Below are 144,179 nucleotides of genomic sequence, written 5' to 3'. Positions count from 1 at the left end.
TTGAATAAATGCATTAGACACACATCAGCTCTTTTAATTACCATTTTAAAGCTTCACTAGTTCTTTTATCCTTTATGTTTAATAAGCTATTAGAAGTTTCATATCATCTTCAAATTAAACTTTCCTTCCATTAAATATTAAACTTTAAAAATTATTAAAATAGTTTAGTACATAGTTGAAAACTGTTTCAAATAGAAAAAGACTGAGATAATTCTCCTTTGTAGTTCTTTCATTTATGTATGTACATAATAAGCTGGCAGAAACTCCTTAATGAAACCTATATCTTACAAAGCAAAAACTTGAGACCTGCCTTGGGAAGAGGGGAAAATGAACTCCTAAACCTTCCTAGAAGATCTGAGTAAAGGATATGAGTTAATAAGAGATAAAATGTGTAGTATCATATATAATAGCATATCAATCTCTAGATCCACTGAAAACAATATGATTTTATATTATTTTATCTTCTGACTAGAGGCCCGGTGCACGAAATTCGTGCACGGAGGGGGGTTGTCCCTCAGCCCAGCCTGTACCCTCTCCAATCTCGGACCCCTCAAAGGATGTCGGACACCCCTCTCATAATCCAGGACTGCTGGCTCCCAACTGCTTGCCTGCCTGCCTTCATGATTGCCCCTAACTGCTTCTGCCTGCCAGCCTGATCACCCCCTAATCACTCCCATGCCAGCCTGTTTGCCCCCAACTTCCCTCCTCTGCTGGCCTGGTCACCCCTAACTGCCCTCTCCTGCAGGGTTGATCACCTCCAACTGCCCTTCCTTGCAGGCCTGATCCCTCTCAACTGCCCTCCTTTGCAAGCCTGGTCCCTCTCAACTGCCCTCCCTTGCAGGCAGGGTGCCTCCCAACTGTCCTCCCTTGCAGGCCGGGTGCCTCCCAACTGCCCTCTCCTGCTGGCCATCTTGTGGTGGCGATCCTGTGTCCACATGGGGGCAGGATCTTTGACCACATGGGGGCAGCTATATTGTGTGTTGCAGTGATGATCAATCTGCATAGTTCTCTTTTATTAGATAGGATAGAGGCCTGGTACAGGGGTGGGGGCCAGCTGGTTTGCCCTGAAGGGTGTCCCTGATCAGGGTGGGGTTCCCTTGGGGCGTGGGGCGGCCTGAGCGAGGGGCCTGTGGTGGTTTGCAGGTGGGCCACGCCCCCTGGGATGCAAGCGGAGACCCTGGTATCTGGAATTTATTTTCCTTCTACAATTGAAACTTTGTAGCCTGGAGCAGAGCCAAGCCTGGGGCTCCCTCTGAGGCCCGAATCCATTTGTGTTGGGGTTATAATTGAAACTTTGTTGCCTTAAGCAGGTGGGCCCGGCCAGGGTGTGTGGAAAGCTTTGCTACCCCTGTTGCCAGCGGCAACCCTGGCCTGCTCTCTCAAGCTCCATTCTGCCGCCATTTGTTTGAATTTGTTTACCTTCTATAATTGAAACTTTGTAGCTTGAGTGGAGGCTTAGGCCTGCAACGGCTGGCAGAAAGCTTGGCTTCCTCTGTTACCTAGGGAACCTTGCTCTCTGTGGCTGTAGCCATCTTGGTTTGGGTTAATTTGCATACTCGCTCTGATTGGATGGTGGGCGTGGCTTGTGGGCGTGGCTTCTGGGTGTGTCGGAGGTATGGTCAATTTGCATATTTGTCTATTATTAGATTAGATACTCAGATGGATAATGTTGAGTTAATTATGCTAATTCAGTTCATGCACATTATCTTCATGGTCCATGCAGTCTCTCTCTTGTTTTCTTTATTTATTCTATTTTATTACCATATTAGAGGCCCGGTGCACAAATTTGTGCACAGGTGGGGTCCCTCAGCCTGACTGGTGATCGGGATGATTGGGGCCGGCCAGCCAGGGGAAGGGACCGCGGGAGGTTGGCTATGGGAGTGCACTGACCACCAGGGGGCAGCTCCTGCATTGAGCGTCTGCCCCCTGGTGGTCAATGTGCATCATAGCATCTGGTTGATGGGTCGTTTGGTCAACTGGTTGTAACAGTCGCTTAGGCTTTTATATATATAGACTAGAGGCCCAGTGCATGAAATTTGTGTACTCGGGGGGGGAGGGGGTCCCTCACTGTGGCCTTTTCCCTCTCACAGTCCAGGAACTCCGTGATCGATCACTCCAAAGAGGTAGGCCCTGCCCGCCCAGCCAGGCCTCCTCAATGGATCACCCCCACAGAGGGAGGCCCCACCCACCTGCTGCAGTCCACTGGTTGGTGGCCTGGGCCTCCCTCTTTGGGGCGATCATGGAGCCCCCCGACTGATCGATTGCCCTGCTGGCCAGTGGTCTGGGCTGCCCTCTGCAGGGCAATCATGGGGTGATGGCCAGGCCCCTGACCAATCAGATCGCACCTGCCTTGGCTGGCCTGGTGCCAGTGGGTGTCTTAGAATGGTTGTCTGGAATGTTGTCTGGATGGTCATTCTGCTGTTCGGTCATTTGGTCAATTTGCATATTACACTTTTATTATTACAGATGCCACATCTATTTCTATTTTTCCAATACTTAATATATTAATATATTTAATATGTATTTGGCATATGGATGTTTTGGCAAAGTGTGTCATTTTTGTGTGCATGTATTTTTTAAATATATTTTTATTGAGTTTAGAGAGTAAGGGCAAGGGAGAGAGAGAATCATTGATCCAGTGCCTCCCGCATGCCCCCTACTGGGGATTGAGGATTGCAAACTGGGCCTGTGCCCTGACTGGGAATTGAACCATGACCTCCTGCTTCAGATGGCGATGCTCAACCCCTGAGCCACTCCAGCTGGGCTATGTGCATGTATTTTTTATGTACTTAAATGGTATTGTGTTATATATGACTATATCTACTATCTTTCTTTACTTTTCTTACTAAACATTTTTAAGAACACTTATATTTCTTAATGTACCTCCAATCTATTGCTTAAACACTCAATCTTTCATTCACAATACTTCATGATGTACATCAACTGCATTTTTATTTCTACCCTTCTAGCAATGCATTCTGAATTTTCCTCAAACTTCCTCTAACTATAAATATTGCTGCAATAAACACTGATGTATATATTTCTCCGAAGTGTGAGAATTCTTAGAACTATACATCAAAGAGTGGAATTCCAGGACAGTATGACATACATAATTTTATTTTATTAGGAAATAACAGAATCTCTTCAGAATGAATATTACAACCTGTGTTCCTAGCAGCAGTAGATGGATATTCATGTAGTTCATAATTATGCCAACACTTTGTATTATCCAGCTTTTTAATTTTTGCCATTTAATAAGTATAACATATCTCATTTCTTTTACATTTATAAATCTCTCATTACTAATGATTGTGAGCACTTTTTATGCTTCTTAGCTTTTTTATGTTTCTTCGTGTGTTTTTTTTTATTTCCACCACTATAAAAAATATTCTTATTCACTTTGTCAATTTCAATTCCTTTGTCAATTTTTCTATTGGGGCTGACTTTATTTTTGGGAATTCTAGCTTTTGTTACTCTGCTATTTGTAGACTTCAAATATCTTTTCTCATTCTCTTTTATATATATTAAATTTACTTAGAGTCCATATTGAACATAAATTATTGATTTTCTGTAATCTAATTAAACAAGATGTTTGCCCTATAGTTTGTGCTTTTGAAATTTTAAGAAGTCCTTTCTTATCATTGAAGGTACTTTCCAACATTTCCTACTGAAATTTTTATAGTATTACCTTTAATATTTAGTATCCAATTCTTTTGGAAACAATCTTATTTTTCTCCACATAATAAGATAAATTATCTAACACTATGTACTATACAACTTATCTTTTATTTATTGATCTGTAGTTTTCCTTTATTGTAAATTAAGTTTCTATATATTATTTCTGTCTCTGAACTTTTCTATTCCACTGGACTATTGTCTGTGTGTCTGACACCATACCACATTTATTATTATGGCTTTGTAATCCATCTAACTATCTGGTTGGTCAATTTTATAAATATGAACGGGTTGTAAGGTCATTTGGTCTAAATTTCCATCTAATGCCCAAATCTCTTACAACAGCACTGATGGATCATCTTCAACCTCTTTTTAAGCAACTCTGTTGATACTTTTCCAGAGAATTCATTCTGTTGTTGATTTGGTGTCTTCACACATGTTCTTTGAAGTTTGAAATAGAATCTGTTATTCTCCCTTTCGCCATTGCTAGTTCCTCTGGAGCAAAACAAAAGATTTACTTCATCTAATACTGACAATTCTTTAGTTATTGTTGTGATCTTCATAGTCATTTTTTCTCTAGGTTTAATATCCTCAATTACTTTATCTGTCCTCATGTGCCTTGATATTCCGACGTCACAACCCATTTGATCTTTGATCCTTTTAAAACATTGTAAGTGTAACTGGGAAAAATAATTCAGATGTGGTCTGTTAAACATATAGTATAGTGAAATTATAGTCTCTCTTCATGTGGACCCTAAAATTCTATTGATGGGAGCTCTTTCCGTGGTTCATCTAATGTAAATCTTAAAAATGTAGCACATCTTGAAAAACAAGTAAACGTACCCAGGTCTACTAACTATCACCACAGGAATGAATCTTAATATTTTTAACAAAGAAAAATAGAGAAATATTTTAGTGCAATTAAATTTATGGTTTTCAAAATATTCCTCCCATGAACTAGTTCCCAGAGACATTTGACTTGCTACTTGTCAAGATATACACCAAGCTTGGTTGTTTCTATGCTCACACATCCCAAAACTGTGTTAAACCTGCTGTTTTACAGGAGATCTAGTTTCTTTGGACCACTCCAAGTCAAATTGCCCCAAATAATGTCCTGGAATGTTGTTTTCCTATTTTTAGGCAAGATTTTCTCACACATCATTTGGCTCTAAAGATGGAAATATCTGGGAAAATATAAGGTAGATTTGTCCTCTCTGGACAGGAAGGGAGAGAAATTGAAGAACCAGTGACAAGTTCCACGTGACACATCCTGTCAACCATATGGCACACTTCTGCAGCCCTGTCATCTCACTAGCATGCAAATTCCAGCTGTGCCCTGAAATCCAGAGAAAAGGTCTAGCAATAGCATGGTGTATGGTAGTCCTCAAAAAAGTTCATTATAATAAATTCTCTTAGTTTTATTCTACATAAATTTTTGCTTACACTGCTTGAAAAATAAATACTTTTGCAGCTTTGAGCTTCAACATATTTCCCTAAGCAATTCCTAGCCTATTTTGACAAGCTGCCTTTAGGTTATGTTTGGACCCTCTAAGCAATTTAGCTGAATGCATTCAAGCCTAGAAATCTGTTGAGCTTTGTCTGATTGTATACTAGCATAATTTATCTCATCCCTCAAAATCCAAGTCAAAGGGCATTTCCTCAATGATGCCTTTCTCTCTGCTGGAATTAATGCTTTGTCTTTTTGTGCTCTCTTCAAAGACGGTTCACAACATGATTATAGTATACTTTCATTCATTCAGAACACATTTGAGTGCCCATCAGAAATCAAATTCTGTGTTTTATACCAAAGATACACAATTAAACAAAACTTAAAACCCTTTGGTTTAAAAATGCTTACAACCTAGTTATGGATGTAGACATATAAATATAAGGTTGCAACACAATATGGTAAGTACAAGGATGAAAGTATGCAGAAGAGATCGGGGTTTTTAATCAGGAAGTGATCAAATTGACTTGAATTTGAGTCAGTTAAGGCTTGATAGATGAGACGTTTGACTATAGTCTGAAAAAGGGTGTTCTTTTGCAATCTAGTTTACTTTGAATGGTTTAGCTTTCTCTGTTAGACTGTTGCGCTCCTTGGGCTAGAAAACACGAATTTCTTTTAATCTCTGAATTATCACTGACTAGCATAGCAAGGAAATGCATATATAGCAAGAACTCAAAAACATTGGATTTAGGTGCGTATTTTTGTGCCAAGGACTATGTCTACTTTAAGTGTAAATATTGACTAGCTTACTTTCAATAAAAATTATCTCCTAGTTATTCACATAGATTAAAATACATATCATTTTAAAAAACACCTCACTAAAATATGAAAACAAAGAAGTAGGAAAATGCTTGGGAAGTACCCAAGACCTATAGTAAGAAAAATAAAAGACCTATGGTAAAGCTCTTTTTCTACCAATCTGTCCCTGTCCTCTCTGCTCATTGGTTTTTAGGAGGACCCCAAATTGCACAGAGTTCATGCAAGTTTTCCTGGTGGTCTTTGTTTTCATAGGCAGCAAAAATGACACATGCAAATATTCTTTTCTTTCATGGCAGCCTGCCCTTTTTTTTTTTTTCCAGAGGTTTTGCTTTGTGTCCTATAACAGCAAATTCACCTAAGCAACTAATGCCATGATCGTGCTTTAGTGTGTTATCCTATTCACACAGTACATCTCAGTTTAAGGCAGGCATCTACCATAATTTCCTCAAAATATTGGCCTCATAAGTGGGATTTTTCAGACATGATAGTTCAGTGGGAACAATATGGTGGAACAGGAAGACTTTTTGATACACTGATATCTTTTAAAGCCTAGTCCAGCCACATTTATTGACTCGAAACAACTTTATTTCTAATGTTCAGGGAAAGAGGAGAGAGAGGTGAATGGAAATGTGTCTCTTTCCTGAAAATAGCCAGCTTTGTCTTCTCTAATGTATCTATGCATTCTTCTAAGGATTGGTCTTTTGTGGCATCAGATTCCACAGAAGTTACTCTCAGACTGACTCTTATACCCTTCTAATAATTATTAACCTCAAAAATAATATCAGTATGCTGGACACAATGCCAGTCAATTTAGTTATCTAATTTACTAAATACAAAACTCCTAAAAGTGTGGATATTCTTCTTGCATTACAGATAATAAACTGAGGTTCAGTGAGTTATCACATCACACAGGAATCAAGTATGTGAAACTAAGTCTACTTAAGTCTGAAATCTTAGCTCATTTCATTAAATCACTCACCTCCCTTATATCCTATATAATAAAAGACTAATATGCAAATTGACTGAAGAGTGGAACAACTGGTGGAACGACCAGTCGCTATGACGCACACTGACCACCAGGGGGCAGACGCTCAATGCAGGCTCCAGGCAAGCCAAGGTGGGTGCCAGTAGGACCCCCGATCGCCCCGCCGGTTGCTCCACAGATTGGCCCTGATCACCAGCCAGGCCTAGGGACCCTACCCATGCATGAATTTTGTGCATCGGGCTTCTAATATGTTTATAAAGATCTAGTATAAACTAAGTTGATTTTTTATACTCATGAACCAGAGGTAGGAAAAGCACAATTTTTGTATTTGGGGAGACAGGGAAGAAAGCCAGTAGTTAAGAACATCAGACTCTTGCTAGCATCAGTGTGTGGGAAGGGAGCTGGGAAGATGAAAGCACTGTTTGGAGAGGTAAAATCATTGCAGCAATCAGGAACACTTTAGATACAGGTTCCAGACGAACCTAGACCAAGGCGAGCAGTCCTGACACTGGTTGAGGCAGTTGTTAAAACACACAACTAAAGCCTCGCTCTTCTGACCACGTTAGAAATATTAGTTTACCCAAGCAGTTCTGCTTTCAGACAGTGCTGGGTGACCAGTGGACAGTTCTGAATAAAACAGAGTACAGGATGATTTGAGTTAGATCTTCATATGTGGGGAACAGAATAGCTTTTAGGCCATGGCACACAGAGTCCCTTCTATGGCTTTGGATTGCATCTGGAAATTTTCTAAATCTCCCTGTGCTGGGACATGGCAGGGGAGGGGAGGGAAGAGTAGGGAAAAGGTGGCAATCATACTATTCTGCTATTCGGGCAGGTACCCAGAGCCCTGAACTGGGGAATGTGTGGGCTCTGAATATTTTTCTCCCTTTCCAGGTACTTTCTGACCCTCTACAGCCCATATCAGACCAACGGGGTTAAACACACAGCGGAAGGTGTTCCAGGATTGTGCATATGAGGTCATGTTACTTCTTTAGCAGGCTGGGGTTTCAGGGGGCCCCTGGAAAGCAGGTCGCTCACCCTCTCCAGCACATTTCTTTTACTGAATTGCTTGAGATCAGGACATCAGAATGGTGCTGAGACACTTATTCTGGGCAAGTCCCATTCACCTTACACAAAGAATAAAGATACTTCACATGCTCTAATCAAACAAACAAAAATCTAAGCACCCTTCTCTAGCCATTGCTCTAAATCTTCATTGATAAATCATCGTATCTCCCATAGGCCTGTTAATTTTGTAATAAATTTTTAAATAAATTTCTTGGTAAATTCCTAGACCCTGCAAAAATAATTTACTTGGGAGAGACTCTACTGGGCACCAGAATGAAAGGCTGGTGCTGTGTGTGCAGCTGCAGGACTCTCAGAAGCTGGGAGCTGGGGATCATTTTTCTGGGCCAGCAACTTAAACACATTGTAACTGAGCAGGAGTTCGGCTTGGTGGTACTGTAATCACTTAAGCAACTTCTAGGATGTCTCAAAAGTTTTTTGTTTTTTTTTTTCCATAAAGGGATGGTTTATGACACTAAGTTTGTAATTCAAATTTGATTGGAATAAAATACATGTTTAGTGTTGCCCTAATCTATGTTTCAAGATTACTATGACTACTTGTATTATGCCTTTATTTCTTTTTTTTATATTATTTTTATCTGTCCAGAATGGGTTATAACAAGATTTACAGTACTTTTTTTTTTTTCTGGGTGAAAAAAAAATGGTTTGAGTAGAATATTGAAACAGAAATAAAATCTGTGAAGTCAAGGTTAATGTCATGGGCAATCAGCAGCATGAAGATACTCAAAAGTGGTTCTCCAAGATGTCTCTGGCCCAAAGTGATGCTGTGCATTGGGAACTTCCTATGGGTTCTGTATTTCACCCTTACTCTATGGAGGACACACTATGTGTATAAGAACTGGACATGGAGTTTTAAAGCAGCAATACAGGTCAACCAGAATCTTTCAGCCTGAAAAGTACACAGGGCCCTTTTCTGCTAAGTAATATTCCAAGAATCAAACGAAGTCAAAATTCAGCCACCTAACCATATAGCTTAGTCATGGGTCATACAAATAAGCTTTGCTCTAGTCCAGGCCACAGTTCCACATGAACAGTGGTTTGAAGGAACGGTGTCATAGCTGAAATATCATCTAGACCCAAGTTTTTCTCATCAAATGTATAAGCAGATCAACTGCTCTAAGAGAAATAGACCTTAACTGTCAAAAACGTATAGGCTATAATTTGCAGAATATTTATTAATTCTCCTGTTGCATGATATGGCTCCATGAAAACAGATTTTAGTATGTATTAATATTCATATTATATCTGCTTCAGGCACTAGTTTTATTTGCCTGGCTCCTGTAAGCATTTAAGTTTATAACACCTGGGTGAAGACAAGGTCAGGCAGATAAAGAAGTCAAACTGATGTGAAGTGCCCGTGAAGCAGTTGGGGTGAACATCTGTTACTCTAAAACACGGAGAGCTCCAGGTTGAATGATCAAGTGTAGTGCAAGAGCTAAGTTTATGAGTAACTTAGTTGTATGGATACTGCATTCTAAGAAGCATTAAAGGTTGTTAAAGGTTGAAATATAAATAGTGTACACTTATATATATTGCCCATTCCTAATTATTTTAACCAAAAAGATTTTTTTTCTAATACAACAGAAAGGATCACTATCACCTAGCAACATAATAAAAAATTGATTTTAGAGGCACGACTAAGCAAAGTTGTACTGTCGCTAGAATCCTGGAATGTGAGGAATAGGACATGTATCGGCCTGTAGGAAAAGGGTAGAGGGTTCATAATTTTTAAGGTAAAGCAGTCAATTCAATTAAATGTCACTTAAAGGCCTTTCTTTTGAAACCAGCTTCTTTATCTTTAACCTGACCTTCTGAGTGTTTGTGTGTAAACTGTTTATTGATACCATGTATGATGAAGGTCACAGCTAGTAAATATGCCCTATTTCATATTATACATCACTCAGGTCTAATGTTTCTGATCAAACCCCAAAGGAATGATGTTAGTCACAGAGCTTAGCATTAGGAAAATAATTGAATTTGTCTGGCTCTGCAGTATAAAATGATTTGAAGGACAAAGAAGACTAATAGTCTGAAAGGCCAAGTCAAAAAGAGAAGGAGTGTTTTGATAGTGTTTCTCCCCACCCCCTCTCTGATCCCCCCGAGTATGCCATGCCTTCATAGAATGTTTTTTGAAATATCTAGGTAAAGATCTTAAGCAAAGGAAAATCTTCACAGTTTGGTCTTAATTTCGTGTATCTTTTAGACAAATTTATGTCAACAGGGCTGGGAAAGAGAAAAGAAAATGGACTGACTGTCCTTAAATGAATGGGCTGGTGTAATACTTCTGGATCTGTGGCCCTGTCTAAAGGATGATAGGAGCAGCCTATTAGAATAAAGTTGAGTTGGGACTGTCACTTCATGGAAAAATAGAATTATGGTTGCAAACTTACCAGGTAAAAATCAGACAACCATTTGATTTTCCAAAATATTACAAATGTGAGCCATTTATCAGCTTCTTACTGTTTTCAGCATGTACTATGCCCCAAGCACAATTCTAACCACCTTAGATGTGTTCTCTTAATCTGTCCAATAAACTGATGAGAGAGGTATAATTACATTCAATGGAGGAGCAACCGAGGTCCAGTCTAAATAGCATGCCCAAGATCACACACCTAGTGGTAGGACTAGGATTTAAATTTAGGATTTGAGTTCGGAGCCTCAGCCCAGGTGCCTTCCTCACTGGGTTTCTGATCCCTATGTGTAGTAATCATTTCCTCTGGGCAGCATCTAGAATTCCTAAGAAACACTTCCCTTCTCAAAAGTTATATAATTAATATCGGGAGAGCTAGAGTCAGCCATTAGAAGTACTTCTAAAGGGAGAAATGAAGTCTGCTCCTCACTTTTTGTTTTACCATTGGAGAAACAAGCCCCACACTCACAGTCTCACGCTGAGGTAAGTAACAGAGAAGGAACTAGGATCCAGGATCCAACCATGTCTCAGGACCTCCGTGGTCCCTGCACTACATCAACTGATTTTTCTTTGATATTTTTTGACTGGTTACTATTTTCCAGGCATTATGTCAATATAATTTGGTCCATCTCATCACATTTCCTCTCAGAACACCATGTGTATCTTCAGACAAACTTTATGCACTTTAATGCTTCAATGAATCTTTATCAAATAACAGGAGCCACATTTTTAGACCTATCTTTTTTTAGAGAAGTCACCAGAGTGATTAGTGCATGCTAAACATAGGTGGACTGAGTGAAAAGTCATCAAAAAAGACACACAAGGCAGTCCAACACAAACATCTTTGCTCTTCCTTTGCTCTGAATAGTAATTTAGCTGAGATTCAACTTGGTCCTTACCATTTCAATCAATTTTCTTGCCTTCTTCCTACTGCACCCTCATTTTCCCAAAAGCAGTACCCAGGGGTGATTTTTTCATGTTTTAAACATTTATCAAAATATCCCTAATAATCTAATCATCATGGGGCCCCTAATGGTCCAATTTGCTTGTGATTACTGTCTTTATTGTATAATATGACATGGTTTCCCTTGATACAGGGGTGGGAAACTTTTTTTCTGCCAAAGGCCATTTGGATATTATAAATATCTCTAGAGGCCCAGTGCACAAAATTCGTGTATGGGGGGGTCCCCTCAGCCCAGCCTGCACCCTCTCACAATTTGGGACCACTGGCTCCTAACTGCTCATCTGCCTGCCTGCCTGATTGCCCCTAACTGCCCCCCATGCTGGCCTGGTCACCCCTAACTGCCCCCCACCTGCTGGCCTGGTTGCACCCAACTGTCCTCCCTGCAGCCAGTCACCCCTAACTGCCTCCCATGCTGGCCTAGTTGCCCTCATCTGTCCCCCCCCCACTGGTGGTCACCCCTAACTGCCCACCCCAGCTGGCCTGGTTGCCCCCAACTGCTCCCCCTGTCAGCCTCGTGGCCCCCAACTGCCCCCCCTCACCGGCCTGGTTGCCCCTCACTAAGCCCCCTGCAGGCCTGGTTGCCCCATGCAGCCTGCTGTTTAGTTGTTTGGTCATCCCTCATTAACCCCCCTGCTAGTCTTGTCATCCCAGGCAGCCTGCTGTTCGGTCATTACTGTGAGGGTGTCCTGACCAATTTGCATATTACCCTTTTATTAGTATAGATTGGTGGGTCATACAAAATTATCATCTTAAAACATTTAATTAACTCACCCCTAATGCCTTGGCAGGGCCAGACCAAATGATTTTATGGGCCTTATGTGGCCCATGGGCTGGATGTTCCCCACCCCTGCTTTAATAGGATAGAAACTCTCCAAAAAAATGTGATAGCATTGCAGTATTTTATAAACACCCTATACAATTGAAAGGCTTAGATGTACTTATAGATTTTTGACAGTAAAATATCTATTTGTACTATTGACTTTTCTTAGACTTATTTGTACCTTGAGGAATAATAGTCTTGTGGCTAGGGCTGAAATGCACTCATCTTATTAACTAAAAATTATAATGAATACACTTTGACCTTAAAATATAAAGTAATAACAGCAATGTGAAGAAAGCATATCATCATAATTAGTGAAAAATTTATATTGATATAAGAATTAAAAGGTAAAAAACCTTTATTTTCCACAAGATTTTCTTTAAAGATCAACCTTTTTCAAAACAATCTGAAAAGCACCCTTTGAATTTTCTTTGTTATTCTCTTTGTTATCTTTACCAGGTTCTTTCAGAAAGTACCAATTTTATTTTAAAGTTTTAATCAATATTTCACATGGTGAAATCTTTTTCTTTGACACATGAGTTATCAAAGCATTCTTTTCTTCCCCAGGCAGCAGCTTTGAGCTGGGACTAACAATAGATCTTGTGGATACTGACCTGTCCATGTAAAGATTAGATCAGACACCATAGGGATTCCTTTCCATGTTTGTGACTCTTAAATCAGCATAAACAACACACAAGTCCTTCCATCCTCAAGGCGCGTTTTTCCAGGGGTATGATATTGCTGACACCATTTGATTTTCATTATTTCAAAAACAACATACAGTTGTACAGCTGGACATTGTTAACTGGATATACACTTATTCAATTCTTTCTTTTTTAATATTTTTTGGAAGTGATTGTTTCCAAAAAACAGTAAAATTTTCTCCTTTATATATTGCCTACTCTTTAAATAGCATATGTAATTAAGTCTTTCAGGTAAAAATTAATCTTCTTTCAACACAAACTTTCTTCTCTTTCTCTCTCTCTCTCTCTCTCTCTCTCTCTCTCTCTCGTTTCAAGTTGAGGAATTTATTGTGGAAATATGAGAGACAGACACCCCAAGAGACTGAAGGAAATATCCGTTCAAGCCAAGTGGGGGCCTGGCCTTGACCTCCCCAGAAGGACAATAAATTGGTGTGTTAGCAGCAACATTCTCTGGCAGCCACCTTGCCAGGGCATGAGTTTCTCAACCGGGACAGTCTGCTACCCCCCAACAAAGGTGGGGAGGAGACAAAGACTGCTTATAGAATCCATGCAGAGGCAATGGCAGCTGTAAGGAAAGTCTGAGAGAGAAAGAGAGAGGTGGGGCAGACTTTAACAAAGAGTCCCAGGCTTTGGCTCCGAGTGCCTCAAATACATTGACAAGTAGTTCTACAAAATGTCACTGAAAAGGTAAAATGCCTAATGTTTTCAAGAGTTCCCCAGGACTTCTCCTCAAATGCCATATCACACTGCCAGACGTACATGGAAGAGCCCAAAGGCCACATTTTTGAAGAAAGAAAAACAGAAATAGGCCCTGTTGCTCTTCAAGGAGAAACAGAGTCGAAGGCTGCTGGGACCTTTCCCATGTAGGTCTGTGTTCTGGAAAGCAATTTCCTTCCCAGCAACAGCTTGCACAGTTCTAGGTGAGGGTCTCACCTTTCGTCACATGTGCTTCAATGTCCTCTATTCTCCATTCAAGGGCTTTCAATTTATCATTCATTGTTGTGAGTCTTGAGCGACAAGCCATATAGAATGATTTTCTTGATGTTGTGGTGATGACCTCAATGTACTCTGGGTTCACCAAGTCCTGATGAATTTGTCCCTGCACAGGGTCATCTTGTCCCTTCATGGCTGCCACCTAAGCAACCACACTCATATATATATTCAAAGATGAGTTACCAGCTGTTCCTGCATACAGAAGTGGTAACTTAGGGTTGGGTTTACACCCTAAAAATAATTTCTCTTTCTCTCGGTATTACTAGCTGTTTTCTAGTTTAGATTTGTGCCAACAGAAGGGTTTTTCTTCATTAAGGCACTGAGAAGAGTTATGCTATAATGATTGAGTGCGGTCTGACATTAGACTTCCGTGGGCTTCAATCTTGTCTCTGCCACTTACTTGATGTGAAGCCTTGAACAAGTCACTTAAGTTCTCTGAATCTCGATTCATTACATGTATCATTGTTTGACATATTGGCTGGGTAGGAGGATTTAATGATATAATCCTATTCTTGACACATAATAGGTGTTTTATACCTATTAGCACCATTACAATTATGTAGTAAGTCTGATATACAGAGACAAACATTTGCCTAAAAATGGCTCATGCTTATTTAACAAAGGAAGAATTTATTTTCACCACATTTCCCCCAAATTTATGTCTTTAAGCATCTTCTAGCTTTTTGCCAATGAGGTCTAATTGGGAAAATAATATTACTTCCTAAGAATAAGAAGTAACTGGGGTTTAACTAATACGGTCTTCTGGGGCTTACATTTTAAACATGAGTTTTCTTAAGCAGTCAATATTTTTTTAATATTAGATAGCTTCAGATTTTTATGATTTGCACGTGCTGTGACAAGCCGACCAAAAGGATTCTTAAAGAAAAATGCTAAAGTTGGGCTGAGAGGGAAATTTGCTTCTGATTCAGCTCATACACGTTAGGCTCTGTTAAGGGAGGCAGTGGCTGTCTCAGTTATTGATGACCATCTGGATGCTTCCCTGCTTTAGAAGAATTGGGTAAGTACAAGATGAAGTCATTTTCTGAAGCTTGGCCCACTGCCCTGCATTCTCTTCACTCTGACCATTCAGACGGTGGGCACAATATGAGCAACAAAGGAAGTGTGATGCTGACATGAAAAATGGGGTAAGTGAACCACGAAGATGTGTAATACAAACAAAACCATTTTAGCAAAGTAGTTTGCATATTTTGTTCCATAAACAATCAGCATACACTCCAGAAATTAGCCAGCTTTTAATATTTTAATTAATTTGAAATGTTAAGTGGATTGCAAGTATCTACTTCCTTGTTGAAGGCTGGAGGGAAGTTAATAATGGATAGAACTTCTGAATAATGAATAGAACTTCTGGGAAGGGAATTTTTCTGCATACAGGAAATTGTTACACATGAGAAATTTTTATATATAATTTTAGTACTTTTGACTAGGGTCTAAATCATTTCTTTACATAATTTTATAATTAATCCATTCTATATCATAATTTTATGCACAGTGATTCAGAAAATATTCAGGAGATCTACTGAATGACAGCAATATATTTTTAAAGAGAAAAGTATATAATGTAATTATTTGGAAAATTATATGTTATGGAAAAAGACTGAAAGGATGTTTTAAGACCTCGTTCTTCCCCTTGACTAGAATTCTTTCCAGAATTTCTTTTCTGTGGGAATTATAACATCTAAAGTTACACTTTCATTTTAGGAATGAAGACAGTTTTTTAAAGGATGTGCAAGTGGCTTAAAGAATGACCCTCTTTGCTCAGTAAAAGCCCCTGAAATGATGGCTTATTCCTAGCCTGCATAACCACTAGCAGGTGAAAAACAGCCATCTGTCCAGGTAGTGAATCTAAATCAGTTCTGCTCAAAGAGAAATTTTCTGTTGATTCTAAACAAATTATCTAAAGGCAAGCTCCTAAGCAAGTAGTAATCAGAAAGTTTATTTAAAACAAACAAACAAACAACAAGAGCTCTCTACCGTTTTACTTTCATCCTCATCTGTCTGGAGAGTGTTTCTAATTTACGCAGCCTATGGTGAGCCAGCTGATAGCCTTTCCCAGAGACTACTTGCAATTTTATGCCACAGGGTCAGATGTCCACAAAGGTGAACAATTGCCCTCATTCTGCGATGATAAAATGTACCTGCCATCCTCCATCTGCAATTCCTCTGTCTCCCCACGGTGCCTGTTCTCAGAGACACGTTCCTAAAGCTTGGAACCTAACTGCTTGTAAAAGAGCTGCCCTAGAATAAACTCAAAAGCTTTTTATCCTCCTCACTGCCAAGCATATCACATTTTCTTAGTGTGGGAATAACTATCATTCAACCACAGCCCATCAGCTCCTAAAAGTGAAAAAACTACCTACTACCTATGGATTTATGTTATGTGATAAATCATGTCGGTAAAAGTTTAAGAATCTCAGGTCTTCAGTCCAACAGTCTATTTTAAAAATATTTAGAATAAACTACTAAGAAGAAACTATAAATGTATGAAATTGTTGAATATTCTTTTAGAGAGGGTATTATAATTTTACCGTTGAAAGAAAGAAAACCTTCAGAAATAAGATCGTATCTGACAAAGGGAAATTTCCCACGGATGGTTTTTAGGGGTTTCTGGGTTGAACAGGTGTATTGAAGCACTCGAGCAACTTCTCTGTGTACACATATTGCTGTTGGTGTCAGATATGATGGATTGCTATAGTTTTGCAAAGCCATGCTTTATGTCTTTGTGAAATGAATCACAATTCAAAACACCCATGACTTTTTTCTTCCATATGCCTGAAATAATGGTGACATGTCTGAAATATGAGGATGTGTGATAACATGTTACATTAAAGGTATTTTGTATATTAAATAGTATTCAATAATCATACATAGAAGATTGAAGTTTGTCATGTATGTATCTTGGTATCTCCCCTTTCTCAAAATTTTAAGTCGTGCACCTCTGAGTGTGTTTGCTAGTTCCCTAATGATACTGTAAGCTAAAAAATTCTAAAAATGCTAATGTCTGTATAAAGGAATGAACCCAGATAACTTTGAGTTGGTTTGGAGACATTGGACTGTTTTATTCCTTTATCTGAAAACTGTGATCTGATGGCACTGCTCCTTCCCTGGGTCCCCAATTCACGGGACTGCTTTTGTGATCATTGTCCACGAGGAAACAGACTGCTGTGTGCTGGTCCACTCGCAGGCTTTCAGTGGCTTTTGTAAACCCATCCTACTTTGCCATTATATTCAAGCTGAGGTCAGGGACAACGATTCCCTTGATAATCAGTTCGTACCCCACACATTCACATCATTCCTGGCACAGAGTAGGTGCTCAAAGCTTATTTTGAGTGAATGAGAGAAGGAACAAGGACCACCCTGGCAGCTGATCCCAAGAGACCTACCTACAGGTCCACCGATTTAGGAAGAGGTTACAGAGACGAATTTCCTGCTAGCCTTGCAGCAGCTACATCTGCCATATCTCAAGTTCCTAGCTGATGACCAAGATGGAATCCTTCTGACCATCTATCTTCTCCCATATTCTCAGCTGACTCAGTTTTATATTCTCTTTAGCACAACACATCCTTTTCCAGCTTTCCAGTTTCCGAACAATATTCTATGTCTTCTGAAATCTACAGTCTATGATGAACTAACATTCATATAATCACGATCACAGTCTCATCAAAGACAGTTATCTTCACTTGTTTCCTTAACAGACCATGCCTGTCCCTTTAAACCGTTGTTTTTCCTTTTAGATGGAGGACTGCAATATCCTACAACCCACTTTTCTCACTGTTCAGACATGAATTTGACATTCTCCTCATTTCCCACTTTCAGACAAGTACTCCTTTCTCATCGAAAAACCTGGCATCTGTGATTGTAGGCATATTGTAAAAGATTATGTAAATATATTCAGGCTGGAAATCCCCACATAATTAAATTTTTCTTTTATTTTTCTCTGTAAATTTCTACATTGTTTGAATTTATAATAATATGCATGTATTATTTTTCCCTGAAAAAGCTATTTTTCACTTTTTTCATTTTCACTGAGGTGTTACTACACATATAACATTGTATAAATTTGAGGTATATATTGTTGAATTGATACACATATATTGCAAAATGAGTACCCAATTTTGTTAACTAACACCTTCATCATGCCACGCAATTAGTATTTCTTTTTTTGTGGTGAAAACATTTAAAATTTCCCTTCTAGACTTGTCAGTTTATAATATAGTATTATTAACCATAATCACTATACTGTACATTAGATCTCCAGAATTTATTCATATTATAACTGGAAGTGTGTGCCTTTAAGCAATAACTCCCCACTTCTCTACCCCCCCAGCCCCCCAATGGCCACCACTCCACTCTGTTTCTATGCGTTCAACTTTTTAGATTCTACTTATAAGTGAAATCATACAGTACTTGCCTCTCTGACTTATTTCACTTAGCATAATCCTCTTTGGTTGTATAATCTCCCCATGTGTGCCCACTGCAGTGGAGGCTGATGGGTAACAGTTTGGTTGGGCTGGGGTATGCAGGTGCACAGCTGAGAAGGGGCGGGGGGAGCTACATTTAAGTGCAATGGTATATGCCAGTGACAGAAGACAGGGCCTGATCTGGGGCCACAGCAGCTGCAAGGTTTCTGGTTTTTGGCCTGCTTCCCTGTGGCTGCCGTTTCCCCTGGGCCTGTGCAATGCCGTGGCAACCAGCGAAGAGGGCCATGCCAGAGGCATGCAAGTGCACAGCTGAGGGGGGGCTAGCCCAGAGTGTGCACATGACAGTGAGGGTTCCAGGTGGCTTCTTACCCTGGTGCAGCCACAGAGGTCTGAGCTGGCTGCCAGGGTGGTTTCTGGGGCTCCCAAGGGGGCAGGGGAGAGGAAGTGGGCAGGGACTTAGGCGGCTGGCACCAGTGAATGTGCATACCTGTGGAGCAGGGGCTGGGCGAATCTGCAGGGTGGCTTGGCATCGCGTGGCCCATGGCTCCTTCTTCAGTGGTGAGGCTGCTGTGTTTGTCTGTAGACCAGGTCACGGTGAACCACACTCCCACTGCGTGGCTTCTATTAATAGGCCCTGCTTGTTTTCTTCCTTGTTTCTAGCTTGCTTTACAAGTTTCAGCTGTGTTTTTGGTGTTTATTTTTTCTGGTGTTAAAAGTAACACATTGGTTTTATTCATTCAAAATCCCATATATATAGGAACAAGGCATCCAGTGGTGACCATGACAGAAAAAAACTATTAGTCTCATATAACTTAACTTCTAGTGGAGAGCAAATAATAAACAAATAACATTTTAAATATATAATATCAGATAATGATAAGTGGTAGGAAGAAAAATAAAGCAAGACAACGTGATAGAGCAAGGATGCTATTTTACATTAGGAAGATCATGAAAAGGGTTCTTTGATGGAGCGGAGAGGTTATTAATGAAGTAATGAAGTTTTTTCAGAAACAGGTGAATACATAAGAAAGATAAGTGAGCAGGAGAAATGTCCTTGATACAGCTTTTACTTTTGTAGCTTCTTAGGGCTGTTGTGGACAAGCATACAACAAATAACCCTCCACCCCGCAAAACATAGATAAATATGATAGATGTTACATTATTTTGTTTAACATTAAAAATTAGATTTTATAAGAATAGGTCTGTGAGCCAAGTGTAATTATTTATATAGCCTTTCAATAGTCTCTAGTTTGCAGCATTTAGCCTCAGAAATATAATGCCCTCTCTGGTTAGACATTACTGCATTTTAAGATTTTCCCTCTTACCACCACCACACACACACAAACACACACACAAAAAAAAACAAAAAAAACAACAACAACAACAAAAAAAACCCATATGATTTACTATGATCAGTTATAATTCTCATTAAAAAAGTCATTTCTATGTTCTAAAATGGCGGTATATATTTGAATGCTCGATTCACCAAAAGAGGTACTTATTCATTCACAGGCAGTAATTCTAACTTACTTTTTAGTTATTGTATTCGAACAGCGTGAGTATCCTAGGACAAAATAACAGAGAAATCAGCAAACCAGAAAATAAACTCTTTCTAATACTGAGGGGAAAATAATAGACATTGTTGGACTTTTTCATTTAAGGTAGATTATAATTTGACTTCAGAGAGCCTCATTAATAAAATATTTTTGCAGACAAGTTGAAAAGGTGACTTTCTGTAAATCATTGGAGAGGAAAAAATAAAAAGAATGCTGTAAGTATAGCTCCCATCCATGCATTACATCATCTATATGCCTGGAGAAGCAAGAACTGATTAGGGCGCCTCCAAACGGGTCATTAGTTAAACAGAAGGCATGTGGCTAGGAAAGTCATTTACTATTTTTTCCAGTAAAACGTTTTCCTAATGCATGGTACAACCTAGGCGACACAATGAGAGCAATTTAGACTTTCATTTTATTTTATTTTTTTAAAAAGGTAAAAAGCAAGGCTTTAAGAGCTATCATTTAAAAAAAAATAAGCCCACGGTTATTCAGAAAGAGTCTTTACCATAATTATTAAATAGAAAGAAGAAATCTATTAGCTAACAAAGAGATGGACTAAATCCAAACTGATTGCATCACAACCACAATGTACCTTAAATCTCAAACAAGCAAAGGCAATTTTGTTAGGTGAAGTGTTCTTTCTCTCAGGACTACTTTTTTAATTGCTTCTGGTTTGACAAATAAATAGGGTAAAAAAACACATTGCTGGTTTTGTTTGCTAGACCTTCTGATAATTGCAAAACAGTGATAAATGTTTGAAACTGAATCATATTCGCTGTATTAAAGTTCAGTGTACACCACTTACAGAAAAGTGTGTAGTAGGTTATCAGGGTATATATATTTTTCCTAACTTTTAGGTAAAAATACTTTTAGCATAGTTCTAGTCAATTCAGTTCAAGCCAGAGCAATGAGCCTACATTAAGTACTTACTCTTTAAAAGCAGGTGCTCCGTGAAAGGTGGGATATGAAGATACTAAGATTTGACAGCTGGCCTCTAAGGGTTCGAAATTTAGTGTGGGAGAAAGAGGTTTAAAGCAATTAACCATAAAGTAAGACATAGTGTATTAAGTGCTGTAATATAGATACTACGTGACAGGAGAGTAGAGAAAACGGAAGAATTAGTTCTGACGAGGGAAGGAAAAAGATTCCTGAAAGTGGCTTTTGAGCTAATTCTGTTGGAAAACTTCAGATTTGGATAGGTATTTGACTTCCTTCCCTGGGTCTCTGACTATTCTTTTCACATATTTGCCCAATGAGTCCAATCAGTAATGTGCCAGGAATTATTTAAGAAGTTGGGAATGAAAAAGTCTGAAACGTAACTATTGCTTATATTAAATGTCTGTGTAATGATCATATTTCATGTCTTTATGCTAACTCTTAAATTATGTCTCTAGTCCAGATATTGCCTACATTGCATCACTGCATCTCCCACTTGCTTTCTAGCTGTCTCATCCTGGACGTTGTGCTCCACCACAAACTCCAGATTTCTAAATTAAAATTTACTTTTCCTCGAAATCTACATCTCTAATTTTTACCAATATGAAGTGAGCATCTAACATACGTCTTGTTCCTGCAAAATCATTCATTTACTCATTTAAATTTGACTTCCCGAGTTATGTTTGCCTGTGACCTCTGATGCGATTCTCACCTGGGCTCTCCATGGTCCCACGTGCAGCACACAATTGTTGCCAATTAACGTTTCCTCGGGTTCTTTCAAAGGTAGCAAGATCCACAGTTCAGGACTGCTTTCATATTTTCATTTTTTCATTTCTCACTCCACCACACATACACAGACAGCTAACCTGGCAGGATTGTTCTCTAGTCTGTAGGGTAGTGTGTGTGTGTGTGTGTGTGTGTGTGTGTGTGTGTGTGTGTGTTGGGGCGGGGGTCCTTGTATATCCTAATAGTAGCTGTCATAGTTATTATGAAGATTAAATAAGAAAAATGAATAGACAGCACTTATTAACTATATTATTATTCTAATGGTCTACAATTTCACCTTTGACATCTACTTAACAGTTGGCAGTTTGTCACAAAAAGAATCAGGCAAGAAATATAAATGTTTAGGGGTAAATATCATTTATGAGTAGAGTTGCACGAGGGTCATCCCCAAAATGCATCTCCAGCAGTATTATAAATATGACTCTCTTTGGGGCTGAGGGGCAGGTAATTCAGGGCAACAAGATGTTCTATAGCAATCCTGGAAGGCTGGTCAGATGTCTTGATTAATTGCTGCTTTTGAGGCAGAAGTAAGGGCACACAAAACCGTGAACAAACACCAGACTTGCAAATAAGCTAGCATCCAACACAGCTCCAAGCCAGCTGAGGTACTCAGCTATAAACTGGAGGTACTTACTTGTCTTAAAGTCATCAAAGAGCTTAGCCAGCCAGCAAATGATAACAATAAACAGCTAACCACCCATGAAACAAGAAATCAGAATTTGCTACTTGTATGCATGCTTAAGCTAGGAGAGATGCCAGTCAATGAGCTTAAAACAAGAAAAAAAGAGGGGGCGGGGGAAGGCTGAGGCAACTGCATGATGGCATTTAGAATCTCCATTAAGACCCAGGGAAATGTGCCCAGTGTGTACACAGCGGAGGGGAGCATAGCACTTGGGGGCTCTGGGAAATGAGCTTCCTGCAATGAAGCAGGGCAATTAACCTAAAGCAGATTCTGGCTGCTAAGTGGGGTAGAAGTGCCTTTTTTTTTTTTTTTTTGGTCAGGCAGAGACTTCCCTGGTGTGTTCCTGCTGGCATTGTTCCAACAAATTTGAGTTGCCTGGGTTCCACAGTCCCCAGCCCCCCTCTGCCCAACTCCACTCCACCAAAGGATTCTAAAGGCCTCCTTTATGTCCTTATGAGTGGGAGACTGCATTGAGAGGACCTGAGAACTTATGGGAGTGGCTTGGAGAAGAGGCAACTCGATCACTTGAAGAGGGAGGGTGGGGGTGTGGTTCTTAGCCCCTCCAGATTCTGTGTTTAGCTCACAGTTCGGTTATTTACTGAAAATGAGAAAGAGAATTGTGTGTTTTAGCCCTTGATTAAATAGAAGGTAATGTTTTGTTAGGAAAGTCAGCTGCCGAGATTCCCTCTGAATGTGTCTGGGCTGCCGCTAAAAGGTTTTGATTTGGCTAATCACAGAGGTCTTTCTTGAATACTAACTAAGGAGTCCACGCAGAACAAATTCATTCCTGATGAAGTCTTGCAGCCGACAACGTGGGATAATTTGAATCACAACCTGTAAAATTTGATCAGGATGGAATTAAACGACTCTCTCAAAGTGATTTGGCAAGTCTATTTTCACCGTCATTACAGCAAAAGTGGGCAGCCCATGAAGGGCCATGCTCATCTGCCATCTCACTCAGTCCTGCTGCCAACAGGGACTCTGAGGGTCATGCCATGGGAATGTTTGCTAGCCTGGAATCTTTGTGGTAAAGATATGGTCCAACACTCACACCTTGGCTTCATTACTACTAGTCTCCATCATTTTCAGAGGTGTTCAGATCTATTTAGGGTCCATTAATGCTAGGACCACCTCTTGAAGGTGATGTTACTTTTACATTTATTGTCATCTGTATGAAATATAATTTCTTCCTATCTCTCCTATACTTTACACCTCATTCAGTTTAAAGAGTACAGTGTACATTGGAGAAAAAATTGGAAATTAGCATAAAAACATCAACTCCAACCTTGAACTACCCTGACCCCAAGGAAGAAATTTTTTTAAGTGGCCTTGATAAAAAAAAAACATTGAATAATTCACTTCTGTTCTCAAAGCTTTCTGGTCAAGCAACATCAGCTTGGCTTTCTGAAGTTAGGGCAGGGGTTAGGGGATGGAGCCAAACAGGGGACAAAGACTTCTCAAATTCCAGTCTAGTAGCTGTGATTTCTGCTATTGAAGCAATTTGTACCCTGGTAATAAAAGTGTTTCTTTAACATTTGCAAGAATATGTTAAAAATCAGTATTAGAACTGAAACATCTGAAAAGATTTATTTTAATGTTATGGTCTGCGACTTTGTCTCTTGGATACAAAGCTAGATGTGGGAAGTTCTGACAATGTTGTGTAGGGCATAGCTAATCCAATTTTAGAGGACAAGTGTGATGGTAATGGGAGGGCTCAGAATGCAGTTGTTTGCAAAGGAAAGGAAGATGGAAAAGAAAAAAAGGAGTATGCAAGATACATACCATAAGAAAAACTACTGAGACTCAGAGAAATGGGGTGAATAGGAGATTTAAGAAGACTAGAGAGAAGGTGATCAAAGAAAATCCAGTATAAAAATTACTGCATTTTGGCAACAAGCATAATCTTATATAATAAAGAGGTAATATGCAAATTGACCATCACCCCAACACACAAGATGGCTACCCTCATGTGGACAAAAGATGGCCACCACAAGATGGCTGTCAGGGGAGGGCAGTTGTGGGCGATCAGGCCAGCAGGGGAGGGCAGTTGGGGGTGACCAGGCCAGCAGGGGAGGGCAGTTGGGGGTGACCAGGCCTGCAGGGGAGGGCAGTTAGGGGTGACCAGGCCAGCAGGGGAGGGCAGTTAGGGGTGACCAGGCCTGCAAGGGAAGGGCAGTTAGGGGTGACCAGGCCAGCAGGGGAGGGCAGTTAGGGGTGACCAGGCCTGCAAGGGAGGGCAGTTAGGGGTGACCAGGCCTGCAAGGGAGGGCAGTTAGGGGTGACCAGGCCAGCAGGGGAGGGCAGTTAGGGGTGACCAGGCCTGCAAGGGAGGGCAGTTAGGGGTGACCAGGCCAGCAGGGGAGGACAGTTAGGGGAAATTGGGCTGGCAGGGGAGCAGTTAGGCATTGATCAGGTTGTCAGGGGAGTGGTTAGGGGGTGATTAGGCTGGCAGGCAGAAGCAGTTAGGGGCAATCAGGCAGGCAGGCGAGTGGTTGAGGCCAGCAGTCCTGGATTGTGAAAGGGCTATCCGACTGCCTGTTTAGGCCTGATCTCATCGGGGCATCGGGGGGTCCCAGATAAGAGAAGAGGGTGCAGGCTGGTCTGAGGGACACACAACCCAACCCCCAGCACAAATTTTGTGTACTGGGCCTCTAGTATTATATATTTCTTTATTGATTAAGGTATTACATATGTGTCCTATATTTTATTGATTCATCTTAAAATTTGCTAAGTACCTGGTAACAAAGGAAATATTGCAAGAGCCAGGATTTAAGCTCTTGACTTCTCATATCATGGAACAGCCTCTCAATTTGAGTTAGTTCTCCAGCGGAATTGTTTCCGTGGGTTCGCTGAGGCATGCAGGGCATGCTAAGGAGAGGCCAAGGGAACTGAAGGCTGAAAGTTATATTTACTTACAAGTGCATATGACAATGGCCATGCTTACCGTTTAAAACATTCTCTAAATTTGAAGAGAATTCTTTTTAAATTGGTCTTTGCTGTTCTAAAATACTGCAAAAATTCCCAGGGTAGAATTTTTCCCCCCATTGGCAACATTCATTCGGAGATAAGGATAGAGATGATGCAACGGCCTAGGTATTGAAGTTCAGGCTTTTTCCTACCACCTACCCATAACTTAAACTATTTTTTTAAACTCATGCTTGAATATTATTTTATATACACATATACATATAAATGTTTTGTATATGTACATACTAGTATATAAACAAACTATGCATATATTACCACTTATATTTGTGAAATATAAGACTTATACAAGAGATGCTGCAAGAAGACATGTTTATTCTGAGTCATGTAGTACTAGAATACAAAAGAACTTTGTCTCCTCTGTAGAATCCTATGTCAGCATTGATTTAATGGAGAAAGGATGAGTTTAATAAGTTTGAAAGCATTTTTTACATGTTGTTATACTTAACAAATCACAGTACTTATTTGCTACAATTTATTAATAAATTGTAGAAAAATGCACTGAAAATGAAAATCTTTTAGGCAAATTGGAGGGAATTCTAAGTGCTATTCAGATAAAATGATAGGGCCATTTTGTCTTTGATTTACTGAGACAAATGCCATGTCACTTGCTATCTCCTTGGCCTTAGAATATTCAGCTGGAAATGGTGCTACTAGTTTTGAAGTAATTCAGAGATTGGTAACATCTATAACTAATATCATGTATGGTTATGACATTTTCATTTATACATTGTAATGGCAACATTAAAATGAGAATATTTTCCCCTGGCTGGTTTGGCTCAGTAGATAGAGCATTGGCCTGCGGATTTAAGCATCCCGGGTTCGATTCTGGTCAAGGGCACATGCCAGGGTTGCAGGCTTGATCCCCAGTAGGGGGCATGCAGGAGGCAGCCAATCAATGATTCTCTCTCATCATTGATGTTTCTAACTCTCTCTCCCTCTCTAAAATCAATAAAAAATATTTTTAAAAATTTTAAAAAGAGAATATTTTGTTTTTTCTGATATCCTCATGTTGAGCCCAGAGATAAAGAAATATTGAGTATGAGAAAGGTTTTGGATCCTTTGGAAAACAGTCAGCAAATATTTTGAGAAGTATCTACACACTTTGCAAATCCCTGGCAAATTCCTGCCTTCAGTTATGATAAAATTGCCTTTTTCATGGGGTATATCTCTTCCCTTTAGTTTCTCTGTGGTGCTTGTAACAGTTCACAGGCCCTTTCTTAAGATTCTCCCTTCAGTTCCTGTGAAGTTGCATTTAATTTGTCTCCCACTGACATGCCTTCTTTATTTCCTGTTTCAGCTCCCTGTCCCTCTATTGCTATCTAAATGGGCCCTCTGCCAAGTGTCTATTCTCTTTCTGCGCTTTGTCCCTCACACTTTACATATATTCCTATGGCTTCAAATATTATTGCTAAGTTGAAAATCTTTTAATCTATTCCTTTAGAAGCAAACCACAAGCTCTGCTACTGGACTGAAGGGTTCCATTTGCCTGGACTCATCAAAGTCCAATAAGTCATGAGCATACGTAAGTTTGCAGCCAAAAACGTAAGAATTTATTAAGGAGATGGCACCATGCCCAGCACCACAGTTGAGCTCATACTCAAAGACCTGGCTCCCCAATGGCTTCCAGAGGATGGGTTATAGAGGGGGAAAAATCATTAGTCATGGTGAATAATGGAATTTGGGTCCTGGTTTCTACTGAGTGGTTGGCACTAGGGTAGTGGGTAATTGATCACCACACCGCTCATGACTTCAACCATGGAGTTGCTCTGTCCAATTTTGCAAGGATTTGTTCTGTGGGATTGTTCTGATTTCCTGGGTCCAGAGCTAAAACATAGCTGAAGCCACGATATTATGTTTAACTCTGTCTCAGTAGTCAATATACACAGTATCTTGTTCCCAAGACTAGTGGTCATTGTCCTGAGGGCTTAATGATTAATCAAGAGAGGAGGTGGGTGAGTCAGGGGACTAGGTGAGTCCCATTTGAGTCAAAGGAAACAAATCAAAATGAAAAACCAGATTAAAAAAAATAAAGTTTCTGTGTGGTTATAGCTCCATATATGTATCCCATGTAATTTTCCTGATTTCCAGTTCTTTCTGATCATCTGGGCTTGAGCAATATCTCTTCCTTGATGCATTTGCTTCTAGATTCCTCTCTTTAATATAAATCACCTCTCTAATCGAAACCTTTAGGCTCCAGAAAAATACATTCAATATATTCAACTGACTCCTTAATAGATCTATGTTAAAAACAAAACAAAAAAAACTATAGCAATTTAATTTATCCTACACACATTTCTTGATTTACAACTCTCCCTATCTGATTCTTTTCTGATGTTCTTTGCCTCAATGAATTGTATCACTCTCCATCTTGTTTCACAAACCAAAAACATGGGAGTTATCTTTGATTTACCCTTACATGCAATACGCCTAATCAACACTGTTGTTTTAATAAAAGTTGCCATTGTCTTTCCCCATACTTCCTTCCACAATAAGCTCCTTATTATTTTCTCCACATAAGCACATTTTCTTCTCTACCCTGTTTTCTTTATTGAAACTAGAATCAAGCCTCACTTCCATTCTCTTTATTTGAAATTTTAGTCATTCTTAAAATCTCAGCTTAAAAATTCTTCCATGATTCCTACCAACCCTCAAATTTTTAGTTTAGAAGTGGCCATGTCAGGGTGAGCTATGTGTTTTGATAACACCTATTTCACAGATGTGGAATCTAAGGCTTAAAAGGAGTCATTTAAATAGTCACTAACAAAATAAGATTTTGAAACCGGGTTTATGTGACTTAAAATTTATCTTTGTCTGCAATGCTGCATTCCTCAGTGTTCAGTCTTTTCTCTAGCACATTAGTTACTAATATGACATTACTCTTGTGCTTTCACTCTTTTATATTCACATCTGGAGTAGAAAGTCCTTGAGAGAGGAACCATTGTTTCATTAATATATGCTTTTATTGACAACAGGAGGACCTAGGAATACAGTGCTGACATGTCAAATTTACAAATAAATACCTTTCTCCAGCATTAAACATACTGTTTCAGAAGATCTTAATAATTAACAAACTATGAATATGTTCTATTTTTATTTTCACACTGTTAAAATTTATAAGATATAGGAATTTATGAGTCAAGTTATTGAAATCTTGGAAGAATAACTTAGAGTTATCCATGATATAATTCAGGTTTTGAAAGATATAAACAAATTCCTTCAAGAAAGATACCCAAAACAATACCCAAAGTTTCAATTTATACACACCCTTTAAAATATTACATAGAGTTCAAAATAGGTGATTTGTTTAAAGGTAGGCATTATAGAAATTCACAGACTGAGTTCAAAGTAAAAATATATTAATATTTGTGAGATAATAGGTATACCTTTCACTTGATTAACAAAAGTCAGGTAGTGGGTTCAGGGGCTCAAATATTCAATAAACACCACAACTGTTAAACTTGGGGAAAATATGAAGGTCTGATTTGGCCCGGCAGATATTCTGAATGACCTAAACTCCTCTTTCTTAACCCATTGCCATGGGCAGCTGGGGCAGAACATATAGGGCCCATCTAGTTACTAGGCTCAAGTAGGAGAGTCTAAATTAGTCCACAGTAGTTGATATCTCTGGAACTGTAAATCAGTCTAGGAAGTTCAGCATATCTGCTATGGCCAAATAAGCCATGCTTCAAAATGAGCAGTTATTACTATGCTGTCACTCTGTCATTAATGGGTGACCTGTCTAGAATAAGCTATCTGTCTGGGCCATGTGCATGGATAATTGATGCATTTATGTTAATCAGTGTCTTTGGGAGATGTGTTTGCCTGGAGTTGTTACTAATTCTAGTTTGGCCAAGTTTTATCTTAAAAATAGTAAGGTTGTAATAAGTTTGTTATTTAAACCTTACTAAAAGATAAAGAATAAGTGAATACCTAAGAAAATCTTCCTTGTTTTACTTTTGTTTTTAATTTTGGGGTGCTAGAGTGGCGGTAGAAAAAAATAGAAAAATAATTAATTCAAAATTTATGGAAAATGAACTTGTGTGAGACAGAAATGACCAGGTAAATAGGTCCCTTAGCCCTGAAATAAAATGTTAATCATTACCTTTTAGGCTATCCATATTTTAAAGATATTGATAGTATTATCCTAAGAGCAAATATTTATTTACTTAGAATCCAGTGCTTCCTTGCACACTAATTTTAATCATAATTCATATTACCTATATATAAACATTCTTTAAAACTTTTAAAAACAAAATAATATTTAAATGCTGCCAGGTTTATATGTCACCCCAGGAAGTGTGTGGCCTATTGATTATCCCATCAGATCACACCCTTCCCAGCGGGTTGTGTCCTTTCTGACCTTGCTCTCTACAGCAGAAGACCTCCTTCACAAAGGAGTCTGTCTGTGGAGGAGTGTGCTCAGAGATGCGTCACCTATTGAGGGTAGGTTTTCTCACTGAATCACCAATTCGGGATCCCAGACTCTTGGGTGCACTGGAGGTGTAGCCTTGAAAGGGTAGGTGACATTCTGCCGCGTATGCAGCCCTTGGGCATGTCCCTTCACAGGAAGACTCAGTTGCCTTTTGCTGTCTTCCCAGAAGTGAACTAAGAAGAGTCAGATCTTGAATTTTCTAACTTGATTGAACAATATGTCACCTGGCTGCAACGCTACCATATGCTACACACTTTCCAATTGCCTTTAGACTTGCTAAATGCATTTATAGACTGAGAACCGTGGGGGAAATGTGGTAGATGAAATGAAGTCTTTTCCACACTGCCCCTTTTATTATTGTGATATAAAAAAAAAGCCTGAGGTAGATGTATCTTTTAATGAGAATCGCCAGGAGGTTTGAAGTCAAATATTCTTCTCAGGACTCCAGTGCAGGACTCCCTTACCGTGCTGACCCTGCAGTATGGCCCTAGAGGGAGCTTCAATAGTCTGATGGACTGACTTCCTTCAGATGGGACTTTTAAAAGTGACAATGAAGCCAGCATGCCTCCTTTCAGGCTCCATTGTCCAAGGTTGTACATGTCAGCTTTTCTGGAAAGCAAAAGGCAGAAAAGTTCAGTGGCATTGCAGGAAGCTGGTCCCAGCCACCTGAATCCGTCTGTGGAGCTTACAAGCTTCAACACTCACCTGACTGCAGGTTGGAGGTGAGGTGGGTTTATACCTCTGGGTCCTTTCATACATCCCCACTGACGGGCACTGCCCAGAGCAGCTATGGAGTGAGGAACTGCCCCGGCTCCTCCCCACACTGCAATGCAAATGCCTCTTCCTGCTGTCATAGCAGCCTCATGATACCTGAAATGGGCTCTCAGAAACCTGTTTAGTGTGACAGTGACTTTACCAATTGTTCCTTACCTTAGTTTTTCATCTTACATAAACCAGTGGGGAAATAATTTTACTCTTTGTTTTATTTTTAGTTCCTTCCTGCATGAATTTCAAAATCCATAACACAGAAGACATTGGTGCTGGGGGGAATGAAGGCAGAGGAATGAAGGAAAACTAGGCAAGGGAATGGCATTTAAAGAGAAATTGTTGTCAGTCAGCATTTCAACAAATATCTGTAAAAAGATCACACTGGAGAAATACAGTAATGAGAATTTAATGTCAAAATAATTGTAATTTTATGCCTAACTACACTCAACATGACAAAGAATTCTCTTAATCTTAATTAGAAATAGGTGGGGCATTTTAATTTTATTCCACAAACTGCATAGCTCCTGGAACTAACTGCCTCCCAGAGCAATAGATAATAGAAAAACATGACGGAATCAGATGTACCAGAGACCATCAATAGCATCACACTGATTTCTTAACTCCCCGCACGAGAGCTGCATCTCAGTCTGGCTGGTAGTAATTATAATGCCATACATCTATCTATTCGACTGGAAGGTTTGACATTTCACGTATGTTACTGTACAATCATCTTACTGTGAATGAATTCCATGTACAAATGGCAAAGGAAGTTTGAAGAACTGATGTGGATACTTTTTAATCTGTTACTCCTGAATGAACATCTCAAATAAATTGTGCGCGGTTTAACATTTTAAGGATTTTTGTAAACTGGCAAACAAATATACCTTTATATTGATATGTTTGTCTGACATTTACTTATTGTAGTAAAGTATCACCCGACCCTACTCCTGCCCTCCTTTTTAATGATCCACAGAGCCACTTAGCATTCAGCCAAGGATAGCTGAACAAGCTTGATTAAATTTTAACCCTTTTCCACTCACCTGAAACTGGCAACCCCTAGCCTCCTCCCCTCAAAACCTACTGGAGCCTTCCTGAAACTAAGCATTGTCCAAAGAAAATCAGGTTTCTTGAAAAAGATAAAAAATTACTTTTCCTCCTCATACTTTATTTTCCCCTATTCTAAGACACACTCTAACTTAAATTCAATGGTGCCTTGAAAATTATGTTCATAGCTGGTTCTAGTTGAAAAAATTTACTTTTATCCATATTACTTAAAAATATATGATCTTTTCATGATGGAGACTTAAAATCTAGAATAATAAAATTTAAAACTAGAAAAGAAACACACCCAGAATTTCCAGGGTGGGCACAGGTTTTCATTCATGTGTAAGTTGGTGTGAGGTGCAGCACCCTCTCCCAGGTCTGGGAAGCCTGCCTATCTTCCACCCTGTAGGAGAAGGCCTATTGAAAATGTGAGAAGACCCCATGTCTTAGATAGACTTATAGAAACACTAGAGGCCCGATGCACGAAAATTTGTGCAAGAGTAGGCCTTCCTTCCCCCTGGCACTGGCTTCTGTCCGGCACCCGGGACCCAGGCTTCCCTCCTCTGGCTGACCACAGGCACCCGGGACCCGGGCTTCCCTCCTCTGGCTGACCGCAGGCACCCGGGACCCGGGCTTCCCTCCTCTGGCTGACCGCAGGCACCCGGGACCCGGGCTTCCCTCCTCTGGCTGACCGCAGGCACCCGGGACCCGGGCTTCCCTCCTCTGGCTGACCGCAGGCACCCGGGACCCGGGCTTCCCTCCTCTGGCTGACTGCAGGCACCCGGGACCCAGGCTTCCCTCCTCTGGCTGACCGCAGGCACCCGGGACCCGGGCTTCCCTCCTCTGGCTGACCGCAGGCACCCGGGACCCGGGCTGGTTTCCCTCCAGCCCCGGCTTCATCAGGAAGGACGTCCGGAAGATGTCCTGTCTAATTAGCATATTACCCTTTTATTATTATAGATATCTAACATTATGAATGAAGAAAACATAGGCACTGCTAAGGTAAACTAATACCTTATTGTCTTATTTGCATAATGAAGTTTTATAACTAAGATCAGAAAGTCTAGATTTACTGGTTGTTGTTTTGTTTTAAAAGGTGACCCATGATATGCCAAATTGAGGTTGTTTATAATGTTTGACACAGAGGAGGCATTTTATAACCCATTTAAAAAGTGTAAACAGTGAATGAATGATTCCTCTGAAATTAATTTATGATTATGGTATGATAAATATATGAAAATATGAAAGGTGAGCTCCATGGTTTTAAATTTACAACTTTAGATTTTTTAAATCAATACTCAATGTTACACTGAATTCCAGTGTACACAATTGAATTAAATATATGCTATTTCCCACTTTAATCTTTTAATTGGCAATCAAAATTACAGACTTTGAATATCATGGTCACTCCTAGGCTTCATATATTTTGAATGTTTCTTTCCCTCAAAACTATTTTTTGAGGACTATGTGCCAGACAGCTTTAAATGTTGAGAATAGAGGATTGAATAATGGAAGCAAGACTGTCTGCCTCCTCAAATCTAACTTTCTGGTAAAGGGAAATAGACAATGACTAGTTAAATATGTAGATATCAGGTAGTGATGAGTATTTAGGAGAAAAACAAAGCTGGAAAGACCCACTGAGAATGTGATATTTGGAAATAGAACAGAAGATGAAAAGAAAATGAAGCGTGAAAATATGCAGAGGTGGAGGGAGCACAAGGAAGAGGTACCGCAGAGCAAAGGCCCTGAGCCATGCATGAATGATTAGCAAGGAGGCTAGTGTGGCTAGAGTGGAATGAAGGATGGCAATCGTCGTCTGAGAGTGGTTCCGTGTTGCAGATCATGGAGGGCCACCGTTAGGACTGACTTTATGTTTGAGTGAGATGAGAAGGTTAGTAGTTTCACACCCAAATTTTTCACGACTTGAATACATAAATTTTATTTTAGCATCAAGATTTATATGACAGTTACTCTTTTCAGTTCAAAACAAGGCCAATACCCATGACTTCAGCTTTCTCCCTGAGTCAGGAAAGAGGGTTGTATTGTATTTTGTCACATAACTATTCATACTGTCAAAACCTATAGGAGTATTAACATTCATACTGTCAAAAACCTATAGAAGTATGAGCATTTGATGAAGGACACTGGAATTAAAGCAATGTAAATGAGGCCTAAATTGCATCCAGAAAATCTAGATATATTTCTCATCCTGAAAATCTCTATCTAGATAGGCCCCTTGGGGGAGTAGGCTGATCACAAGGGTGGGGTAAAGAAGTGGGTGGGAGCCTATGTTTCTGTGTCCAGGCCTTCTTCCCAGAACTGGAATCAGGGCTGTCCATCTGGTGTCTGATCCTTCAGGAAAGCCTGGGGACCAAGGGAGGGAGCACGTGCTTGGCAGTGACAATTTAGAACAAGGAGACCAGCTTCCTACCTGCTGATCCCTGAAGGTCTGGACTTTTGAACAAGGCTCTGCCACGGGCCCTTGTGTCTTGGCACAACTATGAGGTCGATATGGAATCACTATTCTCTTCCAAATGAGCCCAAAGCACCTCCTCTTCAGATGAAATGCTACCCATTCTGCATCATTGGCACATAGTTTCTATTATTTTTACTCATAATTGCAAATAAAGGAGCTTAGATTTAAACACATGATGAAATATTTTCTGTCTTTCCACACAGAAAGGACACAATGTTTGTGGGTGTGGCCAATGCTAGATTACTCAATAGGAAGACAGACAGCCTGATGGAGTCACAATTTTTGTGTGTTTTTTTTTTAAAGAATGGATCTTGAGGATATTATGCTAAGTGAAATAAATTAGACAGAAAAAATATATATAAACTGACTTTGGAGACTTATTTTACTTTTTACAATTATTTTACTACATAATAGTTCTTTTTATTTTTTTTCTATATGGAAAGACACTAAATTTTTAGGGTTAAGTTTTATAAGGAATTTACTTCTTGACTCACTAGAGTTAAACTATGTCCCTCTTTCAAGCTAAATAGATGTTTGTTGTGGATAGTATAATGATATTATCATATAATGCTTGTCAATAATATGTTTTGAGTATCCTGCTGATCAAATTTTGGGTTGTAGCAATTTGTGGTATAAGAACAAGCTAATGTTGCATGAAAGAAATAGTTCAGCAACTTCTCTTGAGACTACAAATGTGACAGAAAATACCTAGTCAACACTAATTGATGACTAATAATTAATTCATGTTCATGGTGATAGCATACTTACTATTTATTAAATGTCAAATTATACAGTGTGGAGATAATTTGAAACTTCAAGCATTTTCATCATAAATTACCATGTTTTTATAAAATCAAATGCATCCTCAAGTTATAAGGCTCAATTATTTTTGGTGAAATTAAAACCAAACAATCTATAAGCACCACAAATTTTAAACAGCAGTCTGACTTTAGAGATGTTAGAATATTAAAATATGTGTGCCTTTGGATCAATGAGATACCATAAAATTAAATAATACATTCAACTAAAAGTATCATTGATCTACAAGGTACTAGGTACTGTAAGAGGCACTGTAGTCTTAACAGATAGAACTAATACATATAAACTCTGTCTCTAAACTTTAAACAGTTTTTCAAAGTAGATAAAAATTAGATAAAAAGTTGCTAAGTGGTTAAAGCATCGACCTGCAGACCAAAGGGTCTCGGGTTTGATTTCAAGTCAAGGGCTTGTACCTGGGGTGCAGGTTTGATCCCTGGTTGGGGAGATGTGTCTTTCTCACATTGATGTTTCAAGTACATGCCTTAAGAAAGAAAGTTGGACAGTGCTTTGATATGGAAAATATGGATTGATGTTGAAACCCAATTGATAAATAGATGCTAGCTAGATAGCGTCAGGAAAGGTGTGCTAGCTAACAGGATTAGACCAGAGGGAAAAGAAATAGAGTGTTTCTGAAAAACTTTAACATGGCCAGAACATACTGTTTGGCCTATAAAGTTTAAGTGCCAATAAATGCAATTAAGGAGACAAAAAGATACAAGTTGCTGATGAGGGTTGATAAGAAAAAGTAATGAAAAACTACATTTAGATCTATAATAGCTATCATTTAGTACGGTCAGAGTCCTAGTCACTCAGAGTGCATCTGATTCTTGAGATAACCTGTTTCTTTTGCAGTGAATGGAATTAAATGCTGTGGTAAGGAAAATGTTTACCTGAATGATCAATCTGTAATTAACAGAACTTTTTGACTTAAGATACAGGTACGCACATGGAGCACATCTTGACACATGCAGAGGGCCTTCGGCTTTGCATCTGGAATGCTGGAGGCCGGATGTTGTCTGAAATCATTCTTTCATCTGAGTATTCACACAGACATTATTTAAAAAATTTACATTTTACTACAGAATCCTAAATTGTAGGGAAAACGAATCAAGTAGTGCTACATGCATCAACATCAATATAGGGCATTCATATACTAAGAGAAAAATCCAGTGGTAAAATGATACATAGATTATGAGTCTGCTTTTATTGAGCTTAAACCATGCATAATAAACTATATAGTATTTAATGATATAAACTTATGATGAAATTACCATGGAAAATCAAGGATTCTATATTCTAGTTAGTTAGGAATATATGTTTTCTATCATTTATTTGTAATGAGAAACTGGTTCTTTTGCAACTTTTGTAATATCCTCAGTCCACGGTACATTACAAATTCTTCTCACTATTAAAATTATTTTTTATCAATGATCACATCTTAGCATATCTAAGTGTCAGGCTCTAAGAGGGTGTGATTCACTTCAGTTAACAGATAATTTAAAAATCAGAGATTTCACAGCAAATAAGTGAGGGAGCCAGTTCTAGACCAAGCCTTTTTGTCTATAGCCCTGGGCTCCTTCCTTAACAGACATAATCTGATTATTGACTGTGAATGTCTTCCCATAATCTATCAAAGGAGGAATGTCTTGAGCTGCATTGTCCAAGTCAATAGTCATTAGCTTTATGTTGCTATTGAACACTTTAAAAGTAGTTTAGGACAATCTAGGAATTCAATATTTTGGGAGCTGTCAACCCATGTGTACCTGATTTTTTTTTTTTTCTTCCCAACCAAGGCCCTGATTTTGATAAATTAAACTTTCTTGGTTGAGAGTTTCACCTTCTTTGAAGCTGAGCTATTCAGATTATGTTTTGGGTTGGTCCTCAGCCTGCTCTGCCTTCCCATTTCAGAGGAAGAATGTGTCTGTGAGAGCTCCCAAGGAGTTGTTGTTGTTTTGTTTTTGTTTTTATTTATCTTCCATATTGCTTTTCTTTTTGTAATTTAATTTTTAAAAAATTACAATTGGCATTCAATATTATATTAGCTTCAGGCGTACAGCATAATGTTAGACATTTATATTACTTATGAAGTGATCCACTGGTAATTCTGGTACTCACTTGAACCATACGTGGTTATTACAGTATTATTGACTCTATTCCCTATCCTGTACTTTATATCCCCATGACTGTTTTGTAGCTGCCAATTTGTACTTCTTAATCTCTTCACCTTTTCACCCATCCCCATAGCCCCCTCCCATCTGACAACCATCAGTTTGTTCTCTGTATCATATTGCTTTCCAATTGCCTATTAGTTAGTAATAGATATTCATTATATTTTCCTAGGACATCATTTATGGTGCTTAACAATAGCATTCAAACCAATTTTCCTTAAAATTACTTCTTGTATACCTGTTATATGGCACCAGTATACCATCTGAATTCACTGGGTGACACTGGGACTAAGTCATTCTGGGGTGCATACATAGGTTACACAAATACAAGGCCCAAATTCCATGCCAATGACTTCAATTGGGCCACTGCTTATCCCCCAGTTCCCATCTATGTCCTTGTAGTGGGTTCCATAGCACCAAGTGACAGAGTGGGATAATTCACGTCTGGTTCTCGAATGCGTCTCAAATGGTTACATTAATAAGTTGATGTAAAGCTGAAAAATGTTTACCTGCTGTACTTCAGCCCCATCTAGGTGTGATCCTATAGGACCTGGTGAGAGGAAATCCTCCCAGTGAGCAGAGTTGGGAGTAGTCTCTTTGTCATTCACTGTGTATCAAAGTGGCAAGTGATTTGACTAGTTGAATTGGGGCCTAGACAAGTAAAGATTGGGAACTAGAAAAAAGGAAGTCTGGAGTATGATATGCAAACTGATTAAGGAGAAGGCACAAAGTTTATGGACTATAAACTAAGGTCTCACACTAAGGTCTGACAGAGACAAAAAGCCTCTATAATAGAAGAGAATTTTAAACACTTAGGGGGACAAGGTGGCCCTTCCTGCTGATGTCAGTCAGCTCGTTTCTCAGCCAGCACTGTGTTTGTACAGCAGGCTCCAGAACAGGCTGTCCATGGAGGCCAAGATGGAACTATCTGTAGGCCCAACAGTGTGGGTTCCCTCTCCCTAAGGCTGGATTAGGAATTGCCAAGGCTGAATGTACAAGCTGTCAATGACAGCAATCCATGTAGGCCCTCAGTATGGTATGGATTCAAGGTGACCAATTTGGAAGCACATTGAAATGACACAAGGTGAAATCTCTGGATCTTTTAGAATTACACCCTTTCAATCCTGGAGGAGGCAACAATTTAACCTTATCAGAACTGACATAGTTCTGGATATGGATTTGATTTCCTATACATAATACTTCTGCCAACCTTACCATCAGGCTCTTACTAAATCCCTAATTCACTGGAACCAGCTCTTGCAAATTTCCTCAGACTAACAAAGCAATTTTATGGCAAACAAGGAGAGGCAATGGATGCATTACCATTACCATGGAATGAATCTACTTGTCTCACTACACATCTGATCACCACACTAGCTGTGTTTGTTATAGATTGGCATTAACAGGGGGCACTAACCTATGCAAATGGTGCACTAGCATTACATATTAAACACCTTGTGCACTACCTCTTTTTTCTCTGCCTCACCTCTAATTCCACTCACTGACTCAGCAAACAATACTGCACAGACAGTTCCTCACGTCAAGCTGCGTTGCATCTCTTGCATACTGCTGGTTGCGTCTCTGGCATATGATTTGGGATAGCTGCGTGAGCTAGCTTAGAATTTACATGTGTAACACAGAAGTTCTAGAAATTTATGACTCATAGGAAAACTCTCAGTGAAAGAGAGTGTCTGATGGGTAATTGCTTCCTCTTTATATCTCTTGAATCATAAGAGCCTTAGTATACATTTCCTCAAATAGTCCAAGTGGGATTCAGCACCCAGTATCCATAGAAGCAGTCAATTTGAAAACATATCTTTATATAAGCTTTCTCTCCTTTCCTGTTATACTTTCCCTGAGTCTTAGTCCATTCAATCTGCTATAACAAAACATAATAGACTAGGTGGCTGATAAATAACTTTTGGAGGCTGTGAAGTCCCAAATCAAAGCACCTGCAGATTTGGTGTCTGGTGAGAACCTGATTCTTGTTCAACTTCAGCCATCTTCCCGCTGTGGACTCACACGGTGTAGTAGAGGGTGAGGCAGCAACCTAAGGTTCTTCTATAAATGCACTAACCCTATACAGGAGGGCTCCATTCTCAGGACCTAATCAGCTCCCAAAAGGCCCTACCTCCAAATACCATCACATTAGGGATCAGGTTTCAACATATGAATTTTGGAGGGACACAGACATTCAGTCTACGTTTTCCTGGTTCTTTCCTTCTGCTTCCTGCAACCATTTGCCCAATAGACCATTTGCATTTAAGGGAATCTAAACTATAAAAGTGATGGGAATGTGCATATTCTTCTATGAATAGAATCTAAACTATAAAAGTGATGGGAATGTGCATATTCTTCTATGAATAAAGTCCTTAATTTTATTATTATCTCTGTTTATCCATACCTCTGCCAGTTTACAAAGCATCAGAATAGATAAGATCTCTAGAATTGTGGAGATAAAAGACTAGAGAAAATCCTACAGAAACACATTGTAGTTGTCCTAAAAGAAGAAGCTGGCAGAAGAGAGAGAAGCTGTAGACATTGAATGAGAATAATAGAAGGCTCGTATTCTATATCTTAGAAAGTTTGGGCAGGTAGATTTTCAAATTCTGGGGTCATCCCAAAATCAGACTTAAAAGTTATGATAATTTGGGAACATGTATTGAAGTGACAGAAATAAATCAGTTTTTAAAGCCATCACTTGGAAACAAGTACAAGACATTTTCTTTTATGGTGCTTTCACTCAGCTGGAAGCACAAAGTAAATACTAAGACAGATATTTGGAAGTGGAGAGTCTTGTACAACAGATCATTCAATAGGTTTGCAGTTACTTGGTCTTGGTGGTAAGTGTTTGGTTTAGGGTGGACTTCAGTTTTATTTAAACTTGTAATTCAACAGTGATTCAGGGGAAGTTTGGTCAGGAGCAGGGGTAGGAAGTGTTTTTTAGGATAATGGTTTCTCAAACCCTGCTGATTAGATTACTAAAGAAATTGTTCTTTGGGTCTTCTGTCTTAATGGAGTATTTACCACCTGACTGCAAACCCTGTTCAATGCAGCCTGTGCCCTCTGCTTGGCCTCCTCTATGCTCCCCCAATTCTCTGGCACTCTGGGAATAGAATACTTGTCACCAAAGAAGATGGTTATTTTCTTGTGTATATTTTCTATTTAAACTTTGAAGACATACCATGTAGAAAGGTATTTCTCGTGTTTATTTGAGTGCCTCGTAGGTAGTATTACTTTATAAATGCCAACAAATGTAAGCATTTATAAGATGAAGTATTTTTAGATTTTACATATCATCGATAAATTTTCAAATATATCCATACTAAGTGAAATGATAAACTTACATAAGAAAAGCATGCTATCAGTGTCTATAGAATTAAATAAAATTATTCCGTTAATGAATGCTTAGTATATTGATATAAAGTAAGACTGAGAACCATGAATACACACACTTATCATAACAACCCACCAGAACACTAACCATCGCAACAATTACCATAGAAAATCAGAGACTGTACTTATTTTTCTTTTACCTTGAAGAGCTCAGCAAAAAAAAGTCTTATAACAGGCTCATGTTTAAAAAAAGAAAAATTTTGACTTAGTAGGAGGGCCTTCAAAGCATTTCTACATATATGCACGTTGTAATATCAAACAGTGGAGCCTGCATCTACCCTGCTATTGTTCTGTACCTGAGAGACAAATGATATATTTGAACACAATGACCTTCTGCCCAATCATGGAGATCAACTAACATAGAATCCAAAGCGGAACAACTCCAGTGGTAGCAATCTCTCCTGGAAAACATCTGCTACCAGCTGAGTGTGTTTACACTGTGGCAGCACTGGCAGATGTGCTCATAGACAGCCCATCTGTGTGGTGATGGGAGGCTGGAGGAAGCTGGGCTGGACGGACAGCAGGGAGAGAGCTTACGGTAATATACTGAGTTGCTCTAGAAATGCAAATTAGCACCTCATTGCATTTTTTCCCCTTCCTGTGCTATTAGTGTCTTAATGCTAACTAATTTGTGTGCATTACTTATAATGAGCAATAAAGTTTACCTTTGGGACTGCTCTTAGGAATTTAGCCATGATATGATTAATAGATTAGAGAGAGTAATGGTTAATGTAAAAATTAATATAAAAAGTTTAGAGAATAAATGCCAGTTTAAATTATTTTTATATTTGAAAATATTATTAAGACAATATTTTTGGTCTATGGGAAAAGATAACACTGAATAAAGTCAGCATCGGCCTTTTTAAAACTGCAGCTCTTACCTGTTATCTTGTATTGTTATTTGCAAGTGCTAGCCCAAGTATGGTTTGTAGAACATAATTTCATACTCTACAGAAGTGATGTATAAAGTTATCTATGACTTTTTAAATAATAAAAAATCTTTATTATAAAATTTCTCCTATCTTTTTTTATGTTAGTGCATTTTCTGAATCTCCAAGGGAGAGATATACAGAATTGTCATTCACTGAGGCATTTTTGTAGAGCATGTCCTGGACTAGTATTCTCTTGTGTTTAGTTGAAAGATTCTACTTTGGCGATTGAATTAGAAATCAGCAATCTAGAAGCAAAAAAAAAAAAGAGAGAGATTTATATTGGCATTCAATTATTTCACATAATTTGTTTATTGAGGTTTCAGAACTTAAGCAATGAAGTGACCAAAATCTTTTTTAAATGGGTGGAACAATAATTTTATTCCTATATCTGAAAAATATTTTTTTAAACTTTCATGGGCTTGTGCACAATGAAGGTCGTATTTAGGGGGAATCATTAAGCAATCCCCTTAATTTGGAGATGAAGTTACTTTCATTTCAAGCAAGAGACGGAAACTAGTTTTTACTTTTAATTAATATAAAATGGATGAACTTAGCTATCTGCACAAGTTCAACCTTAAGATATTTCTGGAAATAGTTGCTAATGGAGATGAGTCAAACACTCAAATTCAATCAAAATGTTTATAGAGGAACCTCACAATTAGACCTTAAAATTGCTATCATAAATACATTTTGTAATACATAAAGTCAGATTCTAAATAGGTGTAATCCACCTTGTATGAAAAAAATATATAAAAAGTTGGAACAAAAGTTGGCATTGTTTATGCAGCACTATCCAGGGGGGAAACCTCTGAACTAGAAGGCACACATCTTGTCATTAGAGATCACTCTTCTATGTCGGGCAGGGGCCATTTATTACACTGTCCTAAAGCCTATGTCAGATATTGCTCCTATGTACACGCCTATACTTTTGAGCTGTGCTCATTACAAAATAACTTACTTGCAAACTTCAGTTTCCCAGGGAACTTCTTGCCAGTTGAAAAGAGGCAGCACGGCCTGTGGGATGGAGGGTCAGGGGGGAAGGGGTGGAGGGGGTCACTGGGGGGAAAAAGGGGATATCTGTAATACTTTCAACAAGAAAAAATGTGATGGTTAAGACAGTGGACACTGAAGTCAGACTGACCACTTGGGTTCAAATACTGATTCTCTCACTTCTGAACTGCGTGACCTTTAAAACCCACACAACCTCTCATTTAATCTAAATACTGGGATATTTGCAATATCCATCTCATAGGTTTATGGTAAGATCTGATTATATCCCCAGAATAGAGAGGAATGACCCCATACTATATGGATCTTTGAAATCAAAAGGTCATTATGCAGATATAAATAAGATCAATATTCATTAACCATTGTTAATGATTCATGATTCACTGTTGGTCTCTAGCAAATGTTTCAAAATTGCAGAATGCTAAAAGTGACCACATGTAATAATTTCTGGAGAAAATAGTGCAGAGTCTGAAAACAAAGATTAGAGGATTTAAACATTTGGTTTTCCAGAATTGTCTCCTGGAAGTGAACTGCAAACTAGCCAATTTGAAATCACAGATCATAGGGAAACCTTGAGAATGTGCAGTGTGTGAGAAACCATTGACCTCTCTTGCCATAAAGCTGTAGTGACCAGGTGACAGCAGTTAGCAGGGCTATAAATTGAAGAGAAATGACTGTAACTTGTGTAACAGTCTCTTCCTTCAACTACAAACACAACGAACCACACATAAAATTGTTAAGGATTTCCTGATGTCCATGGGGTTTGGATTTTGTTCAGTCTCATGCATACTTGTTAAATAAATGCCAAATTGTCAATGGCTGCGGCTGAGAGGCAGGGAAGACAAAGGCATTAACTAAACTATGCCTTTATATTGATGTACAAAGTAAAACCAAGGTCGTGGGTATAAGAAATAAGAGACTATTGAGAAAAAAAAGGATTTAATTTATTTTACAATATTACAAATGATAAAACAATAACATCCAATTGCTCTACATAAACAATAGGAAAACAGTGTTGGACAGAATGAATTTGACAGAATAAACCTCATCTTTCATTTCCACAAATTATATAAGAAATATTCAGTAGCAATTATTCTGTGCAGCAATGCTATCTTTGTAAACTTTTTTTTTCCAGCTATATACATTTGAACCACTTGTGCTTTTGCCTACTCAAAGAAACCATGTCTATTCAAAGGTGCTACTTAAATGGGAGACACAGAGCCTGAAACCACAATCTGAAAACTGCAATTCAAATACATTGCCAGCTTGAAGACTTTTTTTTTTAATTTTAAAGTTTTATTTAAGATTCAGACAGACTAGACCCTTATTGTAACTCTAGGTATGAGCAACAAAGAATTCATAAAGTAGATACCTCTTAAAGCAGGTTAGTAACTGAAGTCTCAAAAGGACTTCTTTATTCTACAGGGGTCTCATCTCCAGGGTGCTTCACAATGAGGCCCCTGAAGATGTTAGCATAACACAAGTCTAGTGTGTGTATAGTCCAGACTCAGTGTGTATACACACAAACACACATATATAGCATTGTATATATGCATCACACATGTCTATTTGTACTATATAGATATATCTATAGCACATATATAATAAAATATCTATTTCTAGGTGGTCTTTATTTGGATTTTCTTTCATTAAATACAACCAATAACCTCATCTCACTTAATCTTTAAAACATTGGTATATTGATAATGTCTGATGGGGAAATTTCACACCTGTAGAGGTAACAACTAATTCTATTTAACTCTTCCTACACCCCTTCCACAATTATAGCTACTTCCAACAATAACCACGTGAAAACAACTCTTTTATGAACCAAATACCACATTGTGTGCATTGTGACTGACTTGCTCAATCAGAAATAAATTATTTTGTTCACCTTTTTCCTGTGTAGTAGCTTAATAACTAGTTGGTATGTACACTACCTATAACGTATAGAAGGCAGCTATGCTCACCACTATACCACCAATGCAAGCATAGCGTCATTGAAATAAATTGCTTCTATAAGCATATATGTAGAAATTCCCATTAGCAATTGATACACACTTCATATGATACACAATACATAAATACATTTGAATGCCCAGCACCTTCTTTTAGATAGAAAAACTTCCACAATAATTTCAGCAGTCCTGTGGGCTGAATAATTAATTAGAGTTGCCCAGAAAATCTGTTACTGATTCTTTTTTTTCTTTTTTTATTCAAGCAACTTAATATTAATAATAGAACAGGCTGGGTGATAATGATGAACAGGTTTCCATGGCCTACTCATGTCAACAGCACAGTAACAACTATGTTCTCTGAAGGACAGGAACCTTTCAAAATCAGCTGCCTGAGCATTGCCAGGTACTGGGTTAAATCATAACAAAGATATAAAAAACTAAAGCTGTGAACATATAATAGTACAAAAGAAAAAAAGCAGGTATTTCAAGTATGCATTTATAATTTGATTTTATCATGATCCCTTTTGCCTCCTTATTGGTTAAATCTCAATTATTTTCTTATTCTTGCTGTCAGCTTTCGGTGATCTCCTTGCCCCATTAAGGCCACAGTAGTTCTTGAAGCGGGAGGCATGGATGGAAAGGTTTATGATAGGAAATGAAATGATCATGTACAGTTTGTATTCTTTGAACACTTGATGCCTTAATTGAATTCATTCTTGAGTACTGAAAGCTCCCTGAGATGAACAAAAGTAGTCTCAGTTGATACTGAAGCCCTTTTTTATATGCTGAACATTTTCAGAACTGGGCAATGTATTTAGAAAACAGAAAGCACAGGGTAACAAAGCAATGTGAAGCTAAAAAGGCACTACCCAATGCATCTATGAGATAAACTTCAATGCACAGAACAGTGAATGGCTGGGATGCTTTTGCTGTGGCCTTAAAATTGTTTAAATAAATTTGTCTAAAATGCAGTAAAAATGGCAAGGTACCTTGCTGATGCTTTTGAGGACATACTTTAAATAAGTTCTGAGATTAACTTTACATATAAGATTTACTTGTGACTTCAAAATTCCTATAGAATTCAATTAAAGGCTACTCAAACAACTTATTCACGAATGGTCAAAATTAAGATTCTATGAATCACCTACCTATCTTTGATTTATTAAGTCCATCAGATTTTTCAACTTTACCTTCATAACATGTGACTAATTCTTTTTAAATTTCCAAAAGATAAGAGATTAATGATAAAAGTACATATGTTCTATCCATTTGTAGCTAAGCATCTCCTTTATTCTATTTTGTTTTCTTAGAGACACATGAATTCTCGGAAAATATAGTCTCCCATATCACACAGTTCTAACACATTTTTAAAAATAATACCATATATCATTAATATATTAAGAACTGTACTGAGAATATCCTTTTTCGTGATTTCATATATATTCTCCACTCTATTTATTCTTTTTTTTTTCCAGACTGTCTTCTCTAAAAAACAAAGCACACATACTCGGCGGGCTATTCTTCTTTCTCCAAACTGCCTTTGCCTGAAAAACAAGAAGTCAACTGAGTTGTTTCAGACCAAGAGTAGAAGTGGAAACAGCACTTCTGCTTTCAAAAGAAACAAGTGACCGTCAGAATCACCTACCAACGTAGCACAAGTTACCAGCAAACAGGCCTCCTGGTCAATTCTGTTGTACACTGCAACATCCCAACTCACTTTATTAGTAACTCCATGTGCTTCTTTGAAAACATATTAATATGATAACGTTGAATAAATTTAACCACAGGAAAAATTGTTGGTCAATTTAATTCATTCAAAGTGCAAAATACTGACATACAGTTTCATTGTTAGACCTATTAAAATGAATCATCTCTGTTATAGAAGCAAAACTCATTAGTTGTTTCTGCACTGAGAAAATGTATGCTATAAGGAGCATGCCACCTTTCTATTTGAATAAGGGGGATATCAAATAACTGGAAGTCACATTTCAGCCCTATCAGGCAAACATTTACTCTTAAAGGGCAAAGTGCTTCCACAAAATTATTATGAAATGTAAACACCATGGAAGTCTTCCTTCAAATAAAAATAAAGTTTGAGTTTTGAAAGTTTAAAATACCTAGAGAGAACGTTCACATTAATAGAATAATACATTAATATATTATTTTCATGAAAAGAAAATGGTTTGTTGTGTAGAAACATCAGTATAATCTTTGGTACCAAAAGTACATTTTTTTTCTCTAATGGTGGCTAATATTACCACCTCAGGTGACATAGAACATCTTTTCTTTAGAATGGTTCAAGATTATTTAATGGTACAGTTTAGCTGGTACCTTCTATATCACAGGAAAAAAATCTGGAGGTTTAGAGTTGTGTAAAATAAAACTTTTTTTACAAAGTCATTGTGTGATAGCTCTTTAAAAATTTAAGAAGTTTAAAAATGATCACATGAAGGTTATTTATCTCATTCATATTTGTCTTAGAAAGGATTTCTAAACACCCCAAACCTAAAGAGATTCCAGACAAATAACAACAGAAACATAAAACTCATGATCAGACTCAGAGTCCTGACTGAAGGCATTTCCTTGAGTTGTTTAATCGTGTGTATTTCGCTGCTCAGTTTCCATCTTCATATCTGCTGACAAGGGTGGTTCATTTCCCCGAGGGCTGAGTTGTGTTCCCGCTGTTCCTCTTCTCATGTGCTTGGCATTGCAGAGGCAGCCCGACAGTGATGAACATCTCTGTTTCAGTAACTAATGACAAGTGCATTGTTGGATCTTGTAAACACTACTGATTATACATTCAAACTGTGTTCTTCGTGGAAGTGGCACTTACTAGGACCCTTGAAGTCAGCATATTTAAATTTTAGAGCACTTTGCAGGTATTTCATCAGCTGGTAGTGGATTTCTCATGAATGTCCTTGATCACCTTTCAGGTAATTGGTGGATGCTGAAACCCAGTCTTGTTTTGGATCCTATTTTCAGATCTTAGGAAGCATCTTCAGAAAAGAAGTGCATATTCAGTTTGTTTGTCTGTTTTCAAATGTGCTTTATTGCTTTACACACTTTCCTGTTGTCAGTTTCAGAGCGCCTCGATTGTGTAGCACATTTAATGTTTTGAATTCTAATGGCATTCTGTGAGGACTTGCATTAGAAAAGTACCTATATTTTAAGTCATCATAGTAATGATATTTGACGGCTTTTCCATTCAAATCCTTAGGGAAAGGCCAGAATCCATACAGGTGAATTTCATCACAGAATCTTGTGGCAAGTGTATACATGAGGAGACCTGTACTGGGTCTTTTGATAGGAACTTTGTTTGTCAGCCAGTAACTGGAAAAAACAACAGCACACAAACACACGCACAGAAAAGATAATTTAGAGAAACATACAACATAGCCTACATCAAATATACTATGAAGAATTGAAGTAAATGAAATTTGAAAAGTATCTTTATAAATAATACACAAAAGATTACTGAAGAAATATATTTCTTAAGCATTTAGAATACTAATGCATTTATTTTATTATATTGCTAACTTTTGAGGTCATATAATTAGCCAGGTACCTGAAATGTAGGTAAATATTGTTGTGTAATCTTGTATTAAAAGTAAATTAGTAGCAAACATTTATATGCAGAATACATTTATAGTCTCAGAAAGTGTCAAATACGTTGGGAAAGGCATAGTAAGTGGGCAGTGACTAAGTAATCTCCTGGGTAAAGAGAATTTGAAACTATGCTTATTGTTTTTCAAAACCTCATATTTAACTTAAAAACCCCAAACAAATAAATGCTTTACCTGCATTATACTAACTTATTTCTTCAACTTCAATTGTCCAAGTCACATTTTATTAAGGCTAATTAAAAACATTGCCTCAACCCTTAGAGGAACAACATAAGACATATATTTGCAACGAATTCACCACTTATACAGTTTAACATTTTGTAAAATTGGTAAAATATATATCAGTGCTAATAAGTATTTTATACAATTCATTTTAAAAGGCATTAAAATACCCCAAAATGTTATAACCCATCATTGTTGCCACACTTTGTTCATTTGAAAAGCATGCAAACTCAGAAGTTAATCAGCACCTCTGGTATGAAAGGGGGTTCCCAATAGTTCTTGATATATTTACCATCTTGTGTGGAACCTGCTGAAAGAATAAGGATATAGAAGTTCCCCTATTTTAAAGTTGTCCAATAATAAATTACCTGTTGTTGTTTTTTTTAAATTTTGTTTTAATTAATATCTCCTATTTGAGGAAATATATTTCTGCCATCCAAATGTAAGGGGAAAATTATTAGATTTTGGTCATAGTTGTATTTAAACCCTTGGCTTAGATTTTATATATTATTATTTCAATTTTTAAAAAATAATTCATGATGCTTTTCAGGGGAGAGCAAATATATCTAGACTATTGAATATGAAAAAAACACAAAATTTCATTTTACTTTATTTGATAGAGAAATATTGGACTTTCAAACCTCACTCAAACATCTCAAATAGGAAAAAAATCACTTTGCCATTATCATTCCTTTCCCGCCGCCCCCCTCCCCCCCCTTTGAACTCCTCTTTAAACCAGAAGTGACCTTTTACATTTTTATTTTTCTTGCGGTGAAGGCCACATGCTGACTGTGTTAAGCAATGTGAAATGCATCATTGACCTTTTGTTATTACAGGTGTTTTAAGAAAGCTTATCCTTCAGTAAAGAAGGTTCATAAGGAATTTTCAGAGAAGAACATCTAAACTTTGTTTCACAACCCAAAGGTAGCTGAATGAGCAAAAACTATACAATGCATATTGGTAACATCATGAGGGAACCCAGATGTTGATTCCATGCCTACAGTTTGAATACATTGAAGAAGCTGGTTCAGCCTGCAGTTGGTGGTTGTATGTATCTTTGAATACATTAAAAAATGTTGAACTGTACACTTAAAAAAATTATTTCCATCAGGGAGTACCAATGATTTGGAATAGTTTGGCAGTATGAAGGTCATGCTAAATTATGTGTTTTAATCTTATTCTAAGATGAGAAAAAAATAACTACCAGGCAATAATATAATGTTATCTTATTTGTACTGGAGGCCTGATGCATGAATTCGTGCCTGGGTGGGGTACGGTCAGCCCGTGCCCCAATCAGCAGATTGGGGCGGGGCCTGTTGGGGGGAGGAGACGGCAGGAGGTTGACCAGCCAGCCCTCCCGATTGGAGCCCGATCAGGTCTGGGCTGGCTGGGGGCAGGGGCTAAGGGCAATTGGCTGGCGGGCCCCACCTCCGATTGGGGTGGGGGGCCTACTGAGGGTGGGGCTGGCCATGGGGAGGGGCCATGGGTGGTTGGCTGGCTGGCCCTGCCCCTGATTGAAGTGGGGGGCCGATCAGAGGTGGAGCTGGCTGGGAGGAGGGGCCATGGACCAATCGGGGTGATGGAGGCCCATCAGGGGCAGGGCTGGCTGGGGGGAGGGTCTGTGGGCCAATGGGGGTGGTAGGGGCCCATCAGGGGTGGGGCTGTCTGGGGGGAGGGGTTGCAGGAGCTTGGCCAGCTGGCCCAACCTCCTGATTGGGCCAGTTTGCTGGCCGCAGTGGGTGTCATAGCAACCAGTCATTCCAGCATTCCGATCGTTGGCTTTATATATATATATGAATGAAAGATCACATTAAATGTGACTCCATAGGCACATTATAAATAGATGCTTTTCATTTCTTAATTCTGGTGAGATATGCTGGAATCCACTTAAATATGGTTGGTCATAGACAAAATACCAAAGCAACTCCTATATGTAATACAAATAAGCAACTCTAATGTTAGAAATGCTGAAGGCAAAATTATTGGCCTATTTAAAAATAATGTCAGAGGTGAACAATCACTCAACATTTTTAGATCCAGGCACCTTATAAGATAGCACAGAGTTAGTGAGGTTGTCCTCTTACCCTCATGTACCTGACATCTAAATGCAGAGCAGGCAAATGAGCATCATGGGAAGGTCAGCACATCCAGAGAAACATAATCCATATAATAAAAGCCTAAGTGACTGTTACAGTGGAACGACCAGAATGACCGGTCACTATGATGCGCACTGACCATCAGGGAGCAGATGCTCAATGCAGGAGCTTCCCCCTGGTGGTCAGTGCGCTCCCACAGGGGGAGCACCACTCAGCCAGAAGCCGGGTTCACGGCTGGTGAGCGCAGCAGTGGTGGCAGGAGCCTCTCGCGCCTCCGCGGCAGTGCCAAAGAGGAGCAAGCTGGCGGTAAGGAGTGAGCAGGTGGGCGGTGAGTGAGGGATCCTGGATTTTGTGAGGGATGTCCGCCGGGGGGTCCCAGACTGCAAGAGGGCACAGGCTGGGCTAAGGAACCCCCCCCCCCGCCCAGTGCCTGAATTTGGTGCACTGGGCCTCTAGTCTATATATATAAAAGCCTAAGTGATTGGCCGACCAGCCGACCGTTCGACCAGCCGACCAGTAGCTATGACGCACACTGTCCACCAGAAGGTAAATGCTCAACACAGGGATTCTGTCCTACATATTTGTCAATATGTTGGTTCATTCTTTGGAGTAATCTATGTGTAGGGGTCATATAAAGTAAAACTTAATGCATTCATCCTGGGCATGCTGAACTAGAACATCTCTGGTATTTTGCTTTCAACTGTTCAAATAGTCCTTTCATGTATTCCCAGTCTGCAGTATGCAACATAACATGAATTCATTTTTTTTTAAGTGCATAAAACTTAAATTTGTTTTAAAACTTTTGGTAAAGTTAGTGATACTTATTTTTAAAGATTATGAGATGATTTGTCTTGCCATACAAGAAAGGTTGGTGATAATTTCTTTAAAAAAAAAATAGAACTTTCAGTACTGTACATCCTGAGAATAATTCAGTCCACCATGAATTAATTAATTCTTATATTATTCCAGAGAAGCAAAAAATGATCTTATATCTTCTTCTTGTGTGAGGAAACAAAAAGACAGAGAGGCACGTTTTATGTGATTTGGCAAGCTAGGAGTAAACCCAGGAGCAAAAAAACACAAGCAATCTATTGAAAAGTGGCAAAGGTAATAATAAGTTACTGAGTATCCACAATGGGTCAGAGATAGTGTTAAGAGCTTTAGGTATGCTGTTGTTTTTTTCTTCACTTAATACTCACCGCAAACCTATGAATAGATATTATTTCACATATGAGGAAACCAGGCTTGGGAAGATTATATAACCAGTTTAAGATCACGGAAATTGTAGGTAATAGAACCAAGATTTAAGCCCACATCTATCTGCCTATAATATTTCCAATTTTAACTAAAAAGGAATTGATTTCCTTAGTTTTCAAGATCATTCAGCTTGAAATAGCAAGTCCCAGGGTCTAGTTTCCACATTGAGTTCACATGGGGAAAAATGAAAGATCTGTATCATGTTTTGGTGATTAACAGTCAGCTGTTGGTAATGTTTTTCACACAAAGGTTTTGGGTTTTTTTTGTTTTATTCAAAGGTAAGAGCTGACCAATATACAGGAGCCACTTTTTCCAAGTACCCTCTCAAAAGTATTTAAATCAGAAGAGGATTTTATAGTTTCAATATATAACTTACTTAACCACACTGCAAATGCCAAAGGCAGTGACACTGTATCAAAGGGTAGGGATTTCCATGCAGATTTAAAAAGTATTTTGAAGTGTCATGAAAATGAAAGCAGGAATGTGTAACCTCAAGAGGTCAATCTGTCAATATTTTTATCTGGGAGCCCTTTGTATACAGAGGTCTGTATTAAGTAGGTGATAAAAAGAAAACAGAAAATTCTTTCTGCAGAAGCCTTCGTAATCTACATATAGAAAATATTTATCCACCTTCCTAAGCCTAATTCATCAGAGGCACAGAGGAATTATGGCATGTGGAAAAAGAGTAGGAATAATACCTTAGTCCCAATAATCTCAATATTCTGTTCGGTACCTGTTTATGTTATTTGATGTCCACTATAGAAATCCAGACTTTGACTTTAGCTCTGAATTTCATTCTTTTTCTTTTTATCTGGCCAGTTTCCTAGTCAGTTTATGTGTAGATGCAGTGTTAAGAAATTCTCGATCTACCTAAACTATATTGGTTTTGCCAAGTGTCGCATATTTTATTAGTGAACATATAACTCTAATGACTGCAATAGTCATTCTACTTGAAACTCAGTTTCAAAGTACTTTTACATGAACCTTATAAAATTCTGTTATATATGATATAGTATATATTTATTAGCATTCCTACTTCACAGAAGGAGCAGTTAATAGCTTAAGAAGTAAAATAACATGCTCAATTTTGCTCAACCAGTGCATTGTACATTGGTATATTGGCAAATGTTTAATAGCAGACACTGATTAGGGGAGACCATTATAGACCCGCAACATTTGCCAATTTCCGTGGTGTAAATATTTCCATCACAGCTGATTTCAGGCTTCTAACCTGACATCAGTGAACACTGAGATGGGAAGAGATGACATAATCAGCTCTTGCAAGCCAGCTCCAGTATACCACTGACTGCAGAAAAGACATAGAAAATATTCCTCCTGACCTGTAGCTCCATAAGATTTGTACAAGAAAATTCAAAGTTAGAGAAATGTGCCTCCGAGAAATTTCCAGGTAGTTGTTTATTTTTGCCCTGTTTGTAAAGAGAGAAGATAGGGGAATGACTTGCATATCTGTAAAGATAGCTTCACCACATACTAATACAGAAGTTTAACATTATTTATCTATTTAATAAAAGCCTAAGCGACCATTACGGTGGAATGACCAGAACAATTGGTCGCTATGATGCACACTGACCACCAGGGGTCAGACGCTCAATGCAGGAGCTACCCTGGTGGTCAGTGCGCTCTCACAGGGGGAGTGCCACTCAGCCAGAAGCTGAGCTCACAGCTGGCAAGTGCAGTGGCAGTGGCGAAGCCTCTCCTGCCTCCATGGCAGCACTAAGGAGCAGTGAGCAGGCGGGCGGTAAGGAGTGAGGGGTCCCGGACTGCGAGAGGGCACAGGCCAGGCTGAGGGACCTCCCCCTCCCCCAGTGCATGAATTTCATGCACCGGGCCTCTAGTTATGTAATAAAATAGAAAGATAAATCTATTTCATCTCATGGTATTTTAGCACAGTGCTGGATACAAAGTAAGTACTAATGACTGTTTAATTTCTTCTTGCTGGCATTTTGGAGATTTGTAGTTTTAAAAAAGTGGAGAACACACATGGCTTGGCAATCTCTGAGTGACAATATTTAATAGTGGGAAAGCACTGAAAAAGCGGCAGTCTTGGCTTGGCTGTGCCTTTAGCGAATTATGTGATCTTGGGCAAACCCCTTAAACTTATTCAGTGGCACATTATCAACCAATAAAATGAGATCCTTAATATGGTTTCTATCACATATAAAACTGTCATTTATAAAAGGTCACAGTAATCTGAATTTGGATTGAGGAACATGAAAGTTCATCCAGTTGTATTGGTAGTCACACTTCATGTTTTGCTTGTAGTTATTCACTACTAATATTTTTATGGTATGTGATCTGAAATAACATGCAGCATTTCCCTTCAACATCATTATAGAGCTGTTTGATAAAATCGCCCCTGCTGAAAAGTTTAACATCATTTCTAATTCTCTATAATACTTTTAACTAGAGTTCATAAAATTGACTTACACATTCATAATAAATTGATTTTTGATTCTCTAAAAATTATAAAACTATTCACTATAATTTCAAAGATAAAACTAATGGGAGAGAATGATATCACATAGGAAAATGGAATTTTGTTGAGATGTGAGAAAATTAAAAAAAAAAATAAACAGAGGAATTCTTTAGACTTTATTTATCATATCAGAAACCTGAATCAATTTAAAAGGACTACACCAAAAGTACATCATAAGTTAGTTAGATTTTGGTGAAGGAGAATTTAAAGATAATTATAATGCATAAATGAATTCTAACTATTTTGAGACTTCTTAAAGATAATGCTTAAAAACTTGAACTGGAACATGGAGGTTATGGCAAAAATAAAGGGGATGTAAAGCCACAGGTTTTAATAAGCTTCACTTTTAACCAAATTGAATTCTGAAAGATAACTGTAATTGATAATGTAAAATGTCAGAATGAGGAAGTGGTGACATCCAAATGGTGAAATATAAGCAACAGAGAAGGGGTATGGTTTTGAAGCATGATGAAGGAGTTAAATGAGGTTAGTCCTTTTGTATTATCTTTCTTATGAGATTAGATTGCTTTTTGAAAATCAACAATTATGAAAAACCTTACATTTTTCTTATTAAAATTAAAAGGAAGCAGTAAAATCATTTATCACAAGACATGGAGTCCTATAGAAAAAGAAAGAATTAAAATCAACTGGGGTAGATAATCCCAAGACCTAGCAAAAAAAAAAAGAGTCATATATTGTAAAATGAAAATGACAGTGGTATTTTACCCATGGAAATGTTTCCTTTACATAAACATTTAGTCCAAAGAAGCACTTAGAGATTACATTTCCACATTCCCCAGCCAACAGAAGAACAGTTTCCCAATAAAAGTCCATTTTACTATAATAACAAAATGTAAACAACTCTTCTAATGGTCTGATGATCTTATTTATGCTTGATTTGGGGTATTTTCATATAAATGTATATGTTTAGTTTACATTAACCTTCCTGATAGGAATTGTACTAAAATCTATTTCAGAAGGAATAAGGACCAAAAATGTGATCGCTAATCCATTCAGTAATGTAGAATGCTTGCTAGCAAAGTGTACAAGTACCAGCCAAAGATCAGAGTTCTTCTCAAAACCCAGTGAAGTAATAAAATAAAAAATAGCCATAAGCAAGTTCAAAGTGTTTTTTAAAGCTTTCCCAGCAAGTATCAAAATAACAGCGTATGGGGAGGTTAGTTAAATTTAGGTCATTATTCTCTCTTTTTATTCCTGCCATAGAGGATGTGATGCTGAAGCGACTTGATATTCAGACATTTGCCTTGTCTCTGGCATAATTTATCACTCAGTAAAGGACATTCGGTAAGCATATAATGGGGATTCTAGCTTAAAAACAAACAAACAAACAAACAAACAAACAACAAAAATGAGGTATTGCTAAGGCAATGCCAGGGATGCAGGCTGTGGGATCTGCGTTATACTCCAAAGCTACCTATCACTAGAAATATAACTGTTCCACATGATTAATTAAGGGATAAATTTAAATTTTTATATAAAGTTTGAAGGGCTATAAGGTTGATGTATAATATTTTTCATCAAGTCAAATGTCAATAAATACTTATTTTCCCCCTCCAGATGTCAATCTTTATTTGATCCAAGTCCAATCTCATGGAATCAATGCAATTTTCCTCCCCTTTCTCTGTTTTTAGCATAACTAATGCTGATCCCTTCAACATATTTTTAAGCAGAATCACTTAATATATAAAGCACATTTATAAAGTAGTTGCTGAATGGAAGACCATTAGTAGATATTTTTTAAAAGAATGCTCTTATACTTCTGAAGAAATAAAACAATCAGAAATATAGCTGTAAAGACAATTACATTATGTAATATAATATTCTTTACAATGGAAAAATATGGGAGTGAAAACAGTACTACACAACCAGACTATTGTTTAAAAACAAACAAACTTCCCTTTGCAGTTATTTTAATATTCAGTTAAAATTCAATGTTGAAAGAATGAAGTTGCACCCCTTCATCATACCCATTGCAAAAAATAACTCAAAGTGAATCAAAGACTATAGTTAAGAGCTAAAACTCTTAGAAGAAATAGAGGAATAATGTAATATGACCTTAGCCAAAGCCTCCTTAAATATGACAGCAAAAGCACAATTGATAAAAGAAAAATAAATTGGACTTCATCAAAATTAAAAATGTTTGTGTTTCAAAGAATACCATAAAAATGAAAGGGGAAAAAAAACCCACCACAGAATAGGTGAAAATATTTGCAAATCACATAACTGATAAGGGACTTGCATCTAAAATACATAAATTTTATAGCTCAATACACAAAAACACTTAATTTAAAAATGAGCAAAGGAATATACATTTTTCCAAAGAAGATATAAATTGCCAATATGAACATGAAAAAAATGGTCAACATTAATAGCCATCAAGGAAATGTGAGTCAAATTCACAATGAGATGCTTTTTCATACCAATAAGAATGATTATAATAAAAAAAAGAAAAATAATATTAAGTGTTGGTGAGAATGTGATGCAACTGAAACCTTCATATATTGCTGGGCTTGTGATTGAGAGTAAAATGATGTAGCCCCTTTGGAACAAGGTCTGGAAGTTTCTCTAAAGGTTAAACCTACAGTTACCTTATGATGCAGCAATTGTACTCCTAGGTATAATATTCTCTCTTGGACCAAACTTTATTTAGGCTCCTTTGTACCCTCTTGTCAACTAGGCCACTCCTTTGGCCTTCTGTGTCTATCCTTGCTGAGTCGTTTTAGCAAGAATCCTGCCAAATTAATTTAGGAGGAATTACCCTACTTTTTATATCTGACCACCCTTGACATCTGATCAAACCCTCATCCCCTGCCTTTTTTCCAGTTCATTGTGAATTTATATACATATGAAATTTAATATATTATGTTGATGCAGTCATATTAGGAATGGCCAGTCACATTACCTATGCACATGGCTACATAACAGTCAACTAGTGAATTCGAATTTAGTTGAGTTTAGTTTAGTTTAGTACTTGTTTTTGTTTAAAGAACTTGATGAAGTATTGCCTGCATTATAATACTAGGGCTTAAAAAAATCACCTAGGAAAACAAAGCAAAACAAACAAACAAAAAACCTATAGTTACTTCTTTTAAACTTGTTACATTTTAATAGGCAGAGAGAAATAATCATTAGGTTTCCATCTAGAATGTAAACTATACAATTCAACTGAATACAGCAATAGAGCAGTTGGTCTAGGACAGCCATTTATTTCATACTATTTGTTTTCTTTTAGCTGTACTGATATAACAGAAATTCAGGAATGAGAGTAACAACACTTTTTCCCCAGACACTTTGAATAAGAATGTAAGTTGATGGAGATAATTAGCTCAGACTTCATAACAAACTTACCAAGAGGGTGAAACATAACTTTCTTTAAAATGAAAAGAAATTGAAATGGCTTTTTGTTGTTGTTGTTCAAGAGGAATATTTCCATAATAAAGCTTCTCAAATCACTGGTCTAATGATTGGTTCTACTTGGGGGGAAAAATATCTGAAAACAGGCAATCTGCAGGAGCTGGCTTACAAAACATGTGTATGGTATTCTTGACCATCTGTTTTTCTTATGTTAGTACACTCATGTACTATTGTTTTGTATGCTGACTCAAATTTCATTTGTAAACTTCTTGAATGCACAAAACATCCCTAGAGAGGAGAGAGCAAGAGATGAATCTGGGGAATATACAGGTTGAGAAAAGGAGTACACACTACTGAAGAATAAATTACATTTAAATTTTGGAATAAGAATATTTAGGTTAAAATATTAAGAAATTGCATACTGACTCTCAGATGGTCTTGCTTAACTAATAAGAACTACAATGTCTTATTCCTACAATGTCTCAGTTGCTATCTTAATATACATCCTTTCAAATAAAGAGAATAAGTGAAATGCAACACCAAAAAGGCTACAAATCATTACAATTCATGGGCGCCCTGTAAGAACTGCCCAGAGGGTCCTTCATTTTGTATTGGCATGAAAACAAGACTTTTTGTCCATGGCCTCGCAATAGTGTATGAAAGCAAAAGCAGTAACTCAGGAACTGAGTTATATATCTGCAAAATGTTAACTTAGAGAATCTAAGAGACAAAAAGACACCAACGTAGGCCATTCTACAGAGCTCCGTGAGTAAATAAGAAAATATACCTATTAAGTTCCTCAAAGTGGCTGCTACATGACTTTGGTAAATCAGATCCTTAACCACCTTATTAGGACCAGTGATCATTCACTGAAGAAGGTAAAACAGGTGGCTTTCTGAAGTGGAGCACCAGTAGGAGCAACATAATAAATATTCTAATTGTTTTTTATGAGATTTAAGTTGTGCTATTTAATTTATTTTGACATTCCAAAGGAAGTATATGAAATTTCGTGATTTTTCAAATAGAGCAGGTTTAAAAATTTCTGTGAAAATGGTCTATAAATTCTACCTATAATGTTTCATTTTACAATATTAACATTAAACCCTCTTTGTCAACGGTGTTGAAATGTAGTAATGAGCAGGGATAAGAAGTGCACTGAGGCTGTCTTTAATAGTTCACATTTGGGTTATTAAATTCTGTCGTAGAATATAAAGTTCCCAAATTCTTAAGTGTTCAAGAATTCAGAGTTATCTAATCTAGACCAATTGTCAATTAGTTTGGTCTTATAGGCCTTAACTTAAGGAAAACTAAAAATACTCACTATGATTATTCTTCCAACGGCAGAATTATCAGTTCAGAGACAGGATCTGGAAGTGCAGGGAGTGATTGAACTCTGGACATTAAGTGGCCTTTTAGGCCTGGCCACTGGTTATGATAAGGAAAATAAATTATATTGAATACAAATGGAATATCAATGCATCAATAAATGTGCTTTTTATAACCATGGAATTAAATTTGTCTTAGGTAGACTTTTAAAATCATTTCTTTAAAAGAAAAGAGTATTTAATTTATAGTTGGAGAGAGCTTTCCCTGAAACTGCATTGCCAGTAAGGCTCAAGTTAAGTTGACTATATTAAGGTAAAAAATATAACTATAACTTAAATAAAATTAACTTGGCAGAATAAACAAATCCTTGCCAGAAGAATAGGTGATTTCCTTCTCTCTTAACACTTCATCAGCACTTTCTGCATTTCTAGAACTCTAGTTCTTCGAAGAGAATTCTGACCAGAGAGAAAGAAACGTGGGCAATGTGATATATATACCAGTAAAAAACCCTCTTTTCAAAATGTGATCGAGGTCTGGTTGCTTTGACCTACAACAATTTCTGTATGTGGTTCTATATAGACTAAAGAAATTGGGAACTACATTGCAATGCTAAGTAATGATCTTCCTGTTTTTATTCTCACACAGTCTGGCCAGTTGCCCTGTTCCCTGTCTCTTACCACATTTCAGAGCTGATTACATACACGTATTCCAATGTGGGAAAACACTGCTCCTTTTCAAACACAAGTTCTACATAAGTTTCCACTTCCAGTTTATTCATCAAAACAAAGCTGGTTCAGAAAGGGGAAAAATTACAAATTGCTTACATCTGTTCAACCTAAAACATTATTCACACTCTGCCAGTGATGACTGCTAAGCCATCTGGGGAATATGATAGGTGTTTGGGGAAAAATATTTGTCACAGTACAGTGAAGAAATGACATGTGCGAAAGCCTCAAGGTTATTTCAAAGTTCAGTGGTGGCTTTCAGGTATTTTGGGATAGACAAGTGCTGAATTAATATGCACACAAACTGGAAACACATATGTACTAAACAATTACACAGTAAGCATGAACATAATTGCCAAATTAATGAATTATTGGAATCAAGAGATAAACAAGTGAAACAAATTATTATGTTATAAGAAAGAGAACATTTCATTCTAATTAATAAAGTGAATATATAAGTATACTGTCAAGTATGACTATATAATATACATAGTTATATGTCACATATTATGTTTACATATGCAATTATACATATGTAAATATATACCTCTAGTTTGCTATGAGAATATATATATGCAAACAAATATCTCATAGGTATATAATAATTATCTAAATCTCAGAATATACAGTTGACAATATTTCTTTAAAATAAAAAAACATATTGGGGATAGCAAGACTTTTTAAAACTCTAATGTTAGCTGAATCAAAGTTTCTCTCATTTCCTTTATGCTATTAAAAGGAAGTCAGTTGGTTGACAATGCAGATTGGTATAATTCCTGACAAAACTCTACCTATGATGAGGCATTTTTGTTATGAGACATATTTCCGCCAGTTGTATCAAGAATGTACCAAATTCAAACATGTTTCCTATTTTTCAGAAACTTTTAATAGTAACTTAAAAAAATAAATTTACTCTAAAATTGATTTACTGCCACCTATGTGAATACAGCTGAGAGGTCATACATGTTAATTCGCCATTAGGAAAATGCTTATATAATCACTAATCTTATTCACCAATCTTCTCTTGACATTCATGTCACAAGTTAGAAATTTTCAAATTCTAGTATAAATTTTGGCGTTAGTGCTATAGATAAAAATGTTGTCTAGAATAAGTTCAGTGTCAAGGAATAAAAATGAAATCCATCTTTTAAATCTGGATTGTGGAGCTGTCTGGTTTCCAAACTTTTCACTGAAATACCTTTGGGGATCTATTGCAATTTTGTTTCTATTGAAGAAACAGAAGGGGGAAAAATGCATATGGTAAATTTGTATGGCATCCAAATATTCTATGCCCCTCTCAACTACAGATCAAGAGAAATATTGAACCAGTTTGCTGCCAGAAAATGCTCAGCAAAGATGAGAAGAGGTATGGGATCACTCCCATTAATGTGCATATTTAGTGTAGACCATCCTGCTGAAAAGCAATCACATTCAAATGTGACTGGAGCTGTGTATTTGTATTCACCCTACCATGGAAACAGTTTGAATGCCTTCCTCTGGAGGCTGATGGATCTCAATGACAGCTGCATTGCCACAATATGCTGAAGTGGCTCATCTTGACAGGTCATATCCTGGATTTCACATTCTGAATGGCAGCTGGGATGCCAGAGAGCTTTCTCACAGTGGGTGGGCTGAATTTAATCAGACCCTCTTTGGCTTCAGAGACAAGCTGCACGTGTGGCTGCAGGCCGCTCTAAGAAGTCCAAGATGTACCTCTGTCACTCCCTACATAGCAGTGACATGCACCGGCAGCAGTTTCTGTGGTTCGATTAGGACGCTGCAAAGTGCCTTGTAAGGGCACAGATTTCCTGGGCCCGCTGTGGCACTTTCCCCAGGTGCCACATGCAGCATCAGCACCGTGTGCACTTGGTGGACACTGGTTAAGTGATTCAAGGTTCGAACTGAAATCTCTATCTACATCCATGCACCTAAGAAGATACAGATGTACAGACTGAAGTAAAAAATAAAACATTGAATTTGCAGTTCTGGGACATCTCACCAATTAGAGCGAATGTGTGACTGTAACAACAAAACATGAGTCCACTTCCATTCACTGGAAAGGGGATGACTTCTCCTAGGGGAGCCCTTGCTTCCTCCAGGGGTGAGTTTTTACTTCTCAAGTTCATTACCAACTGTGGCCTGCACAAACCCACCCCGGTGCAAAACCCGAGTGAGCTGATGGATGGTACGTTCACAGGGGCTGGCGGGAGGAGTAGTTCCCTCAGCCGTTCAGAGCTCCTTGCTTGGGCCAGGCAAGCAGCTTTCCAGGGCATTCACCAGAGCCCCCGAGAGAACAACTCCCTGCTACACCTTTTGCACTTTTCACCTCCCGAGACCTCAAAAAGCAACCAATGCCTTTCTGAAAATCTAACTGAAAGCTGCTTGTAATGGAATTAAAAAAAAAAATTGTGTTAGATGAACACATCTTAGCCAAAAACAAACAAAGAAAAACCACAACAACTTCTTTCAGGCCAAAAGCCTAGATTGTGACCTAGATTTTCTCACCTGTGGGACACCAGAGACATCGAGGGCCGTGTTTCACGATTAAACCCGCAGTCTGCCTGTTGAAAATCTAAGTGGAAAGCTCCAGAATTCTGAGGGGAGGACCAGCAGTTTGGATGGGGTGTGGGAGATCCTTAGTCCACAGGTGTCCATTCAAGTCAAAGAGCTAAAGGCCTTCCTCAGTTAATACTGCTCCCTAACTGAGCAAGGGAAGAGCTCCGTTTTCTCCAAGGCCCACATTTCTATGAAATGGTCCTCGCAAGCCTGAGACGGAGAGGGCTTTTCATTGGCTAAATGATTCCAGTCAGGAAAAGAACAAAGCAGGGCCAGGTGCCTGACTATGAAATGCCAATGAATTCTGATGCCGAGTCTGTGCCCCGAACACAAATCTTTCCCTATGAACTGTGACTATCCTGCAGGTAGGAAGAGCAGTGTAGGGCTCACACTCGCCCTACGGTCCTGCTCTGCCTTCTCATCCCAGGAAACAAGGGAGCCCGCGAGGTCTGGGAGCTGTGAACCTGGGACTCTCCCAGCACGGTCTCTCTCCCGCTCAGAGCACAGTCATCTTTAGGCCTGATGTCCACCCCCTTGTCCTTTCTCCCACTCACAGATTAGAAATTTAACCTTTTTCAAACATAGGTGTACATTCCTCTTTGATCCATTTCCTTTGACTCCTCCCAATTACTGCCCCGACGCTTCGATACATCTTTTCATTTACTTAAAGTTTTTTGGTTTTTGCCTGAATTCTACTTTAGAGTAATAAAGAAAAGGTTGAAATATAAAGGGTATGGACAGTGGTAGATCTATAATAGGGAAAGGGAAGACATAAGGTGAACACAAAATGGACATAATAAATGACTTGTGTCCTTAAGCTCTGAAATGCTTCAACATATCCTTTAGAATTACCACAATGTTTCTAGCTAGTGACATAGGCTTCTTTGAGTAAAACTCATTTTTCTGAAGTACAATTGAAGAAGATAAAGAGATACAAGGTCTTATACAACTCTTCTCCAGTAAATCGTCTCTTCCCCATTCTGCTTTATCATATTCATCTTTCCTTCATTCTTCACTACTTCTGCTCCACTCCTTAACCTTCCCTTGGAGTTCAAGTCCAGTTCTTTGCCACATGACATATTCCTAAATACTTTGACCTGATTATCTCTGAAGGAGCCCCAAACAAATAATTTTATTTTTTTTTAAATTCTCCTCATCTGACTCTTGATCTAACGTTTTACAGCATGTGTGTGGTTTTTGGTTTTTTTTTGTGTTTTTTTTTTTTTTTTAAGGTTGGATAGATGGGTGACATGTGAATTGAGACATGATAGGAATCTATATATGCAAGTGAATTGTATTTGAGTATGGTCTCAGAATCTAGAATCATAACTTTGTTTAAAATATTGATTTTGGAAAAGACTGAGAATTCATCTCTGAATTCTCAACAGAATCTAGTTTTATTTGAAAATCACACTATTTAACTTTGTCTAAATAGATACTGAATATCAATAACAAAGACTTCATAACTGGAGAAATTAAATACGTTCTATTCATTTATACTTAAAGAAAGGACTTTAATAAAATCAGTCCACAGTTTTATCCTTTAAAACACACACACACACAAAATAACTCCACATGGATTAGTTTTTTCTCTGGGGTCTATGTCTGGGCACCACAGTTTTTGCAATTAGACCTAAAATGTAATACTGTATATCTGGGACATACACCTGAGGGAAGCCTTACCAGTTTTTAAAACATACTGAGGATATTTCAGTATCACAGATGTTTAATTATTGAAGATATTTCGGTATCATAGATATTTCCTTTTCAAGCATGCTTTGGACCACAGCAACTATAATAGTAAGAATAAAGATTTGCTATTTCCATCAATGAAGTGAAGGAATTGTCCTTATTTTCAAAGTACGCCTCTCTCAGTTAGTGTAGGCTAGAGCATTAAAACCTATTGCAGCATTCTATAAATTCAATATACGCTTAGCTAACGTCCACATCTTTCTGTTTCCTTATCTTCTTGTTTTTATTGGTCTGCTTCAGACCACTGTTAATTTGAGCACACTTTAACAAATTAGCCTCTAAAACATTATTACAGGCTCCAGTTACCCAACACAAGGCTAATTTTATGAAAGTGCAGCTCTGATCGTGCCACTTCTTGCTCAAAAAACCTCTAAGAATTCTCTACTTTTGAAAGAATAAGGTTCCTTGTGCATCCTTCAAGGCTTTTTGGAATCTTATACTAGTCAAACTCTTTAGTATCACTTTATGTCCTTACTCAGTTATTTATATATCTAATGTAATGCTTTTGTTCATCCTTTATATATTAAGCAAGATTCATTTATCCTGCTACCCTATGATCTTCCATTAGGGAAATCCAATTCACTCTTCAGGGCTCCAAAATGCCTATTTTAATGAAATATCTCATGATTTACATTGATGAAAGCAATTTTTCCCTTTATAGTACATTGTTACATTCATTCATTTATTTCATACATGATGTGTTAGACATTGTGCTCTGAAATCAAAGGCAAATAAGGAAAACTCGCCCTTATATCAGACAGGTGTCTGCTCAATTTGTCATAAGTTGTTTATCCTCTTATTGGTTGGTACATCAGTTCACAGACAAAATTGAGAACCTCAGAGCTTAAACTAATTGTTGTTTATGTCCCTGGGTCCTGGCAGGAAACTTTGCATGTAGAGAGAGAGAGACAATAAATCTTTGTTGAAGTGAAGTGAGTTCCTAGTCTATTGTGGACTATGATTCATTATAAATGGCACTCTGGCTTTTTGGTGATTTATATGATTTGAGCTACTGTGAGCTGGTCTCCAAAATAAGTTTACTGGTTTTATTGGGCTCCAAAATGAATGCCTAGTGTAACTAAATTTTTACTTTGATACATTTCCATTGTGAAAGGCACTATGGAAGAGTATAGACTCAAGCTGCTTGTCTGGACTTGGGCTTTGCTTTTCACTTGTTGTAAAAACTTGGCAAGTTCCTTCACTAGTTCCTTTGTCAGTTTCCTCATGTGAAAAATGAAAGTCACAGCAGAACTAGCTTACAGGGTTGTTTACACAGCATGAAAACAACTTGTAAAAAAGGCTGGCACATAGTAAGTTATATGAGTGTTAGCTGAAATTAAACAGTGAAACGACTGCAAAAAGTCACCTGTCTTGACACATGTCATTTTCTTTGCCTTAAACAGTCCCCCTTCTCCTAAATTAACTAGAATATCAATTTCTCCAGCAGGTCTTTTTCTTTTCATCAATCTCCCATTTTTATTTCTTTTAGAAGTGACTATCCCACAATGTCCTTTCCTCCCCAATCACAGCACTGGTTATACTGATATAATCATCCAAGTGAAGGTGAGAACTAAGTCTATTTAATCCAAATTTGCACCCCAGATCTACAAAGTACATGGCACACAGCTGATGTTTGATTTAAGGTGAATGCTAGATGAAGTTATTGAAGAAAATTGAAGTTTAGGAAATTCTCTTAATCAAATGAGTATAAACATAATAATAAATAAGATTACTATAAGATGCAATTAAATATATGCATATATAATATTGAGGTCTATTTTTAATAGAAATAGAAGTAAAAATGACAGAAAAATCAAATAAAATAAAACATGAAATTATATAATGACAAAAGGAGCAATTGTTAGTTTGTGGAGAATGAAAAGAGAGTAGGATTTAGCATTTCTTAAAACCTCACTTAGATATTAAATACAGACACCTTATGGTTATCTATCTCACACACAGAAAAAAAAAGTCCTTATTTGTGAAAATGCCTGTGATTTGGCATCTACTGGCAACATTAAAACATAATTGCTGCAAGGAATTATTGCATAATATATTTTAATTTGATAGTTTTGAATTTCTAAATGCTTAAAAAGTATTTGTTTTACATTTAATATTTTTTCCTCATTCTCAAGTTGTCACTCTTGATGAAATTGACCCATCCTGGTTGGATTAACTTTTTTAAAGCTATAAAACCAGGAAGAAATGGAAATCTTCCAATATATATTCTTACATGTATAGCTATTGAACTTTGCATCCCAGACATACTAACGTTACAACTTGCACACAATGTTCTCAATCACAAATTCTAAAGAAACTCACAGGTTCAGATCTATTAACAAATGGTCTTTTTGGTCGTTGTCACTACTTCCTGGCACAGAGACCGTAAGACCCTTGGGAGACCCTGAGTGATGGCAGTGTCTTTGTTATTCATCAAAGGTCACTTTCCATTACCCTGGAGTTTATACTGAGTAGGTGACACAGGTGGAGACCCTAGATACCTCAGGCCTGGGGCTGGTGATAAGAAAGGCAAACCAGTAAGTGGGTGAGAACTTTCGGCCCCACCCCTGACCCCCAGAAAGGGGAGGGGACTGGGAACTTGGTTATAAAAACTCTTGAACAAGGAGATCCACAGAGCTTCCCAGTTAGTATACACACCGAGGTGCTGAAAACTCCTAGCCATCTCCCTTATCCCTCTTCCCCCAACACATCTTTGCCATATGTATCTCTTCCCTTTGGCATTTTCTGAGATTACAATCCTTATAATAAGCCAGTAATCCTCATATCTAATAAAAGAGTAATATGCAAATTAACTGTCACTCCGTCACAAAGATGGCAGCACCCATAGCCACAAGATGGCGGTGCCCAGTTCTCTCAGCCCTGCTGGAGTCCCCCAGTCCCAGGGGGGCAGCCACTGAGAGTGGGCAGCGTGTGCGGCCTGGCGGAATGCTTGCTTCATCGCCATGCCCGGCTCGGGCCAGCCCCCAGAGCTGGAGCGGACACGGACAGGGACAGGGGGGGCCGGCCTGCAGCCTCCACAGCCGAGCGCAGGCCTGGAGAGGAGACGGCAGGCCCCTCCCCTGCAGAAGCAGCACGGGTCTTTCCCTCCTCCCACAGAATCTGCATGAGCCCTGCCTGGCTCCCACTGAAGCAGCGCAGCTCCCTCCGGCGCTCCGCTGCGGTTCCCGCCGGCTCCTGCAGAAGTGGTGGGTGGCCTACTGTGCGCAATATCACGCGATGGGCTACTAGTAGTAAATAAATTGCTGTCCTGAGTTATGTGACTTGTTCTAGCAAATCACCGAACTCAAGAAAGAGGTTGTGTACACCCTTGATTTACAGTCAGTCTGTCAAAAATACAGGTGGCCAGGGACTTGCATTCCATTTGTGAAGGAAAGGCATTTAGCATTAAGCTCTTTCACTTAAAATGTACCAGGCACTGTTCTATGCTTTACATACAACTCAAATGATTATCTCAGCAGCCCTGTGAAGTAGATACTCTTAATAACTTTATTTTACAATTCAGAACACTCAAGCATGATGAGAATAAAGAACTGGACCAAAGTCCTAAAGTTGATAAGCTGTGAAACGTGGAATTAAAAAAAAAAAAATCTCTCTCCAAGGTAAATGTCCTAAACATTAAGTGGAATCTTAGTAGTGCAATTAATTTTGCCATGTCATTTTAGATGGCAGTACATTAATTTCAGAATCAACAATTAAATTACCAAAATGTAAAATATGACTAAGGGCCCAATACTTTATTTTATAACTTTCTTGGGTATAATTCTAGTCATTGGGTGTGTTGTATTAAATGCTAAAAGAAAACACAGAGAAGGAGAAACGCTTCTAAAATCTACTGTACAAAAGAAGGTTAACATGCTTTTTTCCCCCCAGTCAACTATATGGCCCTCCTTACTAAGTGTAACCTGGAATTTAAAACCTTTTATTTTTCTATGGCAAATGTTAAATCCCATGTTGACTTCTTCAACCTGTCAAATCAAAGTTATTCCATTTCACTGAGGGAGACAATTATATTTTCAAACTGAAAAATAATTTAAAACAATCAACTTGAACTATATATAATTAGGAAAGTATTTTATCATCTCCAGATTCTGTTTTTACTTAAAGTTGGTAGAAATAATGCTGTTACTTGGAAAATAATAAAATCTATCAGAAAAAAATTGCTACTATTCTGTGCTGACATTAAAATGGAATACTTTGGAGACATGCTATCAAATTTCCAGGTAGTAATATTCCCATGTCAGTTATGATCACTATTGACTTTATTCATAGGAGCTCTAAAGGCAGTCTAGGGAATTTTCTCATCTGTGCTAAAACAAACACACACACACACACACACACACACACACACACACACACACACACACACCTCACAATACCTGAGGGAAATAAGAGACCATTCAGATTATTAGCTCTACTTTCCACTTGTAAAATCTGAGTCATCATAAGTGTAAGAGGTGCTTGGGGAACCAGTGTTGAATTGGTTTACAAAAAAAGAAGAAAGAAAGAAAGAAAGAAAGAAAGAAAGAAAGAAAGAAAGAAAGAAAGAAAGAAAGAAAGAAAGAAAAAGATAGATAGATGATAGGTAGGTAGGTAGATGATAGATAGATGGATAGATAGATAGATTCCTACAGTTTATTTTCCATACCACAGTCTTTCTCAAAATATGGGGAAAACACATCAAGCAAAATAATAAGCCAATTTATAACTTAGACTTATGCACCCTTTTCTACCCCCAAATTCTGTCTACAGAGTAATTCTTGAATCCTAGAAGATAGCCTATTTTACTTTTCTTATATATACTACTTACCCCAAACTCAAAGTACTGTCTCCAAACGAATGAGTGACATAAATAATTTCCTTTATGAGCGAAGAACTATAAATAATAAATAGAATTCAACAACTATTCCAAGTGCTTCTCCCAGCACAACACTCTCTCTCTCTCTCTCTCTCTCTCTCTCTCTCTCTCTCTCTCTCTCCCCCCCCCCATTTTGCCACAGACAAAACAAAATAAATGGGGCATATAAGTCCTGTGAGCACCAACAGCTACCTTTTACTAGTTTTTAAATATTCATATTCATCTAGATATCTTATCTTTCTTTGCTCTTTTAAATCAAATGTTAGATTTGCCTGTTTTCTTATTGTTTCTTTTGCCCCCACAAAAAATAATGAAAACAAATGGTGCAGATTCACCATTTATAACATTTAATAATCCTATGGCACTGGGCAAGTCATTTTCCTGGAAGAGGGGTGAAATATTTTAGATGCAGTGGTTAGGATAGAACTGTGTTCAGCCTTGAGGATGAATATAAGAGGTTTTAGATGACAAAATCATTCTCTTCAAATAGAAAATTAAAACTGCTAGAAAATAGAGTAATGATGAACTATGATTGATCTCAAGTACTATTGTAAATGATTTGGTTCTAACACCTTTTACTGATGAGATGCCTTTCATTATGGAATGAAGAAGAAAAAATATTTCAGTTTCTTAGTCTAAAACACCTATCCTAACCCTGACCAGTTTGGCTCAGTGGATAGAGCATCGGCCTGTGGACTCAAGGGTCCCGGGTTCGATTCCGGTCAAGGACATGTACCTTGGTTGCGGGCACATCCCCAGTAGGGGGTGTGCAGGAGGCAGCTGATTGATATTTCTCTCTCATTGATGTTTCTAACTCTCTCCCTCTCCCTTCCTCTCTGTAAAAAAATCAATAAAATATATTTGAAAAAAAATTAAAAAAAAAATAAAACACCTAACCTACCTAATAATAGACAAATATGCAAATTGACCATACCTCCAACACACCCACAAGCCACACAACCAGCCACGCCCACCATCCAATCAGAGCAAGTATGCAAATTAACCCAAACCAAGATGGCTACAGCCACAGAGAGCAAGGTTTCCTAGGTAACAGAGGAAGCCACGCTTTCCACCTGCCTTTGCCAGGCCTAAGCCTCCACTCAAGATACAAAGTTTCAATTATAGAAGGTAAACAAATTCAAACAAATGGCAGCAGGATGGAGCTTGAGAGAGCAGGCCAGGGTTGCCGCCGGCAACAGGGGAAGCAAAGCTTTCCGCACACCCTGGCCGGGCCCACCCGCTTAAGGCAACAAAGTTTCAATTATAACCCCAACACAAATGGCTGCCGGCCTCGGAGGGAACCCCAGGCTTGGCTCTGCTCCAGGCTACAAAGTTTCAATTGTAGAAGGAAAATAAATTCCAGATACCAGGGCCTCCGCTTGCATTGCCAGGGGGCGTGGCCGGCCTGCAAACCACCACAGGCCCCTCGCTCAGGCTGCCCCACGCCCCAAGGGAACCCCCACCTGATCCGGGATGCCCTTCAGGGCAAACCAGCTGGCCCCCACCCCTGTACCAGGTCTCTATCCTATCTAATAAAAGAATAATATACAGATTGATCATCACTGCAACACACAATATAGCTGCCCCCATGTGGTCAAAGATCCTGCCCCCATGTGGACACAAGATGGCCACCACAAGATGGCCAGCAGGAGAGGGCAGTTGGGAGGCACCCAGCCTTCAAGGAAGGGCAGTTGAGAGGGACCAGGCCTGCAAGGGAGGGCAGTTGGAGGTGATCAACCCTGCAGGAGAGGGCAGTTAGGGGTGACCAGGCCGGCAGAGGAGGGAAGTTGGGGGCAAACAGGCTGGCAGCAGGGTGGTTAGGGGGTGATCAGGCTGGCAGGCAGAAGCAGTGAGGGGCAATCAGGAAGGCAGGCAGGCAAGCAGTTGGGAGCCAGCAGTCCTGGATTGTGAGAGGGCAGTCAGACATCCCTTGAGGGGTCCCATATTGGAGAGGGTACAGGCTGGGCTGAGGAACAACCCCCCTCCGTGCACAAATTTCGTGCACCGGGCCTCTAGTCCTATCTAATAAAAGAGTAATATGCAAATTGACTATTATAACAAGACACAAGATGGCTGCCCCCATGTGGTCAAACATGGATGCCCCCATGTGGACACAAGATGGCCACCACAAGATGGCCTGCAGAGGAGGGCAGTTATGGGAAGTTAGGGGTGACCAGGCCAGCAAGGGAGGGCAGTTGGGGGGGACCAAGGCCTGCAGTGGAGGGCAGGTGGGGGGGAACCAGGCCTGCAGGGGAGGGCAGTTGGGGGGAGGAGGCCTGCAGGGGAGGGCAGTTGTGGGCAATCAGGCAAGTAGGGAGGGCAGTTAGGGGTGACTGGGCCGGCAAAGGAGGGCAGTTAGAGGAGACTAGGCCAGCAGAGGAGGGCAGTTGGTGGAGACCAGGCCTGCAGGGGAGGGCAATTGGGAGCCAGCAGTCCTGGATTGTTAGAGGAATGTCCGACTGCTCATTTAGGCCCGATCCCCCCTGGGGCCTAAATGTCGGGCCTAAATGGGCGGTCGGACATCCCTCAAGGGGTCCCAGATTGGAGAGGGTGCAGGCTGGGCTGAGGGACAACCCCCCCCACCCCCCCACCCCCGTGCATGAATTTTGTGCACTGGGCCTCTAATAAAAGAGATAACTGGGTTAACATAAAACATTGCAGATGAAATATTTTTTTTTCTGAAAATCTGAACTACTTTATATATATACATCATTTTTTTTTATTTGGAAATAAATCTTACTATGTATTAACAATAAAATTAATTAGTTCACTAAAATAATGCATTAAGAGTTCTGGAATGAGATACAAAATTGGGTGTACATTAACTGTAATGCACACATACACACATATATAAAACATGTATATATATGTATATATATATTTGTTATAATATTTTAATCATGTATTATCAAGTATTAAAATTTACTTCTGTTTTCTGTATAAAAATTTATCAAAAATTATTTTTATTTTTAAATATTTAGTTATGACTAAAGGAAATGACAATATAATTTTATTTTCTCAGATAAGTTATCATTTTACTAATATCATCTTAGTTTTTAGGTTAAGTAGTTAAAGAAATCATATTTTTCCAATTACATAAGTGTGAGAATCAATGTCAAAATTACCAAGTTTCTAGATTAAAATAGAACATTTTTACTCATGTAAAAAGCTTTCAAGCATTTATAATAGAGAAATTGAGTCTTTTGAGTAGATGATGTGCAGTCTTCTCCAGTTCTCAGACTGTCTAAATCAATTACCATATGTTTATACCTCATTCTCCTTCCAAAAGGTAGAATAATAAAACTAATGGTTAAAATCTAGTGGTCAGAAATAAACCTATCAGGCTGAATGTCATGATGGAAAAGACAAAGGAAGTATGTGGATTGTGACAAACTGAATAACAATTCTTACACTATAGAAAAAAAAATCAGGTCTAGTTCACAGTTATCAAGAAGAGATAAAGTTCCAGCATCGCCAGATCTCCTGATTTTCTAAAGAATCAACAAAAATTGAGATATAATTTGAAAATTCATGATTTTTATATCTTGGGCACAAATTTTATTTATAAATATCTGTGTGGTTAAACAGGTCCGTAAACTGGCATCAAATTGTTACTCATGAGTTTGCTACCCCTATCCTACAACCAGAAAGAGGAACAGAAAAGGCAATAGGGTGTTTCTACAGGAGAAATGAAAGAAGTCAGGGATTTTAATGAAGACCAACATGGTATTACTTATACTGCTATCAGATATGTGCCAAATAGATTATGAAAACAACATGTTTTATAAGTCTGTCTTGAGTAAAAATAATATCTAAATTACATGTTTTTCTCATTCTAATCCAAATATTAGTAAATTATTATGTTTGAAACACTACAGGGAACACTAGAGGAGAAAACAACTTGTTAAATTAAATATTAAAAGTCACACTACTACAGTCATTTGCTTATCTATATATATATATATATATAAAAGCCTAAGCGACCGTTATGACCAAGTGACCAGAACAACCGGAATGACCGGTTGACCAGTCGCTATGACACACACTGACCACCAGGGGAAAGAAGCTCAACACAGGAGCTTCCCCCTGGTGGTCAGTGTGCTCCCAACCTCCCACAGCCAGCCAACCTCCTGCAGTCCCTCTCCCCGCCCAACCCTCACCAGCCCTGATAGCAGGCCAGGTTGAGGAACCCCACCTGTGCACAAATTCATGCACCAGGCCTCCAGTTTATCTATAAGAGTGCAATTACCATTTTAATTCAAATTTAAAATAAAGACCTGAGTGAAGCAACTCAAGTGCAAGTCATCAATATTGTAGTTATTTAGAATAGAGTCCCTGGCACCTTTCTCAGGTATACCCTCAAGAATATTTGCTTTCTATAGAATAATAAATGTGTACAATAGAAAACAAAATTGTCACTAGGTAATTTCTGAAAATTGTGAAACTGACATTCTGATTCTATTACTTGTCATCCACATTAAACTTCTCAGTAAACTTATTTGATTCATGTTGACAAAGCTTGAACTAAAAATATATTATTTTTTAATTTCTATAACCTTTCATCAACTTAGAATGTGTAAGAATTGGTATTTTATTATGATATAAATTGCATGTCTTCTCTAGCTAAATATATACCTTGAAGTTCTGTATTATGTTTCAAATTTCATTTAAAATAAAATATTTCAAATTTACATGGCTTGAGCTTTACAAATATTATGGCACACAATCAGTTCTCTAGAAGGGATCCTGCTTTTGCTCTACAGATGTTGGCTGAAAGCCTGAGTAGATAAAAGAACATAAATTTAATGAAATGCTTCAGAACCTAGCTCTAGGACTTGTGTTCTCTCTTTTAGAGTTGAATGAAAAAAAAAATGAGGAAGGAATTCTATTTTAGAATCATTTAACAACTAACTGTGTCTGAAATTTGGAGTATAGTCCTTAACTATATAGACAGTTTGTTTAGTTGTTTCCACTTCTTGTCTCTGGAAAATAATCTTCTTTTTCTCTCTGGGTAAGAAACATGAATCAGAAAGAGTTCAAGATCTGTGATGACATAGAAACAGGAATGCATTCACTTTCTGAATATCATTTTGGAAAAGAGTGAAAAGCTATATAAATTAATAGGTTTTATTATATTGAAAAATAAACATCAAAAGGGAATGATGAAATAACACAAATATTGTCATACTAATATAAAGCTATATCTTCTATAGAGATATTGGTGGAAACTTCCTGGAATCAGCCAGTTTAGCTCTGCCACTGAGTGTCCAGTCTTAGATGAAACTCTGGGCCTCAATATCCTGCTCTGCAAAATGAGGGGTTCAACTAGATATGTCAAAGGGTCACTAAAGTCTCTGTGATATAAGCACATTAGCTATGCATAATATATTTATGATAACTATATCATTTTAATACTTTCACTATACCTAAAATTTTTAACTATTCTTCATCCTGAAGTCTTGTGATATATAAATCTTGTGTTTATCAGTGAGACAAAGCAAAATTATTTGATGTATGAAATAAGAATCTTCATTGTTTTTCAAATGAGTTTGGATTTTTCTAATCAATTATGAATTTCCACACTTTTTCCAAATTTTTTCACATATTTCAGGGAGGATTATAGTGATATTTTAAAAGAAATTCAAAGCAGAGAATGCAGTTGTTTAACGAACATATGGAATACATTAGAGTTTCCTTTAAGGTGAAAGATTGGGGGTTTTCGGAAACTATACAACCTATTTTCAGTGCATTACTATCATGAAATAAAGAGCAAGCTATGAAAATGTTCCCTAATATTGTCAACCATCAGCTTGGTTAGAAAGTCCCCAATCAAACTTATGTGTTAAAAGGTCCAGAAGATTAAGGAGGGGGATGGCAAATTCCCCAAAGGGTTCATTTCACCATGAGTCACAATTCTTGTGCAATGCAGTCATTTCCTAATATACTGACTTCCAGAAAGAAAGTCACATGTCTCTGTCAGCGCCTGGCCAGTAGGGGCAGCACCCCATTTGAACAGTGCTCAGTTTGCCTTCAGTCTTTTTCCCAGTTAGCCTACCTATGCTCTTGTCACATGCCTGTCTCAGATTCCTTAAGGATATAAGAAAATCAATCTCCAAAAACCATTTACATAGATGCAAAAGAACAAAGAACATGCAGATAGTAGTGTGTCCTTTTTCTTTTCTCCAATAAGTACCTGCCCTCCTAATCTACTGGAAGTCAGAGTGTGCCTCCTTATTCTCATATTCCGTGTCCCACAGACAGTTCCTGTACACACTAAGTTAAATGAGAAAACCAGAATAAGGGAAATGTCAAATTCACCACATATCATGGTGGAAAAAGAAGAGAGATTCCTAAACCTATTTGAATATAATTTGTTCTGTTACCTTGTGTTAGTTCTAAATGGGTAACTCATTTCAGCAGTTATATAAATGCTCCCTCTTATCACCTTCCATACCTTTCTAGAATACATTTTAGCATTGTCAAGTCATCGTTTGGATCTTGAAGCTTTTTGTAAATTGGGAATCTGATTAATACTATTTTCTTTCTTTTTTAAATCAAATAATAAATATTTGGAGCTATTACACTTGGTTCTCTGAAAAGAAGACTATTATGCAGTATATAGCTATGAATAGGCACTACTGTAAATTTTGGTCTATACATTTAGCTGACCTTTAATCCTGCTTGGAAATTCTTCTGTTCATGTCTATTCAGTGACCCTGCTTATACATCCCACCAGAGGGATTCCAAACATTTGCCAAATCCCCTGGGCCTACATTCTGAAATTACTTTGTCCCTTTTCTATGCAAATCTCTGGTGGGGATTCCACGACTTGAGGAAGCCAATCCTTTTGTCATCTGCTTTGCAACTTCAGACCTAGCCCAATTCCTGGCACGGAATGCACACTATAAAGGTTGTTGAAGGGATGAATGTGAAGAAATTCTTCTATTCATATTTTCCAACTGTGGAATTACGTGATTTAAAGTATTTTGCTGCTTTAAAATAAACTTTTTAAATGAAAAATTCTCTATTTTATTATTTACCCAGTCTGAGAAAAATGCCATCCTTTGTGCATTACTAAAATATGTGTATGAACATATAATGTGTTAATTATTTTCCATAAAATAATCAGCTTACTGATTTTGAAACTAACAGCAATTCTGTTGTTGGCATCTGTTCTAAGGAAAAAAAAGAAAGAGAACATATTTGCCAGCTGAATAAACTACAAAATGCGCTTAGCAGCACTGATTCTTCCTGCTGATGGATTATTTGACCTTAACACATATGGATTCTACAAAGTATCAAGTTTTTTTTTTTTTTTTTTTTTTTTTTAATAATGCCTAGTAACATGCAAAACACAGATGAGAGTTTTGGGAAAGTGCTCAGATCCTATCCAAACACTGCTTCTTTAATTCTGATTATTTTAAAATAGCTACTGTCAAACATTTATGATGACTACCTACTTTTCTACAGCAATACTGAGAAACAGGTATTTTAATGTAAGGTCAGTCAGTAATATTGTGAAAATTTCATATATGGCTATAAAATAATTTCTGTAGAAAGTTTACAGAATTTATATTTGACAAAGGAGGCAAGAGCATACAATGGAGTCAAGACAGTTTCTTCAATAAATGATGTTGGGAAAAGTGGACAGATACCTGCAAAAAAATGAAACTAGACCACCAACTTACACATACACAAATAAACTAAAAGTAGATAAAGGACTTGAACATAAGAAGGGAACCATAAAAATCTTAGAAGAATCCATAGGCAGCAAAATATCAGACATACATTGTAGCAATATCTTCATGAATACAACTCCTAGGACAATGGAAACTAAGGAGAAAATAAACAAATGGGACTACATCAAAATAAAAAGCTTCTGCACAGCAAAAGAAACCATCAACAAAACAACAAGAAAGCCCACTGCATGGGAGAACATATTTGTCAATGTTATCTCCGATAAGGGTTTAATCTCCAAAATTTACAGGGAATTCATACAACTTAAGAAAAGGAAGATAAACAATCCAATCAAAAAATGGGCAAAGGACCTAAATAAACACTTTTCCAAAGAGGACATACAAAAGGCCCAAAGATATATGAAAACATGCTCAAAGTCACTAATCATCCTAGAGATGCAAATCAAAACAACAATGATATACCATCTCACACCTGTCAGAATGGCTATCATCAACAAATCAACAAATGACAAGTGATGGCAAGGATGCAGAGAAAAAGGAACACTCATGCACTGCTGGTGGGAATGCAGACTGGTGCAGCCACTGTGGAAATCAGTATGGAGTTTACTCAAAAAATTAAAAATGGAACTCCCATTTGACCTAGTGTTCTACTTCTAGGAATATATCCCAAGAAAACAGAAACAAAAACCAGAAAGGACATATGCACCCCTATGTTCATAGCAGCACAATTTACAATATGTAAGATTTGGAAACAGCCCAAGTGCCCATCAGCAGATGAGTGGATTAGAAAACTGTGGTACATCTACACAATGGAATACTATGCTGCTGTAAAAAAGAAGGAACTCTTACCATTTGCAACAGCATGATGGACCTGGAGAGTATTATTCTAAGGAAAATAAGCCAGTCAGAGAAAGATAAATATCACATGATTTCACTCATTTGTGGAGTATAATGAACAACATAAACTGATAAACAAAAATAGATCCAGAGATAGAAGCATAAAACAGACCATCCAACCTAAAAGAGAAGGCAGGATGTGTGTGTGTGTGTGTGTGTGTGTGTGTGTGTGTGTGTGTAAGAGATCAACCAAAGGGCTTGTATGCATGCATATGAGCATAACCAATGGACACAGATAGTAGGGGGGTGAGAGCATGTGCTGGGGGGTGGAAGCGATGGGGGAGAGATCAATGTGGGGAAAGGAGATTTATGAAATACTTTAAACAATAAAGAATTTAAATAAAAAACAACAACACCTGGGTTGGTAATACAAGTTGGATTAGTTTACACAGGTAAAACACCTAGCATATGTCAAAATAATTTATTGAGATATTAATTGCTATTTTGTTATTAACTGCATTTGAAGTATTAAAATAAATTGCTATTTTCATTATACAAAAGACATAAAAATAAATATAAATAAAAAAGAAAGTTTATAGAATTCTACTGAGAGAAGTAAGATCATCCATCAATGGAATATAATCCAAAATGATAACTTTAGCTGTAGGTGATAATTTTACTTAAAGTAAAATCCACTGGAGCAAAGAAAAAGAAAAAAAAATGTTTGTTCTTATTAGACTAAATTATCAAAAGTATTAATAGTATAATATAGAATTCTTTGCATTTTAGACATTACATGATTGTTTTAGCTATTTAATTTCAACTAAAATTTAACTAGCATAAGTATTGTTGGATATCTGAAACAAGGAAGCTATAATTCTGAACTTGGTTGGTTGGTGCTACAGCTTAATTAAATTCGGATAATTTCTCTGAAATTGTTATAAAGGCTAAGGAAATGTAGTCCATATAATTCATCAATGGAATCTATACAAACTAAGTACCTAAGATTTCCCAATTACTGTATAAAACTGTGTTTATTTTTTACAGAAGGTTAAATGGATTTTTTCACTGATTTGACTATCTCTAGAGATACATCAAATGGCAATCTTTTCTTCAAGAGTGTGCTTTAAATGAGGAATTAGAGAATGAGACAAAGCACTATGGACCATACTTTTGTTTGAAAACAATTGGGTGCCGACAATGAAAATGTATAATGCCTGAAACAAAATTTATTCCTGATAAGAGACTAATAATAAAATAGCTAACTGCCACCCCAATCTTCCCTGCTACACATTCCATTTGACCACCAAACATGGTCATTGGGTGATGGTTTGGAAGATAAAAGTGGAACAGGGTAGAATTGAATGTGACTGAGTACTTAATACACTAGCATTACAGTCATATTTTCTTCAGGAAAATTTAATCAAGGAATATAATTAAATACAGTAATATCATTGTTTAGGTGATGAGGTCTGTTACACAGACCTTTGAATATGCCAAAGTCTCTATCAGTGACTTCTTTCCTACATGAAAAGTCTAGTGGGCAAACCCCAAGTTTTTTGCTTTACTTTCTTCTAATATGTTATCTTGAGTTGGCATTTAGAATACCTACAGCCATAATTTGGAAGTTGTAGCCTGAGGCTATGATAATCTGATCAACCATATTAGAAGTTAGAGTTAACTGATTGCTTATAATCAATCATTCGAAAACACCTAATCTAAACTATTGCCTTCAAGCTAAACCAGAGCTAAATTATTCCAAGGAGATAAGAAATTGTAAATTTTTAAAGATTTATGGGACACTTGATTCAATAAGCTTCTCAGCAAACTCAATATCTAGAGATATTCACTTCTTAAAAATCCATTAGGTTTGCTTTTTACTTTAAATTCACAACTAATTATTTTAATGTTTATAAGAAATCTCTGAATGTAGTAATTGCCCAGTCACTTGGACTTCAGTTAGAATAGCTTTATGCAGATTAATTCAATACATATTTTGCATATTGATCAGTGCTCCTCTTTTTTCCTGAAAGGTCAGAGAAACAGGGGAATTTCTAAGATTATGCATGTATTTTCTACTACCAGTCATTACAAGATTGGGTAAGGCAAAAAAAAAAAAAAAACGAGAAAAAAAAAAAAAAAACTCAACAAAACACACAAAAAAAACCCAACCCAAATGCATGTAACAAATATAACATATAAAAAAAATGCATGAATTTTTCCTATAGCTCTTAAATATAGCAGTATAAACCTTTATTCTGAATATAGTCTTGGAACTTAAAAAATGATGAAAATACATTTCTTTCCCTGGCTAAAGTGGGAATTGTTTAAAATAACAATTTTTCTTCTCAAGAGCAGCATAGTAAATTCTTTATAAAATATTCATAGATTTCCCTACCCCCGCCCTCTCTTTCTCTCTAACATATATATCAGAATTTGAAAGATAATATTTAAAAGATAAAATTAAGGTATTAAATTATGAACCTATGGTAACTTTCTCAGCTGGTCAGGATGGATGTTCCCAAGTTTCACACTTCATTATTATGATCCACTTATTTGTTAATCAGAAGTTAATCTTATATTTTCATTCTAACAACACCTTAGGCAGGTAAAATTTAGTAAGCATTGATTTCACAATTTTGTGATTTTTGTGGATACTGGGCACAAGTTGGTTCTTAATATGTACAAGTTAATTAATTAACAAATTGCTGGGAAGACAAGCTATCCAGGTTCTATTCTCGTTATCTGAGATTCAAACCTTCCTTATTGGCATGGTTTCCCTCTGCTTCAAACATAAGCTAATATGATTTCTGGTGGTAGCCAGAATGATTAAAAATGTTTTTCTTCCATTCTACTTGCTACCCTGCTTCTTTGATTGCTCTAAAGAAGTAACCCTAAACCAAAGTTCAACACAACTTTGTTCTTTTTCATGACTCTATTCTCTACCCCTCTGCACCTGTGCCTCAGCCCTCACCATAAGGACTATGAGGTTTTCACACTTCTAAGATAAAGAGATAAATAAATAAATCTTTGCTCTCATATAATTTACAATATAAACAGAGAACAAAATGAATAATAATCATACATTTTGATGAGTGTTTTATTAGAGATATGCATTACTTGTGAAGAAAATACAGAGAAAAGACACAAGAGTGAGGAATTGTGCCCTATTGGAATTTACCTTTCAATGGAGACTTGAAGAAGTAGAAGTTATCCAAGTGGAGAAGAGAGAAAAATGCGTACCCAGGAGAAAAACCAGGATATGCCTATGTCACTGAGTGCCACGAAGGCTTCCCCACTCATCAAAAGACATTCTAGTTATTTGCAGAGCCTTTTAGTCTCAATGAGAGAACAAGAATGGGAAGCATGCTGGCCAAGGGCAGCCTGGCAGCTCTGTTTCTCACAGGTTCCTGGTTAAGCCATACACCTGTGAATGACTTCTCAGCTATAAGCTATTCATGGTTTCACATTCCAGGATGAAATTGAATAATTGGAACAGCTAGGAAATAATATTGTGACACAAGAATAAAAAGTTTAAGATATCAGAAAATGGGGCAATGCCAGAAGGGTGGATATCAGAGTCCCCAGTAAGGGAAAAAATACTCCATTATGAAAATATTCTGAGGCTTAGAACACCCAAAATGCAGCATCTAACTGCTCAAAGGCATTAAAGAAGGATACATGTTTTAGAAAGAAATATTACAGCTGTGTTGCTCATTGGTCAAAACAGAAACCATATGAAAATGTGTTTGGCATAAGATTAAATTTAGAACAAATAAGCCATTTCCAGAAGGCATGTGGAGTGAGTGTATCCATTTTCAAAGTTGTTTTATTAAATTGCTTTTACTTATGTGACTGAGTAGATTCAGTATTCCAACACAATCCATTTGAACAACAGTGATAAACTTAAGTTTCCTGAAGTCTGCTAATGGTCTATTTCAGTCTGCTCTTTTAGTGGGGGCTCTTTTTGGAGCTTGGTCTGATTCAAATTATTGGGCAAGCACATGCCATTCACATGAATTTACTAGTAGTCTGCAGAGGACCACCCTAATTTTATATAGCCTTTTTTGTATACTCATTTAAAATTGACAAATTTTCACATCTGAAAAATAAGTGCAGTAACTAAAGTCTGAGAAATAGTATTTTTTATTTATTTATTTTTTGTAATCTTAAAACTGGGGGGAAAAAAGTTAATGCTGGAAGATGTGTGAAAATACAATCTGTTTATTTGTTAAGAGCCACATAAAAAACATACTTTAGCAACTAATGTATGCTTCTTTTAATAGATATACTGGACTAAAGAAATATTTTACAACAGAGTGACAGCTACATAAATAAGAGGTGAGCTAGAAATGTCACTTGATTTGATTTCTCTAAGGCTTGTTATTTCTGCTTACATTTACACCAACAAGCTAGGAATTATTACCTTAATCATTAATTGTGAATCAGCCAGTTTACTGGCTGCATGCCACAAGAAAACATCAATAACCCAGCAAAACCCTGGGAAATTTAGGAGGGTATATTAAGTGATACCCCATTACTCAACATAATTTTATTTAATGGCAAAAATGAAATAAGTATACTATTTGTGAAATATGCAGATTGATTAGAATCTTATCTTATATTCTAAATAAAATGAAATAACTAAAAAATTATGTAGTCATAGTAATAGTGTAAAAAAAATGCTTACCCTCCCAACACAAAACTAAATTACTAGGAATAAATTCAAGACAGCACAACAAATACCAACAATATAAATATAAAGTATGAGACTTTTGCTACATATTAAGTACAACAAAATCAATTTTAGAAAACCTCAAGTGATAACCAGTTGAATATAAATCAACAATATATCATAATTATAAGGAAAGTCAATGTATTATTGATACTGTGTCTAATGTGCAAAAGGTCTAGCAAAACAACTTGTGTGGAATATATACACACTATTCGTATTTTATATTTTCTATAAATATATATAACATTATATTGTATTATGTACTTCCTGAGTATATATGAAATATTAATAATGTATTAAATATTACATATATACTGAGTGGCCAGGTTATTATGATCTCTGAATGCATAATAATCTGGCCACTCAGTGTATATCCTATATAATAAAAGGCTAATATGCAAATTGTTCCCTCGACCAGGAGTTTGACCAGCAGGCAGGCCAGGCAACCGCCCATGTCCCCTCCTCCTGGCCAGGCTGGCGGGACCCCACCCATGCACGAATTCATGCACCGGGCCTCTAATATATATATTTATACACACACACACACACACACACACACATACATACACTTAGTGGCCAGATTATTATGCGTTCAGAGATCATAATAATCTGGTTACTCAGTGTACATTTTGTGTATATATAGCATATGTATATACTATTTTTATTTTTCATATATGTAACATATACTAGTCGAGAAATAATTTTCCATAATTTCCATTTATAAACAGAGTTATGATTTTTTAAAGTTTAATAATTGCAGAAATCCAAAGAAAGAATAAATTCAATAGACTATGTAGCATCATAACAAACATACATGCCTATATTTTCTCTATCTATTTATATACATTTGGTTTTGTGTATATCTTTTACTATCAACAGTAAACATTCAGATGAGAGTGAGTTAGTTAACTTATGGTATTGAAGAATATTAAGAATATTTAAGTTCTAAGAGATATTACTGTATTTAAACGTAGGAATATTTTAGTGAGCTACCTCTATTACTGTGATGCTCAAAAGTTAAATGAACTTTCTTTAGGTTATAGAGAAGATATTTTTGAAGATGTTTATGAAAATCAAGTACAAATGTTTATTGTGGTGGTTTGAATACACACTTTAGTAAGAACAAAGTACAGAACCAGTAAAACTTGAAGCCCAAAGGAATCCAAATGATTATTTATGTCAATATCCACATTTTAAAAGATACGAATTTGAGACTCAAGATTGAAAATAGCCTTGTCTACAGTCAGAATAGGAGACATGTTTTTTGTTTTGTTTACCATCCTTGGAAATCAACCTCCTAAAAGATTATTGACACATTCTCTAAGCAAATGTTCTCAGTTTGGATCAATGTAAAAACATGTTTTAAAGAGAATAAGGACATTTCCTCACTCTGCAATATATGTCTGCAAACTCTAATTTGAGAAACACTGCTGTAGGTCATGAGGGGCATATCAAGCATTTCAAATGAAAATTCTTAATTCCAAGAAAATTTAAAGCAGTTACGTGGTCAATTTATCTCACACTTGCACATTTATTATAGTTGTTAAATTATCCTTCAAATAAAAAACATCTGGAATAGTTGTCAAATATTTAAAAAAAGGATAGCATATGTATTCTCCACTAAAAGATAAATAACAAATGTCACAAGTAGAACTTGTACCAAAATTTTAAAAATCTATATTCACTCAATTTATTTTTTCCTTAAAATTCATTTTGTTGAAGATATTAGCATATAAAATTGTTGGATAACTTTAGAATGACTATAATAGTGACATCCCAGAACATATCTACCTTTACCAAACTCAATAATCACCAGTGAATTTTCAATCATGTTTGTCTTGATTAATACAAAGTATAAGCTTATTAATTTAATGAGAGTAGAGTCAGTTATATTAAAACAAATTATTAGTTAGAATGTGGTGACAAAATAGGACATGTACATTATTTTTGTTACAGTAGAATTAAAATACTAAAACTAATGGGTCATATACATTAAAAATAATTGATTTATTTTAAATATTTTAATAATAGTCATAATAATTGCTAGAGGGCAAAGGATCCAAATATAAATATTTGGATATTTTTTCCAGGACTGATTGTAAACAACTCTAAAGTTTAAATCAATTAAGCTCTTAAAAATAAATATCTGAATAGAGATAAGAGCAGTATAATAAGAAATAGAGGAATGAAGATGAGAACGATAAGAGCAAACTCCCTAAAGTGCAAACTTCAAAAAATTTTGCATGTGTGCATATGATTTTAATATACAACTAAGAATTTACATATATTTAGTTATGTAAACATAACTTTAAAATATACTCATTTATTTATCTCATGGGAGAATTTTTTTAAATTTAAAAATGCTTTTTATTGATCGCAGAGAGAGAAAGGGAGAGGGAGAGAGACAAAAACATCAGTGATGAGAATCACCTGCCTTCTGCACACCCTCTACTGGGGATCAAGCCCACAACCCAGGCATAGGCCCTGACCAAGAATCAAACCATTACCTTCTGGTTCATAGGTTGTCGCTCAACCATTGAGCCACATTGGCCAGGCTATCTCCTGGGAGAATTCTTAATTATCTATAGCAGTTGATAGTGGAACTGAGGATCTACTTTTTAAAATATTCGTGTTTTTTGTGTTTGTTTTGTTTTTGCTACCATGTTAAAAGATAGGAAATTAAATATAACCATCCCTAAAAAAAAAAAAACAACAGTACCTAGTTATTATGAATCAAATTATATTAATTATAAAAATAGATATTTTTTGCTTAACATGATATTTTATAAAATATTTTGAATGTTTTACATAATAATTAAAAATTGTATATTATATTATGGGTTAGATAATTTTTACATATTATAATAATATTTTTAAAGTTTCAATGAGTCATTTTATAGTTTCAAAATCTCTTCTTTACTCTTAAAATCTTATGAAAATTGTTCCATTCTTTATAAGAAATATATTTTTAAAACAATAAAATAAGTAGACACGTAGGGCTTCTGAAGAATACCAGTGAGAAGCTTGCAATCCCAAACCAGTTGATACAATTAAATTTGTAATTATATCTTTTATTTGTCCCTATTAAATTACCCTTTCCTTATGTTGATTGTTTTAAAACTTAGAAAATAGCTATAATTTTCCCTCCTGCTTCACTTAATATGGCTTGGGAAGAATGACCATATATTAAAATATCATGTAAGAATAAGAATCTCTTTGAGTTTTAAGGTTGATAGTTATATTTTAGAGCTTTTCAAAAAACCCTGCAAATGGATGAATGTTTAAAATTAGTAAGCCATCATAATTTTCAGAGAGAAAAATGTTTAAATAATGAAGCTTGACAAATTGAAAACTACTTAGATGATTCCCATTCTGTTCAAGAAACTTTGCTTTCCAAGTAGCTTAAACTTTCTACTTGTAGCTGCAGTACTTGGAAAGGCCTTCACATTTTAACATGGTGATTACATGCACCCTAAAATGTATGTACGGAGTACTCAAACCTTTCATGAGAGACAACAAACTCCGGTTATCAGCAGAGGATATGAAACTCTCTAAACTACTTTACTGCATTGTATTCACCACGCCGTTTCAGAGAGATGTTAAACAGATACATAAATAACAGATCTTTGGAAACTTCGCTCTTGTTTTGTTATCAAGTGACTCTTGTTTCATCACTTCCTTATTTTCTTTAAGCATTTTTGTAGCTGCACAGACTACAAGCATTATGACATAATGCAACATTACATGCACTAATGTATTATTAATTCTATATGTGAAATTACCTTTCACATACACCATGTGTATGAATTTCCAAAATATTTGAGATGTGAAAGGCATCTCTACAGCTACTTTTTATATCCTGGGCTACAGTTTAGAACTCAATCACTTGACATTTCAGGGGGAATGTGTAATTAGATATATGACCAAGAAAGTAGCAAGGTAAGTTGTTTCTGGAGAATTCAAGATAAGTCTTGTCAAGAACACCTAAAGCACAATAATAAAAAGAAAGCATACCATTAACATCACCACAAGTAGTCAGAAGTTTGGTCTTGCTCTTTGAAATAAAATGCTTAGAAATTAGTGAAGTAGTTTATACTTATAAAGATAGGGAAGGAAAGTGTACAAAAAGTAAAAGGGGCGTTCTGATGAACTAATTATTAAAAGTTGTGCACTTTCTATGTTTAACATATCTGTAAAAAACCCATATGAATTCGTTGTTGTTAATAATACATAATTCTACCTGGACCCTAACTAATTGAAAATGCCCTATTTGAACCATGCTTCTTATTTTGTGTTTTGTTATGGGTGGTAAACTGAGAAATATAAACTAATATCTAAAGAACAAAGTTACTAATCCCAAAGATTACACAGAAAGGCAAAAGACCCATAAAAGTCAACACAGTATTGATGAATAAGAAAAAGTCAGCAGACACTACCTGACTTCAAGAATTACTATAAAGCGACAGTGATCAGGATTCCTAGGTGTTGGTGAAAAATAGACAAACAGATCAACAAAACAGGTAAAGAGCCCAGAAACAGACCCACACAAATATGGTCAATTAATGCTTGACAAAAAAAGCAAAGATAATACAATGGAGTAAAAACACCATTTTCAACAAAATAGCACAGGAATTCCAGGATATCAGCATACAAAAAAAAAAAAAAAAATGAATCTACACACAAACCTTACACCTTTCACGAAAATTAACTGAAAATAGATCACAGATATAAATGTAAAATGCAAAATTTATAAAACTCTTAGAAGATAACTCACAGGAGAAAATCTGCATAACTTTGTGTTTGGCAATGACTTTTTAGATATAATACCAAAAGTCATGATCTATAAAAGAAAAAAAATGATAACCTGGATTTCATTAAAAATAATAAAATAATATTCTGCAAAAGTCAATGTCATGAGAATGAGAAGACAAGTCACAGACCGGGGGAAAATATGTCCAAAATATATATCTGATAAAGAACAGTTATCTAAAATATACGTATACCACTCAACAAGAAAACTAACAACCTGACTAAAAAATGGGTCAAAGACCTTAAAAGACATCTCAATAAAGAAAAGATACAGATGGCAAATAAGCACATTAAAAGACGCTGGACATCATATGTCATCAGAGAAATGCAAATTAAATTAACTACAAAATAAAACTACATACCTATTAGAATAGCCAAAATCCAGAACACTGGGAACACAAAATACTGGTGAGGATGTGGAGCTACAGGAATTCACATTCATTATTGGTGGGAATGTAAAAATGGTACAGACACTTTGCAAGACAGTTTGGAAATTTCTTACAAAACTGAACATACTCTTATCATAAGATCTAGCAATCATACCTTGTCATTTATCCAAATGACCTGAAAACTATGTCTACCCAAAAATCTGCACACAGATGCTTATAGAAGCTTTATTCATGATGGCCAAAACTTGGAATCAACAGATGAGTGAATATATAAATTGGTACATTCACACAATGGAATATTATTCCCCACTAAAAGGAAATGAGCTATCAAGCCATGTAAAGACAAGGATAAATCTTTAAAGCATATTTTAAGTAAAAGAAGACAATATAAAAGGGCAACATACTATCTGATTCCAATATATAACATTCTAGAAAAGGATAAACTATAGAGACAACAAAAAGATCAGTGCTTGCCATGTATTAATGGGGAAGGAGGGGTGAGTAGGCTGAGCAGAGAGGATTTTTAGGGCAGTTAAACTACTGTTTTGTGATACTCTATTTGATGGCTACATGTCATTATACATCTGCCAAAGCCCACAGAATGTGCAAACTAAGAATGAACTGTAGTGTAAACTACGGATTTTGGGTGATAATAACGTATCAATGAAAATTCATCAATTTTAACAAATGTATGACTCTGTGAAAGATGCTGATAATGAGGGAAGCTATGTGTGTTTGGGGAGGCATGAATATATGGGAAATCTTTGTAACTTTCTCTTACTATTGCTGTGAACCTAAAACTGCTATTAAAATAGTCTATTTAAAAAGTACTAATTCAGAGTAATAGATTTTCTAATTAGTTTCCTATACTCAGGAAGTACTTCAAAACATTTTTTTTTAATCTTAATGAGCTGGGACTGTATGTGTCAGAGCGTGTGCGTGTGTAAAACAGTATATTTTTAAGTTTTTCTCTGAATCAAATGATACTTGACATTGACATCTCAAAGAATAGTATATATTCTTAGCACAATGCATTATTAAGTGACTCTGTGTTAAGAACACATTAAATAAAAAGAACATTGTTTTTTCAAATTGTAATTAATAGAAATCTTTGTAACAAAAAAATACTTGTCCTCCAAATGAGCATATTTTTATCTCATTTTGTTGAAACTTTGTGTCAAACATCAGAAGAATGAATGTTGAATAAACATGATCCTATCTAATAAAGAGGGGATATGCTAATTGACCATCACACCCTCACAAAAGAAGGTGGCACCCACAGCCAATAAGGAGGAAATATGCTAATTGACTGCCACACCCTCAAAGATGGCAGCGCCCACAGACACAAGATGGTGGCGCCCAGTCCCCTCAGCCCGACTGGGGTGGCAGGTGTGCGGCACCTGGGGGTGGGCCTAGCCACTCCGCGCGCCTGCCTCCAGAGTCCCCCAATCCCCTCAGCCCCTCAGCCACCCAGGGCTGGCCCGAGGTACAGATAAGCCTCAGATGTAGGCTTCCCAGTCGACACTCGAGGTGCAGGCAAGCCTTGGATGGCAGCTGCCCAGATGCCCAGGGCTGGCCCAAGGTGCAGGCAAGCCTTGGATGGTGGCTGCCCAACCTCCCAGTGCCGCCCAAAGCTCAGATAACTCAGTAAGAGTGCCAGCTGAGGCTTGCGCTGTCCGAAGTGGCAGCAGCAGAGGTGTGATGGGGGCGTTGCCTTCCCCTGATTGCTAGGTCTCCTCCCACCCCTGAGGACTCCTGGACTGTGAGAGGGGGCAGGCCAGGCTGAGGGACCCCCACCCACTCCAGTACATGAATTTTCATGCACTGGGCCTCTAATATAAGAATGCAATTGTGCACATAATAATACAATCCAAGAAACTATCTTTAGACAGAACAAGGAAATGGTAAATCTTTGAGGAGAGTATCTCAGTAATAAAGCAAAATGAAAATACTAGCCCAGACCCAATTATAGTAGATGAAGGAAACTATTTTTAACTCTGGGGTTGTTAACCACTTTCTTTTAGGACTTCTATCCACTGTATTCAATTGGTCCCCTGAACTTGCCCTTCCTTTCCATCTCCACTGATTCTGCCCTACATTTTTATCAATTTATGAGTCAATTAGTCAAAAGCCTAATTGGTTTTCATTCTTCTAGCACCTCTTCTTGCCAATGCAGAGTCTGCAGTTACAAGATTTACTCTCTTAAATGCACACAGCTAACTGTGCTTAATGCAGGATAAAATTGATTCTCTTCCCAACCAGAACACAAGTAATTTTTCCAACTTTGTAGTACATGCTCCACAATACTCCACAAGTGTACTGTGTACTTAATCATTTCCTGCCTCAGTTTGCTCTAATGATGCCATAGAATTTCTTTGTTTGGTTGTCTCTTTCTCTCTTCCGACAATTGTTATTCTATTTTTAAGGTCTAGTTCAAATGTCTGACTTTTAAGACTTCTTTGTTAATCAGAGGGACAAATTCTACACTTTTGACAACATACCTCCTTAACATTTGTTTATGTCCTAGCCAACTGTGCATGCCTCTGTTTCCACCATAAGCCTATGCATTCCTTTAAAGCAGTGATAAGTTCTGTTTTATTTTTGTATCTACAGCACCTGACACTCAGTAAGAGTTCAATAAATATACATTATTGCTTATCTTTGTGTTATATATATATATATATATATATATATATATATATATATATATATATATATATATATATATATATATCTCACAAAAACACATATACAAGACTGAATTTGACCTTTTGGTTATTTGCCACTTTTAAAAAAGAGTCTATTTCTTAGGTTTTTCTTCTGCTTTTGAGTTAATAAATAAAAGGGAAATGTTAACTTAATTCATAAAAATAGAATTGTAACTTTGGGGGGGAAACACTAAGGAATATTATTTCAGCCAACTTCTCTATCTCTAGTAGGCCTCTTAGCTACAGATGGGTCTTAACTGCTCCTTAAATACATTTAACATGTATGCTTCAATAATATCACCACTCGCCACTTAGCACTTCCATTGTTTTATTACCCAAGTTTTATCAATTTTACCAAGAATTCTCACTACTCTTTAACACAGAAAAGTATAAAAATCAGTAGTTTGTTCATGAGCAGACATATTTAAGTGCCAAGTTCAAATATTTGCCTTTTCAAGAAAAAGAATAAACTGAAATATGATAGCACATAAATAAAACTCAAGTTGGTGCATAGAGTAGCCATTATCAAAATATGGAAACTTATACCCGGTGGGAGAGTATATGGAGGCTCCTCCCTGCCTAGGGAAAATGTTTAGTTATGTGTTCCATTGTGCCAAGGACAGACTGGTCCTTTCCAGACACTTACCCTCTGACAGCATGAATAAGTCTCAATGATGGATAGGCAGTTCGCACTCTCAGCTTATTCTTAAGGATTAATGCATTAACCCATTCCACGTGCTTCTCTCCTCCTTTGACCATGAAAGCAGGGATCCAAAGGACACTGTCATTCAGCATGGAAAGTCTGTGCACAAATTTTTCTCTGTCACTCTCATTCCGAAAGCCTCCAAATGCTCTTTGCACAACTGATGGATTCATGGTAATAAAATCTGATTTAGTTCCCACATCTGCAGCAAACTCCACCACAGGGGCTAGATTACACCTGAAGAGGAAAAAAATTAATGGAAAAGTAAGAAATAAATATGAAACATTTACTCCTAAAATAGTATGCATGAAGAGAAGAATGAGAAACGAGCATAGTTTTTATTTTAACCAGGTAAAAAAATAATAATCCGGTAAAATTACATTTTCAATAAATCACCACGCAACAGGAATTTTCTTCAATAAAGATGTACACTCCTAGGGTAGGGCTCAAATTGTCACTTACATTAATTCAGCCTGCTGTATAAGAATATCCTTTGCTGTAATCGTCATAAAATCATACATATGAATTCCTAATAGGTGAATTTATGACGGTAAGTTTGGCTGTAGCCATGCAGATCGGAAACCTAACCACATGGTGTTCTATAAGTAAAACCTGATATCCCAATCTGCACCACTTCTCAAGCTTAAGTCATTTCAACAACTTTATAAACATAAGTGACAATGGCTTTTCTGTATTCTGAGGTTAACGGAAAACTATATTCCTTATAGCATTTTTCATAAACATATCTATAATTGTCTTCTAGGGGCCTAAATGGGAAATAAAAGTAAGAAAAATGGAGTTCTCATATTTAATATGCATTTTTGAGATGTTAAATAATGCAGAAAAGCCCTGCTATAGGGACAAATATCTTTCTGTTTCTCTGAGGACATACTCAAAATGCTTGTTTTCCCTGTTAATAGGAGACTTGCCCTCTGTGGGGGAGGACAGAATTGGCTGACCTGTTCTCACATCTGAAGTTCTAGGATATTGCAAAGTGCCTGGGCCTGGTTCCGTTCTTGGATGTTGATTTCACTCTTGTATTACAAACTTAGGAAAGTACCTTGAACTTGGTCTTCAACCAATTTGTGATATTATTTTGATTCTGTGACATAGATCTTTGACTACTTGAAAATAGTCTTTTATTTTAAAGTACTTTAACTTGCTAGGAAAGGTAAATTTTAATTAGTTGATTAGTAAAAAATTAGATTTGTAGCAAAGAAGATTTTGCTAATTTGGAAAAAAAATAATTTGAATCTATTCAATGTATACCTTCATGAAAACACACACAAGCATACACACACACACACACACACGTAGACACAGACACACAGAATTCTCATTATTTTCTTTTTCTCTCCTCATATCAGCCTTTCAAGGGAAGAAAAAATAGAATGATTTCCTCTTTCTGCATTTTACAGATTTGACTGCATTATGAAAATTTCTCACATTTCTCTTCCTTATGCATTTAGCCAAGTTCATTAAATTCTTAAGCCAGATAAATTTAATTAAAAAGTAAAGTGTGTGCTCTGCTATTAAAAATACTGGCGTATGTATCCTTTCTTATCTCTTTTAATTAATATGCACTATTACTTCTTAGATCTCTAAAAACATTTAGCTATCACAACAAATATCTTTCATCTTACACAATTAAGCAGAGTCTGTTATCAAATATGAGCTACTGAGATAAAACAAATAAAAATTGATACATCATATTATTTAGAAACTAGAGGCCTGGTGCACAAAATTTGTGCATGGGAGGGGGTGGTTCCCCTCAGCCCAGCCTGCACCTTCTCCAATCCGGGACTGCTGGCTCTTAACTGCTCCCCTGCCTGCCTGCCTGAGTGCCCCCAACTGTGCACTCCTGCTGGCCTGATCACCCCAAACTGCCCCCCTGGCCTGGTCACCCCTAACTGCCTCCCCCCGCCAGCCTGGTTGCCCCTTACTGCCCCCCCAGCCGGCCTGGTCACCCCCAAGTGCCCCCCTCTGCTGGCCTGGTCGCCCCTAACTGTCCCACCACCAGCCTGGTTGCTCCCAACTGCCCCCACTGCCGGCCTGGTTGCCCCATGTAGCCTGCTGTTCAGTGATTTGGTCATTCCTCACTAACCCCCCTGCCAGTCTTGTCGCCCATGCAGCCTGTGTTCAGTAGTCCGTCCGGTTATTTCGGTTGTGACAGCCCCTGGCTTTTTATATATTAGGATAATATTTTCAAGTTGTGGATATTTAAATACACCCACTATAATATGAGAGGCTATTTTTGTCTCTATCCATGATCCACGCACTATTTGATATTAGACACTATTCATTCCCACCACAGTCAGAATATTATGGATGGGATTGCCCTGGAAAAGAACAGCTACATGTGAACAGAAACCAAAGTGAGCATATTACAATGGAACTCATGGAAGACTGAGGACATAGTGAATTTTGAGGTCCTAAAATGTACTCCAAACCAGCTTTAAAAATAATCTAAAATTCTAAGCAAGCATATTTAAGATGAATTTAGATACTGTGGGGGGAAATGTATTCTTATTATCTTTATTACAGACACTTCTACTTCCATAGATAAAAAATAGGCAATGCTTGTTAATATTACAGTTAACATGTTCCTGTCAGGAGAGATAGCATCAAATATTCTTTCTGCTATAACAATTCCTCAGCAATTCTTTTCAGATGATTCCCACTATAGAAAAACAATAGCTACACTCCACTTTCTCTACACATATAAAAAATTATCCAAGCCAACCCAGTTAAAGAGAACAAAAATAACATTCAACTTAATTATCTTCTCAGGGAAAAAAATCACTTAATTACTTTATGCTTTTCTTTACTTTTCCTTATCACATATTTAAAAGCTATTCCACCCCCAAGTTTCCTAACACCCACTTTTTAAGGATTGACTCAGCATGTTTCTAAAACATGATTATCTGGCCATGTATAATTGCAGAGCTAGAAAGACATTCATACATAAAGTTGGATATTGAAAAACAGGTACTTTCCACCTTGGAAGTAAAAGGATATCAACAGAAGAAGAACATTTCTGGAGAATAGGGTTGATCCAGTAGACAAAACAACATAGTTGATGCAATCAAGGAATGCTAAATGACTGTGGTGCTAACTAAAGGGAACAAAGAGATCAAAGAGTAATTAATCCACATGAGTTTTATTGTAAAGTTTTTATGACTTAAGTACAGCCCAACCAGGCTTTGCGAGGGATGGAAATAGCATGACAGAAGGACACATAGTAAAATACTATCTATGCTGGCTCCAGGAGTTCAGCTGGTTCATTTTCCTTGGGGTGACTATGTCTAATTTTTCATTGGAATGAAAGATTAACATCATGCTCACATGTGGCCAGTAAATTAACTACTCTGTGGTTGAGTCAGATATTTAGTCATATATTTAGCTGAACGCTACATAATCAGGGCAAGCATTAAGCAAGCCAGAATAAGCAACCAGCTGTGTTGTACTCCAGCAATTCAGTAGACTTGTTGCAAACCACATAGCGATACTAGTAGCAATACTGCTGATTGAGCAAGATTATGAATAGATTTCCAATCACATGTACTTCATCTTCCTTTCTTTAAATCTTCTTAGGGATCACAATATTCAAAAGTACCCAGAATGTGTAGCAAGCATTTATGAAGTAACACATTATTTTAGATGTTATTTTTAATCTCATAAAATTGAAGAGTGGACAACTTATAAATGATGGATTTTGTGAGTCAAAATTACTAAGTGCATAAGAATATTTAATATATTTAAGCTCTATTTCTTTAGTCAAATTAAGTTTTAACTGTCCAACTAGTTTTGACATATTAAAAACCTGAAGATATATACATATTATCCAAACTCCCTGTTTACTCTAAGCTGCCTAATTTTCTACTTATTTGGGTTTATTTACCATCATAGCTGAAAATGCTAAAGAAATGCAGCTAGGTCCTCTTGTTCTCTAGACCTCTGAAATTTCTTCTATAATCTCATACTAGATGTGATTGCCTTTCAACATTCCTTCTATGCAGAATTGAAGGTACTTGTGTTTATTTCAAGGCTATGTAATTTTTAACGTTCATTTTAATATTCATTTCATTTTTAAGGAAAGAAATGCTTATTTCATGTATAATACCTCAACATCACAGAATTCCCTAGGAAGACATATCTCTTAGATTTGTTGATATTCCCTGCATTCTCCTTATGTTATAGTTCAACAGTCTAAGCAACTGAGAAGTTCTTCTCTCAATAGCTCAACAGTTCTCTTGAGAGTTCATTCTGAAAATACTACACCATATGTTCAGAACTCTTCCAGCAATCTATTTAATAGTATTTTTTTACAATGATATAACCTGCCCAAAATACAATATTTTTGGTTATTATTAGTAATAACAGTAAGGTAATGCTCATTGAATTAGCCATATCTTTAATCATTCAATGGTGCATCTTATACATCTGTGCTACTTACAGGACTAGTCATCCACAATACGGAGGTAAAACAGCATGCACTGTGATATAGAAGGGTGTTAGTTACTTCTTTACACATATAACAGAGATTAAGTGAGAAGAAAACAAAACTGAGTGTATTGCAGAATAAATTCTATTCTTCCTCACTACTAGTTAATGTGCAGACAAGTTCCAAACACATGATTAGCATCCTTTTTCTCCTTTGACCAACTGTGTGTGTCTCTGTACTAGCATTAAAATCCCTTAGTCCAAACCATTGTTACCAATGGAACCACACTTGTCAACCAACCATGAAAAAGGAGCTAGCCTCTTCTCTTTTCTGCTCCCAGAGGAAGCTTATGGTTCCTATCTACTCTCATCTTACTTTGAGCTTGAAGAACCAAGAGAATAAATACTCTGCTACCTGGGTGTTTTAGGTTTTGTGGTTACCCTTTCAAAATTGCTAGAACATGCAATCTATCAGTCTTTCTGACTTTCTTAAGGTGAGGGTATTAGGCCCCCAATTGACTTGAAACCAATACTTTTTGCAACACTTTGAGGTAAGTAGTATTAATTCCACTTTGAAGATAAGAAACTAAGGTCAAAGTGGTTAAGAAATATGTCCTAGCCAGTGGTCGGCAAACCCATTAGTCAACAGAGCCAAATATCAACAGTACAACGATTGAAATTTCTTTTGAGAGCCAAATTTTTTAAACTCAAACTTCTTCTAACGCCACTTCTTCAAAATAGACTCGCCCAGGCCGTGGTATTTTGTGGAAGAGCCACACTCAAGGGGCCAAAGAGCAGCATGTGGCTCGCGAGCCGCAGTTTGTCGACCACGGTCCTAGGCCATAGTACATATAAAAGAAAAAGCACAACTAATTTAGAATCACTCCAGGACAGAAGTTCTAAATTACATAATTTACACACGTGATTTCTTCCAGAGTCAGAGGAAATGTTTATATGTTCATCATTCACCCCAATTTCCTGTAGGAGAAAGAGTACTTTACCATTAGTTTCAGATTCCAGTCTCAGACTCCCAGGACTTAAGCATATTATATAAAGCAACTCAGCCATAAACACTCCCCAAATCCTGAGCAGTTATTAAACAAGGGGCTTTAAGTATATTAAATATGAAAATAATATAATAGACAAATATGCAAATTGACCGCACCTTCGCTACAACCAAGCCACGCCCACCAACCACGCCCACCAGGAAACAGTTGCAGGGACGTTGGGGTGTGGCCGAGCCCAAGGCCAGGAAAGCCTCGGGCGGAGGCTTCCCCGGCCTTGGGCACCAGCGGGGAGCCTGCATGGATGCCAGGAAACCACTGGGGGTAGGCTCCTTCGATCCTTAGCAGGGATGTTGGGTGCGGCCCAAGGCCACCGCCCGGGGCCAAGCCCCGACCCTGAAAGAAGGCAGAAGGCGGTGGCCACAGCCAAGGCCTGGGTCCCTGGTACCGGCAGAAAACTGGTGCAGGCAGCCAGGTGAATGAAGTCTATTGCACAAATCTTCGTGCAAACGAGTTACTAGTATGAAAATAATATTCATACTTCAGATCTCTTGAGGAAAAATTTTCAAAATGCTGGTAAAAGGATTAACTATCTAATTTAGGTCATTTTGAAATATGAAGGGAAATTGGAATGCTATTGGAGGAAAAAGTAAACAGTGTGTAAGAACTAGAGATGAAATATTATGTTGAAGATTTGCATTTTCAGTATGGTGGGGGAACACAAAAATGTGCACATCACACTTTATGTTTGATGGTAAAATATCAATAAAATCCTAAGTTTGACAGAAATAAATACCAATGACACATATCATGAAAACAACTGACTAAACAGAAAAGGAACTTTTTCACAAATCCAGAATTTTTTACATTACTGGCAAGGTTCGGAAGAACAGTGTCATATTATTTCCAGGGAAATCACAGAATGAAAAAAAAAATCAAGCTTATTCTAAAATATAAAGATCTGAATACTCAGAAGTATGTTAGACTATGCCACTCCCACATTTCAGTGGGAACCAAAACCAAAATGGAATCACTGGGCAAATCTGCTACAACTGCACACATATTATTTAATAACAGTTTTTTGGAGGGCTGAAGGGGAAGGGACACCAAGAAGTGGGTATATTATGACATAGTATGCTTAATCAAATAAAATGTTAAATATGCATTTAAAAATATCCAACTTTGGCTTACTTTAAGGAATAAAAGGTATTTAGCTTAGTTTCTGCCCTCAGCCATCTTTTAATTAGTAGCTATATGGGCATTGGTCTTCACATTCTAATCTATGTGACCTCACATATATTATTTAACCTCTCTGAGATCCAACTTTTTCTATAATTGAGCCTATTAACACTGATTGGAATGATAATGGGGGGGGGGAAAGGAACAAAATATCTAAATATCCTCAGAATTGATTGCTTAGAGTTGGTAATAAATATTAGCTAATGTTTATCATCTTTCCATGCTCTTTCCTCTTACAGCCTATTGTGAGAGTCAAAAGAAAAGCATACAAACAATTTAAAGAGCATTTCAAATAGGAAGAACTTACTGAGCAATAGTGTGGAAAGAAAGATTTATTTGCAGGTCATTTAATAAACCATTTTGTTTGGAATTTAGGCACCCCTGAAACTAATTGGGGTTAGAATGGTTGATTTAATGGTTGATTGCATACATCTTGAATATTGGACAGAATAAATCTGATATAATAGGCAATGTGAAAACTTTAGAAGCTTATAAACCTGGCCTATATACTTAAGAAGAATGACGTGGTGTGGTGCACACACAATACAGTATACAGATGACGTGTTGTAGAATTGTGTACCTGTATAATTTTGTTAATCAGTATCACCCCAATAAAAGAAGAATATGACATAAGTGTGTTAGGCAATTAGGCTCTACAATTAGAACTTTGAAATAGTTTATATATAAGGTAGCAAAGATCTTTTATTATGATATTGAGAAGAATAAAAACTAGGTTTTATTGAACACTTATTATGTGCCAGAAACTGTTTTATTTCCTTTGTATGTGATATTATATGCAACTCTCATAATGATCCCATGAGACAGAAACTGAGTTGTGGTATATTGCACAAATTGACATAGCTTGTAAGTAGTAGAGATAGGTTTTAAACTCTTAAATATTGTGCACCCGTTAATCCCTGTGAATGAAAAGTAAGAATTAGACCACAGAACAAATTTAGAGAATTCAGTCACAAATTCAGTTACATTTGAATGTGATACTAGTATAGCTGTGGCTTTTACCATCTCATTGATTTCATTGATTCACAAGTCTGGCCTGAAAGTCTAGTTGGCTAAGATAGAGGTTCAATCCTTCCTCGTCTCTCCTGTAATCACTCATGAATTCAAATCAAAATTCTACAGCAAAATTACTAGACTATATTCTCTTCCCTAAAAGAAGGAAATTGTTTTAGGTGAGAATAAGAAGTAAAGTCTACTAGTTGAGCTTAACTTAGAAATAAAAACATTTTTATTTTTCTTATCTTTTCTCTGTTTTTGGAGATTTATTTCTTATAAAAAGTGCCCATTATGAAAAACTACATATGAACAAGTGGTATTGCTGAAAGGACAAATATTCTTTAGCATTGGAACTCAGATCTTAACATAATGAGAGGATACTGAAACTATCTCAAAATATTAAGAGAGTACTGGAGGGCTATTAGTGACTTCAATTAATTTAAATGTGATATAAAATACAAGCATCTCCTCTGATATAATGGATTAAAAATAAGGCCTAAAAGTGCAGAATTATTTCAAGACTTCAGCTAAAAATACAAATTTGACTCCATAGGCTTCTGCCTTAGACTCTCATGATTACCTCTAGTATATAAAAAGGCAAGAGTTAGGGAAATCAGGGAAGGTGGTTATAGTCAGTTTCCCACTATGAGTCCACTTTTTTTTGTTAATATTTACCCGAGGATATTTTTTTGTTAATATTTACCCGAGGATATTTTTCCATTGATTTTTAGAGAGAGTGGAAGGGGGGGAGACAGAGAGAGAAACATCGATGGGAGAGAGACATATTGATTGATTTATTTGAGAGAGACACATCGGTTGCCTCCTGCATGAGCCCTCGACCTGTGCCAGGAATGGAGTCTGCAACCGAGTTACATATCCTTGACCAGAATATGACCAGACCCTTCAATCTGAGGGCTGATGTTCTATCCACCGAGCCAAACTAGCTAGGGTATGAGTCCACATTTTTAATCAAGCTCAAACTTAGCATTTATTATCCTTCACCTTTGATCCCAATTAATTTTGAGTGGTGTGACTACTTATAAGTCATCACCTATTTTTCAAGAAAATAAAAAATAGAGGAGGGGTAAAAGGAATAACAGGAGAAGCAAAAGAGGAAAAAGTAAGACATCAGAAGGATAACAATTTGAAAATATATTTTTCTCCATTAAAAATAAGGTCTTATAGCCTCTGAATATCAGTGTGTGGTTGTATGCACTAAGTGATTTTTAAGGTAAAAGCTTTAACTGCTGTTCTCTATGTGGGACTTCACAGTATATTTATGAAAGTTCATAAACTTCATGAGCATTGTGAAAAACATATTGTTATACTACATGGATTTTCAAAGTAATTTAAATATGAGCTATTCATTTTATCCTTTATTATAATTAAGAAGCTGCATGTGATTATTCTTCAAAAAAGTAAATTATGAATTATTATAAATGTCATGTTCCTTGAAATAGCATATAGAATAAATACTAAACATACCCTCTTAATCCTTCCTTTATAATTAAACTAGAGGCCCGACGCATGAAATTCATGTGTGGGTACAGTCCCTAGGCCTGGCCTGTGATCAGGGCCATCTTCCCCAGCTTCCCGCAGCCAGCCCCGCCCCCACCCCCAGGTTCCCCGTTCACCATTGGGTGATCAGTGCTTGATGGCCAGGGGAAGGGACCGAGAGGTCAGCTGTTCCTGCCCGCTCGCCAGCCCTGCCCCTGCCACAGGTGACCATCAGGCCATCAGAGCCTGCTGGCTGGGGAAAGGAACCAAGAGGTGGTCAGTGAGCCTCACAGTAACTGGTCCAGCGGTTGTTCTGGTTGTTCTGCCATTAGGGTCAATTTGCATATTACCCTTTCATTATATAGGACAGAGGCCTGGTGCACGGGAGGGGGCCGGCTGGCCTGCCCTGAAGGGGACCCTGGATCAGGGTGGGGGTCCCCACTGGGGGGCAGGGCCAGCCTGGGTGAGGGGCTGCGGGCAGTTTGCAGACCGGCCACACCCCCGGCTTTGTCAGGAAGTACATCCGGAAGGACGTCCACAATGACATACGGAAGACATCCAGTCTATCTAGCATACTACCCTTTTATTAGTATAGATAAGTAGGATAATTTTAATTTTTCTGAAGGGTGTAAAGGGTAATTTCTGACAATTGTTGAGAAATTTCTTATTGTCTTGGCAAAAATCCATGACTGGGATATTTAAGACAAGATGGTAGGAAACCAAGCAAGAATTTTTAGAATGTATTTTTTAGGCTCTCTTATCATAATCAGGGAACTGGACTACTCCATTGATCAGTGGTTTCTGGGTAGTTACTGAGTAGTTAGTGGTTACTGTTTTATAGAGGGAAAAACTGAATCAGCATGGGTTCATGTTCTTAAAAATTGATGTGTATTAAAAAGAAGAAAACAAAATTCCTGAAATATTATGGCTGATACTTTAATCATCCATGCCAGAAGACCATGGCAGAGGAATCATAACTTTTTCTCTTTGCCAATTTATGGAGTTAATAAACTATGTACAACGGGGTCATTACACTGTTTGCAGGAAACATCTGAGTTTTCTAATTTTTAGTGATTACCCATAAAATAGGTCACAGTACCATTGCCTTGACATTTAATTTTCTTGTCAAATTATATTTCTTTTTACTTTTTTAAAAGTACTATCTAAGGTAGAGAAATGACTTATAACTTAGTAAATATGATTTATTTGACACTTGGTCCTGGAAAGACAGTAAGTTTAATGCCCAGAAGACTTAGGCATTCTGATACCAATCAAGCATTCAGAAAAGTATTGTGTCATGAGTGGATAAAATAAATGTTTTATTTTTTGTTATCATAAGGTAGGCCAAAGCAACTTCACATTCATTACATCATATTTATTCTAAGTGGATCTTTCTCATGCCATCTTTTAGTAGAAAGCCACATTTTGGACTTGGCTGAAAGGTCTTGATCTCTATAATTCTTTAATCTTCCATATCAGATTTATTACAAAGTGCTAAAAATTCCTCTTAGAATATTTACCCTGAATATATTCTTTATTTCTATTGATATTTTCTCAGTTTAGGTACCACCATATTTCTTTGAACTATCATTATAATAATTTCTTAATTGTTTTTCAAACTATTAGCTATTGGTGGCATTAATTAAAGTTGGGGTCATTTATCAGCAATTTTTAACAAATGATAAAGAACAGAATGGATTATAATAGAAAATGAAAGATTTTCTTGCACATAATTTTCTTGCACATAATCTTACTATGCATCTTTATTATACATATTGGAAAATATTGCTTTAACCAGTTCTTTAATACAAGGACTCCAACATTTTCATTCTCTGTTTCAAGGATGGTATCATCTCATTAAAATGGACATTTGATCATGTTACCATCCAAAAAAAAAAAAAAAAAAAACCTTCAGTGATATCAGTCCAGAGCTTCATAACTTGTCCCTACCCTTACTTTCCAGAATTTTCCCTAAACAACTCCCTTTGCTTATGTTACATATGAATGACATCAGACTACCCCACGTACTTATCTGTGTCCAGTTATTTATGACTAGAGGCCCAGTGCACAAATTCATGCACCAGTGGGGTCCCTCTGCCTGGCCTGCAGGATTGGGCCAAAACCAACTCCATGACATCCCCTGAGGGGTCCCGGATTGTGAGAGGGCACAGGCCAAGGGACCCCACTGGTGCACGATCAAGGCCAGGGAGAGACGCAGGACGTTGGCCAGCCAGGGGGGACTGTGGGAGGGCTCCAGGGTGTGTCCGGCCCATCTTGCTCAGTCCTGATTGGCCGAACCCCAGCAGCAAGCTAACCTACTGGTCGAAGTGTCTGCCCCCTGGTGATTAGTGCATGTCATAGCAACTGGTCGACCGGTAGACTGTCTGCACCCTGGTGGTCAGTGCATGTCATAGTGAGTGGTTGAGCAACCTTAGCATATCATTAGCATACTACACTTTGATTGGTTGAATGGCCAACCGGTCGACAGGACACTTAGCATATTAGGTTTTTATTATATAGGACTAGAGGCCCAATGCACAAAATTTGTGCAAGAGTAGGCCTTTGCAGCCCCAGCTGCCTCAGCCCTCACAGCCCCGGCTTCGTCCCAAAGGTTATCCGGAAGGTCATCCGGAGTCGATTTGCATGTTACACTTTTATTATTATAGATGATATATTTGCCTGAAATGACCTCCCTCAAGACACTCTAGTCTCTTAACTGAAAAAAATGTCATAACTATTGTTAAAACTCCAAGGTTAATATCTATTGCAATGATTTATTTGCTAATTGTTTCCATTGTAGTGTTCAAAATACTTAGTTATTCTACTATGTATTAAATTCTGTTCTATTTAGTTGCTTCTAGAGAGTTGATATAGTTAATGAAATTAATAGAGGTATCCATAATAATATCAACATGAGTGTCTCTGTGTATGTGAAATGAGAACTATTTACAATGGTATTTGATCTCTCTAGTCTTCTCGGAGTACTGCTGATGCTCTAAAGCAGGTCTGAAAACATGCAGGCCCTTGGACCAGAGATTAACGTAACTCTGGAAAATGAGTAATTTAGCTTATATATTTCCCTATTTAAAGGGGGCAGCCTCTCATGGGACAGTGATGATAAATGCCAGACAACAACAACAACAAAATCTACTAAATGGATTTAGCCCCAGGCTGTCAGTTTGTGAGCTCTGCACTAAATCTTCTGATTCCCTGGACAGTCACGTCAATCTTTATTTTTAAATGTTAGTTCTATTCAATATGTTAAAGATGTTCCATTAGAAAGTTGATATAGTGTGTGTTTTGAGAGTTGAAACAAACATGATGTATTAAGCTGCATTTTAACCACAGGTGCTAACTAAAATAGACCAAAAATCTTTTTTTAAATTACCCTTTCAAGTTGGAATTATTTAAAATTAAACAGGAAATACAAACTATTTTACTGATATACCTGTTTTAGGTGACTATTGTTTTTTGAAAGCAGAATCATCATCATTCAGAACAAATTAGGAAACTAGAGAAGTTCTAAAAGCTGATTTTTAAAAACACTCAAAAGTCAAAATTTACCCATTAGGAAAGATGGTAGATAAGGATAGCAAGTGGGTGGGAAAACCCTACAGTGTTTAGCATTCTTCAATTCTTCCTCCTTTTATTTTATTAAAGTATTACAGATTCAGTTTTTGGTTTGTAAAAATGAAACTTCCAGTTCTAGCTAAATCCAGATAATGTTCTGCTTTTTGTTGAACATCACATAAAATATTAAAATATGCCTAAAAGTATACTATACATTAGAAATTAAAGAATATCTTAGATAATTAAAGAATAGATAAAATATTTTAATATAAAATGCACAAAATTAAGCTTCTCAGATATTAATAGTTTCCTTAAATACATATAGAAGATCATGCCTGGAGAATTTGAAAAATTAAAATGAAGGGCAAGGCATGTTAAGAAATTGGGTAGGATTTTTATTAATGATCTCAATCATTGAGGCTAAAGAGCATCATGAAAAACACATCCACACAATACATTGCTAAGATGATAAGTACAAAGAATAAAGGCAAGAATGTGCATAAAAATATGACAGTTCTCAAAAGGAAATTATTTTTCCTCTCCCAAAAGGAACTGCCTTAAAACTTAAATTCTTTCATTTTATAATTAATTTCTTCTGTCTCCCTGGTGGCAATACTTTGTTCCTAGCTTTATTATTACTGCTATTGTACTATTTTCTTATTTCTTTCTACATGTCTGTCTGCTCCATCAGACTAAAAATTCCAAGAAAGATAGACCACATAATTTATCTTTGTATCCCTAAAACCTCCTGAGGTCCTTCAGAACTTGGCATCTAGTGGCTGCTTGCTCATTGTTTGTTTAAGAAAGAAATATCTGTTGAATAATGCAACAACCAGATTAATGAAACTACCACTTCCATTATTAAACTTCAAATAAATATTTTTTTGATTTTTTAACAATCATATTTAGGTGCCATACACTTAATGTCAAAGGTCAAAGTAGTACTCAAAAATAATTATGGGATTGCAATTTTGAACATCTTTCCTAAACAGTTTATGAATCTTAGCAGAAATATTACTCCCAATTCTTCATAGGATCACCATGCTTTTGACTCAAGGCTGTGTTGTTCAGTCCAATATAATTTGCTAACCATTATGAGAACTAACAGTTACTACCTACCTTATGCCAAATACTACACATATTTAAGTTATTCAAACCTAAAGAATAGCCATACAATTGAGTATCAGTAATCATATTTTACAAATGAGGTGGGAAAATGTTTCAGATTACCAATCTTCAGAGCTGGGAGTTAAACCCAACTTTAAATTTGAAACATTAAAAATCCAAAATTTATTGTACAATATTTCAGAATCAAGTGATTTTGATTATCCAAAATACAAAGTCTCTCTCTCTCTCTCTCTCTCTCTCTCTCTCTCTCTCTCTCTCTCTCTCTCTCTCACTCACACACACACACACATACACACACACACATATACACACACACACACACACACCACAAACAAGACACCTGACATTAAAGAGAGAATATTCAAAACTACAGGTTACAAAACTCTACAAGGTGAATTTTTATAAAAACATATATCATTCTTAAGATCACTCAGGTAGTGTCAAAATTGAAATATGAGTCCAATTCTCCTAACTCATAGTACAGCATCTTACTCATCCATACTCCAGATTTTAATATAATTTTTAAAATTACTTTCATTCCCAATTTAAAAGAATTATTTGTGTTCACTGCATGAGAAAATACACACACACATAAACATCAGTACCAAAAACAGAAATTAAACTAATTTTCAAACAGAAAGCACTTGCAAGTTTCCCTCTAAAAGACAATCACTGTTAATATTTGATAACATACTGACTGCTATTATTTTTTTTAAAAAAAGTTTCCAATAATGGCATGAGTCAAACTATATACTGAAAATATTCTTTTCTGTTGTTCCAAGAATTTCAGTGATTGCCAGTGAAGTAGATATGGGAAGTGGGAGGTCTTATCTTCCAGAGAAATGTCAACAACATATTAAATGATGTTGATGTGAAATAACTTCTCTATCCTTGTGATAACACTTGTATTTACTGTTTCTTTACATATTTTGAACGTACCGTGACTTTCCCAGTTCCTGACCTTTCAATAATCTCTATGAATCATTAAAAATTACCCTTATTTTTCTTTGGCTAAGAAGTTATCCTTTCCTGATTTTAAGACTTACCATTTGTATGCATACATCATGAGAAAAGGCAATACTCCTGGACCCAAGGAAAGAAACAGCCAGATCAGATGATGCAGTATGAAGTGGAAATATTATTTCTACAAGTTGACTGATGAGGAGGAAATATATTTATAAAGCATGGCAACCAGAAGGAAAAAAATCTAAACAACAATGCAAGCTGACAGGACTTATTCCAAAGGTATCTATTGAATCATAGGAAAATAGAGTCATGGAGTTTCAGATACAGAAAGGAATTTATGACTCCATCTAGTTCAACTGCCGCATTTGGCATATCTGGAAATTGAAACCCAAAATGGTTTACCTTCTTGTTCAAAGTCACACAGCTATATTTAGCAGCAATGCCAGCAGGGGATCCAGGTTTCTGAACTCTCAAATAAGTATCATTTTAATTATACTTCATGGGAGAATACGCACTGCTTAGTAACAACGGCCATTTAACTGCAAATATTTACATTTTCTGTGTACCCAGGTCACAGATACAATTTTCCTAGCATGAATATTAATCCTATGCCATCAGAAGAAGAAAACTTTACATTTCTTTAATAACTAATTTATACTTGGGTTTATAGGAGACCCTTTCACAAGTATTATTTTATTTCTAAAATTAAAGGTAGAGATTATTTTCTTCATATTAAATATGAAGAATCTGGGGTTTAGAGAAGCAAACAAATCACTTAAGATTTAATATAATATAATATAATATACATATATATATAATGAAAAATCTGAAACTTGAAATCACCTCTACCTGATTGATTGAGGTTAGCTCCCTAGAGAGAAAAGGTCTTGAGTCTCCTGCACACTTAGCTATCATTAGAATACTTTGACATTCTTTTGACACACAATAAGTACATGATAAAAGAAAGAAGTTCTCACAGATGGGCCATAGACCACATCTGGAGAAACTGCTCAACACTAAAAAGTCAGCTTGCTTTTTTATTTTTTATTTCTTTGATTTTTTAAAATTGTTTTTTTCCCCCAGCTTTAGTGTGATATAGTGGACAAATAATATTGTGTAAGTTTAAAGTGTACAACATGATGCTTCGGTATACGAATATATACCGTGAAATGATTGCCAGAACAAGTTTAACACATTCATCACCTAAGATAGTTGTGATATTTTTGTGTGTGTGGTTTTATTTGTTGTTCAATTGGTTTTGTTAGCCTAGCCATTCTTTTTCTGTCTTTCGTGGTAAGTCCTCAAAATTTGAAATGTCCCCTAATTGAGACAATATCTCACTGGTCTTCATGTTTCAGAGCAAACCATGCAACTAAAAATCTATGGATCTAGTATAACATTGACTGTTATTTCTAATTGAAAAAGATAAGTATTTTGAATCTTAATTTGAAAATAAAGTGTTGGACTTTGAGTGGGTGAGGAAAAATAAAAAAGCTCTATTGTTGCTTTTTTCTCCAACTTATTGTGTACACTCAGGAAAGTCACTCAAAACTCTCTTTGGAAAAATATAGTTTGTTAGCCTAATCCTAAGTACCTCAGATGAAACCTTTGCATTTGGCTTTGGAGTACATATTTTGGGCCTATGTTCACTTACAGATGAGTTTGATAGATGAAAGATAACAAATACCTTAAACCCGAAACTGAAGCCACACTTTGAAATCTATAGAAGGACTGATCAATGCCCATTTACCAATGCTCATTTGATGTCGGGAAAGGATGATCTCTACAATATTTTACATTAATACCAATCATACCATGTAAGCTTGGTTTATCATCTTACTCTGTCCTATGACTTAGATTTTATCATATTTTGCCTCTTCTAGTAGTTTCCTTATTGATTGCTCTTTCTGATCTTTGATTATTTATTGCATGATCCTTCCATCTGCAAACATGCTTATGCTTCTGTACCTCTAAATCCGTTCCTCTCTGGCTTATAGCAACAGCAACAAAACCTCAACAAAAACAAGCCAAAAAACCTAAAAACTCTAAGGTTCTTTCTTGGACTACAGGATACCATGTAAGTCCTTAACATGGTGTGATACAGCTTCATCATTTAAGCCTCAATCCCTTGCCATTTCCCCTTTCACACGGTTGCTCATTATGAATGTGATAACAGAATCGTCACAAACTCTGCTTTATCCAAAGACCACGGAAAGCATTTGTCTTTGTGCTTACTGGTCCCTGTGCCTTAGATTCCTCTTTTCCATGTGTTGAATGACTAATCATCCAGGTGTATGATGATTTACTTGTCCTTTCTTGTCAGGCACTATAAAATGCCTTTCCACTTAAACAGTTACACACATTTGCATAGGTTCTTGGAACTGGAAATACTGAGTAGAGAAAAATACTATTTTTAAGACTTGTTAGAAATTATCAACTTGATTTTTAGAAAAGTTTTATCAATTTACATTTTTAAAGTGTTTTACAGGAGTTCCAATATCACTGCAACTTTGTATTGAATGTGTAGGACTTTAAAGTTCTTGCTGGATTGATAGATGAGTAACTGTATCTGTTTATAATACTCTAGTTTTAGAAAGAAGAATAAGCATTTTAAGAAAATGTTTCAAAACTTAAAATAGTTTATCAGTCATAGTCATTTCCATTTTAAAAATTATCTACTGTAAACAAAATCTCTTTATCCAAGGAGTGACATGGTTGGAAGAAAAAAGAGCCTTACCTCACATCACAAGAAATAAGAAATTCCATATTTAGTTTGAAGATGACTTTTTAAATTTTATTTTGTTATATTTTCCCATAAGCTTTTATACCCTCTATGTTCTCTACCACCTCCATCCATCCCCTTCTACCCCCATAATCACCACACTGTTAAATTTTTAAAATCATAAATAAGAATAAAATAAAAATTTTGATTTCTACCTACATTTTATAATTAAAATTAATATATATCACAAAGATAATTAGCTTAAGAAATGTTAAAATGTCACTGATCAAAAATATCAATAATACATTAAGTAAAAATAAGGTAGAACATATATGCAGCAATATCACATAACCAATGTTATTATCCCTAAAATATAAATTATCTTTTCTAATCAATAAGAATTTTTAAAAATCTTTATAATTCCCTGGACCTGGATCCCTACCAGAAAAGTAGCTGTTTTCATTTAAAACATTTGAGTTGAAAACAAACATATTCTGAGAGTGCCTGAAAAAGCCATTTTGTGAACACACAGAAAAGCAGACTTTTTTTTTCTCTCCTAGAAAAGAGTCTATTTTGCTAAGAGAGTAGGCATTCATAGAATATCAAGAGGATGATTTAAAGTTTGCTGCAAATTCTCCACTAGTGGAGAATGAAATTTAATTGAAATATAAAACCACATTGTATCAGTCAAGGCAAGTCAATTGCTCCATCTTTTTCTTTAGTGAAACATATCATCCCTTCTCTTAGGAAGCTACATCATCATAAAGTAAAACCTGTTTATCTTATTTCTTTAGTTTCCTGAAGAAATACATACATTCACTACAACTTATTCCCAATTTTACGTATTCGGATTTTATAGATACTCCTATCTGAGCAGTGTTTCTGTGTCTGCATTTCATATTATTCAGCAGCAACTATACACATATCTAATAAATATGGGGAAAGTTTGTCCTTTGTTTATATCAGACAATGAGAACTTCTATTTCTAGTCCATGAACATTGCTATTAGGAAATGCAGTGACAAATTTAATTTTCAACTACAACATTTAATTCAAACAAGATGTGCTTTAATATCAATCATTATTAACTTTACAGTTTATGCATTTCTTTACTATATTTTTCCATCTGAATCTTAGAAAAAACTCTTTGAAATAATAGGTCTATTGTTATTACTACCACTGGAGAGTGGAAGTAATGATGTTTAGCAACTTAAGACATTTGTCCAATATTATGTTTCTAGTAATTGTCAGGAACCCAATTTTCTGATCCTTAATATCTAGGACATTTCATTAAACTAGTCTTCATATTCCTATATTTTCTTTTTCATTGTAAGCGTTTAAATGAACTTAGATGTTAAATTTGGAATTCAGTGTTGTGTAAATCTAAGACAACAATACGTGAACAAGAACCAAAATTTTCTCAAATCCTACATTAATTCTTTAATTTAATAAATAAATAATATGTACCTCGTACCAATTACGGTACTAGATCATTAAGACACAGGGCTAATAAATCAGATTTGTTGGAGATGTCAGCTAGAGCATTGTCCAGGCATATTGAGCTGTTCAGTACCTCCCAAACCTTAATGCACGTAAAAATCACCTGAGCACTCTGCTCAATGCTCATTCAGACGCAGCAGCTCCAGTACAAGTTCAGAGATTCTGTGTTTCTAACAAGCTTCCAGGTGGTGTCGATGCTGGTAGTTGAGAACTGTGATTTGAGCAGCAAAGATTTACTTATATGAATGTGGATATATTTAAATGGATATTTTAACTATCTCCCATTGCTGTTCTTACATTTTTAGGGGGAAAAAAATGAACCAAGAGGAAATTAGGAGGGAATTGGTCAAGCATGGCAGGAACTGAGAAACAAAAGAAAAAGGGGGACACTTAGAAGAAAGTGGTCTAGGCTAAAGGGAAGAAGGGAACATCAGAGAATGGGAAAATGGGAGGCACAATAAAGGCATATTCAAGACTTCAGTTTATTTGTCAATATGGCAAGTCAGCATACTTTTTATCTATCATTATATTGCTCTGTTACAAATTTCAGTATACATATTTCATTTATTCAGTGAATTTCTTAAAAAAATAAACAAGCAAAAAAATTCTGTTCAGATATATAAACTGGGAATTATAAATTACTAATATTTATGATACCATCACAATCCCATGTCTTCAGTTGTGTTTTCTTCATTTAATTTAAAGTTAACCAAGCACATAACTCATCAAATATCTGTTTACCATCAATGACAAACCAACAGGTGTGTTTAATTGTGTGTGAAAACTCAAAAATTAAAATCTACTAACAAACACAAATACGATATAAAAGAATAATGAAGACAATTTGGCCTAATATCCTACCTAATAATAGACAAATATGCAAATTGACCGCACCTTCACTACGCCAAAGCCACGCCCACCAGCCAAGCCCACCAACCAATCAGGACGAGTATGCAAATTACCCCAACAAAGATGGCGGCTAATTTGCATATCAAGACAGCGTAGAAAGAAGCCAAAAGCTGCAGAAGGGAGCAAAGCTGCGGAGAAGCAAGCAAGCCGGCGGGGAGGAGAAGGAAGGAGCGGAGGCGGGGCCGGGGGAGAAGGAAGAAAAGCAGGTGGGCTGGCGAAGAAGGCGGGGTGGGGGAGAAGGGATGAGCAGAGGCAGGGCTGGGGGCGAAGGAAGGAGAGCGGGCGGGCTGGCGGAGAAGGGAGAAAAGCAGGGGGGCTGGCGGAGAAGGTGGGCGGGGGACAAGGGAGGAGAGCAAGCAGGGCAGGGTAGAGTGCAGCAGGAAAAGAGCAAGCAGGGCAGGGTAGAGTGCAGGGTAGAGAGCAAGCAGGGCAGGGTAGAGTGCAGCAGGGTAGAGTGCAGCAGGGTAGAGTGCAGCAGGAAACCCTATTGCAGGATTTTTCCTGCAACGGGAACGCTAGTATCAAATATAAACTTGTTAAATTATGTCCTTGAAATCTGCTAAATAATTATCAGTATAAAGTAAAATTAACTTACATCTATTACATCACTGCATATTAATATTCATGTTTGTAAATAAAGTAATATAATGAAGTTCCTTTAAAGAGAATTATGAATACAACTAAGTGAATTAATTCATTCACACATATTATTAATTTTTCATACTCATGAATTACTTAATATTAAATTAATAAATATGAAGAATAAATATTAATAAAAAGTTTTCCTATATAGTATCAAATCTAATAAAATTGCCATTTGATGAAAAAAATGCTGTTAAAGCCCAAGTGGCCCTGGGTCTGGGAGAGGCCAAGCGTCCCTGGGTCCGGGTGAGACCATGTGTCCCTGGATCCGGGTGAGGCCTCGTGCACCTAGGCCCGGGTGAGCCCAAGTGGCCCTGGGTCGGGGAGAGGCCAAGCGGCCCTCGGTCCGGGTGAGACCATGTGTCCCTGGATCCGGGTGAGGCCTCGTGCACCTAGGCCCGGGTGAGCCCAAGTGGCCCTGGGTCTGGGAGAGGCCAAGCGTCCCTGGGTCCGGGTGAGACCATGTGTCCCTGGATCCGGGTGAGGCCTCGTGCACCTAGGCCCGGGTGAGCCCAAGTGGCCCTGGGTCTGGGAGAGGCCAAGCGTCCCTGGGTCCGGGTGAGACCATGTGTCCCAGGATCCGGGTGAGGCCTCGTGCACCTAGGCCCGGGTGAGCCCAAGTGGCCCTGGGTCTGGGAGAGGCCAAGCGTCCCTGGGTCCGGGTGAGACCATGCGTCCCTGGATCCAGGTGAGGCCTTGTGCAACTAAGCCCGGGTGAGGCCACGTGCCCCTGGGTCTGGGAGAGGCCAAGTGTCCTTGGGTACGGGTGAAGCCAGATCCTGGGTCCGGGTGAGGCCGTGCGCCCCTGGATCCATCCGGGTGAGGCTGGGTCCCAGGCCCGGGTGAGACCACGCGCCCCTTGGGTATGGGTGAGGCCACGTGCCCCTTAGTCCAGGTGACGCCGTGCCCCTGGGATCGGCCGAGACCAAACCAGAGGGAGTCAGACCTCCATTACCACCATTTGTCCACCATCCAGAGCTGAGGGGTCAGTGCTGACATGTACACATAAGGAACTACTGGACATCGAAATTGGGTCTCAAAAGAACTGTTGGTCCAGGGGGAAGCTCGCTACAGATTGATTCATTTGCCTGTCAGCATAAATATTATTGCTCGTCTCACATTCAGTTCTTATTAGTATATATCTAGTGACATTTAATCTCGTTCATCTAGAGGAAATGATGAACAACATAGACTGAGGAACAAGAACAGAACCAGAAGCAAGGAGGCATCGATCGGACTATCGGGCCTCAGAGGGAGGGTACGGGAGGGTAGGGGGAGGGTGGGGGGGAGGGGGAGAGTTCAACCAAAGGACCTGTATGCATGCATATAAGCCTATCCAACGGTTAAGTTCAACAGGGGATTGGGGCATGCGTGGGGAGAGGGGTGGGATGGGAATGGGGGGATGAGGACAAATATGTGACACCTTAATCAATAAAGAAATTAAAAAAAAAAAAAAAAATGCTGTTATGAATCTTTTCTTTCAATGATATAATAATTTTATATTTCGGGTAAATGTAAATTTGGATGTGACACAGAAAAAGATATTGTAGATAAATATTTGTTTGAGCTTTCAATAATCCTTAATATTAATGTTAGGTTTAAACATTTCTGCCAGTTTTATACTTCTACATTAAACTTCTTTGAAGAAATTACAATCTTTAGGAAAAAAAGAAAGCTCACCTTATTACAAAATTGTGACTGTCAATCTCCTTCCCACATTCACTATCCAGCAGAATGCCCGAGTTTCCCACAACTGCACAGGTCTTAAACCTGCGGTTCTTCATCGGTGACACTTCAGGGAGCAGGCTATGCAGATCCTGAGAAATATTTAGTGTTCGGCGCCTGTCAAGCACATAGTGGATGACATCACCAGGCTTAAAACTGCTCTTGACCACAGAGACATCTCGTTCTGCATCTAGGAAACGAAGAATGTTCTTCCTATATTTGAAATACAAAGTTTTCTGTTAATGACAACATACCAAAGAACTGGTGATATAATTTACAAAGTACCATATAATGAAATGTAAATTGGTAAATTACTAATCTTAAATTGTGAGTAGGTAATTAAAGCAACCAATTAGTTAAACAGATTCTATAGGAAATAGAATATATGTTTTAAAAATCATTTGCACATAGTTTCTCAATGATTTTCTAAATAAACACAGTATCTACACCTATTTGTGGAATGGCAAAAGCCCCTCATCTACTAAAATATACAGAAAAATGAGTTTAATAAATAAAATGCAATTGTCATGACTTGATTTTGCATAATTAATATTCTACTAGTGTTAATTAGTATTCTATAGGTATCTATTTTGTTTAATATTGTCTCAAGATGAATAGAAATAACATGAAATTGTTTGAAATTACACCTTAATAAACTCTATTAAAATAACTAAACCCTCCAATGAACTTATATACATTTACCCAAATTATATGAATATTATAATTATTTGAAGAAGAATTAAAACTATAGCACTATCATAATAATAAAAGGCCAAGAGGTGTCATGACCAAAACGATCAAATGACCGGTCACCAGGAAGTGCATGGAGCAGCTCTTGGCCCGGTGCCCTGTGGGGCGCCTCCTCGCGCGATTTCGCATGCTGGGCCCCTGGTAATGTATATAAAAGCTTTCTTCTGAGCGCAATGATCCAGGAAGTAATATGGGTACATTTAATGAAAAGATAGATAAAACACTGGACTCATGCATGGCAGCGATAGCTAATTGTTCCTTAGTGTTCTTTCTCCCCTGCTTCCTTTTAGTATTTGAATCCTCTAAGTTTTAATTGAGCACATGGATGGTCAACTAGAACATTTCCAAGTTTTCAAATCCAAGTGCAGCTGGGTTTGGTCATGTAGTCTATTTTCTTAAATGGTATATAAGTGAATCATGAAAGTAACTATTGGAGAGAAAAATAAATTTTCAACTTGTTTAATGCACTATATTTTAAGGTCTTTTGAAAGAAAGTTTAGCCTATCCCATAACTAATGAAGAAATTGATAAAAGATGTGAGATGCCACATCAACATATATACATATGTTAAGTTTGATGATGGAAAATGAAAATATAGATACAGTAGGCTAGAAAGGTAGTGACCCTTGGCATGATACAACAAAGCTCCTGATAAAAACTGTTATCCACAATAATTTGGGAGTCATAGTCTGTACCTAAAACCCTGTCATTCTTGAAGAATTGGTTTTAAAGTGTAAGTTGCTTGTTCCTTTGAGCAAGACACTAAAAGTTAGGCATGAAATAGCCAAATTGCAAGCTGAGATGGAAAGGATAATTTCTGGTAATGACCTATAATCTAAACCATGTGAGAATCTAGTAATTGGGACCTCCCCAATGTTTCTAATACCCCAGTGAGCAAGAGAGGCAACCATAAATCAGAGCCATCCTAGCAGCAAGAGGAATATCGCCTTCCCATCTAAGTGTAGTCATTCAAATGATGTAAGAGTAGCTGCCATTCAATTGAGGGAACGAAAACACTGAAGAGTCCTGTTCAGAAGATATTTTGGGGTGGATTTAATTATACCAGGCACTAACTACAAAGAAGTAGCCCAGGAGTGTAATAAATTTTTGAGGGACTTATATTGCCAAAGACACTATGCACTTTGGTCTACAAAGTCTGGGATTGCTTATCCTTATACTACCAAACATATACCAGCTAGAAGCAATTTGAGAAAGCTCTTTTCTAGATTGAGAATTGGGTATTACTTACTAAAGTGTACTATTGCAGCTGGTATACAATGCCATTATTATAACATTCAAGTTATGACAGACATATTTTTTCCTCTAGTGCTGTTACTATTTAAGCTGCCTCACAATCTATATACTTTGTTAGAAAATATGGCTGTCCTCCCATGAATCCAACAGAAAGGCAATTCATCAAATCATACAAAAGCCATAATCATGACTAGCAAAGAGGGAAGAAAATAAGTCCCAATTTAATGTGTTGTATAATTAGAAAGCCAGGTGATTAAAAACTTAATTTCTCCAGATTTTTATAAGGGAGATATATATATATATATATATATATATATATATATATATATATATATGATCTCTCTGAAAAATAAAGTGATTTTTTGAAAAAAATTTCTCAAACATTTGGAATATTAGGTTCATAAAGAGTGGAATTTGTACAGGAAAATCTGTATAAATGCACTACAGTGAAATTTTAAAATTAATAGAAATATTATCAGACACTATAATAATTTATCTTAACAAAGTACAGATTATATGAGAAGAAAACAACCAATGAATTTAGCAACTATAGGGCATAAGAATTGCAGAAAATTGAGAAGTCTTTTATTTCATTAAGTATATATGATTCTTAACAAAAGTCAACAACTAGCACCAACAGCTGCAATCCATATAAACTTTTATACAGACTTATTAACTACAATTTATTTCAGAGAAAAAGTAATGCTTGACACTTGTATTTAAAAAAAAAAATGTTCATTTCCTGTGAAAATGACAAGGCTGGCTCTAAAATAAAGACTGCACGGATGTGGTCAGATCACCTCAGATCACCAAAGGAGATGATATTATCATTTTCCTTTGAACATAATTCGAAGGAGTTGCAGTAGATATCTGAAGATGTACTCACAAGTATGCAAGTAGAAGTGAATAGATTTCAGGTCCAGATTTGAAAGAAGAATCTTTAGAGCCTGGAAATCCCTTTCCTCATGAAAAAAAAATTAACACTTAAATGGTTGACAGCTGATTGCAAGAGGGTGCGAGAGGGACTTTCACATAACAGAACCTTTGTCATGTGATCAAAAACAGTAAAAAATATTTTCAAGCATTAAGTCTTATAAATTCCTGAGTATCGATGGACATCTTTAACTTATTTATTCAGAGAAAATTTCATATAATAAAGTGGATTATTAGAGTTCAGAAATGTCTTCAAAAACAACATAATGTCCTACTCTTGGAAGAAAAGAATGCTTAATGAGATATATAATTATTAAGTACAGATGATACAATTGTGTGTTCCTCCAATACTGTTATAGCCTCAACAGTTGTGTGTATGTGTGTGTGTGTGTTTTATTGGCAGCAGTAAAAATAGTAAAAGTACTTTCCAAGACAGAATAAAAATACCAATTCACATAGGCTAATCAAAATACAAAAATATAAGTTTGTAGGCAAAACTCAGAATGATTGTGTAGTATTTGTTTTTAAAACTGAATGGGAAGGGAAAAAATCTTAAGGCTTATAGTTTGTTCTTTTTCTTATATTGAACCAAACTGTTAGACTTTTGATCTGAGCTAAGATTCCTGATGTAGGATGCAAGTAAGACTGAAAATAATTACTTAGCGAATAATATTTTGATTCTTATTTTTGAAAACAAAGAGAAAATGTTAGTTCTTTCTTTTTCTCCTTAGCAGGTTATAGGCATTTTGTTGTTGTTATTGTTGTTGTTGTTGTTAATCCTCACCCAAGGATATTTTTCCACTAATTTTCAGAGAGAGTAGAAGGGAGGGGGAGAGACAGAGAGAAACACTGATGTGAGAGAGACACATCGATTGGCTGCCTCCTGCAAGAGTTCTGACTGGGGCCAGGGCTTGACCCTGCAACCAAGATACATGCCCTTGACTGGAATTGAACCCAGGACCCTTCAGTCCTTGGGCCGACCCTCTATCTACTGAGACAAACCAGCTAGGGCTATTTTTTAGATTCTAGATGTGACAGACTATATAATGTTCTCTGGATTTGCTAAGTCTAGTTGTTGTTTGGACTGTAGAAAAAAAAGAAAGAAGGAAACTAGAGCTTAAGTACAATTAATTAAATGTCCTTGGAAGCATGAAAAACTAGTGAACTTACTTGGAACTGAAACAACCCTTTAAATATCATCAAGGATAACTGACATATTTTGCTCAGGAGATAATTGATATGAATGAAAAGATCAGGTTAAACAAACTTACTTCAGAATGAGAGCAATTGAAAGAAAACTCAGTTTAACTTCTGGGCTCTAAATAAACATGAACCAACAAAAGCTATTTATTAATATGCAGGCTGAACCAGTACTGTAAGTCCTCATTTAACATAGTGGATAGGTTCTTCGAAACTGTGACTTCAAGAGAAAGAAGACATATAACAAAACCAATTTTGCCATAGTCTAACTGATATATATGAGTGAAGTTCCTAGGAGACATTTCTGGTCACAAAAGCATCATCAAACTTCTAAGTAAAAACCCAAAACATTTCAAATATGAAAACACTGAAATAAATGTGAACCGTATATACATTTAAGGAAGACGAATTAAAATAAGAGAATTCTTTCCCATCATGCTTATTCCAGTTCAGGGTCACAGGCAGCTGGAGCCTATCCCAGCAGCTCAGAGTGCAAGGCGGGCACGCACCCTGGAGAGTCCACCCTTCCCGCTCAGGGCCACTCACATCCATACCCACACCCACTCAGACTGGGAAAGTGTAGACATGCCAGCTCACCTAACATGCATGTATCTGCGGTGGGAGGAAACCATAGGACCCAGAGAAAACCCGCACAGATGTGGGGAGAACATGCAAACTCCACACAAACAGTGGCCCCAACCAGGAAATGATTATTTTTCTCATCAATGTATAATAGAATGACGTTGAATGAAACCACGTTATTCAAGGACCTGCTGTACAAGTTTTCCTATAAGTAGTCAAGTTATTACCAGATATTTAAAGCAGGGGGTTGTGCTTTCTGTGTGTGACTTAACAGAACAACAACAAAAAAGACTTTTTATGTCTTTGCCATTTTGTGAACATAAAGTAACTTTTGAAACCCCATTAGATAAACACACACCTAAACGCAGCAACTGTTTTAACGATAACTGAAAAAGCCCAAAAATACTTGTTTCACTTTCAGTGAGACTAAACTCTTAGTCAGAAAGGTCATTTTTTGTTAGGCAACGCTGGCTTAAACTGAAAAGTTGGGGTAGACAGTTAAACTGACAGAAATAGATTCTACACAGAAACTTTTCAACTGAATTTTCAACTAGAACTTCCCTTTCAACACCAGCCATCATTTGAAATAGCAGCTGCAGAGACTCAGAGAATTAGTTTACTAAACATTGTTTTCACTTGTGAAATGTGAACTAGGGCTAACCTATCACCAGGTGCCACTCTTTCTTCTCTGCAGCTTACTTGTCAACAACAAACACATGTGCTATGGCAACGAAAATTTAATCCAAATGACACTGTTGACTCCATCAGCAAGTATTGTGAGACAGATCTTACAGTTGGAATGCATCACAAGTTGAGAAGCAAATTAGGTTATGACACATACAAACTTTTGACTCCAGACAAGAATTGCTAAATCAGTTTTTATGGTTTACGAAAAAGAAAATAATAATTTAAGAAGTGCCAAGTGTTTCATTATGCCTAGGTAAAGCAGAGAGAACACGCAAACGTTTTTAACTCAAAAGGTTATTTCCATGAGCACGTTGCCTCAGAGTTCTGAATGAACATGACCTGTAGGTTGTTCAGGCTTCTGAGCTTAGTTAGGGTCCTCTATGGTATAAAATAAAATCCTAAATCAAACAAATAAAAAGGCAGAGTTGTTTCTCACTGCTTACAGAAAAGCATTTCTTGGTTTAATTTACCACTCAGATGGCCATTTACTATTTGACCCAGCATTTGGTAATATTGGATTCATATTATTTTATATGTATTTTATTATTTTGGTGCATAAAAACTATTGTATACTTCATAAAGATACATTTAATAATATACATTTTAGTACTATAATATTGTTTTCCAATTAGACCTGGCTTTAAAGCTTGACTGCCATTATGAAGCTGTGAGACTCAAGATGTGTTCTACTGGTCACTTACTGAACAAAGTATATGGGGACCCTTTTCTAAAGTAAATTGATGAAGGCAACAGAAAATTCGTTCTTTACAGATAAGCACATATAAATTTGCAGTTATGTTTAGTTGCCCTGCTAGCCTTTTCTGTTTGAGAACTTTGATATATGGTAATACTGAGAGTTGAAAGTATTTTTTCTGACTAATTATGACATGCTCAATCTGTCCTGAAGAGTAGCTGAGCTCATACATTTCTGTGCATCTATATTTGGCATTATAATTCTTTAGGTTTCTATTCAACATATGAAAAATAAGTAAAAAAGAAAGACAAGAAACAACTTAAAGATGGAAAAAGCAAAGTCAAGTCACAAGTGTTGGACATGACCAAATGATATCTCTGTACAATGTTCACAGATTTACTCACATCTTAAGTGTGCCATTTCTTAGCTTACAATAATGAAGAACAAACCAGAACTAATAAAATCAAGCCTTAAGCCAAGCAAATTATTTTAATTATAAAGTTAGCTGTAGGGTGAATAACTCCCCTAAACCATGATGAATCTTCAAAATACAATGAACCAATACAGGAAACCATCTCTCTTTTGTAACTCCCCAGAGGTACAGTTGTTTGATGAATATATACGAGTGCATTCTTGATATGTTTGTGAAAGTAGCAGAGTACAGATGGGGTTGAAAGAATTAGTAATAAAAAGAAAATCATGTCTATAAATGTAAGGAAAAATGTATTTTCAGTGGCTGTTTTACATTTTAATGTAAATAGATAATTTACTAGGAATGTCACAAGAGCATTTTAAGTTTAATGAGATTTTTTTAAATGAGAAAGGTTTGTAAGCATGGCTCAATCACATAAGATAAAAAATTATTAGTTGTAACTTCTTAATAACTTGAAAGAAGAATTTTGAAAATACTTATGAAATATGCCCACACCCACTCACAGACACAAAGTAATATGGTTCTACATAAACGCTATAGATATGGGAGGAAAATAGAAAACTTAATTCAAAACACTGTACAATTAGTTTCCAGTGTGACTTAAAAAAAAGGTAAGTGAACAACAATAAGACATTTTTGTATTCTAAATTTTTTATTACAAGTTTCATACTGATTAATAATCACTAGTCACTACTGCTATAGGCAATTATAATTTTAATGAATTGTTTGCATGTTGTGCAATAATGGTTTTAGAAATTATTATTTCCTTGTAAAGAAATAATAGCATTCCACTGTATATGTGGAATAGTATTCCCTAATAATAGTATTCCATGGCATTCCACTGAGTAGTATTTCACTGTATGTGACAACTTTGTATGCATTAGTTAATATTTGCTCATTGTATTATTGCTTATTTCTTTATCTGTTAAGAGGAAACATATGAAAAGAATACTAATATTTTACACATATTATCAGATGTTATAATTAAAAATAAACTATTACCCTAAAAGATATGAATGCAACCCTTATTAATTTGTAAAATTACTATAATGAACTGCTTGGGTCAGTTTATGTTTAATACATTTAGTTTAAATATCTTAATAATAGCAAAATATAACTCTGTAGCCTCACACACAACTACATTTTCATTTTTCTGCAGATGCTAGGAAGGCATGGCCAATTACATTAATTGAACTATTGCCAATTTGTTATTTTACTTTGCTTTCTTCCATTACCTTCCTTTCCCTGACCTTTCCCTTACCTAATTGTCTCCCTTCTTCTCAAATCCTTCCATTTTAAAGTTCTCTTTGGAGACATCCTTATAGATCAAATATATCCTTTTTATTTATGTATTTGTTATTAAATGTGTTGGGGTGACACTGGTTAATAAAATCATATAGGTTTAAGTGTACAATTCTATTGCATTGCATGTTTACCACCCAAAGTCAAATTGCCTTCCATCAGCCACCATATATTTTACCCCCTTTACCCTTTACTACCTTCCCCTCCCCTCTTCCTCTCTGGTAACCACCACACTGTTGTCTGTGTCTATCAGGTTTCATTGGTTTGTTTGTTTGTCTTATTTGTTCATTTGTTGCTTTCAGTTTTATATTCCACATGAGTGAAATCATATGGTTCTTGATTTTTATTGCCTGACTTAGTATTTCGCTAAGCATGAAAGATTGATCCATGTTTTTGCAAGTATTTCATCTTTTCTTATGGCTGAGTAGTATTCCACTGTTTACTAGTATATGTACCATGTCTTCTTTACCCAATCACCTATTGAGGGATACTTTAGTTTCCAAGTTTTGGCCACCATGAATAATGCTACAAATATTTCCTTTTATAATGACCCATATTTCTCTCTTTCCAATCTACCTCGAAGAAATATGAATCCTTATTCTGTTCTAAACTCAACCACATTTGAGTCCCACATCCGGTAGCTGTTTTTCTCATAATTATCTCATCATGTATAGGGTTTCCAAATTCAAACGTGGGTATAAAGGTCTGGGATAATGAGGGTGATAGTAGGTAGGTATCATGAGAAAAGGATGCTCCATGGGTAACACTGTCAAACTGGAGAGATTAAACAAATAACTTCTATGCATATATTTGCCTAGTGTTGTCTCAGGCAAATAGTGCTTAGGTGGAACCCAGAGGTGTCCATGTTTATTTTCAAGAGTAATGAAAACCTTTACTTTTATAAGGAATCTCCTAGTTTTTAATATTGGCTTTAAGTTTTTTTTTTCTACCTGGTTGAAATAAATCTTGTTTGCTGACAACATTTTACCCAAAAGACACCAATTTATAATGTCATCACACTATACTTATCTTCACTTTCCTGTACTCCACCCACAAATATATAATGTTCTCACTAAACTAAAACCAACCACACTTAACACCACTTGACCTTGCTGTGAGTTGATTCCAGTTTCCCTTTCCAGTCCCTGCCAAAGCTTTAAAACAAAGTATACTAACATTTCCTACCTTTGCCTGACCCATCTCTTCAATCGACAGACACTCTGTCAAGTGTATTTCAACATGGAGTGAGTGCCTTTGCTGTCATTAATTCTATGAATTGCTATGTATACTCTAAAGATAATTATAAAAATTATTTCTTTAATTTGCTTATAATCTACAATATACAGCATGTGGGTATGATCCAAGAAGTGAGTACATAGAAACCCAAACAAATCAGCAGCTTACCCTTTTAAGTGCACTAACTTGCACTTTAAAAAATCTGCGTTAATATCCAATAAATGAATAATTAGCATTTTGTCAATACTAGAAATATTCAATGATTTTATTATGTAAAGGATGGTCGTTCAGAATGGCAACCTACCATCAATAAATCAACAAACAACAAGTGCTGGTGGGAATGTGGAGAAAAAGGAACCCTAGCACACTGCTGGTGGGAATGTAGACTGGTATACCCACGATGGAAAACAGTGTGGAGTTTCCTCAAAATATCAAAAATGGGCCTGGTTAGGGCATAAGCCCGCAGACCAAAGGGCTTTGGGTTCCTCAGTCAAAGGCATGTACCTGGTTTGCAGGTTCAATCCCCTGCCCTGGTTAGCGTGCCTGTGGGAGGTGACCAATCAATGTGTCTCTTTCACACTGATGTTTCTTTCTCTCTCCCTCCCTCCCTCCCCCATTCTCTCTCTTCTTCCCTTCCACTCTAAAAATCAGTGAAAATATATGCTTAGGCAGTGATTAATAGCAAATAAATTAAAATGGAACTGTCATTTGACCCAGTGATCCTACTTCTAGGAATACATTCTAAGAATCCCAAAACACCAATCAGAAAGAATATGTGCACCCCTATGTTCATAGCAGCATTAGTTACAATTAGAGGCCCAATGCACGAAATTCGTGCAAGAGTAGGCCTTCCTTCCCCTGGCTGCTGGCACTGGCTTTCCTCTGGCACCCGGGACCTGGGCTTCCCTCTGGCTGCCAGCAGTCACCTGGGACCCAGGCTTCCCTCTCAGCCCTGGCTACACTTGTTTGGAAGGACATCTGGCCTAATTAGCATATTATGCTTTTATTATTATAGATAGCTAAGATCTGGAAACAGCCCAAGTGCCAAGAGTAGAAGAATAGACAAAAAAATCACCTGTGGTATCTTTCCACAATGGAGTACTATCTATACTAATAAAAGGGTAGTATGCTAATTAGACTGGGAGACCTTCTGGATGTTCTTCCAGACAAAGCCATGGAGGCAGAGGCAGTTAGAGGCAATCAGGCCAGAAGGGGAGGCCAGTTGGGGGCGATCAGGCCGGCAGGGGGGCCAGTTGGGGGCAAGTAGGCTGGCAGGGTGGGGTCCATTGGGGGCGATCAGGCCGGCAGGGGGGGTAAGTTGGGGGTGAGCAGTCTGACAGGGGGGGCAGTTGGGGGCAATCATGCCAGCATGGGAGCAGTTGGGGGAGAGCAGGCCGGCGAAGGGGCAGTTAGGGGAGAGCAGGCCAACAAAGGGGGGCAGTTGGGACCAAGAAGGCCGGCGGGGGGTGGGTAAGTTGGGGGCAAGCAGGCCAGCAGGCAGAGTGATTAAGGGCAATCAGGCAGGCAGGCAAGTGAGCGGTTAGGAGCCAACAGTCCTGGATTGTGGGAGGGATGTCCGACTGCCGGTTTAGGCCTAATCCCTGCAGGATATCCGCCAAAGGATCCCAGACTGGGAGAGGGTGCAGGCCAGGTGGAGGGACACCCCATCCCCATGCATTAATTTTGTGCACTGGGCCACTAGTCTATACTAATAATAGAGGATTATGCAAATTGGCCAGGACACCATCACATAACAACCAATTAGGACGGGGGCGGGGGTGCAGTGGAGAGCTCTCAGTATGCCTGCACCAGGTGTCCAAAGGGCACAGAGAGGAAGGGAGAGCAGATAGGCAGCTAGGGGAATCAGGCCAGGAGGGGAGTGGAGATAGGCAGTTAGGGGGATCAGGCCAGGAGGGGAGAGCAGATAGGTAGTTAGGGGGATCAGGCCAGGAGGGGTGTACAGATAAGCAGTTAGGGAATTAGGCCAGCAGTGGAGAGCAGATAGGCAGTTAGGGGGATAAGGCCAGGAGAGGAGAGCAGATAGGCAGTTAGGGTGATCAGGCCAGCAGGAGAGGGCAGTTAGGGGGATCAGGCCGGCAAAGGGAAGCAGTGAGACAGTTAGGGTGAGCAGACCAGGAGGGGAGAGTAGTTAGGGGGATCAGGCCAGGAGGGGAGAGGCTGGCAGGGGAGAGAAGTTAGGGCCATCAGGCCAGCAGGCAGGTGAGCAGTTAGGAGCCAGGGGTTCCAGATTGTGAGAGGGATCCTGGATTGGAGAGGGTGCAGTCCAGGCTGAGGGACCCCCCCCCCCCCAATTCATGCACGGGCCTCTAGTCTATATATATATATAAAAGCCTAATATGCAAATAGACCAAACAGTAGAACAACCGAACAACCAGTTGCTATAACAGGCGCTGACCACCAGGGGCCACACGCAAAACATGGTGGGCATCGGCAGCAGGCAGCAGAGCCCAGAACATGGCGGGCGTCAGCCTCAGCAGGATGGTGGAGCAGGTGAGAGGGGGCGCCAGACCAAGGCAGGGTGCCGGTCGCTGTCATAGGGGCAAGCCTCTGGTGGTTACTGAAAATTCTTTGCTCCTGCACACCACAGCCCAGCTGGGCACTTGCACCTGCTGCCAGCGCCAGCCCTGCTTGCACCCACTGCTGGCACCGGCCCCAATCGCTCCATACCAGCAGTGGGTATGAGCGGGGCTGGCACTGTCAGCATGTGGGAGCGGCAGCGGTGGGAGCGGGGCTGCGGGCAGACAGGGGACCGGGGGCCGCAGTGGAAGGGGCCGGGCAGGGGTGCAGAGGATGGGCCAAGACCCGCCCCTGTGCCCTCCACATCATCGCGGCCCACAGTTCATTTCAAGATGCATGAGTTAGTGCACTGGGTCCCTAGTGCAGCTATAAAAAAAAAAGGATCCATTAACCTTTGAGATAGCATGGAGGGACCTAGAGATGGTTATGATAAGTGAAATAAGCCAATCAGAGAAAGACAAATATCACACGATCTCACTTACATGTGGAATCTAATGAACACAATAAACTGATGAGTAAAATAGAACTAGAGGCATAGAGACATGGAACAGACTGATGAATCTCAGAGGGAAGAGGAGGTGGGAAGAGATTAAACAAAGAATTTATATTCATATATGCGCTGCCCATGAACACAGATAATAGGGTGGTGAAGGCCTGGGGTGGAGTGGGAACCAGGTGATGGGAAGCAAGGGGGAAAAAGGGAGGGAGGATCTGTAATACTCTCAACAATAAAGCTCAATCAATCAATCAATCAATCAATACACTAGTTCTGATTTACTAAAATGCTCTTTTTAAAACCTGCTGACCAATACAGTAATGTAACTATAGAGAAAAAATATGTTTGCTTCCCTCATAATTAGGAAAGTCTGACCCTATCTTTCTTATTAGTAATCCTATATAATAAAAGGCTAATATGCAAATCAACCGAATGGCAAAATGACCGGTCGCTATAACACACACTGACCACCAGGGGGCAGATGCTCAATGTGGGAGCTGCTCCCTGGTGGTCAGTGCGCTCCCACAGGGGGAGCATCGCTCAGCCAGAAGCTGGGATCAAGGCTGGTGAGCACAGTGGCAGTGGTGGGAGCCTCCCCCACCTCTGCGGCAGCTCTAAGATATGTCCTGCAGTTGGACATCCCCCAAGGGCTCCCAGACTGAGAGAGGGCGCAGGCTGGGCTGAGGACATGCCCCCCCTCCCCCCGCCAAGTGCATGAATTTCGGGAACCGGGCCTCTAGTAGGATTATAATTAAAGAAAATAAGATATAGTGGATATATGTAGGCACCAAGTTTGTTTTCAAGAGCTTGTTTCACCTAAAATATTCCAAAGAATAAATCAGTATTCTAGAAGAATTATTTTCTGATTTTTGCCTATTTTAGGATATAATTGCTGAGACTTTTATTACAGAAGCTCATATAGAAATACCCAGTGATAGAATGTCAGTTTTATTTATAATTGTCAGCAAAATAGGAGTTGAATAAGTTCTATTTTCATCTAGTGTGAGAAAACTCTCTAAATCAGTATGAAGACTTAACAGGGAAGTTAAAGATAATTCACAAAAATATGGCTATCCTGAGTAATTGAGTGAAGAAAAGTATGTTAAACATTAGTACTCACTTAAATATCTTATTCCATTACTATAAAGACAGTATATTCAAACTCACATATTCATCCTTAAATTTCTGACTGTATAATGATTTCAGTTTTATGGCCTCATATTCTTCAGTGAGTAACATTTAGTAGAACTGGTTCAGTTCACTCTTATATTAAAGTATTCATACTTAAACCATAAATTAAATATTCAATATAAGTTTGCCAAGCCCAACATATCCAAGAACATGATGTGAAATGTATTATGCCTAATTAAAGAAACTCACCTTATCTCCAGGACCAAAGAGGAATTGATTTTCCAACCTTCTACAGAGTGCTGGAAGATTGAAGAGCCAGCCTTTCGAATGATTTTATCAGAACTATTGACAAGGGATCGACTCAAATACAGTTCACCATCTCTGAAACAAAATAAAAATGCCAACTTGGTGAAAATAAGAAGCATTTGTCTAAGTAGCATAATACATAATTTGATTTAGATAACTAGTGACAAATTGTAGATAGAACTTTTTCTACAAGTTAGAAGAGTTAAATAACCATGATAAAAAGTATTATAAAAATTAAGTGAATATGATTTTATTAGGACAATCATTTACACTTATTCTTTTTGAAATAGAGCCTATTTCATAAAGAAAAAGCCTTTGACAATAAAGGAAACCATTAACAAAACAAAAAGGCAACTTACTGAATGGGAAAACATTTTCAAATTATACAAATGTTAATATCCAAAATATATAAAGAACTCATTCAATTCAACAACAAAAAAACAAGCAACCCAATAAAAAGTGGGCAGAGCATCTGAATAGACATTTTCCAAAGAAGATATTCAGATGGCCAACAACATATGAAAAAACATTGAACATTACTAATTTTTAGGGAAACGAAAATCAGAACTACAGTGAGATATCATCTCACACCTGTAAAAATGGCTATTGTAAAAAATGCAAAAAATAAGTGTTGGAGAAGATGCTGTGAAAAGGGACCCCTTGTATAGTGTTTGTGGGACTGTAAATTAGCGTAGCCACTATGAAAAAAACAGTATGAAGACTTCTCAAAAATTAAAAATAGAACTAGCACATGATCCAGCTATTCCACTTATAGTTACTTATCCAAAGAATATAAAAATATGAATTAAAAAAGATATGTGCACCCCTATGTTCATAGTAGCATTATTTAAAATACAGAAGATATGAAAACAGCCTAAGTGTCTATCCACAGATGAATAGATAAAGAAGATGTGATTGAGACACACACACACACACACACACACACACATACACACACACACACACACACACACACACACACACTGGAATACTACTTAGCCATTAAAAAGATGAAATCTTGATATTCAAGACAACATGGATGGATCCTGAAAGTATAATGCTAAGTGAAATAAGTCAGATAGAGAAAGAAAAATAGCATGTGATTTTACTCATATGTGGAAAAAAGAAAATTAAAACAAAACAAAGTAAAAACAAACTCATTGGTGGTTAGTAGAATGGAAGGGGTGATGGGAGAGTGAAATGTGTAAAAGTGGTCAATTGTATGGTGACAAATGGAAATTAGACCTTTGGTAGTGACATGCTGTAGTGTACACATATGTTAAATTATAATGTTGAACACCTGAAACTAACATGATATTATATACCAACATAAACCTTGTTAACCAATAAAAACCAATGTTATCTAGATTTAAAAAAAAAAAGAATACTGAAAAAAAATGTAAAGGTCTTTCTGATATTTATAAAAAAAATAAATTCTCATCAAAGCCCTGTTCCAGTTTAGCCCATCCTTCCCCACTGTTTTAGACAATAGAGACAGGATGTTTTGCCAATTCTTCTGCATCTTTATACTTGTGACTCCCAAGACTGTAATTTTATTTTCACAGAAGGAATATACACATAATGGAAAGAGCTTTTATTTTATAGTAAGAAGACCTTGGGATATCAGGTGATCTGGATATGTTGGTGATTCTATCACTTGCTAGCCTGTATGACCTTGGACAATATTTTCTTTCTAGGCCACTAAATCCTTATCTTAACTTGTGAAACTGCAACAAAATTATCTAATTTGCAATGACTTTGTAAGGATTGTGTGGGACTCTGAATGTGAAAGTAATTTATAAAGCACTATTAAGGTGCTACTTGCTAAGATTACTTTGAGTCATCTCAACAAGAGACACTTTCCTGATAGTTGATGGTGGTAAGGAGACAGAGACTGTAGTGGGGAGAAAACTCATTGAGTAGTCATTATTACTGGTATTTTCTTGTACATTAAAGAAATTAACTGTGCTACTCCCTTCAATCGGTAGTGTCAATCAAGTATCCCATGTGTCAAGGTAGTAGCAGGGGTGCTGGAAATAATGATGACAGTGACAGATGTCTCTGATTACATTTATGCCATTGGAACATTAATAGCTGACTAGATCATTGTTTAAACAATTTTCTTGGTACTTTATAGATGTAAAGCCAGACTTAGAGAATCTGAAAGCCACCTGTTTATGGCATAGCCTTTTCAACATCTGCATTTATTTCTTTATATATTACCTTTTAATTTTTAGACTCTCAAAAGTATAATTTAAAAATAGCATAACTATTTGCTCAATCACAAAGCCTAAATCTGTTTATTCCGTAGGCAATCCTCTCCTACTATCAGTGGGAACACTGCTTGTGTAACAGCTGTTGGACGAATTCTGTAATTGGAGGTTTATAGTTTGGTATTTTGGTCTGCATTCATTTTTAAACATGTACTTCCAACTTGAAGCAACTCAAGGCATCACATGCAACTACTCACTGTAAAATTTAGAACTTTGTAAAAATTAATACTGTAAAATTTAGAACTTTGTAAAAATTAATATTTAGACTATCTTACTGATGACAATGATACATTGGCATGCCTGTATATGGCTAATAGTGATCGTTTTATAGAGGTCATTTAGGATGCAAGAAAACATAGGGAGAAATGTACTACTCTGTGGCCCAGAAGTCCGTTTTTACATTATATGTCTAATGATAACAACTACATATGAACGAAAATGTGGATATACACAGAAGTTAATTTTCACACTTTTGTAGGTATGCCTTTAAGAGCATGGCACAAACTTTGATCATTTCCAGGGGTAGGAATCTTTCCAATCTACATCTTGTTAATAACTGGCCTGACAATATCATATTTTTCTAACCATAGATTACTATGATTATGATAATTATTTTTCACCAATAAACTTGTATGGGAGAAGTAAAAATATGCACAGGCTGACATTTTAAAATATCCATGGAAGATTACTATTGATATATTTTTACATGGCAGAATGGTTGTTATGATGTACCTAGCTGTGTGGAGCCTTTTCAGAACCTCTCAGATTTTTAAAAAGGGGGGTTTTAAAGTTTAAATCAAATTTATATTAATGAAATGCTACTACGTTACTCTTCCATTTGAATTATTTTCATTTGAACTGGTGATAAGCCACATTTCAGGTTTTTATCATTGGAAAGGACTTTGAATGCAAACAGCTGCAACTAGTTAACTTCTTGAAGTCAATGAAATTCCTGTGTGAGAGGGCCTGGCTTAGTGCAATCGGAGGTTCTGAAGCAAATTTCTTTGTATAAAGTTAAATGGGTCCCAAGGGGTTTTTCACTTGTGACTTGGTAGCATTCTATCTTAGAAAAGGCTTTTCCTTCCCGTGCATGCAAGGATGTTACCACCCCCTCTACTAGCTTCTCATTCCGTATCAGACGTGATTGCTGAACAGCTGCACTGAAAACATTTGCATAGGGCTATATAGAGTAAGAGTCAATATGTACCTCCACAGGGAAAACTACAAGACACACCAAGGAAATAATGTAGCATAAAGCAATATGTAACAAGTTTCCTTGCTTGTATGAAGCTAAGAGAAACCCGCTTAGACGGTCATCTATGCAATGCTAGTGACAGAAACGAATCAATAGTTAGGTTACTAATACTTACAAATATTTTTCTATTTGAAATATGAGTTGTCAGGCATCCCTACAATTTATTAATTCATATAACACATATTAATTTTGTTTCATGAAATTAGATCCCAATAGCCCTGAATTCACCCCCACCGAAAAATTCTTCACGATTTGTTTTTGGAATGAATGTGTTTCCTTTGGATTAGGTTAAATCTCCTGGTTAATATAAAATTTTGAAAATCATTTAAAAGAAAAGAACTTGAACCCAACTAAGTCTGAACACAAACAGCAGTCAGTTTTCAGTTTTCATTACCTTAGTGTCAAACAACGAAAAATATTAGTAAACTGAGAAATGTACTACCTTAACTCACTACTTGATGGCTGTTAGCAGAGCTCCAAAGGGAACAAGTGAAGGGACGGGCAGACCCTGGGTTTCCTGATTTACAAGAGGACACTCTGGAAGGAACTTTGCTGACAATGGTCGTAGTCTAAGTAGGAATGCTTATTTGCACAGTCAATTCAGTTAAAAAGTTTCAGAACTAATACCAGTAAGACAACACAAGGTACACAGTCAAATTAAAAAGATCTCTAGATGATAAGAAATGTCAGTTACAGTCTCATTTCTGGTCAACCAGAAAAATGGCATGTGGCAAACTTTAAAGAATCACAATCAAAACAAATATCTGAATGACATTCAAGTTTCTGCCATACTCTCAGATACGTTGTCCCATTAAATAAGCATACCCACATACACTGTTCCCTGCAGGACACTTAGGTTAACACGTTTCCAGTTACACCCAAGGAGCAGTGAAATCCTGGGCCCATTGCGAGGCAAGTGTCGTTTTTCCCATTAAGGAAAAAAAAAAAATGTTCATCAAGAATCCACCACTTCATACCCTCTGAGTTCAACTTTGTTAATAGGTTTGCATAGAAGGGAGTTTCCGTTTTAAATGCCCAACGATTCCTTGCTCTATTTTCAAACAGCCCCTTAGAAAAGCCATGCTGCTGGTGTTCCTGTGGACGGATGAAAATGTGGATGGCTGGTAGGAAAACTGTGCTGGTGTTCTCTCTCCTAAGAGGAGTGACTGCTCAGCACGGTGTAATGAGAGGAGCGCCGCACTGATTGTAGATGGGACTCGCAGTTAGGAAGGCAGAAGTCCAGCAGACAAAGAAACTGCCTGCCCACGGAGAAACGGTAGCAAGTAAGCTAACTAGGAAGCTAGGGGGCTGTCCTAAGGGATGAGGGATACGGAATGCCCTTCACTGAATCCGCTGAGCCTACTCGGAAGGCACGCAGTGCCCCCCAAAGGTCAGACACGGCCTCCCGTACCCCGCTTTGGGATGCTGGTCTGGGCGCTAGGGCCAAACCTCCACTCTCGTTCACTCGTCTGCAAACTCGCCCCTCCACGTGGCGTGGGCAGAGGATCAAGGAAACGGTCTTTCGATGAGTCCACCCCTCCACCTGAAGCACCATCTGGGAGTTGAAAACGCAGTCACTGGCTAGCATCACGAGCTTCCCTGTTGAGCACTGGATCCTGAAGAAAAAGGGGGAGCGCTGACAGGTCCTGGCTGCCCAGCTCCCGGGTCTCGGGGACGCTCGGGCACAGAAGCGCCGCGCCCACAGCGGCTCGCGGCCGCGCCCCGCACACCTGTAATTGCGGGTTTTAATGGAGGAGGAGGAGCAGGTGGCGGGGGAGCAAGGAAAGTGGTGTTCTTTTAAAGGGACCGGATTCCTGCCCAAGGCTTGCCCTGTCTTCTCCTCCTCATCCTCCCACCCTCGCGGCCAGCTCTGAGGAGGAGGGGGGAGGGACCTAGCAGACACCTCGCTTCCCAGTGATGAACTCCAGCGCCGGCCCCAGGCTTTCTCGGGGGAGCAGGGAAGAAACCGCAGCTCACCCCGAAAAGGGTGCGGTGTGAAACCCAGCCCGGCCACCCAGCCGCCGCGCCCGGCCGGCCCACCCCCGCTCCCCAGCGTCCTGGGCAGCGCCCACCGGCCCGCGGGGTCCCGGGAGGGCCACGGGAGCGACACCGCCCCGGAGATGGGGGGCGTCCTAGGTCTGCTATCCCCCCCCCGCCCCCTGATTGGGACTGGACCCGGGGTGCGCGCCTCCTCCCCGCCGGAGCCCGGAGCGGGCGTGTGGGCAGCGCGTGGCGCCTCCCCTCGCCTCGCCCGCCCCGCCCACTCCTGCTCCCCGGGGTCGCCGGCGGGGGGCCCGCACGCCCGGAGTCCTGGCGAGGTTTGGCCGCTTTGTCTGGGTTCGGGCTTGTCTTCGGGGAGCCCACCAGCCCGGAAGGGAACAAAGAGCCTCCCCCACACCCCAGCATCCGCCTCTCCCCCGCGCGCTGGTTCACCACCTCCCGAAAGACCCCTTTGTCTGCCTGGGAAGCCCAGGTCGGCCGGCCAAGCCCTCCACCCGCGCCCAGGTCCTCCTTCCCCGACCACTGAGCTCGCTCTCCTTTGCAGCCCACCCGCGCCACGTGTGAACGAACTCAGCCCACCGTTCAGCGTTGCCCGCGCCCCCCAAGAAGAGACCCACTCAATGGATGTGCTGATGCATTACGACCATCCAGGCCATGCCTTAGCAGCTTTTTCAGCACCTTCCCGTTCCATTCCACTGTACTTCTGGCTGCCTTAGTTTTCTATAAAATGGCAATTACTTCCCTCAGGGGAAGCCTGAGTCTTGTTCACTTAAATGATCATTTCTTAGGGAGAAGGAATAGGGACAAATGGAGTGCATGAAGTTCGCGTGCCTGTGCACGTTTTAGCACTCCTATGCCAGAGAGAGAGAGAGAGAGAGAGAGAGAGAGAGAGAGAGAGAGAGAGAGAGAGAGAGAGAGAGAGAGATTCTATCTTCGTTTTAATAAATGCCGAGGAAAATAAAAACCATAAAAACCGAGCGGGCCAGGCGGGCATCTCTGCCAGCGTGTAGTTTCCCATAGCGGACGCCTCCGGAGGAGGGAGGAGGGTCTCCGAAAACAGGACTTGGAACACAGCCCTTCGACCGCCAGGTTCCCATCCTCAGAAAACGCTCCCAAGCCTTGTAAGCAACACAAAGTTGCAGCCACCCCGCTGGGTAAACTTCAAAGAGACAGAGGCCAGGGGCCAGGAGGAAGGAAGTGTGATATTTAGAGAACTTACTGGGGTGGAGGAAGATTTTGAACTCAACTAGACAAACTTAAAGAAGAAGAAGGAAAACACACACACACACACACACACACACACACACACACACAAACCAAGGCAGAAATATAGTCTGCTTGAAGCTACAGTACCCAGGACGCCCCCGTGTTTGACACACAGAAGAGCGAGTCAGACAGTATCCGTGGCTGTCCCGGAGTTTCTCATTCAAACTGAGACGCACAGACCCACCCCGCGCCAGAGACGAGTCCAGAGAGAGTGCAGACACCTTTCCTGCTTCCCGGGCTTGAACTTGAGCCCCTCGGAAAGCCAGCCTTCCCCCAGCACCTCCACAGCGACCCGACACAGAAGGAAGGGTAGAGCCGGAGGGTGAACCAAGACGTCTCCCTGGGGTTCCGCCCGCGGACTAAAAGGACCAGGGCGCCCGCTCTTTGTTGACACTTCTGCAGTGACTTCCCCCTCCGGCGGGCGGGCGGGCGAGCCCCGGAGCCCACACCGCCGCCGCCGCCGCCGCCACGCAGCAAGTTGAACTCTCACGGGGAACACGCAGAGAGAAGCACGCACACCTCGGCAACTGCCTTTGTTACTTAATTCCCGAGACTAAACACACACACACACACACACACACACACACACACACACACACACACGGACACGCTCATAGGAGCACGCAGAGGACCCCAACCTTCACTCTATTGTCTATATCCACACCTCCTCTCTGGCTTGACTTTCCAAAAAAAAAAAAAAAAAAAAACACCATATCCTGAAATGAAGCGTTGCATTTACCCGATGAGTTGCGTCTCCTGGTGCTCCTCGGTTCTTGCTATTTCTTTTGTCTTATAAAAGATGAGGAGCAGACTTATCGTGCAGATCGTCCACCTCTTCCTAACGGACCGCATCTTGGGTGCCTGGGACAGGAGTGGTGGCCCCAGTTCCTGCACCTTCTCCGGATCTGAAAGCTCCGTTTTGGGAGATTTAGTCGCAGGAGGTGGTGGTGGGGGGCGGGGGGGGCGGCGTTATCTGTAAAATGCGCGGAGAGCGTGGAGCCGGGATCTCCCGCGCGGGTCGCGGGGGTCCGCCGCGGGCCCCGCTCGCACCGGTGCCGGAGCGCAGCCCTGCGCTCTCCCTCGCGGTCCGCGCCAGCCCCGCCGGGTCGCTCCGCGCCGCCTCCCGGGGGCTCAGATTTCTTTCGAGACTAGACACCTTGTGCTGGGAAGGAGCCGGCCGCGGCTGCGGCGGGGCTGGGGGCGTCGCTGGCCCTTCCCTTTTCCTAGCAGGGAAACGATGAGCAGAACCAGCCAATCACCAGCGGAGGAGGCGGAGGCTGCTGCTGCCGCCTCGCGCTGCCGGCGGCGGCTCGGGGAGTAGCGCTGCCGGCGCTGCCCGCGCGGTGCTGCGAGAGGAAGCCTCCCCGCTCCTGGGCGTCCCTGCACCCGCACACACACACTCACACTCACAGGAGCCAGCCCGCCGGCCCTGCGGGGAGAGCGAGGCAGGCGGGCGGGCGGGCGGCTCTCCCAGAACCCCGAACCAAGCTCGCAGGACTGGGAAGCGCTGAGGTGGCCTGTCCGTAGAAGGACAGGCTGTGGACAGATAAGAGAGGCTTCTTGGTGGCGAAATCCTACAGATAACGAAGGGGGGTGTTGCAAGAAGGGTTCTCACGTTCCAAGCTTTTGAAAACACACACATGCGCGCACAGAGGCATCCGCATGCCTCTCAAACAGAGTGACTTGGGGGTGGGGGGTGGAGGGAGGTAGGGGATGGAAGAGTAGAAAGAGGGCGTTTCTAGACCGTGCACAGCTCAATCTGGAAAGTGTAAATACACCCCTGCACCGATTAGCCTGTCACCCCTCAGCGGGGTGGTGGATGACCCCCCACTCAGGATCCTGTAGGAAACAAGTGATGACAGGAGGCACTTGATGGATATTTACGTGACTCTCTTTCATTGTCATTCGGAAACTCCTCACATAAGTCGAGGAAACTTCAACCCCTCTTAAATTTCATTGAGGAGAAACAGGATTCTGAGAAAAAGCCATCACCAAGGAACTTTAAAAAAAAATCCAATTCCCCCCTACACTCGAAGGAAAACAGGAAAGAAGTTAGGAAGGGAAGCAAGGAAGGAAGGAAAAGAAGGAAGGAAAGAAAGGAAGAGAGGGAGGGAGGGAGGGAGGAAGGAAGGAAGGAAGGAAGGAAGGAAAAGGAAGGAAGGAAGGAAGGAAGGTCTTCTTCAAAAGTCTCAATAAGAACCGTATTTTCCGGCGTATAAGACGACTTTTTAACCCAGAAAAATCTTCTCAAAAGTCGGGGGTCGTCTTATACACCGGGTGTCATCTTATAGGGCAGGTATATCCCAAACTCTATATTTTAACTGGAAAAGTTGGGGGTCGTCTTATACGCCCAGTTGTCTTATATGCCAGAAAATACGGTATTTATCCTCTGATTTTCACCCTCTCCTCCCTCCAACTGTTTCCTCACTTCTAAGGCAGGGGCATTTTTCCAGTCCTCGGTTCCAGACTGTCCTTTGGGCCGCGGCCTCGCCCAGAGAGAAGTTTGCTGCTGACTGTCCCACACCCTATTTGGCTCTTCAGCATCGGGCAGGTGGTGTAGCTCGGAGGTACCCCTGGCAGGAGACAATGCCTGGAGCCCAGGATTCTCACCAATGTACAGGCGAGGGTCCCAAGTTCTTCTCCCCCTCCCCGCACGCTTAACTTGTCAGTTGAAATTTTTGCTCCTTCAGGTTGAGCAGTGGCTCTTTTGTAGGTGGCAGGAAGGGTACCAGGTGTCTGACCTGTGGGGTCAGACCAAACCTGGGTTTAGCAACCTCCGGACTTGGGTTCTGGCTAGGAAAGGATTCAGAGCAAGACCCAAACTGTAAGAGAACATTTGTTTAGTAAATTACAGAGGTGGTGATTCTTAGGAGAAGCAGGGGCTTAGGATACACGTTATGAAGGTAAAGGAAGGGCCCTTGGAACTTGGGAGTGAGGAAGCTAAAGGTAATGTGCCTGGGCAGAGAGGGGGAGAGGAGGGCATGGGCATGCTCCCTGGAGGGCGAGCACACTGGGTCCTAAGGGTTGTAGAGGTAGAGATTTTAGGGGAGGTCCCAGGGAAAGATCTTAATAGAATATCCTTCCAGGTGTGTCTATTCAGGGTGGTGGTCTCCACTGATGGATTGGCTGGCACCAGGGCAGGGGGTCATCATTCCATGCAGCTGGTCCTCATGTCAGCAGTGGCTGGTTTGGTTGCTTATCTGGGCCTGGAGCTGAAATACAACCCAGGCTTAGATGTTATCTCTACGGGGAAAGGTCAGGGGCTCCAAAGGCAAGACCAGCAGCCATAGGCTAGGGGAGGCAAGGTCACCGGGGTGAGGTCCCACCCTACATTTTGTCCTTTGCCAGCCACCTGGGGCTTTCCACCCTGGTGACCTCTTGTACCTGGCCCACAGCAGCTCTAGCAGTCATCCCCTCTTGCCCCTGGGGTTTACACCTCCGCAAACCAGAAATGGTGAGGCCCACCACCCGCCCCATGCTGGAGGAGAGCAAGAAAAGCAGTTATGAGTTACCAGTCTCAGGGCGGCTTAAAAGAACGATAACATCTAACTGCTTTTCGTAATAGGAAACCAGGTCCTCACCCAATGTCTGACATACTTTGCCTAAGGTTTGGGAAGTTAAGAACCAGCCTCTATTCACAGCAGAACAAACTAGGGAACTAGGGGGCTGGGTCTAAAATGCTCAAAGGAGCAAGTAATTATGAGGCTTTATTGACACTCCAAGTGGTCTGTTGGGAGCCTTTCCAGTTTATTGATGTCCAGGCAAATCTCCCTTGCGTTAATGCATCTCTATCACACTGACTTCTTAACTCGGAGAAACTGCAGTAAAGAAAAAGCTTATTTAAGTGAAAAGGGAAACTTAGAAGGGGAGGACATGGGCAATGCCTGGCGAGGATGCTAAATTCTCCAGGTGAACTCTAGATTTTGAAACAGTGAACAGATACATTTTGGATTTTAAATAAAACGCCACCCACTGATGGTGCTAGTGTAATGGGCATCACTTAAATTTAGCCAACGTATCTTGAGCAATTGCTGAAAGCCAGGCAATATGGAAGACATCTGAACATACAGATGATTAAAATATAGCATCTAACCAGACGTGAAGTTCCCTCACTCAGAGGGGGGGGGGGGGAGGCAGATTGTAAAACAAGTAAGTTGCAATAGGGCACCATGACTAACAGCAGCGTTTGAAGCATGTGTGTGGTATCTAGGTAAGCTACTGAGTAGAAGCAGAGGTAGTGTTGAAGTTTTGGGCAGCGAGGAAGGTGAGCTTCCTGAGGGAGGGCACAGGTAAACTGGGGTTTGCAAAGCTAAGGAGTAAGCCAGACAGAGGGAGGCTAGGACATAACGAGCAGAGAAAAGAGCGTGTGCGTTGGGGAACTATGGAGTAGTTCGGTACTGTGGGAATAGGAAGTGGAAAGGAAGCGTAGTGGGACAGAGGTTTCAGGATGATCATCATTTTCTGCAGCTCCACAACGTCAAGCTGTCTCCTCTAATGGGAGAGTTGCAACAAGATCTGCCCGAGGAAAGTGGGTTTAAATCCTGCATTAAGCTTTAAGTTAAATTAGGGGGAACTGTTCATCTGGCCCTAACAGAACAAAACAAACACGCCAACAGCAGAAGAAAAGCACACCAAGTACTAGTTATAGGAACACAGAAAACGTATTTTAAACATCTAGAAGAGGCCTTCACCAGTTTGGCTCAGTGGCTAGAGTGTCAGCCTAGGGACTGAAGAGTCCCAGGTTCGATTCTGGTCAAGGGCATGTACCTTGGTTGCGGGCACATCCCCAGTAGGGGGTGTGCAGGAGGCAGCTGATCATGTTTCTCTCTCATCGATGTTTCTAACTCTCTATCTCTCTCCCTTCCTCTGTAAAAAAATCAATAAAATATATTAAAAATAAAATATAAATATAAATAAATAAATAAATAAAAATATCTAGAAGAGGGGGAAAATGAATGCCTGAATTGTATAATGCTGCTATTTCTAAATCCCTTAAGCATGGCACCTTTTATATTGAGGTAAACACTTCTGAATGATTGATAATGGATCAGCGAGACTCAAGAGCTTCCACTTCCCATATTTGAACACTTTAATGTTTAGAGTGTATTTTAGTGTCATTTGTCTAATATTATTAGATTCATGAAATATGCATCTATATTTGCCAAGTTAATAAAAAGCATACAGGCCAACACTTGGTCCAAATCAAGGACAGTCTGGTTCTTCTCAATATGCAATTAGGCATAAGAACCATAAATATAAATGTTGTGTAAGAAAACATACCCACACAAGAGTCTTTTGGATTCACTTCTTCCCATTAGAATGCCTGTTTTGATGATCCTGAAAAATTCAAGTTGTTCCTAAATCTCCATTCTATCTTTGTACTGTAAGTTCTTCAATAAAGAGAACACATTTGTCTTTATTCAGCACAATTCTGCAATTACACAGTACTCTATGAATAAATAATGAAAATAATGGCAGCTGCTTTTAAAATGCTGCTTTATCTTTCGACTTAATGTAAATCATGTTTTAATTGCGGCCTGTGCCCTCAGCTTTAGCTAGAAATAAGTGGGTAGACAGTTGGAGTGTCATAGTGGGGTTTTTAATGGCCCATGACAGTTTTTCTTAATAAACTATTTTTAGAACAGTCTTTGATTTACAGCATATTGAGCAGAAAGTACAGAGACTTACCATATACCCTCACCTCCAAACATACACAGCCTCCCCCACTATCAACATCCCATACCAGAGCAGTACATTTGTTAAAATCAATGAAGCTACATTGACATATTGTCACCCACAGTCCATAGTTTATTTTAGGGTTCACTCTTGGTATTGTACTTCATTCTATGGACTTTGCTAGATGTGTAATAAGTATTATACAGAGTAGTTTCACTGTTCTAAATACCCTCTGTGCTCTGCCCTCCTTCCCCACTAACTCTTAGAAAACACTGATCTTTTTACTGTCTCCATAGTTTTGCCTTTTCCAGAAGTCATATAGTTGTAATTATACAGTATGTAACCCCTTTATATTGGCTTCTTTTACTTAATAATATGCTTTTAAAATTCCTCCGTATTTTTTTTTCATGGCATAAGTGCTCACTTTTTTTTTTCAATGCTGAATAATATTCTATATTATGGATATACTGCAGTATTTATCCAAATACCTACTGAAGGAACTCTTGGTTACTTCTGCGTTTTGGCAATCACAAAGCTGCTATAAACATCCATGTGAAGTTGTTTTGTGTTGACATAAGTTATCAACTCATTTGGGTAAATACCAAATGAGTGTAGTAGCTGGTAAGATTGATGGTAAGACTATGGTTAGCTTTGTAAGAAACCTGAATTGTCTTCCAAGTGGCTGTACTATTTTCCATCCCACCAGCAATGAATGAGAGTTCTTGTTGCTCTACATCCTCCCCAGCATTTGGTATTTTCAGTATTTTGAATGTTGACCATTAAATAGGTGTTCAGTGGTATCTCACTGTTGTTTTAATTTGCATTTTCCTGAGGACAAGTGGTATGAAACATCTTTTCATATGCTTATTTGCCATCTGTATATCTTCTTTGGTGAGAAGCCTACTGAGATCTTTTGCCTAATTTAAATTGGGTTTTTCATTTTATTACTGCTGAATTGAAGAGTTCTTTGTATATTTTTGGATAAAGTCCTTTATCACATATGTTTTGCAAATATTTTCTTTCAGCCTATGGTTTGTCTTCTCATTATTTTGACAGCATCTTTCACAGAGCAGACATTTCAAATTTGATTAACTCTTCTAGTTTATCGATCATTCTTGCCTTTGATGAATCTAAAAAGTCATTGTCAACCCAAGGTCATCTAGATTTTTTCACCTGTTATCTTCTGGGAGTTTTATAATTTCCCATTTTATATTATGTCTACCATGTATTTTGATTTAATTTTTGTGAAGAGTGTAAGTTATATGTCTAAGTTTTTGTTTGTTTTTGCATGTGGCTATCTAGTTGTTTATGGGACCATTTGTTGAAAAGACAGTGTTATCTGCATTGTGCTGTCTTTGTTCTTTTCTCAAAGATCAGGTGAATACACTAGAATGGGTTTATTTCTGGGACTTTATCTGTTCCACTGTTATCTGTGTATTCTTTCACAAATAATCACATTGTCTTTATTATTTTAACTTTATAATAGGAGTTAAAATCTGGTAGTTTCAGTGGTCCAACTTCATTCTCCTTCCATATTATGTAGGCTATTTTGTATCTTTTGTCTCAGTATAAGTTTTAAAATCAGTTTGTCAATATCTTCAAAATAACTTGGAATTGTTGAATCTGTAGATCAAGTTGAAAAAAAGTGACATCTTGACAATATTGCCTTCCTATCACAAACATGCATAATCTCTTCATTTATTTAGTTATTCTTTGATCAAATGTTTCATCAAACTTTGTCAGTATTCATCATATAGATCTTGTATATGTTTAGTTAGATTTACACCTAAGTATTTTATTTTTTGAGTGCTAACATAAATGTGTTTTATTTTAATTTCAAGTTCCAATTGTTCCTTGTTAGTACCCATGGCATTTTAACAATGGAAATGTTGATGTATTAGTCCAGAACCTCCAGAGAAACAGAACCATAAGATGTGTGTAAATACAGAGAAGAGAAAGATTTATTTTAAGGAACTGATCATGTAATTGTGGAGGTTGGCATTTCCCAGTTGTAGGATAAGGTGGTAGGCTGGAAGAAGGAAGAGTTAATGTTGTAGCTTAACTCTGAGGACATCTGGAGGCAGACATCTCTCTTCTTTAGGGAACCTTAGTCTATTATTTTCTTAAGGCCTTCAGTTTACTGGGTGAGGCCCATCTACATTATGAAGGATAATCTGCTTTACTCAAAAATTTTGGATTTAAAAGTTACTCTGTACTAAAAAACACCTTCACAGCAACATCTAGACTGCATTTAACTAAATATTTGGGTACTATGGACTAATCAAGTTGGCACATAAAATCATCACAGATGCAGATGGGCTGGTTAAAATTCTTGTTAATGATCTTACAATATACTGAGAATTATTCATGAAAGCCTTTTACCTATGAGTCAATGATCAGGAAAAACAAGAGACATGTTAATGAAAAGTTAGCTATTCACCACTAGGCAACTCAGTCTCTTTTAATTTTTTTCTGGACAAAATATCTCATTTTAAAAGTTTATTCTAAATTAATTCATTTTGCTCATATTACTATGCATAAAGCTTCACTGATTTTTGTTCAGTATGTATATTCATTGTCCTTCTGTTACTTTATGTTTTGTTTTTCATCCATAATAAGCAAATGTAATAATAACAGAGGGGTGATCTTGACTATAGGTACAATATACAATTATAAATATAATTTCTGGAACAACAGGAAAAATCCCATCATTGCCATTCTCAGTTCTTCCCCACTATCTAACCCCACCACTTACAGTTTTGTTTGCATTTATTATTTGAGCTCTATTTAAATATAAATGTCTTTAGAAAAGACAGTTCTTACACACTGTTAGTCAAATATTCTTCACTTTATAATATCCATTTGAAATATTCTCTGAGATATCTTTTAACAACTGCTAGTCCAATATATTCCAATTTGGAATGGGACTTCAATTGCTCATCGTCCACATTTTAATTGTTGTTAAACCCTTATCTCATTTGGTTTATAGTCCTAACTCTTGCTGTTTTATTCCCTACTGCAAAGACCCCTGAAACAGACACACTATTCCTCACATGTTTTGGGAAGTCCTCGAAGTCCAACTTTATTACCTAGTGATATATTTTCTGTGTTCTACTTTTCCTGTGTTGCCATGCTCAGTGGTTATGGGAGGAACTGTCTGGTAGAAATAGAGTAACTATCAGGCTGAATATTACCTACCCTAAACTGTTCTCCTATTGAATGGTGGTCACTTCCAAAGCAATTCTCTCTGTCACTATCTAGAGAGTTTATTGTTTTGGGTCATAATTTTTAAAAAAATATTTTTATTGACTTTTTTATAGAGAGGAAGGGGGAGGGATAGAGCGTTAGAAACATCAATGAGAGAGAAACATTGATCAGCTGCTTCCTGCACACCTCCTACTGGGGATGTGCCCGCAACCAAGGTACATGCCCTTGACCAGAATTGAACCTGGGACCCTTCAGTCCGCAGGTCAATGCTCTATCCACAAACCGGTTAGGGCTGGGTCATAATTTTTTAATCTTAGGTTACTTTCTAAGTCTCATATCTGTATTAGCCAATTTCTTTCTGCTGTCTCATCTTTCTTTTCTCATGTTGCCCAATCCAACCATCCACTTAATTTCTTTTTTAACTTAACCAACCTTCTTTTTGTATTATTTTCAATTGATCATAAAGGAAGCAAAGTGAAATAGTATTATACATTTTTCAAGGCTAAAACAATTATTTGTGTAGGTCTATCTCTTTTTATCTACGCAATCACTTTTATAGTTATAATAGTATATAATAAGTATCTCTGGAAAATATTGTTTTGATGCATATATTATAACATTGAATAGTTGTATGTAAAGTGAACTTTGTGAAGCAGACATTTTAAATGGTTTATTGTTTATCACTTAAATATTTAAAGAAAAATAACACTGAGGTCATTATTAGCTGGTACACTAGTGATGACATAACTTCTAGAAGACTTTTGTTTTCCAACAAAATGGAATAAAATTAAATACACACACACACAATTAAGTGCCAGTTAATACAAATTTATTTTCATTATCATAAGACTTGTTAATACCACACTCACCTACTCTGATAGTAATGATTAGGAGGCATTAAATAACAATTGTTTCATCTCGCTTCACAATTTGTGTTTATTCCAAAAATTTCAATTCATTTATTTTATCTACTTGGTCCCTGCATGTACATGAATTTACAATCTTTCAATGAAATAATTCTGTTAAATGATACACAATTATTTCATGACTTACCTGTTCAATGGATTGAAACTTTGATAACCTGGGCTCTTGTTAAATGAATACTTGAGCAAATAACTTAAGTCCTTATGAACTAAACTTTTGAAAGCTAAGTGCAAAGATGCCTAATCTGTCAGAAGGAGAAAGCTGCTGTGGGAGAATGAATAAATAGATATTTATTGGAGGGAGCCTGTGGAAATAAAGGAAAAATAATGAGTCTAATTCAGTGGTTCTCAACCTTTCTAATGCCGCGACCCTTTAATACAGTTCCTCATGTTGTGGTGACCCCCAACCATAAAATTATTTTCGTTGCTACTTCATAACTGTAATTTTGCTACTGTTATGAATCATAATGTAAATATCTGTGTTTTCCGATGGTCTTAGGCGACCCTGCTAGCGGTTCTCAACCTGTGGGTCACTAGTTAGGCTGCTGTAGAGCCTAACTAAGACCATCGGAAAACACAGATATTTACATTATGATTCATTAATAGTAGCAAAATTACAGTTATGAAGTAGCAACGAAAATAATTTTATGGTTGGGGGTCACCACAACATGAGGAACTGTATTAAAGGGTCGCGGCATTAGAAAGGTTGAGAACCACTTGTCTAATTCACATCTGACCTGTGCCTCATCATTGAATAATCGATCTGTATTCTGCATAAACACAATCATATTTACCTACATTTCACCAGAAAACTGCACTATGCAAATACCTAAAGTTAAGATAGGTATTATGATTAAACATATGCTCAGATATTCACAACTCATGCAAATTGTCATAGTTTATATTGGTTACAATTGTGTTTCTATTATTAGAAAAATAAAGAAATACATTTTAAAATCCTTTGGGGAAGATACAAATTATTTGGCCATTATAACCTCTCTTGTGTAACCTAAATGTAAAACTAGCTACCTTTTGACCATATGTGTTAAATGGAGATATGAAAAATAAAGTAGATTGGATTTAACCACTTATAATCTTTTTGACAGAGGAATAAATTTACATGGAATTCTCAAATGTGAATGGATTATTATAATTTTTATGATGAGGAGAATTCCTGTGGAGACGAACTTAGAACCATGGT

At 38.0% G+C, this 144,179-nt stretch overlaps 2 protein-coding genes across 2 annotated transcripts; both read right to left on the bottom strand.

The window, feature by feature from the left end:
• Window positions 1–13,826: 13,826 nt before the first annotated feature.
• LOC103288747 (probable protein BRICK1) lies at window positions 13,827–14,036 on the bottom strand. The gene has a single exon (XM_054714286.1). It carries the CDS (start codon window positions 14,034–14,036, stop codon window positions 13,827–13,829), a length of 210 nt encoding a protein of 69 aa, XP_054570261.1.
• Window positions 14,037–47,341: 33,305 nt separating this feature from the next.
• ST8SIA4 (ST8 alpha-N-acetyl-neuraminide alpha-2,8-sialyltransferase 4) lies at window positions 47,342–134,094 on the bottom strand. Its single transcript, XM_008144512.3, has 5 exons — window positions 133,912–134,094; window positions 126,321–126,452; window positions 112,791–113,048; window positions 90,421–90,714; window positions 47,342–47,624 (listed from the first exon to the last, which is right to left on the bottom strand). The coding sequence occupies exons 1-5, from the start codon at window positions 134,022–134,024 to the stop codon at window positions 47,342–47,344; spliced, it is 1,080 nt and encodes a 359-aa protein (XP_008142734.1). The 5' UTR covers window positions 134,025–134,094.
• Between the last annotated feature and the right edge of the window lie 10,085 nt (window positions 134,095–144,179).

Source organism: Eptesicus fuscus, chromosome 4 (genome assembly GCF_027574615.1).
Source record: "Eptesicus fuscus isolate TK198812 chromosome 4, DD_ASM_mEF_20220401, whole genome shotgun sequence".
NCBI lineage: Eukaryota > Metazoa > Chordata > Mammalia > Chiroptera > Vespertilionidae > Eptesicus > Eptesicus fuscus.
The sequence above is the reverse complement of the archived record's forward strand: the minus strand, read 5'-3'. Positions and strand labels throughout refer to the sequence as shown.

Coding starts and splice junctions, on each gene's coding strand:
- LOC103288747 (XM_054714286.1), bottom strand. CDS start 14,036: ATGAAGGGACAAGATGACCCTGTGCAGGGACAAATTCATCAGGACTTG.
- ST8SIA4 (XM_008144512.3), bottom strand. CDS start 134,024: ATGCGGTCCGTTAGGAAGAGGTGGACGATCTGCACGATAAGTCTGCTC. Junction 126,453..133,911: donor CAGGAGACGCAACTCATCGG/GTAAATGCAACG, acceptor ATTTTGTTTCAG/AGATGGTGAACTGTATTTGA. Junction 113,049..126,320: donor TCTTTGGTCCTGGAGATAAG/GTGAGTTTCTTT, acceptor TTTCAAATATAG/GAAGAACATTCTTCGTTTCC.